General features: G+C 37.6%; 3 protein-coding genes and 1 pseudogene across 3 annotated transcripts; all 4 read left to right on the top strand.

Moving 5' to 3' along the window:
* Positions 1-5,142: 5,142 nt before the first annotated feature.
* On the top strand, positions 5,143-55,910 carry LOC145985246 (adenosine deaminase 2-like). Its single transcript, XM_083119023.1, has 7 exons — positions 5,143-5,518; positions 26,196-26,441; positions 43,398-43,567; positions 48,651-48,969; positions 49,486-49,640; positions 54,278-54,480; positions 55,683-55,910. Exons 1-7 carry the CDS (start codon positions 5,206-5,208, stop codon positions 55,840-55,842), a joined length of 1,566 nt encoding a protein of 521 aa, XP_082975149.1. The 5' UTR covers positions 5,143-5,205; the 3' UTR covers positions 55,843-55,910.
* On the top strand, positions 21,189-22,536 carry LOC145985247 (serine/threonine-protein phosphatase PP1-gamma catalytic subunit pseudogene; annotated as a pseudogene).
* Positions 55,911-61,293: 5,383 nt separating the features above from the next.
* On the top strand, positions 61,294-90,398 carry LOC145985910 (uncharacterized). Its single transcript, XM_083120047.1, has 4 exons — positions 61,294-61,605; positions 84,427-84,600; positions 89,395-89,433; positions 90,195-90,398. Exons 1-4 carry the CDS (start codon positions 61,513-61,515, stop codon positions 90,267-90,269), a joined length of 381 nt encoding a protein of 126 aa, XP_082976173.1. The 5' UTR covers positions 61,294-61,512; the 3' UTR covers positions 90,270-90,398.
* A 10,226-nt stretch (positions 90,399-100,624) lies between these two features.
* On the top strand, positions 100,625-102,222 carry LOC145985909 (ADP-ribose pyrophosphatase). The gene has a single exon (XM_083120046.1). The coding sequence runs from the start codon at positions 100,637-100,639 to the stop codon at positions 101,636-101,638; it is 1,002 nt and encodes a 333-aa protein (XP_082976172.1). The 5' UTR covers positions 100,625-100,636; the 3' UTR covers positions 101,639-102,222.
* The last annotated feature ends 295 nt before the right edge of the window (positions 102,223-102,517 follow it).

The raw sequence follows: 102,517 nt of genomic DNA, 5'->3' as shown, positions 1-102,517 counted from the left end.
TATGAAAGCAACCCCTGTTTTACAGTCTTTTAGCGTTTCCAATCAAACATGCTCAGCATTCGCATTGTTTACCTCGCGCATTGAGAACAATCAGGTTCCCCGGTTTTTAAACTTTATCACGAAATTTTCAACAACACGAAAGAAAAAATATAGGATTATATTTTATTTTAATTTTGTAAATTTTGTCGCTTGTCTGCCACTTTTGGCTAATCGCGAAAATGAGCGTGAGTTATGATATGATAGAGTTTATGAAGGGACAATCACAACAAACAGCCATGCTCAGGACCACTGGCGTCGTAGCGTGTTGTGGTAACCACTCCGTTACGGAGGTCGGTCAAAAATGCGACTTAAGCATAATCGGTAAATGTGTTCTGACTCGCGTCTTTTTCAAACACACTGTATATAGAAGCAAATTACCTATATCAGGTGTGTGTCCAAGGAATAATTTCGGAAGTGTGCTGAGATTGTCATACTCGTAGCTAGAGCCAAGAAGTTTGGCAAATTGCCTCTTTTATCTGCTGCCTTACTTGATAAAACTTCTCTTGGTATACATGTTTTATGTTGTTGCCAGTGGGAGCGATAAGGGGAGCGTAGGGGCATTTTTTGCAACTTTTGCCCCAGCACTATGCTAAACCTTATCTACCAAAGGGAAGTAAACTGTACTTTCCGCAGTTTTGGAACCCAATCGTCGCCAATGGTTGTTGCTAATGTTTTAAAGCTTTTTCTTTGAAGTTATTTATTAGCACATTATGGTGTTTTCAGAGTTACAAAGCTGGAAAGAAGGGGTGAAACTGTTATAGCATCCATGAAAGTCTTCGAGGAATTGGTGAGTACATGGTGATTACGTATCGTAAACTAAGATTCAGCCCGTTTTGAGTTTGTGTTTTAAGTCCACTTTATGAACAGAAAGGATAATCGGGGCTGGACCTTCAGTTTTAAGCGGGATCCGAACCACTATGTGCCTCCACCGGGTATTGAACCCGGAACCCCTTGATTACAGGGCGACAACGCTACCACTGCGCTAATCGGGGAGGCACCACAGCCCGTTTTGCAATGAAGCTCTCGATACAGAGAAAAGAATTGTTGCGAGTAGCTTTTGACACTAAAAAGATAACATAATGTAGAATTGGGCAACCGACCAGTGACGTCTCACTTCCGTGGTTATTCGAGCGTTAGGCGAAATGACGTACGATTTTCTTTCATGCGTCCACCTGAAGTGTTGAATGCTTCTGGTTTTTGTGGCATTCATTGTTGCGTAATGGACTCTTTAGTGCTGCAATGGATTGTAGGATGGTAAGACCTGAAAAATAATTTGGCAACCGACGGACGTCCGCTGGAGGAAAAACTCTTGACTCATAATTGCACTTACGCGGCCGAAAGGGTGGATCGTCCCACGTTGCTTTTGAAGTTCAAGGTTATTATCCAAAGCCGCACACAAGACTGTTGCAGGATTTTTTCCTACGGGTGGGGGCAAGCACATTGCAAATTGTTGGTGCTCCCCTAAGCATCACCTAAACGCAGGGTTGTCAAAGGTCCAGGAATTTTGAATAAATCCGATTCCGGTCCAGGAGAGAAAATCAGCAAGCGTAAATGGTTTATAGACTGTAAATGACCTTTTTATATGTAAAGTATTTCAATTCGGCCCAGGAACCTTTTTTCCGGATGAATTGAAATACGGTCCAGGAACCTTTTTCTGGATGAATTGAAATACGGTCCAGGAACATTTTTTCCGGGTCAATTTAAATACTGTCCAGAAACTTTTTCCGGGTGAATTTAAATACGGTCCAGGAACCTTTTTTAACGAAACAATACGCAACTTGGACCGAATTTAAATTGTGCGAGAAAAAAGGTCCCGGTTCATTTGCTGAACCCAATTGAATATATGGCTTCCTGGACATTTCACAACCCTGCCTAAACGCACTATTCAGTATCATTGAACTGAACATTTTTCCTGAAGTTTAATTTTCTGGCGGTCTCTTCCCTCTCCTTTTGGCTCATTGTTAAGATGAGGATGAATGATGATAAGAATAAATAGATGATGGGAAAATCGCAAACACATATGGACAGCACGAAAGTCCCATCGAGGATCATACTGGACATGAGTCCAGACACCAGAGCCACGTTAGTCTGCAAAATACAGTCCCAGAGTGTACTACGTGGAAGCGAGGTTCACATTTTGGTGTCTTTGAAAAAGTGCCACATCTTACAGCCCTTTCCCTCTCCTGACTCCCCATAATGACTATAGGCTATGCCTAAATGTTGTGGATCGGGTAACTTCAACTTTGTTTTGTTAAAAAAAGAGTGTCGTGTTAAAGTTTAACGACGTCATAGCACAAGATTCTTAAACCATTAATCGCCGGTACACGTGGCTGAGTGGTTAGCACATCGCGCTGCGACGCCAGGGATCCCGGGTTCGAATCCCGCTCGGGCATGGTTGTTTGTAAATGTCCATTCATTAATTTCATCATTTCATCACTCATCACCCATCTTCGCAAATTAGCCAAGAGGCACAAACCGCGAAGTAAAATAAAACAAATCAATCAATCAATCATTAAACCATTAATCACTTTACAATTGTTGTGCTTAACCAGTCCTTAATAATGTGAAGCCTTTTTCAATACTCAATTGTTTGTGAAGAATCCAGAAACACTTGACACATCTTACAGATTCCAAGTACGAGTGGAAGCATCATGTAAGTAAAGTGTGAACAGACCCTAAGCTCTTGAATACTGACTAATTCTATTCTTGTCGTAAATACAACTACCTGATTTCTGGTTACATATAATCAGGATGCCGTCGCTTTGTAATCAAGGTGTCCCGGGTTCGATAACCGGTGGAGGCACCTGGCACAGTGGTTCGGATCCCACTTTAAACCGTAGGTCCAGTCCCGATTAGCCTTACTGTGCATAAAGTGGACTTCAAACACCAACTCAAACCAACTCATATAATCAGGAAATGGTCTCCATGGGGCTGTTCACTGTTAAATTTTTGCAGTGGTGGAGCCAGCCCAGTTGTGTCCTTAGAGAATTTAATTAATCATTGGGTTTCCCTATGCTTTATATTGGAGCTCGATGCAGTGTGCTATTCAAACATTATTTTCAACGATTTGAGGAGTTTCTCGTCCAAATCGATAATAAAAACGTGTTTCGTAAATCTTCTAGATAATGTGGCAAGTCATAAGTTTCCGAAAATGATGTTCTTTTTAAACTTTAAATTGTTAAGTCCACTTATGCACAGATAGGCTAATTAGAACTGGACCTACAGTTTAAAGTTGAATCTGAACCACTGTGCCATGTGCCTCCACCGGGTATCGTGCCCGGGACCCCTTGAGAACAAAGCAACGACGTTACAACTATACCATCGGGGAGGTCCAAATGATGTTCTTGTGAGGCTAAGAATTAGTATATTAAGTTTGAACGGGTTAAGTTGCATCTGTTTATGCACAAAGAGCAAGAAACTTGGCGCCATTTGGATTGACAGTACAAAAATTTAGTTTCCACACTATGTTTATGTTCTTTTCTGGTCGTGAGTATATGTAATTCAACGGCAGGTGTAGGAATCGAAGAAACTACCCAGATAATCCAGAAAAATGTATGAATTGTCATATGCGCATGATAGTATTTATTATTGTATACTACGCCCTCTTCAGTAATTTAATCACAACGCGTGCTAGAGGTAGCGGGACGTGAAACAGAAAATCCAGTATCTTTAATAACTATTCTGCTCAATGAATTTATATATAAATCAAATGATAATTTTATTAACTATGTCGAAAAATGTGGTAAAATGTTTAAAAAAGTCAATTATTAACTACTACGAAAATAAAACTACATTCGTACACTTTAACGCATCAACTCTCAACAATGAAGCACTTGAATGTGTAACAGCCCACCAAAATGTGTCTTATAGCTCTGGAATTGTCTGAGAAACTAATAATTGACACGGACAGACAGACAGCTCATAAATAGACCTTCTTTCAACTTTGCTGATTAGTTCTCCGAAATATGAAATGTAGTGGATAATTTTTGAGAGGTTATAAAACTATGCATAAGAATAAAATTAATAAGCAATGTAAGAGTTCGGCATGAATCTAATGCCAGTGGGGGACGCAATTAGTCAGGCCAGATGTAGACCTACTTTATTTCTTAGGGGAAGGATTGCCGACATTTCCTCCCAGTATTGAATCCAGCCACTTTCATCAGGGGGATATCAATCTTCCCAAGGGGAATGTCATAGGCACCTATTTATAATATTAATAAAAATAATACTAATATAATTAAATTGCCCATTATCTCGCAGGGTAATCAAATTAAATATGAATTTCGATAAGATTTACAAGCAGGTCACCACCATAGGAAACTTTTGACTGACTATCCGTTAAAATAGCTTCAAGAAGTTGAAATTCGTTACAGCAATTGAAGCTTACGTTACATCAGATCTACCGCTCTGTGTCCATTCTTGAGTTTTAATGACGGACAATAATTTGTATTCACTTATTATTTTAAATTTTAATTATGAGGAGGATTGAATTAATGCTTATTATTACAAAAAAAAAAAAAACACTAAAAGGACGCTCTACGTTAAAGTAAATGAAAAACCCTCCAAAGGCTGCCAAATTTCTCAGCTATTTTCCGAATGCTCTACCAGGTTATTGAACTTTTCGGGTGGGAGTTTTCTGTTTCCGGAGGGGATTTTCCCTCGGACCACCCCCTTAATTCATCAATGCTTTCACCTCTTGTTGGTGATGAAAAAAAAGGTTCGTGTATGGTGCGCTTTAGGGTTCAAGATCTACTTAGAACCAAAGCTGTGTATGAACACAACTTACGCATTCTCATTTCAGCTTCTCCGTTCATTGTGTATGCTGCGGGCTGTTAATTCGCACAGAAAACGATCTCCTCCTCTGACGGCGAGCTTTAAAGACACTAATTACGGAAGTTAGGGTTGAGTAATGCAGAAGAAAGACTCATTAGAATTATCGCAACCTGTGACGCCAAACAAGTTTGCCGGCTGACTAACACCTACCCAGACCGCTTCTTTGTGTTTCTGCGAAAGAGCATGCTAAAAAAGTACACGTTTCGAGCACTTGACAACCAGCGCCAAACATTTCACGGGACTGGCAACACTGCCTCAGCACAAAAAAAGAGTAAAGGAGAGAGACGTAGCTATTTCCGATGTCGATCGCAAGCGGTCTAGCACGTTGGCGGGATGGCGCGATATCATATCATCCATATGCTGTTGTTAATGTGCTTTCACTTACCGATCGATGGGTTTTCTATTGAAAGTTACATGAAGGAACGAAGGCAGTTTGTGGATTCGGAAGAATCCTCGTTTCTTGGCGAATCGCTGGTGCTTAGTGAGAAAGAGTCACAGGTGAATGGAATCCTGATGAGTGCCAAGCAGCGAGAATACAATGACAGCTTCAAAAATCAAAACTTTCCTCCTTCTCGTCACTTCTTCAGAGCCAAGTGTGACATAGAGAACTCTGCTGTGTTCGGTATCATTCGGAATATGCCCAAAGGTAAGTGACATTTTATTTATACTATTTCTAGCCTAGGTCACGATTACACCAGCAATAGCATTGAGTTTTTACTCTCTTCTTCATAGAAAAAAAAGAGGCTATATACAATGGAGTGCCCAGTCTTCATATTGGTTGTTTTTTTCAACAGTCAGGCCTATATATTTTCCTGCATTCGATTTTTTTACCGTAGGAATGCTGGGCCACATGAAGGGATGTCCCTCACCAAATCCTCTAGGACACGCCATTGACCGTGCACATTGTTTGATTAATTTGGTTTATTTTACTTCGCTTTTCTGCTACTTTTGTCTAATCGCGAAGATGATGATGAGTGGTGATAAGAAAATAATAAATGGACACTCACAACGCCTATGCCCTGGCCGCGATTCGAACCCGAGACCTCTAGCGTCATAGAGCCGTGTGGTATCAGTGCTTTCATAGATTATTTATGTCACTTTTCTATGCCCATCGCGACGACGATGATGAATGGTGAATTGATTAAATAAATGAAAGAATAAACACAACGAAATGCTCATATTACATGTCTCGCCCAGAATTCAAACCCAGGACCTTCGACTTCGAAACGTATTACGTTTACCACTTCTCCACGTAGTCTGGCACAGAGGCTATAATTTTGAATTATTGGGGAGGAAAATTGTGGCTAATACACGAATATCATACATTTATATAGTAGCTATGTGTTCCTTAATTATTGAGATTTCGCATTCCCCTCTGTTCCTCCGCTTCTAATGTGATGGAAAGATGCCGGACAACTTGCTTTGGCAAGACCGTGAAAGTGTGGCTCTATCATGTGGATGCTTCTTGATAAAGTATTGTTTTTGGTCAACTTAATGCTCAGATAGGTTAATTTATTATTTTCATGTTTTTATTTGCCTATCTTAATGCATCAAAGATTCCCACTTCAAATTCCGTAATAATACGTATATGCAAGACTTGCAGATAGCAAACTCACCCAACATTATTTCAAATATAAAGTTCTACAGCTATAAAACAAAATTGTAGCAAAATTTAATAATTATACGTAATAGTGTTTTAGATGTGTTATATTTTTTATATATTTTGTAATTTTATGATATTAACATGAAAGGAGCATGGCACCAGCCACATATCTGCGAGATGTGATGTTGTGATGCTTTCTGATAATCTGTTCCCTGAAATTGGCATTCTGGAAAACGAAAATTCACTTCCAACTTCAGTCAATATTTAATTTCTAGAATTTACATTATCAAATGAACTGACAACCGAAAGTATTAAAAATGTCTTAGTTTATAAGGCTTAGTAACATAAGAAACCAGGCGTGAATATATCTCCAACCGATTAAATTGCAGTTGCGAGACGTTTGAAACTGTCTGTGCATTAAGTTCTACGTATCTTGGAGCGTGTTCAAGGTATCTCGTTCTAAAACTTGTCATTCGCCTTTTAAATGTATAGGATTCGCGGTTAGTTTTAACGTCTATTCTTTAAGTTAAATCATGCGAATTAAGAGAAGAAGGAAGGGTATGAAAAAATCCATGATACTTCCATTAATCCTAAGGCATGAAAAACCGAGATAAGGAATACTATTTATGCCCATGACGCCAGTAAATAAATGGTGAAGGAAGGCGTTTTTTTTTATCTCCATGTTTCCTGCCACAAATACCTGCACCCTATATTCTGTAGCCTATTCATCTCGCTGGCTAATGTGATAAGCTCCGCTCCTCTCCCCTCTATAGTGGTAACATTTCTGTTGGCTATCGAATCTTACACACAGGCCGGTTCACGTGCACATTGGTATAATTGATAGTCGTAAATGTAAATTATATGAATTGATAAACCAATAATTCTGACTATCTGTGTCCACATTTCCGCTTTTCAGATGCAAGCTCATATGCTTCATCCGATTTCGTTAGCAAGGGTAACATTTCGCCAGCATTTGATGTTCATATGCGCAACGATCACAAATCTATCAGATTATTACAGGCCTCCCCGATGGCGTAGTGGTAACGTCGTCACCACATTGGTTGGGATTCCATTTTCAACTGTAGGTTCAGTCCTGATTAGCCCTTCTGTGCATAAAGGTCAACGTTATGCACAAAACCCAAACTAAAAAAAAAGTGACCGCATTAAAGGTAAATCGAATGAAACACATTTACTTGAAAATAAGTTTCAGAGTAAGTTGCACCTCGGGAAAACGAAAATAATTATTTAACTACCGAAAGATCTAGGTTCGAATCCAGGGGCGAACATTAAAAACATTAAAATTAACAACATTAATTGCGAACAAGTTCTAATGCTTCTTCATACACACTTAAAGTGCCGTAGAGCGACGGTGGGAAGAGCTCTTTAATCCTTAATTTTTCCTACTTGTCATGCGTCCACCCGCCTAAGTCGTCTTACCATCTCACTGCCGAAGTTTTCGCGTTCATGTCCTGGCCTAGACATAAGGGTCTGCCTTCTTCAATTGAGGCGTTGCGGATACGAAGGGCGAACTCAACTAAAGTACATTTTGAGGAAAATGTGTTTCAAGTTGTGAGGCACGGGACGGGGCAAATTCAACAAAAAAAAACTTTGGAATAAACTCAGGAAACTTTCCGATCTACTCTTACCATGTTTTTGTGGAGTTCGCACTGTGTCTGACAACTTGAAACGCATTTCCCTCACAATGTACGTTTGTTGAGTTCGCCCTTCGTATCCGCAACGCCTCAATTCCATCTATCATTTTCCTATTATCCTAAAGAGGCAGACAAGTGAAGTAAAATAACAAATCTATTTCACGTATCAAACTTGTGTTTTGGAACATTTGGAGAAATGTGAGATGTAAGACCTTGAAGGGACCATTAACCTGCCGTTACTCAGTTGAAATAAAGTTCATTAAAGTGAATTTTATACATAATTTAAATATATATATATATATATATATACTTGCTTTTGAAACCTTGTGTTATTAGCAAAACCTTAAGAATTTTCACAATAAGTACTAGGTTTCATTTCCATATTAAATTTGTCCAGATTTTGGAGAACATTTGTCTGAATGCACCAAACTACAAATTGCAATGTGTGTGCTGGGTCCATTGTCAAGTTAATCAGCGATTGATGATTTTGTTTATTAATTAATATAATTAAGGCCGCGCAGCGCATATTCGTACATTCATGGTTTCTAAAACTAAATTTTTAAACCAACTGTTATATTATTTAGTACCAATTATAATCAATTAATTCTGTGTCATGAATAATTCGGTATACACAGTATATATATATATATATATATATATATATATATATATATATATATATATAGATGTGGGTATACGTGTAATACATGTTGCATTTGTCTTCTGTATTCTTCTTATTTAGCTTCGCAATTCTGTGAGTTTTAGCTAAATGTGACGATGAGGATGAGTGATGATTACATGGAACTGATGAAGGGACACTTACATAGAATACCCATGCCCAGGGCAGAACTCAAACCCGCAAACTTTGGTGGCGAGATCGAAAGTCAACCTCTTAACGCGTTTGGTTGCCGAGCCGGCTCTGAAATACCCACATACGTAAACAAACACTTATTAGATGTGCATAATTATCGAGAAAGTGAACCAGTCATAAACAGTTTTTCGATGCATCGAAATTATACCATGTCAGGTATTGACTTTGAAGCAGCCCTAGAACGATCCCTTGCTATTAATCCGAGTTGGAATCTGTTCTATTTTTACACCTGAGTGGCTTATGTATATATGTACACGGGAATGGTCATGATTTACTAGTACCTAAATCTGCTTGGTAACAACCAACCTCAGGACAATGTACAGTGCTGTTGATAAATCTCGTTCTGTGCAATGGCTGTTTCTTATCTAATAAACTGATATGAAGGAGCATTGTTGCGAAAGTCATTCTTTATCCGGTATCTAAATCTGAAGACTTAAAACCGTGATAAATTTGGATCTATTCTTTGACAGAAGATTACAAATAATAAAGTTCATTATTGATGTGAGGAATTTTCTGTTGCTGCTAAATAATGTTATTGAGCACTTTCATTACTGTGATACAATAGTTTGATTGAATAAGATTTATTTTTTCGTTATTTTTCTTCCACTTTTCGTTAATCGCAACGATGGGGATGAATGGTGATAAGATGAGATTGATGAAGGAATTTGAATTTGAATTTGATTTGAAAATTGTGGGAGCGTCAGCACTTAGGCTATTTTGCTCCCGTCACATTATACGGGGGCCAGCCCCTTATCATTACAAAGAACAACTCTAACGTTGCATAATTAAAAATCTTAAAATGTTCTGACTTCTGTTAAAAGCTGAGGCTGTAAACGGGCACTCAGCACACATAAGGACAACAGGACAATACAAACAAAATTATACTGGCCATGGGGCCAGTCGCCAGTCTTCAGTCCAGGGTGTACTAACGTGGAAGTGAGGTTGACATTTGGGTGTACTACGTGGAAGGTCACCCCTTACACCCCGTGGATGAAGAGACAATCACAAACACATAAGGAAGACACACCACAATTCAGAGGAATATCCTCGCTGAAGGTTCAGGTACCAGAGCCTCGTTAGTCTGCAAGAATGCAGTCTAGAGTGTACTAAGTGTGTGTTAGAACTATCTTAATCAGTTTCACAATGTAGCTCTTGTCCAAAATTCAGAATCGTATTCAGAATGAACCGAATAATGAATGAACATTGATAGGGCTAAACGTAAGATGTGTGACTGTTTTCAAATTGTAAAATGTATAATCACTTCTTGTGTAAAAGAAAAAGAAATAAATGTTATAGCATACTGTTTTGTTGCGTAGCAACCATTGTAAGAAACAAGTGAAAAGAGATAATAACAAAGTTTGTGAGTAGTTCGAATCACTTCAAATCGAGCATAAACTAATGTATTCATTTAGTGCAAATAACAACTATATTCACCAGAGAACGGTGTTGTGATTTTGAACTATTTACATTACTCTTATTTCATAATTTGCTGTGAAGTAGAATAGTAATTTCCTGAGCATAAAGTAAAATGCTCAAGCCTCTACGACACTATCAGATGTTTATACATTTTATACACATTTTCTTTATGCACAGTAGCATGGATGGAAATTTCGACTTTCGAAAACATATATGCCTAAAAGGTTGCATTATGTGAGAAAATGTCCTAACTAAATTTTCACCGGGCCTGGCGTAGACAGTTAACATAGTTGCCACTTACTATGAACATTGAAGATGACGTCAAGGGGCGATCTCTGTTTATTCTCACGTATATTGACTTATTGCTAAGTTCTAGTTGTCAAAAGGAGGGGAAGGACCGTCCTGTGCTTCCTGAATCAGCCTGGCGGGAATACCTAAACAGAAAGAAAGACACAAGACACTCCTTTCGCAGCGGAAACATTTTTTGTCCCTCTTTTCAAGTAATTTAGGCACTTACAGGCACTAATAACAGAAACAGGCACCCAAAGACGAAATAGGCACTACAGAATTTACATACGTATAGTGACTGTATTACCCTGAAACCTACGTCTGTACTGCAAGCATACGAATTTGATTACAGGGATATGCGTGTTGCAAGTCAAGAGGCAGAACTCTGAAGCCAACTCAGGGGTGAATAGCATACGATAAAACCATCTTCATACAGAGTTTTTCCACTGTTGGAAAACAGATTAATTCTTCCTTTTCTTTTGACGTAAGTGGCTTTGATTTTGAATTAGAGTTCTGATTGATTGATTTTCTTCTTCTCTTCTTTTTGAATGTGTTCAAAAGGGTTAGATGGGATAACAGCCACAGGCTGAATTCCTTCCTCAATAAAGATGAATTCGAATTTGATCTACTCATAAACGATTCTCCACATTCAACTCGTATCATCTTGTACTTCAACTTTACGGACCGACCTCCGTAGAGATATGGTTAGCACAGCGCGCTTCATGGGTCCCGGGTTCGAATTCCTGCCTGGGCATGGGTGTTCTTTGTGAATGTCCTGTCATCAATTTCATCACTCCTCCTCATCATCGCGATTAGCCAAAAGTGGCAGGAAAGCGAAGTAAAATAAACCAAATCAATCAATTCAACTTTACGGGAAATAATTGCCAGCACATTACGGTGATATTTTTTACCACAAGGGCATCCCCTACGGCGCAGTGGCAACATCGCCGCCACCTTGTAATCTAGCGGTCCCGGGTTCGATACCCGGTGGAGACACCACAGTGGTTTCGATCTCACTTTAAACTAGGTCCAGTCCCGATTAGCCTTTATGTGCATAAAGTGAACGTAAAACAACAATTCTTTACCACAATCGACCTTGCTTGATGCAACACAATTCCATATGTTTATCGGTAGCGGTCACTTTTGTGGGTCAGTATGTACTCATGCGATGTTTATTGAACATGCAAACTACTGCGTACTAATCCCTTGCGACATGCCCGCTTGTCTTTTCCTGTTCATTGGTTTTTCCATTGTCCATAATGTTAATTGTAGTTAATACAATATCTTAACAGTAATTACAAGGCCATTGCGCTCAGTCGCTAACTGCTTGCAGTAATTTTGACATGGCGATAAAGCTTTAGGGAGCATTTCTTTTGTGTGATAATGCTTGTAGGTAAGGAAGCTGACAGTTCAGCTCCTCTGAGCAGGAAACTAAATCGCATGACGTGAACTCAGTATTATCAGTGTTGCTAGAAACATTGTAGAGTTATGAAATGCAGAAAACATTTGCCTACTACTACAATTATTACCGCATGGGTTCGATGCCTGCTTCAGTCTCCGGGAATTTTCGTCCTGTGTATAGGGCCGGTGGCAACCCACCATCGTGAGGAAATTGGGGAGCTCCGAGTGAGTGAGCGTAATCCGGTCGCGAAGTCCTACAACGGCTGGGGGTTTTGTCGGGCCGACCACCCGTCCCCCTAGTCTGGCTGCAGATCTCTACGCCCCCCTGGTGGCCCGCGTGGGAGGGAGGCCAGCAGTCGGTAGGTAAGCCAGGGCCCAATATTGGGCTGTAGCGCTATGGGGGGGGGTTACTATTATTACCACCACTACTACTACTACTACTACTACTACCACCACCACCACCACCACCACCACCACCACCACCACCACCACCACTACTACTACTACTACTACTACTACTAATAATAATAATAATCGTAATAAAATAATAATAAATGTTAAAATTGACGGTAACTGTCGACATTATAGTGGTCTATTTGTACCTCAGAAACCAATACAAATATTCTTAAACACAGTAAAAGTTTCGCGATACATAGCTAAAATCTGTTCAAAATTACTTACATATTACAATTTAATATTATTTTAAAGAAATGATCTTAAAACTTGCTGAAACAGTTAAGGAATGTCCCTGTGACAATTGTTTATTTGTTCCTAAAACGGTATATTAATCCAATATATATATAGCCCCAATCCCACCACTCACTGACATAAATGTTCTCCATGAAGGAAGCCCCGGAGGCGAAAAATGCCCGATTACGACCCCCCATGAAATCGTCCCAAAAGGTCGAGAAAATTCAAAAATCGCTCAATCGGCCCTTCCTTAAGGGTGAAAATGCCCTTTTTTCACATCCTTAGCAACCGTTGCTACGAGCATTTTTTGCAGCACACATTGTTTCCTTCAATTCTTAATTGTCTAGCTACATTATATTTCTCACAGATCACACACAGATGAATCAACTCCTGGTTAGAAAAGTTGCCTCAAACAAGGGTGACATCTACATAAGGAGTTTCAGCCCAGACACAATTACTTACGTTTATATTGGTAAACTAAATACGAAAATATCTACATCGTGGTTGTTTTAATTAAATGTTTAGAGGTATAATAACATACACTTACTTAGAGAGTTTGCGGTGCTTGTAGTTCACCATGGAAACGGACGTTGCTAGGGAAGTTAAATAAAGTTTATTTTCACCCCGAAAACTACTGTAAGTGAATTATGCTAGACTTTTCGAATTTCAAAATTTGAGCGTCAGAATTTATTAGAGAGGAGAGGAAGGAATTCGTGGGGAATGACGGAAATCAATTATTTTTCAATTACGTTTAAAAATGCGAAAATGACAAGAGACGTTTCCGATTTAGTGTCGCTATTAAATTCGTTTATACAAAACATCTAACTAACTATCTTGAAACGGTTATTACTTACTTAGTTTATTATTAAGAAAATATACAATATTTGTAACATATTAAAGACTATACACACATAATTTTACGTTGAAAACTTATCAAATAAGCGAAACACGTCGGCGAGAGCACGAGACGCTCGCTTAGCCTTTTTCAAAGGGTGAAAATACCCGTTTCATTCTCCCTAGCAACGTTTCTTTCCGTCCAGGGGCTACAAATCCGCCATTTTCCCCTCATGGCTTTTACAACTTCTACATGCAATAATTACATTTGAAATTGACATACCTTCTTTAAATATTTTTTAATTGCAAACGAAATTGGAAAATAGTTTATCTTGATATCTAAAATAACAACAAATCTCCTGCATATGTTTCGATTTTTATGAATCGCACTGATTAATGTAAGCACAGATGTTGCAATGCTAGATTAAAAATGTACACGGTCATATTCGACTGAGGCGACACGTGGTGTCCAAGTCCAAGAAAATAATAACAATTCAAGTAACTTGCACTTTGTATCTTTTGGTGCTTAGTTGAGAGTTTTTAGTGCCTTCCAAAATTTTTATTATCCTCGAGGTAATCAGTATAACATATGATTAAATTCATAGTTAGAAAACATGCATCAGACAATAATGACATCTACATAAGAAGATTTAGTGTAGAGATAACATAAACAGTCATGTATAACTTACTTAATTAGTACTCAATATTCGATACATCATTGTTATTTTAATGAAATGTTTTAGACATGTAATACTGTCTTGATAGCCATGCCTGTAATTGAACATGGAAACAGACGTTGAAAATGTTACATTAATGTCATATTTTTCCAGTTGTGACGTCACGTAAAATATGACTTGTTTCGACTGTCCATACCTTACGGAAAATAAATTTTGTGAGGGGAATTGTCTACCAGAAGAAAACTAAAAGTGTGCTCATGTTGTTTAAAAGTAATTCGTGTGCACAATAAGAGATTCTAACAATATACAGTAGAAAATTATGGGCTGTATCTAACGAGTGAAGATAACATATAACACTTAATTCCTTAATTTTTATGTAGGAAACACAAATGAACACTGATGTATATAGTATGTTAGATATAAGTAGAATTACCTTCACCGTAAGTTAGGTTTTAAGTTTTGTGCAGAATATGTATTTATGTATTTATTGTGTTATCTTAAAAATTGATACTAGGGGACTTAAAGAACGTTTAGTTTCGCCCCGGAAACTACTGTAAGTGAATTATGGAACACTTTTCGAATTTCAAAATATGAGCATCAGAATTTATTACAGAGGAGAGGTAGGAATTTAAGGGGAAGGACGGAAAACAATTATTTTTCATTTACGTTCAAAAATGTGAAAATGACAAGAGACGTAAAATATTGCTTTTCCGATTTAGTGTCGCTATTGAATTCGTTTATACAAAATATCTAACTATCTTGAACTGGATATTGCTTACCCAGTTTATTATTAAGAAAATAGAAAATACTATGTGAGTAGATACCATATTAGAGCCCGTACACACATAACGTTACGTTCAAAACTTTCCAAATCTGCGAACCACATCGGCGAGCGCAAGGAATGACGGAAGACAATTATTTTTAAATTACGTTTAAAAATGTAAGAATGACAAAAGACGTAAATACTGCTATTCCAATATAGTGTTACTATTCAATTCGTTTATATGAAATATCTAACTATTTTGAAACGGACAATATTTACCCAGTTTATTATTATGAAAATAGACACAAATATGCTGAATATTTGTATAATACTAGAACACTTCCACACATTAAGTTACTTTCTAAACTTTTAAAATAACCGAACTGATACACATGTTCCTCTTCATCCAATACAACATGAAGACATTTTCGAAGTCATTAAGATCTATGAAGAACCCCATCTATAACATGATTGCGCCCACAACGTGACCGAAGGTCACGCATGCGAGCGTACAAGACGTGGCCAAGGGCCACGTCGAAAGTACGCGAGTCCAATATATATATAGCCCCAATCCCACCACTCACTGACATAAATGTTCTCCATGAAGGAAGCACCGGAGGCGAAAAACGCCCGATTACGACCCCCCATGAAATCGTCCCAAAAGACCGAGAAAATTAAAAAATCTCTCAATTGGCCCTTTTTTAAGGGTGAAAATGCCCTTTTTTCACGTCCCTAGCAACCGTTTCCAGGGGCATTTTTTTGCAGCACACATTGTTTCCTTCAATTCTTAATTGTCGAGATACATTATATTTCTCACAGATCAATAAGAGGTGAATCAACTTCTGGTTAGAAAAGGTATTTCAAACAAGGGTGACCTCTACTGCATAAGGAGTTTCAGCCCAGATACAATTACGCATAGGTACTAGTAAACTCAATGCGAAAATATTTACATCGTCCTTGTTTTAATTAAATGTTTAGAGGTATAATATCAAACAATTATTTAGAGTGTTTGCAGTGCTTGTTGTTCACCATGGAAACGGACGTTGCTAAGGAACTTATGGAAAGTTTATTATCACCCCGAAAACTACTGTAAGTGAATTATGCTAGACTTTTCGTATTTCAAAATTCAAGCGTCAGAATTTATTACAGAGGCAAGGTAGGAATTTGAGGGAAATAAAGGAAAACAATAAATTTCCAATTACGTATAAAAATGTGAAAATGACAAAAGACGTAAATATTGCATTCCAATTTAGTGTCGCTATTGAATTCGTATATGCAAGACATCCAGCTAATAATCTTCAAACAGTTATTACTTACTCAGTTTATTATTAAGAAAATAGACAATAATACTTTGAATATTTGTGCCTTATTAGAGCCCATACACACATAAAGTTACTTTCTAAACTTTTCAGATTAGCGAACTTATACACTTGTTCCCCATCATCCAATACAACATGCAGACATTTTACCCCATCTATAATATGATTACGCCCACAACGTGGCCAAAGGTCATGCATGCGAGCGTACAAGACGTGACCAAAGGCCACGTCGAAAGTACGCGAGTCTGTGGTATATTGATGAGATAGATACGTATATAAATAAAGGTAAATCATTACCCTTCAGAAGATTGCTATAATTGGATAAGTTATTATCACGTCTTTTGTGACGGTAATTATTCCTGTAACTTTGAAAGATACAAATAGCAATCTGCTATCAATTAGTTAGTTTCAGTTAAGTGAATATTCTGCTCATAACCAGGTCAAGGTGTGAAATGTAAGTTCTAGCACCTACGTGAAGGATGTGTTGACAATTCGTAATGACAAGGTTCTGGGAAAATGATCATTTTTCTCACGAACATTTGTCAGATAACTAATTTCTTCACCGGAATGATTCATATCACGCAACAAAAATAACACGTTATCTGAGGTCATAAATCATGATCTTGACATGGGGTGTATTATGTGACAAATTGGATCAATGTTTTTAGATAGAGATTGACATTGAAGGAATTGATTTTTTTGCTCTTGTGATGTAGATTATTATTCGTAAATTAAATATCGGTTTAATAAAATGTTTGTAATTATGCATTAATTACGTCAGTGCTTAAGGATTTTTGTTATCTTTGGTGTTAAATGTTGAAAACTTTGCAAATGAAACTGGAGCTGCATTTCCTGCGCAACCATTATCCTCTTTGTGCAATAATCACAGCATGACTTCTCAATGATTTATTGGGCATTGATTCTTAAATTCTTGAAGAACTTTCTACTAACAAAAATTGATATCGTATTCAATTAGTGACTTTCAGTTCACAAAATCTTCATATTCATGTAGGCTAGTAGTTTTTCATATATCGAAAGTTAGTATGGATGTACAGATTAACACAACCAGGATAGTCGCCAACGTAAAAGGATTTCTTTTTCATCATTGATGATTAGCACTCTACAATCAGCTACGTGGCTACTCTCTAGGGATGGTATCGAGACGATACTTTGCACTCTTCGGTCTCGTCTCCAATTGTAACTGCATGTCTCGTTCTCGACCTCGTTCAATTTACTGATATCCGTCTCGTTCTCGTCTAGAGTCTCATATCACCGCACAAACTTTCACAGCGTATAGAGGTCATTAAGACAATGAAAGATTGAAGAAATTTTTGTTCGAAGCCTCGTTTCGACGGCATGAGTCCTCGAAAAGAAAAAAGAAAAAAAATGTCTTGAATATAAATATATGTAACCAAACAGCACAAGTTCCCAATTGTCGCTAATGGGTCGACTTTGCAATTGTATAAAAATATATTACTCGTCCATAAATAATCAGGTAGAGATCAGTTTTCGGTTTGATAAACTTTTTCAATATCGTACCAAAGTCTAAGACACCTTGGCGCCGACTTTTGGGTGGGCAAAGCACTTCCTGCCCCACCTCCCAATTCCTCAAGAAGTAGCTATATATTATACATATACATTAAACATAAAAATATTAATGTTGTCAATAATGCCCTCCTTTCCCTCTATACAGTGTGTCTATAAAGTCACTTAACATTTGAATGAACTAAGGACAAATCTTTTCTTTTTTCCAAGTGATCTGATAAAATGTACTGTATAGAAGAGAGAATAGCCGTTGTTTGTGCTCGTCTGCGTGGAATGACGTATGAACAGGCGCGGACGGACTTCACTCGGAAATTCAGAAAACCAGGCCCCACCAGGCTGGCTATTAAGAACCTGGTGAACAAATTCGAGTGAATAGATAGTGTTGAGGATGAGGAACGTCCTGGTAGGCCAGCCATAACACCACAAATTGTGGAAAATGTACAGGACGAGATTACACGTAGCCCCACCGCATCGACCATGCGACTCAGTATCCATAATCCCAGCATCTACCAACTGTGGCTCATAGCACGGTGGATTGGGGCACAGCAAGCTTCTTACTATGCACCAACAGGATGGGGCACCACCATCTTGCCATCATCGTTCCTGATCACCTAAACGAAGTTTTCACGGGTAGATGAATTGGTCGTGTCTCGCAACGGAGAGTTGCCACTCCCCCCGCCCCCCCCCCTCGATCTGACCCCATTTGACTTTTCATTTGAGGATTTATCAAGTGTAAGGTGTACGGGGCGAGGATCCACATCATAGCTCAGTTGAAACAACGCATTATGGCCGCAGTTGCTGAGATTACACCAGCTATGTTGGAGAAGGTGTTTCGGGCTGTGGTGGATTGTTGGCATCTGCGCCTAGACTTGAGGGGTGGTCACATTGAGTTATACTGACTTTGTGTCCTACTGTCATATATGTTTCAGTACATATTGTATTTTGTACCATAAATCCTGTTCATGCAGAAATGTTAGGTGACTTTATAGACACCCTGTACTTATATGAAGTTGACGCTTCTGCTTGAACACCAAGTTTAGGTCTCGTCCCGATTCTGCATGGGCTCATGCCGTCCTCGCTCTCGTTTCTATAAGTCGCGAAGCTTCTGGTCTCGAATTTTACACACCTGTCTCGGTGTCGGTGAAGTACGGACAATTTTCCATTGGATTATTTTAACAATGTAGTAGCCAAAGGCCCTCAAAAAACTTCAATAGACTTGAATGGACATCCGTACAAGTCTATGTATGTTTCCATTAGCAAATCGGATATGAATGAATTTTCGTGATTTTCTACTTCTTCATATTCACAGATTTCAGTACACACACTATATTTACGGAAGATAGTCCGGCGTCCACGTATGGTAAGTAAGCCTTGTTGGTTTATTGCAAACATTTGGAATAAACTTCAAAGATAGCCGAGAAGCAACACTGAAATAAATCTAAGCTTATGTGTGGGTTTCATGTGACGTGTGGATGCGCACAGATTCCATGTTTTCGGCCAATTTTATTTGTCGTTTGCAAGGAAATATCCAACACGTAGCGTGTCATACATCTGCACCAATAGCACGTTTGTTTTTAATTACGAATGTCTGTGTTAGTATCTCCCGCCCGCGCTTGAATTCCTTTTACTTACAACAAATGGCCTCAATCATGGCTGCTCGAAGCCACAATGCGACAGTTTGTGACGTAGGTTAAACACACCTATACATAAGGGCACTCTATTAAGGCAAATCTCTAATACGTTTCTAGCGCATAAATTATCGCGAGATGAAGTAAGGGGCCTTCATCGTTTCTTATTGGCAAGTGTCAAATTATATCCTGTTTTCATAGAACTAACTCTCCTCTCTATCTTCTTGCTTCCTTCTTGCCCTTTCTTTTTGGTAGTAAGTTTATATTAGCGGCCAATCAACCAAATTACGTTAGAAGAAAAAGCAAAGTAAGTCTGTTTTCCATTCAGCAAATAAACAGGGTGTTAATTAAGATACTTTTTCCTTACAGTTTTCAAAGGTGAGTAGCCAGTTGGCTACAGACGCATGCAACGTGCTCTCGTGGCGGAAGCGAGTGCAAGTTCACTTTGACAAGCGTTTCTTTCAGTATGCAGGAAACTTTTTCGCATTGAGTGATGCGCTGTGGTAGCAGGTGGAATTATTGGCGTAATAACTTTCTGTGAAAAGAGGCGATATGTGCTTATAATAAATATGGCAATATTCTGTGTCTCTTTCCCCTTTAAGCAACGAGTTTATGGATTCCCCAAAATTCCATTTTTAGGAAGTTATATCAAGAAATAAGCCATAAAATCTTAACAGCAATCAAGCTTACATTCGCACACATCTTTAAATGTGTACAGTATAAATGAATATTTATATAAGCTATGAATTGTTCTCTTGTATTCTTCACTCGTTATCTCATATTTCAAAAATTATAATTCTCTTTGCATATGAACGTCCTATACACAGAGTGGAATTTGAAAAAAAATCAAGTTGGGGGAGGGGATTCCAGTAACTACTCTTGAAGTATCAGGATATTACGTAAAATATGTGTATATATGTGTGCGAATCACCGTATTATGAAGGTGGAACATTCTTCTAATTCGAACTAGAAAAATGAATTTTAATGCCTACCAAGAAAACGACGAAAATAGCACGATTTTATCTACAAATACTCATTGAAATTACTCCAAGGATAATCTATCCTTGACTATTCTGAACAAATACTAAAGCTTTACTGGTGGTAACAATAATTCATTCCCTTTCTATTCCATTTTTAAGGCATTGATTGTTCTGCAATAGCGCTTGAACTCACTTGCCAGATTATTCTAAAATTAGTTGTATAATAATATTAATTCATCAATTCATTCTTATATTTTGGAGTATAATAATATTCAATATAATAATATGTAGCATTCCTACTATTCGAAACACAAGCGAAACGACAGTACTTCGGTGCTGCCATCTGCGAATTAGCTTAATCCTATTTAATATGCGTGAATCACTTTTATTGACCTGAGTATGGATACTTAAATGTATGTGTTGTTCAGATTCTCTAACCACCTTTTTTTATCTTTCTTGGAATCCAGAGTTGACAAAATTGTGTAGATTTCAACTTATTCGTACACTTAATTACCACATGTTTCAACATATGAACTGAATATGTAAATACATTAAAGGCAATGTATTTTGCGCATGGATGAATTCACCTAATGGCCAACAATGTAAGAGAAGAAGAAGGAAAGCTGTTTATCATGAAAGAAAATGTGGAGCATCTTTTTGTTCCACAACGCGTCGATTTTTGGTAAAGCATGTTCGATTAACCCATTTAGAAAAGTTTGTAGAGACATAATGGCGAAAATAGAGGAGGCAAATTTAGACGATTTGTTGCAACGATTACTGACACCAATACGAGGTCGGGATGAGAAACGTCTTGACATTCCAGCAGAGGAAATAACAAAACTGTGCTATGCAGCAAGAGACACACTTCTGAACGATGCTAGTCTCTTGGAAATTACAGCTCCTGTTAAAATAGTTGGTGATATTCATGGACAGTTTAATGACCTTCTGAGACACTTACACCGAGGAGGCTTCCCACCGTACAAGAAATATCTTTTTCTGGGCGATTATGTAGATAGAGGTAAACATTCCGTTGAAACCATAACCTTGCTGCTAGCATTGAAAGTGAAGTACCCAGACTCTGTGTATCTGCTCCGTGGCAATCACGAATGTGCCAATGTCAACAGGCTGTACGGATTCTATGATGAATGCAAACGCAAGTACAACATCAAGGTGTGGCGAACATTTTCTGACTGCTTCAACTGTTTACCACTAGCAGCCGTCATTGATACGAAGATATTTTGCTGTCACGGTGGCCTTAGTCCTGACTTACACCATGTGAGTCAGATTCAAAGGATTGTTAGACCTATCATTGTGCCTGACCGAGGCCTTGTTTGCGATCTTCTATGGGCAGACCCTGATCGAGATATAAAAGGATGGGGAAGGAACGAGAGAGGAATATCTGTTACATTTGGGTCTGAAGTTACTGCTCATTTTCTTCGCGCCCACAAGTTTGATTTGATATGCAGAGCACATCAAGTTGTGGAAGATGGGTATGAATTTTATTTTAAGCGCACATTGGTAACTTTATTTTCTGCACCTAACTATTGTGGTGAATTTGAAAATGCTGGTGCAATCATGGATGTCGATAGTGCGTTGGTCTGTTCCTTCAAAATTCTGAGATCATAGTAGTTGATATGGAATTAAGTTGGTTAGCTTATTGGCGTCATAACATTTATCATTTGTATTCGCAAGACTGAATGTCTTTCAAGTTGTACGTTTTTCCTAAATTGTGTGCCCTCTCAGGAATATATTTATCTTGAACTATGTTTTTGTTAATTGCGAGGAAATGAAATTTAAGAACTTTGATTCTAGATCTTTGAAAAGTGTCATAGTAGGAACTTGTATAATTGGAGAGTATATGTGCGAGTGTGTGATATGTGTAAACTTGAACGGCATTTGGAACGTATCACTGTAAAGAAGTGTGGTACAAATGTTCCTTCAATAGCGCAGTTCTTATTTCTGTATGAGAGACAGTAATAAAGAGTTATTTTTTACAATCGCATGTTTAATTAATGTTATTTACTAATGATTGTATACTCTTTGAGAAGTATTCAAGTATAGTATGAAGAACGGTCGCGAAGTTACAGAAACTGCCTTTATCAATATTTTTCTTGCACATGAAACAAATAGTATTTCTTTGTATACAAGTCAGTGCACATGGAGTTATCGCATAGTCTAGCTAAGAAGTTAGATGGAAAAGTGAGGCGCATATGTAAATCGATCGGTACATTCAACTCCCCTCTAATTTGTTTACTTTTGTTTATCGATTCACTATGAGTCACGGTGGAATGAACCTCCTCCGCATTATCTGTCTTCCAGGAAGTGCGCGAAAAGTCAATAAATACTTTGCGTCCGAAAAAAAATTGAAAGGAAAATTTTGTTTGTACGTTGGCTGATGAAAGAATAAGATTTCTCGTTGCACAAGAACTTCTGTTGGCACCTTGCACACAAATGGAACTGAATTTCAAACTACAAACTAATGAGTAGTTTTTAACCTGGTCTCTGGGAAAATTGATAAACACACCTTTGCACAAATTTGAGAATATATCTTATTACTTAACTTTCAAGTCTCCCTCCAATTTGTTTCTTTAGTGCTTCAAATAATTTTCATTCAAAAAGGGTCATATCTGGGATGTAAGGTAGATGACTTAAGATTTCGAATTTATGAAGGGGGAATGGCTTCGACACATACAGCCTCGTTTTTCTCTTCAGCTCAGAAGTTGTATCTTGAAGCTTGTGCAAGTGCATGCAGTGTTGAAATGTAGTCTTTGGTTTAACCACATTGGGCTTATTTGTCTTAATACAACAGCGAGCATTTTCTATTTTATCAGCAAGATGTGTTTAAGAACCCTTGCATGATGAAAATACTTGTTAACAGAATAGAATGGTGAAGAAATGGGGAATTCAACAGTCTTTATCTAAAATTAATGGAAGTAAATATAATGTGAAGTGGAAGGTATTGTAATTCTTATCTTTAAGAGTGCTACAAAACCAACGATTATCGCTGGCCATAAAGATGATCTATCTATTCATAGCGAGTCAGTAGGCTGAGATTATTTTGTCCAAGTACGGCGACATGTAGCTGAAAAGCATCACTTTATTCTACATGATCGGATTGAAAAGTGGTAAACATTATTTTCTTAAATTCTGATTCCAAATGACTTTACGCAGTGAAGTTGGAGAATGATAGGGATTTTACCCTTCTCATATTTAATTTCGAAATTCTGAAACAAGGGAAGTTTTGAACTGGCTTGAACGTGGATGATTTTTGTGTTTCACTCATCATCGTTTTCATGCAATAATCATTCAGCCTTATCTCGTTTAAACTAGAGATAGAAAAGTGATGTAGAACATAACAAACTGCAACTATACAGAGCAAAGTCAAACTAGGAACAGGCACACTGCATATATCGAGATGATGCCCTCTGCGAGAAATCAAAGATGTATGTTTCCTTGCGTTGTAGTCCTATGTACAGGGTGCTCAAAAAGTTTTTTGACAACTTCACATCCAAATAGCTTGAATTTGCAATTGATATAACCATACTGCAGTTCACATGATGTACAGTGTAATCTATAAGTATTACAAAGCAAATTGTCTATCACCACATTTACTCCCTTTGTTTTATGCAATGAGAGCTTCAAGAACTGATACAAAACACCAAACAATCTGCTTACAGCCTCTGAACCAGTATACGTAAAAATACAGTCCGTAAAAATACGTAGGAGGAAGAAAAAAAGACGAAAATAGTCATGGACAATTTGCTGAGTAATACTTATGGATCCCACTGTACCAACTTAAAAAGTTTTGTTTCAGATTTTCCGGTGCTTCATCACATTGGGCCAGGATTGTGAGAGATGGCCTGACCATCTTTTACATCACGTTGGATTTGTAGAGGTGGTTCAATGGCCTGGCTTCATAGATCCACTGATATTATAACCCTGAATTTCTCTATTTGTTTATATCAAAGACAAAGGGTGCCAAAATTCTGTGAATAATCTTGATGCTTTAAGAACAGAATAACCAAAGCCATTGCCAATGTTGACGGTAACGTACTCTGGCGAATACGGACAGAGTTGTAACAAAGTTTGTATGCTGTACACACAAACTGTGGAGTGAACACCAAAAACCTTTTGAGCTAGTGTATTACATGAACAGCGATATGCTTTCGTATGTCAATTACAATTCTTCTTATTTTAAGTGTGAAATTGTAAACATACTTATGAACACTCTGTATAATCTTTCATTTCCTCTTTTCAGCAATCCTTTCATCTCCTGATATAGTCTGCATTGCACAACGCATAGTAAAACTGAACATGTCATACTGATAATGATCATAGATGCTTGCATGCTATGATTTTTGAAAATAAATATTTTGTAATTCATCAAAGTTACGTCGTATTTATTGAATGAGGACGTCTGTCTTTGTAATTGTAAGTACACTTCTTTTGCGCCACTTTTGGCTAATCGCGACGGTGAGGATGAATTGTGATAGAAGAAAATGACGAATGGAAAATCAGAAACATGTATGAAACACAAATCCCCACAGAGGATATTACTGGCTATGGGCCCAGCGCCTCGTTGACCTCCAAGTATGCTGATTCCAGGGGATGACCTACGTGGGAAAATGGGTTGGCCTGCCTCGTTCTCGTCTCGAATTTGAAATGCCTGTCTACTTCTCATCTCGAGATCGATCGAAAATTCGTTATCTCGTCTCGGTCTCGATAACGCTATAGAGCCTTGCCCTTTACATCGGAACAAGCCATAGAGACACCTAGTGAGTGAGGAGGTAGGGCTTTACACATTCACGATCTCGGCAATTCAGTTTGACTTTAAAAGTCCATTTTGTGCACAGATAGGCTAATCTGAACTAGACATATAGTTTAAAGTGGGAGCCAACCAGTATGTGCCTCCATCGGGTATCGCACCTGGGACCACTGGATTAAGAAGGGACGACATTAGTGACCATTGTGAAGGTGATGTCATCAGCGCTCTACCCGTCTACCTTTATCCCCCCCGGTTACCTCCAGGTACCCATTGTATTAGAGGCTGAGTGAACCCCAGAACATCCTTATGTAGGGACATCATCCGTACCCCCCCCTCCCTAGAAAATGGTATTATTTATTTGAAGTTAGAAAAAAATATCTGGCGAAGTTCATGTTCACCAGTAATTCTGGCGCAAACGTTATTTCGGAATTAGAAATAATTTAATGGAAATTATCAAATTTAGTAAAAGCTGCGATGAAAAAACCTTTTTGATTGACGTAGAAAATTTTATTTCACAAATGTATGTCTCCACTGTGTGACGTTGCTCAAGGACGACGAGAAAACCATTTCTCTTAGAGGAATACGATTGAATTGTTTTTTTTAGTCCACTTTATGCACAGAAAGGCTAATCGGGACTGGGCCTAAAGTTTAAAGTGGGATCCGAACCACTATGTGCCTCCATCGGGTATCGAACCCGGGACCCCGTGATTACAAGGCGACGACGCTACCACTGCGCCATCTGGGAGGCCCTTAGAGGAATACGAGATTCTATGAAACTTTCAAGTAGTATTCTATTATGTTATGCCATTTTAGAAAATAACTGAGGTTCAGTTTTTAATGGTTACTAGTTAACGACAAAATTAATATAAAAATTTCGTTTCTTCGTTACAGGAGCAGCACTGCATGGGCACGACACAGCCATGGCGTCCGTGGACTTTCTGGTGCAGAATGTGACATACAGGGACAACCTTTACATGTGCATGAAGAGCAACGGGAAACTCCTGCTGCACTTCTTCGAGACACCCGACTCCACCTGCAACTGGACGCTTGTCTCCGACGAGAGAAGCAAAGTGGACCCAAACGCATTCGACGAAGCTCTGTTCAGGAATATGACTCTAGAAGTGCCAAATCCGGAAGGTAAGCTTGTAATTTGTTCGAAGCATAATTCTCGCTACCGTTAGTCGATTTAGCTTCAGTTGGATTTCTTTGTGGTTGGTTCGCGGGGGTGTAGGGTTCGAGTCCCATTTTGAACTCAAGTCTTTCAACACTGACACACAGCATCTTAAGGCCAATTAACGAGTTACAGAAGGAGTAGCGAGTGCGCTCATGTATTGAAATCCTCATAAAGGGCGTTTCTTAAGGCTCCTTCATACCGCGACGAAAACGCGAAGTGCAGACGTTCCGTTTTGAAAAGATTTTTCAGTTACGAGCAAAGATAGGACCTCAGGGTTTGTTTTCTATCCTTCAGAAAATATGGCTGCGTAATTCCTACAAAGCAGAAATTTAAAAAAAGACCCTGCTCAATAAGTAAATTGGGCATAAAAATTGGGAAAACCCGTAATTTTCACATGCAATTATCTCGTTAACCACACAAGCTTATGGAAAACTGTTTTGTCGGGTCATGCAATGTTCATTGTACTTGACATTAACATCATCACTTTAAAAGTCAGTTTTCCTATTTTGAGACTGTTTGAGGAAAACGAAACCCTTGCAATACGTAAAAGTGTCCCTGCACTGTAGCGACACCTCGTGCAGATAGTTAGAAGCGTTCTAAACCCCACCCACGGTAGACCGCGGAGGGATACAACAAAATAGCTCGTGAAGACAAAACACGATCGCAAGCAACAGGGAAGTGTGCATGAGTCAACTGGACGTTTTCAATTGCAAAATATGGGTGACGGCAGCAAGTGTGTTTGGCGCAAGAACTGGGCTCCGAGAAAATCGTCTGCTGCAGAAACAACAATGAAGTTTCAAGCGCAACAAAATCGCCGGCAAAATAAGGGTTCAGAATGAAATATAAATAAAACCTATCCGTTTACTACATCATCAAATGGGAAAGTATTTATCGCTTTCCATTAGACGATTACATTGTACGTACGTAAACCAGTAACGTTATTTTGAGTAATTCAATTAAACCTGTCTCCTTGGCAAATATTACGCTATAATACGTAGAACAAGTTTGCTGGGGGTCCGGACCCCCCCCCCCCCGAGAGGATTATGAAGTACTAAAATTAAATAATGTAAATATACTCCTTTAGCAATTTTTGCATATTAGATGGATAATTTCCTCTGAACGTGTATTGGAAGGGAAGGATTATAGCTATAAATATCATACGGCTTTGAAGCATAGCACCCGAATACTTATCAAGTACTGCTATTTTTGCTCTGAATATATTGGAAAGCAATGATTAGGATTGAGATGATACGGCTTTGAAAGGCATAAAGGATTTATTTATGGCATGTGGACCCCCTACCCCAAACGAAAAGATTACCTAACTAACTAACTAACTCTCTAGCCTTCTTAAACCCGAAGGTTCATGGCTGCAGCAACACAGGCCTTCCATCTGTCCCTATCTTCAGCAAGATCTATATACTCTTTTCCATCCCTACCGATTTCATTTAGGTACATCTCAACGTTGTTCCTCCATCTTCGTCTTGGCCTTCCTACAGGTCTCTTACCATCAGGTTTCTCAACAAGAATCCTGTAAACTCCTCTTTCCGCTCCGATTCGTGCCACATGGCCTGCCCACCTAAGTCTTCTTGATTAAATTATTCTAATAATATCTGGACATGAATACAAATTATGTAGTTCTAAATTATGTAACCTTCTCCACTCACCTGTCTCCTCATCCCTTTTAGGTTCAAATATTTTCCTAAGGATCTTATTTTCAAATACTCTCAATTTATGTTCCTCTTTCAATGTAAGGGACCAAGTTTCACACCCATATAATACTACAGGCAAAATTACGGTTTTGTATATTTTAACTTTTAGTTTCTTAGATATTAAACGAGAAGACAAAAGTTTATGAAGAGAGAAGTAACATGCATTTCCTGAATTAAGCCTACTTTTTATTTCCTCTTTAATATAATTTTCACTTGTTAATATTACTCCTAAGTATTTGAATTTGGAATCTGGTTCATACGAGTTGTTATCAATAATTAGATTTTGATTATTACCTAACACTTAGTTTCGACCTGTAAGCATATATTTAGTTTTCTCTTTGTTAACTTCCAAACCTATCTCTTAAAAATGTTTTAGAATTATTCTTAATTGTATTTATATCAACCCCTAATAAGTGTACATCATCTGCATATGCTAACAACTGAGTCACACCATTTAATTTTAGTCCTTCGTTAGTTTCTTTCACCTTCCTAACAGCATATTCTAAGGCAAAATTAACGAGCAATGGAGATAATGCATCTCCTTGTTTTAACCCATCATGAATTGTAAATTTGTCAGACACATTAATACCCACACGAATGTTACTTTCTGTTTCACTGGTGCATACTTTTATCATACTAACAAGCTTCTTAGGTATTCTAAACTCTACTAATATATTATATAATTTATCTCTTTTGACCGAATCATATGTTTTTTTGAAATCATTGAATAGCTGATGGACATTTTGATTATATTCCCACTTTTTTTTCAAGTGTCTGTCTAATGTGAAACATTTGATCTGTAGTTGATCTGTTACGTTTAAATCCACATTGATAATCACCTATAATTTCATTAGCATATGGGGTTACTCTTGTTAAAATAATGTTAGATAATATTTTATATGTTGTTGAGAGTAGAGAAATTCCACGGTAATTATTGCAGTTCATTTTATCACCTTTTTTAAACACGGGAACAATTATGGATTCTTTCCACTGTTGAGGGATTTCTTCTTTATTACATATTAAACAAATTAATTTGTGAATTTTACATATTAACGAATTCCCACCATATTTAATTAACTCAGCTGGCATTAAATCAATGCCAGGTGCTTTGTTATTCTTTAGCCTTTTAATAGCATCTTTAACTTCAGTCAAGTTAGGTTCTGGAACTAAAGGTTCTGCTGTGTGTACTTCATTTACTTCTGATATATCTCCTACATTGACATTTATGAGGTCATTAAAGTAGTTCTTCCATATATTTAGAATATCGCTTGGGTCAGCTAGAAATTCACCATCTTCATCTTTTATCAAGTTTACTTTAGGTTGCCACCCTTTTCTAAATTCATTTACACCTTTATATAAATCTCTGATATTTTTGTTTTTGCTGTTTGTTTCAATTTCGTTAATTTTGCTTTTCAAGTAATATATTTTTTTACTTCTAAACGTGCGGTTAACTTTTCGCTTTATTCTATTATAATTGCTTAGATTTGTATCATGAGAGTTATTTAACCACCTAAGTCTAGCCTGATTTCTTATTTCTATTAGATTATGACATTCATTATCAAACCATGGCTTACTCTTTCTTGGTTTATGGTATCCTATACTTTATTTAGCTGCTGATTCTATTGCATTACGTATGTGCTTCCAATTCTTATTTACGTCTGTTTCATTTATATTTTCATCATCATTTAAATCCTGCAAAACATCAAATCTATTTGACAGTTTAATTTGGTAATCTTTCTTAATTCTTTCATCAGCAAATTTTTCTGTATTAAATTTTATAACTTTTAGATTTTGTTGCTTATGATTTATCACTGAGAGTCTTTCTCTTAATTTATCAATTACTAAATAATAGTCACTGGCACAGTCAGCACCTCTATGTGTACGAACGTCAAATATACTAGTATGCCTTCTCTTATCAATGAGAATATGATCTATCTGGTTATGAGTTTTACCATCTGGAGAAGACCAGGTATATTTATGGATATCTTTATCTTTGAAAAGATTACCAAGTAATAAAATAATAACAATACTCGTATATGTATATGATGGTTGTTAGCTTTATCTGAAGAGACTGAACTTATTGGAAGGCAAGGATTATATTGGGATCGTAGGGTACGGCTTTGAATGATATTACAAAGAAGGTTTATGCATACTACAACTCATAACAATATGCATACAATATTAATCAGAAACTTCACTGTATCTAACATTTATTTCGTTATGCAATAGTATTCAATTCTTCTTCTATTTGACATTAATTTAATTGCTAGGCACTTGTTCTTATGTAAATGTGTCTACTTTTAACTACAGGTAAGCTACATAATGAAAATACACTGTTTGCCTTTTTAACTAGTCACGTAATAATAATATATTAATTTATATATTGCAATTAGTATTACTTTAATTCAATTAAAATATCATCATGAAATTTATTATTATTATTATTACTGTAATATTATTATCATTATTCGTAAGACATTTCGTTCAGACACCCCTCCCCCCGAAACATTTCTGGATACGCCACTGATTGTGCAGAATTTTCTTTGTTCCACTTCGAAACGGTTTATTACGAGGTGTAAGATCTATCACAAATCACGAACGCAACACAGCGAGCGAAAATAAAACTACAGAAGCAGCAACTATTTAGCGGCTAAAATAAACTTAAAAATGTCCACGATGCTATTGGAATCATTATATTTGAGTTTTACATCATATAATTCGATAATTTGACATTTTTGAGGGTACCTTACATGAAATTGCACATTTTACAGGTTTCTTCCTTCCTTATCTTTCCCTGCTTAGAATTGTGAAAGGGGTTACAAAATTATAAGTTGTGATTTTCAAGATATTTTTAGAGTTGTCAGCGATTTTTCAGATGAAGATATTAGAGGATGAGAACGTGGTACTTTTTATTTCGGCTATTGAATATTTCACCTCCTAAGGGATTGCACATTTGTAGAATATCATATTAGAGAGGCGTTCCCTTGTTGCGTTGCTATTTGGAGTGCACTGCCACTTGAGTTGTAAATATAAAAATTACTTATTGAATTATTTGTCATAATTTTTTCTCTTCTTGTTATTTGTACTTCAAAGAAGCAAAAATTGGAATAGTATACAGGGTGGGCCAGACTCAATTATGCAGTTTTCGAACATTAGTTACCAATCAATCCAACAGAACACGGAAAAATTGGAAAGTACATTTTGTTGTCGATAGATGGCTGCATCATACGGTATGCTCTGAACGAGGTTGATCGCTGGATTGGCCGTCGAGGGCCTGTGGAGTGGCCAGCCCGATCACCCGACATCAACCCACCAGACTTTTTCCTTTGGGGGTTACCTCAAACACAAGGTGTACGCTAATCCCATTGACAGTGAGCAACATACGCGTGAGGTGATTGTTCAGGAGTTCAAGAATGTTCCGGTTAACATGTGTAGGAAGTCGTGTGAAAATCTTGCTTTGCGTCTACAAGCCTGTGTAGACTTACATGGTGCGCAGGTCGACTACTATCTTGAAAATCAATGACTTATGTGTGTGTGATTCCATTTTTGTAACCATTTTGTAGCCATTGGAATTGTTAACATTTGTCAATAAAAATAAACTAAAGAAAAAATAAAAATAACATCGAATCAAAAACTGTCTAATTGAGTCTGGCCACCCGATATATCTACATACGAAACTGTTACTTATGCAAGAAAAATAAATGTACCTTGAGAAAAACCAGTCTACTCCGTATCCTACGGTGTAGATGGCAATGTCTGATCTTCCCATTCATTACTCTTCACGAAATAAACTTTATCTGAAGAAAATAATACAGAAAGACTACTAATTGAGGATTAAAAGTGGTAAACGTTGTAAGTGCCAAAAGCGAAAGTGTTGGGAAATCGCATCGTTCCGCACATCAGCCCGTAAGAACGTTCACACGAGTTACCTCTTTACACGCCCTTTGAACTATACTTAGAGGGCTACCAGCCAATTTTCACGTTTACCACATTATAAAGCATGGCACATTTCACAGTTTAACGTGGGAAACGGTGTTTGAATTATTGTGGCACTTACATCGTTTACCAATTTTAGTCTTCAATTCAGTAACGCACAACTTTACTCTTCCAGTGTGAGCGTTGTTCGTTGTAAAAGCATAGTTGTAAAACTACAATTTTAGCATACGTGTAGTTATTGTGCATGATCAGAATGATATGTGTATGTCTTATGGAACACTGTTCATTCAATGAACCTGTTGTGATCACTGACTGGGCAAACTGAAGAAATGTTTAATTCGTGCTCTGTTTTAAACTAAATAGTGTCACATCCAGCGAAAAAATAAACAGTTCATATTATTAGATTACTATTGTTAATAAATGTTATAATTAAAACAATGTATTGTAATTATTGCTGTAAATACTAAACTCTAAACAAACTTGAAACACCTCGCGACAAAATTCTGCTTAAGCCAATTATAGTTACAAAAATTGTAATTTCTATTTAGGAACTGTAGGTACAAAATAGGAACAGTTTTCGGTTTTCCCCTCATTGCTCTTTATGGATGATTAAAAAAAAAGAGAGAGAGAGAGAGAGAAAGTGCCTTTCCCCCTCCCCGCCTCTCCCACATAATGATATATCCAAGATTCAAGACAGATGAAAGCGCGGCTGTGTTAACTATCTTCCATTTCATAAATGTTTGAAAAATTTTTGTCATCAAATTACGGTTTTACTATCCATGAAAAATTTGTTATGTGTTAAAAGAACAATAATTCATGTTTGCTTTCTTCGCTCGCCTGCGCGCCAGATGGTCAACTGCTTCACAACAAACAAATTTTCGTCCTTCCACCCTTGCAAGCGATTGTGTTAGTTTCCCCTCAGGTAACCCACTCCACCCCAACTGCCCTCCCATCAGCCGTGAACAGTAAACATCTAACGCCTACCTTCAACGATCTCATATGAAGATCTGTTTCTATGTGTAGGTAATCTTTTACACTTTTTTAAAATCACTTCGCTCTTTCTTTCACATAAATTGGGTAAGTTCGTTAGAGACTATTTACTGTGTCTATTTCAGTCATGTGATTTTCAACATGTGTTTGTGTATGTGCAGTAGTGATTATTTTATTTGTTGGACAGCAAGGATATCCTTTAAATACATACAATGAATAAATCACTTGAGATATGCAATTTAGAAATGAAGTGATTTTGTGTTGATGTTTTCTTTTTTGTACTAAGTACTTGTCTATGTGTACAGTATATAAAAATGAAGTAGTTTATCAATTTATAGCTCTTTTGTATGATGTTTCCATTCATGATGAAAAAGTGTGTGCCAATTTTTTTTTTCCACCGCTGGTATATACCGCTGATCTAACATATTATTTACCGCTCTCCTCAGTTTTTATTTACCATAAATTTGTCTCCCTAGTGATTTGTGATAGCTCTTACACCTCGTAATAAACCGTTTCGAAGTGCAACAAAGAAAATTCTGCACAATCAGTGGCGTATCCAGAAATGTTTCGGGGGGATCTGAACGAAATGTCTTACGAATAATAATAATAATATTAATAGTAATAATAATAATAATAATTTTCATGATGCTATTTTAATTGAATTAAAGTAATACTAATTTCAATATATAAATTAATATATTATTATTACGTGACTAGGTAAAAAGGCAAACAGTGTATTTTCATTATGTAGCTTACCTGTAGTTAAAAGTAGAAACATTTACATAAGAACAAGTGCCTAGCAATTAAATTAATGTCAAATAGAAGAAGAATTGAATACTATTGCATAACGAAATAAATGTTAGATACAGTGAAGTTTCTGATTAATATTGTATACATATTGTTATGAGTTGTAGTATGCATAAACCTTCTTTGTAATATCATTCAAAGCCGTACCCTACGATCCCAATATAATCCTTGCCTTCCAATAAGTTCAGTCTCTTCAGATAAAGCTAACAACCATCATATACATATACGAGTATTGTTATTATTTTATTACTTGGTAATCTTTTCAAAGATAAAGATATCCATAAATATACCTGGTCTTCTCCAGATCGTAAAACTCATAACCAGATAGATCATATTCTCATTGATAAGAGAAGGCATACTAGTATAATTGACGTTCGTACACATAGAGGTGCTGACTGTGCCAGTGACCATTATTTAGTAATTGCTAAATTAAGAGAAGGACTCGCAGTGATAAATCATAAGCAACAAAATCTAAAAGTTCTAAAATTTAATACAGGAAAATTTGCTGATGAAAAAATTAAGAAAGATTACCAAATTAAACTATCAAATAGATTTGATGTTTTGCAGGATTCAAATGATGACGAAAATGTAAATGAAACAGACGTAAATAAGAATTGGGAGCACATACGTAATGCAATAGAATCAGCAGCTAAATAAAGTATAGGATACCATAAACCAAGAAAAAGTAAGCCATGGTTTGATAATGAATGTCACAATCTAATAGGAATAAGAAATCAGGCTAGACTTAGGTGGTTAAATAACTCTCATGATACAAATCTAAGCAATTATAATAGAATAAAGCGAGAAGTTAACCGCACGTTTAGAAGTAAAAAAATATATTACTTGAAAAGCAAAATTAACGAAATTGAAACAAACAGCAAAAACAAAAATATCAGAGATTTATATAAAGGTGTAAATGAATTTAGAAAAGGGTGGCAACCTAAAGTAAACTTGATAAAAGATGAAGATGGTGATTTTCTAGCTGAACCAAGCGATATTCTAAATAGATGGAAGAACTACTTTAATGACCTCTTAAATGTTCATGTAGGAGATAAGTCAGAAGTAAATGAAGTACACACAGCAGAACCTTTAGTTCCAGAACCTAACTTGACTGAAGTTAAAGATGCTATTAAAAGGATAAAGAATAACAAAGCACCTGGCATTTATTTAATACCAGCCGAGTTATTTAAATATGGTGGAAATTCGTTAATATGTAAAATTCATAAATTAATTTGTTTAATATGTTATAAGGAAGAAATCCCTCAACACTGGAAAGAATCCATAATTTTTCCTGTGTTTAAAAAAGGTGATAAAATGAACTGCAATAATTATCGTGGAATTTCTCTACTCTCAACAACATATAAAATATTATCTAACATTCGTTTAACAAGACTAACCCCATATGCTAATGAAATTATAACGTATGGTGAAAAAAATTTGCACAAAGTTTGCAACCCTGCGGAACTTGCAATACTGAACTCTGGCACACCATTTGAGCTGTGTAGGATTGTACGTCTACCAGTTATGTAGTGTGAAGAGCAAGAGAAGGTTGGTGTAAAAACAAGTCAGTATGGAGCTGAAAGAAGATGACCGTCGGAAAATGATCGTGTAATATTGGACAGAGAATCGTGATATTCGAAAGTCCGAGCTTGTGAAACATTTTCGACGTGTAGGATTTTCCTGTCGTACGGTTTATAATATTGTGTCACTATGATCCTGGAACTGCTGCTGTGCCCGATCCAGTGCGTTTTGCTGCCAAAACCAAATTCCCACAGGAGGTGTTGCTATGGCTTGCCATGAGTGAAAAAGAAGTGTCGAAACCTCAGTTTTTCAAGGCTGGCCTTGCACTCAACGCCGACCGGTATGTAAAGTTCTGTTTGCCTAAAGTGAAGCAGTTTATCAATGAATACCATCGTGGGGACAATGTTGTTTTTCGGCCAGATTTAGCCAGCTGGCATTACGCTGAACACAGTCTTGCAGCCATGGCGCACTTAGGTATCCCTTACATATCCAAATAACAGAATCCCCCTAATGTTCCCCAACTGCGGCCCATTGAATATTTCTGGGCAAATTTAACGCGGATGGGGTATGAAAATAATTATCAACCACGAACCGTTGCAACCCTCATCCAACGGATCCGCAGATGCTGCGAGATGTTGATCCATCAACATTTGCTCCATCTATGCAGAAAGTGCCCCAAAATTGTCGCAAGGTCAGCAGACTCTGTGTGAATGTGTTTGTTCATTGATGTTCAGATACCACCCTTGTATACCAACCAGCACACGAAAAACATCTGTGTGTTTTTGCCCTTGACCACAGCGTTTTCTTTTTGTGCAAATTTTTTTCACCATACGTTAGGTGATTATCAATGTGGATTTAAACGTAACAGATCAACTACAGATCAAATTTTTCACATTAGACAGACACATGAAAAAAATTAATATAATCAAAATATCCATCAGCTATATATTGATTACAAAAAAGCATATGATTCGGTCAAAAGAGATAAATTATATAATATATTAGTAGAGTTTGGAATATCTAAGAAGCTTGTTAGTATGATAAAAGTATGCACCAGTGAAGCAGAAAGTAAAATTCGTGTGGGTATTAATGTGTCTGACAAATTTACAATTCATGATGGGTTAAAACAAGGAGATGCATTATCTCCATTGCTCTTTAATTTTACCTTAGAATATGCTGTTAGGAAGGTGAAAGAAACTAACGAAGGACTAAAATTAAATGGTGTGACTCAGTTGTTAGCATATGCAGATGATGTACACTTATTAGGGGATGATATAAATACAATTAAGAATAATGCTAAAACATTTTTCAAAACTGTTAAAGAGATAGGTTTGGAAGTTAACAAAGAGAAAACTAAATATATGCTTACAGGTCGAAACTAAGTGTTATTGATAACAACTCGTTTGAACCAGATTCCAAATTCAAATACTTAGGAGTAATATTAACAAGTGAAAATTATATTAAAGAGGAAATAAAAAGTAGGCTTAATTCAGGAAATGCATGTTACTTCTCTCTTCATAAACTTTTGTCTTCTCGTTTAATATCTAAGAAACTAAAAGTTAAAATATACAAAACAGTAATTTTGCCTGTAGTATTATATGGATGTGAAACTTGGTCCCTTACATTGAAAGAGGAACATAAATTGAGAGTATTTGAAAATAAGATCCTTAGGAAAATATTTGAACCTAAAAGGGATGAGGAGACAGGTGAGTGGAGAAGGTTACATAATTTAGAACTACATAATTTGTATTCATGTCCAGATATTATTAGAATAATTTAATCAAGAAGACTTAGGTGGGCAGGCTATGTGGCACGAATCGGAGAGGAAAGAGGAGTTTACAGGATTCTTGTTGAGAAACCTGATGGTAAGAGACCTGTAGGAAGGCCAAGACGAATATGGAGGGACAACGTTGAGATGGACCTAAATGAAATCGGTAGGGATGGAAAAGAGTATATAGATCTTGCTCAAAGATATTGACAGATGGAAGGCCTGTGTTGCTGCAGCCATGAACCTTCGGGTTTAAGAAGGCTAGAGAGTTAGTTAATTAGTTAGGTAATCTTTTCGTTTGGGGTAGGGGGTCCACACGCCATAAATAAATCCTTTATGTCTTTCAAGGCCGTATGTTCTCAGTCCTAATCATTGCTTTCCAATATATTCAGAGTAAAAATAGTAGTACTTGATAAGTATTCGGGTGCTATACTTCAAAGCCGTATGATATTTATAGCTATAATCCATCCCTTCCAATACACGTTCAGAGGAAATTATCCATCTAATATGCAAAATTTGCTAAAGGAGTATATTTACATTATTTAATTTTAGTACTTCATAATCTTCTCGGGGGGGGGGGGGGAGGTCCGAACCCCCAGCAAACTTGTTCTACGTATTATAGCGTAATATTTGCCAAGGAGACAGGTTTAATTGAATTACTCAAAATAACGTTACTGGTTTACGTACGTACAATGTAAACGTCTAATGGAAAGCGATAAATACTTCTCCATTTGATGATGTAGTAAACGAATAGGTTTTATTTAGATTTCATTCTGAACCCTTATTTTGCCGGCGATTTTGTAGCGCTTGAAACTTCATTGTTGTTTCTGCAGGAGACGATTTTCTCGGAGCCCAGTTCTTGCGCCAAACACACTTGCTGCCGTCACCCATATTTTGCAATTGAAAACGTCCAGTTGACTCATGCACACTTCCCTGTCGCTTGCGATCGTGTTTTGTCTTCACGAGCTATTTTGTTGTATCCCTCCGCGGTCTACCGTGGGTGGGGTTTAGAACGATTCTAACTATCTGCACGAGGTGTCGCTACAGTGCAGGGACACGTTTACGTATTGCAAGGGTTTCGTTTTCCTCAAACAGTCTCAAAATAGGAAAACTGACTTTTAAAGTGATGATGTTAATGTCAAGCACAATGAACATTGCATGACCCCAACAAAACCGTTTTCCATGAGCTTGTGTGGTTAACGAGATAATTGCATGTGAAAATTACGGTTTTCGCCATTTTTATGCCCAATTTACTTATTAAGCAGGGTCTTTTTTTAAATTTCTGCTTTGTAGGAATAACGCAGCCATATTTTCTGAAGGATAGAAAACAAACCCCGAGGTCCTATCTTTGTTCGTAACTGAAAAATCTGTTCAGAACGGAACGTCTGCACTGCGCGTTTTCGTCGCGGTATGAAGGAGCCTTAAGTCATCGTAACGCACGAATCGAACGAAAAATAACTGGCCTCGTGAACCTGAAGAAACCAGTTATTTTACCGACTTAAATCAGGGGTGCCCATCCCTCCCAAGTAGAACATTCCCCTTGCCCCCCCTCCTTTAAGCCGAATTATTTACTGAAATTATTTTGGTCAGACAAAATTTGCGCAACAATGTAATATAGACATATTTAGCAAAATATGCTTAGTTAAGTACTTTAGGCTTCCATGTTTGCTAACATGAAACGCTCACTGCCACTGTTAGTGTACTGAACCCTATTTTTAACATGATTTTGGGTTGATTTGGCGTTTTAAGTCCACTTTATGCACATTAAGGCTAATGGGGACTGGACCTAAAGTTTAAAGTGGGATCCGAACCACTATGTGCCTCCACCTGGAATCGAACTCGGGACACCTTGATTCCCTTGATTACAAGGCGACGACGCTACCACTGCACCATCGGGGAGGCCTCCTATTCTTAACAGTTTGTCTGCTTGACTAACCTTGTATTAATGCGAGCAGCACGTCCCCCTCTTCCAAACCGATTCTAAAGGCATAAGAGGCGGTGTTTCATTTCAACCCCATAGCCGCGATCATCTACAGGTAGGTAGAAAAACTGTACATAATAACCATAACTAAAAGTCAATAACAAGTCAACCAAAGAAACGATCTCCCCTATTTTTGTGTGAAGATATATAGAATTGGCATAAAATCTTGCCCCCCCCAAAAAATCCCATGACGCAGGCGGGTCATGAATCCCCTCTATGGGCACCCCTGGCTTAAGTAACGCACTAAGCAAAAGCTACAGTCGCAGTGCTTTCTTTATGGGAATTGTGAAGTTACACCACATTGTCTGCAAGTAGCGGACGATTTTCACGGGAAAAAAACAACCTCCCAGCAGGTACGATTCTTGCTATATACTGAGCCTTCTACCTCCTCTTACAAACTCGCACTTGCCAACTCTCTCACCCAAGCAAATCAGTCTATCTGTAATCTGAAGTAATTTTCATGATGATGTTACTTTCTTTGATATTTCTTCCTTGTTGATATTCTGTTCCTTATAGTATATCTCTCTTGATCCTTAGATTATAGCTTGGGTGCGGTTATGTTTATATGTCCATGGTGGAGTGGTTAGCACACAGCGCTAGAATGCCAGAAGACCCGGGTTCGAATACCGGCCTGTGAATGGGTATTATTAGTGTTTCCCATAATCAATTTCATTATATATTCACGATTCTTGCTAGAACGACCTTCATCGCAGGGAAAGCGACTTTAAGAACGCCATAACGAACTTCACAAGCTTCACGCGCAGACTCAAGGAACGGTCAGTTGCCATAACTCGTTCTAGGGTATGGCCACATTGGATCCAGTTTTGCCGAACTTGTAATTTAATTCAATTCAATGGTCTTTATTCTTGGGCGAGATTCAGCAAATGTTGATCTACCACCTAACCTAACTTTCACACTGGCACCAGAAAACACAGGACAAAGATCATACAAGTAGGCTAAGTGTTTCACAGACCACCGAAAGGAACTAAAACTGTCAGTTACAATTCGGACACCCTGTATTTTTCGGCCGAATTCAGCAGAAGTGTAATGCCGTGCGCTCTTTATACTTCTTGCGTTTCTTGGATGACATGACAATAGTGAACAACAAAAAGATTATTCCATTGTTTTACGAACGTGACCCATTAGAACCACCTCAATCAAGAACTATCATAATCGGAAGCCAGAAAACTGTACCTTAAAATTAATTATTCGTTATGAAATATACACACAAATAATACAAATCTCCTATAATCTCATTAAATTACTCATTTCACCATCTCGAATATATGTTTACAAATAATGGATTTTTCCAGTGTCTTACAAGTTATATTTCAATGTGCAGAGGGATTTCATAATAATTGGCAACGCTGATTTCCACGCAAGAACACCCTCTCACCCTGGAATGCGCTGATGAGTAAGAGTTGTTCAATTGAACCGAGTAATGCTTAGATAATTGTGCTGCGACCTGTCGGCGGGAAGGAAGCTTTCGTGCGGAAATACCTCGTCATGGACATCCGCGCCTGACCCTCCAGCTCGCGATCAAGGTCGTTTGCATGGTTCTGGCCACATTGTAGGTGGGCTGCTAGTGTGATTGCACCGACTCAGAAAAGGCAGTCGATCAGAAATTCGGGTCCACGTAGGGGCTGAGAGAGGTAGAGTGGTATCCATGAGTATTACCACTGTGATGGTAATACTCACCATGTTCGTGCACTTTACTTTATTTGACCCAATAAGAGCTTCAAGAATGAAAGGAAAACTCATAACAAGCTGTTGACAACTTCTGCACCAGCAGACATAAAAATCCATCGCTTAAAAACACATAGGATGTAAGAGAAAAATTAATCAAAATAGTCATGGACAATTTGCACGGTAATACTCATGGATCCCACTGTACTGTAGATCCAGTGGCGACGCTAGGCGATGTGGCTTGAACGTAGGCTGGCCCACATACCCTCTATTTTTAGCGAGAAAAAATAGCTGTCACTATATAATGACGTAGTTTTTAAAATTGCTATCATATGCACATGTTCCGCGTTAACTTTTGAACTGCGAAACTTTAGCAACGAAACTTTGAAATGATAAGTTGAAATTCTCAAGGCGAATATAGTACGTAGTAAGATATATTTTATTCGGAAAGTTATTTTAAGGGGATAAAAACCAGAGTTCGCAGAGTTGTGCCTTTCTCTTATCATAACAATTCCATTGTCTATTTCAATCATCAACTTTTTGCCTATCAGGGGCCATTTTCACATTCTACAATGGACTGACGGGCCGCACTGTTCCAGTCACTCACTTTTCCAGTTTGTAAAGGCCTTTACACATAATTATATAGGTTCTATGTTCAACACATATTTACATACTAGTCTCTTTTCTTATGTAACAATTATGAAAACTATTGCAATGAGCACTGTCGAGTTCTGAATTAAGGTTAGTCACTTCAACATAACAAATAAGCATAAACAACAGTGTTGTATGTTATTTTGTTTTTTAAAAAAAGCGCATTAACAATTACAAGCTTTAGTAGTTAGCGGACCGCTAAATTGAAGCCAGGGTAGATGATCAAGAATTTTAGAACATAGCTTAGTAATGGAAGCGTTGAAGTATAGTGCGTTAAAGGGGAAGATTCGACGGCTGAAGTATTTTGACCACAAGAACTGCCATAAAAATTACATCTTTCGATCCCGAACAGCAATAACTGCTCAGAGAAGCAGTAAGGTGATGACAGGTTGGACTGTAACGAAACTTAGTATGATTGTACTTGGAACTATTGATGTGCGGAAGAGAGATTTTCTCATTCAATATATTTTTTTACATTGGCTAGTGCATTGAAACTGCTCGATGTATTAATGCTCCATTGCGGCAGTTGTAATTCTTGCATTCAACGGGAGGAAGTTATTTTTTCACTGTGATCGTATTCCCATTGTGAATGGTGTCGGAAATGATAATGGGGATATTTACTAGAGCAACTTTCGAATATCCCCCCGTTCCCCGAATAATTGGGGAAAATGGTTAAAAGAGCAGAGTGAAAATTGGGGGGGGGGGGGCGGTGAGCATTATAGCTATGGGGAACAATATTCAACTTTAGTATATCGATATTTTTCCGTCAGTGTTTTCATACTGAAAATACGTTTTTCCAATCCAGTGAAATCAGGTCGTAGTAATTCTTTGACTTAGTCTTACTGAAATGGAAATATGACGAAAGCAGTATTCATCACGTAATCAACATAAATATATATACGTTGGCTGAGTTTGGAAGATTCACACCAAGTGGAAAGCACACACAGAACCACAGCTGCTGGCAGAGGGGTTTGGGGTGAGCAAAGAGAGAGAAAAGCTGGAGAAGAGTGCCGCTTGAAAGTACTGATGCCAAATTGAAATTACATTATTACTTTGAAAAGAAACCGAATTCTCATCCTCTCTTATAGCTTTCGTAGGAGTCACATCAAGTATGTTATGCTTATTGTCTTAAAAATAGTTGTTGCACACAATTTGTTCGTGAATGTGTGATATACAACGTATCCAATAATAGTATGTGCGAGGACGTTTTGAAAATCGGAGACAGTTGAAATCGGCACATACGTCCGGCGTTGTTATGACGTGAGGTATACACTGTATACATTACAAAATATGAATTCTATTCTGAATACTGCTTAATAATTTCTGCTATAAAACAATACTTCATCATTTGCTCCAAGGGCTGGACCCTCCGCTGTGTCGTCTATGTTATGTTCTTTAAAAAATTCGGCATCTTCTCGAATATGCCGATTTGATTTTCCTCAAGCAGAGTTTCCAACTTCTCAACGGTTTGGAAATGATGACAGCGTTTCAGCAAATGTTTATAGCTTTTTGAGAAGTGCGGGCCTTCTACACTATTTCTGAGGGAGTTTTTAGAAAATCATTGCCTTTTTTTTTAATGTGTTTATTCTGTGCACTTTTAACCTTTCAAGGGGCTCTTTACACCCCTTTTTTAACTTTAAGGTAAGAGTTTAAGATGAGATTTTTTCTCGTATACCCAGGAGGGTGCAAAATGTCTATACGTGCTTCACCCAAAAATTTTAATTAAATTAATCAATACTTCATCAAGATGTTCAATTATATTTAAAGCAGATGTTTCATTTTTATGTTGTTATTTTAAATTTCTATGTTATTTGTAAATCAATCAAATATGGTAACCTTTCAAGATACTAATACATTCGCACTCTTGCAGAAGTTTACCCTGACATAAACGCCGTGTGGTCTACCTTCGAGACCATCTTCGGCACTGTGAATGGGATGGTTCTGTACGCCCCTGTCTTTCGGGATTACTACTACGAGATCCTGAGAGAGCTCTTGGAAGATAACGTCATGTATTTGGAGTTACGGGGTGTCCTTCCGCCTGTAAGTATTATGCTTTCTCATATTACACCTATATGCCAGAAGGTTTTACTCTAGTACAATTGCCGCCACTAAACCGTCTGTCGTCTGCGAGCGGTTCGTGGTGTTTCACGAGTCCTTCGAAGCAAGCAAATATTATCAATGAGCTGTTCAAGTCACTGTAGGGCAAATTGTTTTCCTCTCGCCATCCGAAATATCTGCTCCTTATGTATCAGTTCCTCCCCCTCATTCACTGTAAATATGGCAACAAAGTGTTCAAATTACCCTCACAATGGTAATGGCAAACTCGGACTGTCTCCAGAGCTCCTGCCAGTGGATTAAATCACTCACGTCACAGCTGCCATGGTCTTGCAGCAGACAGATCATCTAATTAGACGTACGTTGTTACAAGAGGCGTTAGAAATGTTCTCCTCCTGCATCCACACATTTACGGTATCTTTTTAGCAATTTTTCACTAACACGTATCTGTTTCTCTTCCGAAATTGCTTCAGTTTCTCTCCTGATATTTTCTTTCAATTCTTCTAATGTATGGCTTCATGGTTAAAAGCTTGGTAGCTCGCCACGCAGACGACTTAAAAATGTATGTTTCTTGTGCAAGGCGCCGCGCCGGGGGGATTTTTTTTGATTATGTTTCAATCGTGCTCTAACGTCGTCTACTTTCTCCTCAGTGAACACACGTCTTCTTAACAAGAATAAACCCTGCTTCCCTAAATTCGTTCACAAGTTTTCGAACACTGTCTCTGTGTGGAACAGGAGGAACATCTGGAAATTCTGCTCTGAAACGTCTTATAACTTCCTTCCCTATAAGAATTGGTAATGACTTAAGAGTTGTACATAACAATTCGTTGTTTTAAATTGTACGGATACTGTGGCATTATTAGACCGCAGAAAAGAAACAGGAACTAAAACAAAACAATCTAAAACACTTGCTAACACCTTAACATTTCACAAACACGTGCAAACTGGACACCAGCTATCCTGATACTGAAGCACTGATGATGCGTCCAGTGCCATGGTCAGCGTAAAGCTGTGGTTCTAAATACCAGCAGACACGTTCCCACCTGCCCGGCGAGCTGACCGCCACTCCCCGGACGACTCGACCGTGAAAGGCGCTGTATATCCAGATAGTAGCCCTTGATTTATCGGATTTTCCGTCCCTTTTAATGAAAATTTAGAGTGAAATTAAAAACTGTTAAAATTCTATCTGGATTTGGTTGTTCATATAGTGACGTGTGTGTGTGTGTGTGTGTGTTGGGCATATTAAGCGAGAGGGCATTTTCTAAAACTAAAAACATGCCACCAATTAACTTAATGGTGAATAGTGATCTGCCTTCTTTCGTTGACGTCTAAAAAGATGATTCGTCTTGACACCACCTGAAACGACGTCTGAAGAGTTGTCTCACACGGAGCTACTGAGTGGCGAGTTTCGTTGGCATTCGCTAGATTCTACAATAGGATCACCGCTTCACGTCGGGAAGTGACTACACCCAGTATACCTAAACGATCTAGGCGCACCACTCGGTACACTCACCTCACTTAGTACTCCGGCAGTTTGTTTCTTTATACAATATATTTGCAGAAGATACAATTCAAACTACAAGTGTATCAATAGACGCTGTATAAAACACATCTAATTACTAACTTCGTTGACCCTGTACAACCACGTCCAGAGCAATGCACCGAGTCGAAGTGCACATCGCATTGTAGGTTCATTCTTTCCATCGAGTGTGAGTAGTCCTCTTAATTTGGCACAATTCTTTGATCCACAGTGGGTAAGGTACCTTCCTAACACAATTTCTGGAGACCAGGATTCGAATCCCAGGGTGGGTGATCTCAGTTTGGGGCATAAAGCGCCTCTGTTGCACAGCCTCTAATCAATGGATACAAAGTAATGGCGACCAGAGCATGGTTCGGATGACACCATCTCTACTTAAGCCGAAATTAAGAATGTGTGGGTCCCTACCTCTATATCATCTAGGGTGCCTTCATTGGGCAGTGCAATGCACTTTTTTTTACCTTATTTATTGTACCTAGGTTCTAATTTTTGTGTTGAACAGTCATCTATTGAATTTATTATTATATTGAACTTCTTAAACGGCCTGACCACCCCTACAAAAATTTCTGGTGACCTCCATTGCTGAGCCATTATAGAAATGGTCTCTCTCAGTAATGCTATACTTACAACATTTGGAAGAGCGAAGGTTCCGACTAAAGCAACGAAATATTGAAAGAAACTGCTTTGGAATAAGCAATCGCAAAATTTATGTTTTGGTTCCTTGTTTATCGTGATAAAAAACAGCATATTCATCTTTTGAATCCATATTTGCCACAGAAAGAATATCTTCGCTCACCATTTCTATGGAGTGCAGCATTTGTGGAACTTGAGTAGCTCGACGAATATTCCATAAGGGTGGAGCCATTGTGGTTCAACGAACGCCCCACAAACGCGCCACTGTCCATCCGGCCTGAATTACACAATTACACAATCTAGCTTATATTCATAAAACATGCCACAGAGTGCAACACGTACTCCGTGTTAAAGAATCCTCAAACTAAGAATATTCGATGAATCTAGCTATAACTAAGTCATCCAACTACGAGAGACGGCCGTTAAACCGCCATGAGTGTCTGGGCTCTGGGGAGAGAATAAAGATTTCTATTTTGGGTTCCCAGTTAGATATACAAATTTTACAATGCCCGACGCAAAATATTTCATTTCCGTCCATTTCCGTTCATATATACAAAAATATAGGTGGGGTTCGAACAGCAGCTCTAGAATGGTACAGTTTCAATGGTTATAATTTGATTGTTGCTATTTATTATATTAAAGACTTAACTTGTAACCAATAGAACTTATTCTCTAAATAATGTGGATGCAAATATTCTCTTTGTGTACATGAATAAAAATATATTCAGTGTTTTTTTCTGACGGTACCGGAATATTTTTTTTGGTGTCCTGTCTTTTGTGCCGAGGCTTCTTATCGGTTCATTTCCGCCGTGACATATGTCAAGACCTTCCTTGGCTGGTTTTACCACAATCCAGAGTGTCATCACCGCCGCGCGCACGTGTGTTTATGACCACATGGTACATAGTGCATAAAGTTGACTTAAAACATGAAATCAAACGTGTGTTTATGACGTTGCAAAGCTGTGTTTACACTGAAATGTTAAACATTTCCAGTATGAGTTTTCTTTACTTATTTCAAAAGTCGTTACACAGGATTACGTGTATCAATTTTATTCCACAACACAAAATACATAAATCAGCATCAGCCTATTAACTATTGTTAAAATATTGCAAGCATTCTACAAGTACTACGCAAATTGGATTGGATTAATTTGTTGTTTTAAGTACACATTATGCACAGTAAGGCTAACCGGGACTGGACCTACAGTTTAATGTTGGATCCGAACCACTATGTGCCTCCACCGGGAATTCAACCCGGGACCCTTTGATAACAAGGCGATGACGCTACCACTGCGCCATCGGGGAGGCCAAGTACTACGTAAATGTACCCTTGGGAAGCAACATAAATGTGCCAGTCAATTGCACATAATTATTAGACTATACACTACATAAAATCGTCAAGAACTATAAATACAGTGTTATTTTTTGCAAACGATATACAAGTAATAGTTACGTATATATAAACACAATATTTCGATACACTTGCACAACAATAATACTAACGTTATTTGGATTCTTGTAGGTATGCAAATGCTCGAAGGCATCCTCGAAGATCGCCCGAGCTTCTGTACTTCGAAAGAACACACTCAACACGTTTGTCCATTCCGATGTATTGATATTTGTGTGACAGTGGAAACACGTTTCTTAACACCTTGAGTACTGCACTTTCAAAGTCTAGCTTGGTCACTTTCTGATTAATCTCAGGACAGTAGTTCTTAATGAACGAAAATAATCTTTGATAAGTTCTTTCGGTTTTGTCCGGAAGTAAAGCACGTTACGTTCTACGTTAGTAGCAGCATTCGTACTGCCGATGTCAATATGAATGGTATACAGATGATAAAACTGTTTGGAGCAGACGCCAAATGTGCCATCTAAAAATACGGTTTCTGAGGCTGCCAAAACATGTTTGAATCTGACACTAGTAAAACTAACAACCGCTTTCCATTTTACGTGTCGTCAAGGTGAAGAAATGGAGAATACTTCAAAAATTGTGGTAAAGTGAGATGATCTGCATCTGGTGCATCTTTTTGAACACCTAAAATCGATCTCCTTTTTCTGTTCAGGTACACTTCTGACTGTCGTAAACAGGAACGTTACTAACAATATCCAAACCTCGGTCTAGACATTCATCTATTTCTTGTCGGAATATTTGCCAAACAGGCGTTAACACTTCTGCACGAACTCTCTTCTTGCAATTCGTGAGTTTCTTCTAATTTCAAGCCCAGCATGGTCTGGCACACATGTATGTTCCGGGATGCACACAATTCTTCCATTTTTGACGATTAACACACCTCGACATTTAGGGTTATCCTTTTCCTTGTAGATTCCTCATATATACTTTCATCTTACATTAATTTATCAATCACCTTCCTTTTCAATCAAAGATAAACACAACTGCAGCTGGGCAACGTCATAAACACACGTATGCGCGGCGGTAATGAAACTCCGGATTGTGGGAAAACCCACCAAGGAAGGTCTTGACATATGACACGGCGAAAATGAACCGATAAGAAGCCTCGGCGCTAATGACTCCGCGCAAGCGACACGGACTCATTTTTTTTATAGGTGATTATTTAAGAACATATGACGATGTTTTGAGTAGTTCTTATGATGAACACAAGAACAAATCAACTTGGAAAGTACCGGGACCTTTCTTCCCAGAAGAAAAAAAACACTTATTATATTTACTTTTCACTTTGTTAGAATTAGGCTTTTATTTTTAAAACACCTACTTGTGTTTGTGTGATATTAATATAGCTTACAAACTCTTCGAATATAGCGATTTGACCAAGTTTGAGATATTTGTTTTATTATAGAATTATTGCAGAATATTTGCGAGGAGTTTGGGTCGTCAAACCGTTCATTCATTCACGACCATCCTTCCTTTGACTATTGCAGGTGTACGAGTTGGACGGAACCATCCACACAGCGGCGGAGATAGTGGGGATGTACAAGGAAGTCACGGACCAATTCCTGCAGGAGCACCCGAAATTCCTGGGAGCGAGGTTCATCTACGCCCCGTACAGAGTGGTGGACGCCCCCACGGTGGGGCAGTACGTGAAGACCGCCATCGCCCTGAGGGACCAGTACGGTGACTTCCTGGCGGGGTTCGACCTCGTGGGGCAGGAGGACAAGGGCGGGAGGCTGCTGGACTTCGTGGAGGAGCTGGCCAAGCTCCCGGAGGACATGAAGAAGTTCTTCCACGCCGGAGAGACCAGTGAGTTCTTGGGCCCGCTTTAGACTAAAGCATTTTCCATAGCACTTTTCTTAGCATTTATACTATGACCAAAATGCTGTCGTGTAAAGTGAAAATTCTCATGGCATTCTCTCTATAGAGAGAATGCAGTTGAGAAATTTGATTAGAAGATTTGACGCGCAAATGTGTGTGTGTGTGTGTGTGTGAGAGAGAGAGAGAGAGAGAGAGAGAGAGAGAGAGAGAGAGAGAGAGAGAGAGAGAGAGAGAGAGAGAGAGAGAAAGGGGGAACACAAGCAACACAAACTAAATCGGGAGAGGGGGAAAGAGAGAGAGAATGCATGTTTGTGAAAATAATATATAAACTTTATATCAACCCATCCTAATTTATGAATATATCTGTATGGATCCTGCGCACCCGGCCAAAATTTTATGACGCCGCACCTGGCTAAATATGTAAGTACGTAATTGCATAAATATAGTATCTCATAATAAAACGTGCATTTTACAACGCGGTAATAAGAATTGTTTCTCCCACAGACTGGGAAGGGCTGACGGACGAGAACCTGATCGACGCCATTCTCCTCAACACCACAAGGATTGGACACGGATACGCCATCACGAAGCACCCTCTGGTACTGAAGACGGCCAAGGAGAGGAACGTGGCCATAGAGCTGAACCCCATTTCCAACCAGGTACCCTGAAATCCTTTATGATCACATGTTCCTGAGCACTGTGTACAATTTGTATCTTCAGTGTGAATCTGCATGTCCCCCCTCCCCAACTAGAGTGCGCGTCAAATCTCCTGCATATGGCGATAGCCAATAGCGGCGCACTGCAGTGGTGTCATGTCGAAATCTCACACGGAAAAGAGACAGCGTGGTTGAGCGAAACGCCTTGTCAAGGAGAGCACGACAACGTCGCACGTCTGTGATTCGCTGGTGCTGTTCAGCCGTTCAAGGCCATATCCAGGAGATATGACGCACACTTTAGTTCGAATCAGTCCTGGCAAAATAAAGTTATATTGTGTATTTCTGTCTCGGATAGCTTTTCCATTTCTTGGGTTAATTGTGGCGAATGTGATGATAGACAAATATAGTAATACATCCACCTACGAGGTATAATATAATTTGTGATTTGTGGTTGCATATGCAAGATTTTTTAAAAATTTATTTTTTATAGGCTCGCTTTTATATTGGAAACCTTAACAATACCTCAACAAGAGAAACATTATCAACAAAGGTTCTTAGCTCCGATATTCCCTAACCAAATATTATTTTCTAGATGTAGTGGTAACGTCGTCGTCTTGTAATCAAGGGGTCTCAGGTTCGATACCCAATGGAGGCACATAGCACAGTGATTCGGATCCCACTTTAATCTATAGGTCTAGTCCCGATTAGCCTATCTGTGCATAAAGTGGACTTAAAACAACAATTCGATTCGATTCTAGATGCAGCATATCTTTTTATTTAAAAAATAAGGTAATGTGTTTCCAAGCAGATGTATCATAAAAATTGAGGATAAATATATTTATTGCTGAAATGAATCGTACACTTACTCTTGAAGTATTTTCACTACTACAGAAAAGGACAAGATTCGTCCAAAAATGCCCTGACGCTGTATTGTGGGATGCCTGGAAGAGATCGATGCCAGACTCTGGAGCACAAAAAGCGAATCAGTACAAATTAGGACTATCAGCAATGGAGTTGAATAAAGAATATACACCGTCGTGTCCCAAAAGGTATTTTACAACTTTGATGTCATACAGCACAACTTGTAATTGACATAGAGGAATACAGTTTGTTGTAGATGATTCACCAACGCCTAAAGATTTTTCGTCAGGTATTGAATAAGATGGTGCACCACCACACTGGGTCTTAGATGTAAGAGATGTCCTGGACAGACATTTCCAGCACGTTATATTGGAAGATATATCAAATTGCTTGGGCTTCCCCTGACATTACACTCCTGGAATTATTTTTGTGATGATATGTCAAAGACACGGTGTACAGCACTCATGTAATTGATCTTGATGATTTGAAGGCCAGAATAAGGCTGCCATTACCACAGTTGACAGGGATGTGCTACGGAGGGTTGGGCAGAGTCGGAATTTCGATTAGATGTTCTACGCGCCACCAGAGGCTCGCATGTTGAAGTGGACTCTGCACAATGAAACTTCATATGTTGGTAAATCAAATAGGGCATGGTATGTTTCCTTCTCAGTTGCAAGTTGTGCTGTATGACATCAAAGTTGTAAAGTACCTTTAGGGGCACCCTGTAGAACATTTTTGTAGAAATGGAGATACATTCTTCGATTTGAACAGTCAGGTGGCGATTACAGCAGCAATATATACATAAAGCTAAGGAATGAATGATAAGCCATAACAGATACATCCGATTTTCTTCTTTTGTTCGTTTTTTCATCAATAGAAAGATTGAGTGATTTGGTTATTTTACGTCGCTTTTCTTCCACTTTTCACTTATCGCGACGACAATGATGAAAGGTGATAAGATGAAACTCATGAAAGGGCAATTATAAACACACAGGAACAGGCTATAAGTCCAGACGCCAGAGCCCCGTTAGTTTGCAAGAATTTCAGCCCAGGGTATACTACGTGGATGTGAGGTTGACAATTTAAGATGTGCTGCAAAGACACTCCTTATAGCCCATCAATAGAAGGAAAAGAAGCATGTGTTCGTGAAGAAGTTAATAAATTATTGGTTGAGCAGTGGTTAGCGTTGTTGTCTTGTAATCAAGGATTTGATTTCCTGTGGATCACATGCTGATTTGGACTCATACGTAGGTTCAATCCCGATTAGCCTATATGTGCAAAAAGCAGGCTTAAACCAAATAGTGTAAAAAATGGTTGTCGACTTTCGTTTATTTTGCAGACATAGACAAACGGAAGACAGACAGAAAATTTTATATCTTGTAATGATGCGATCATTACTGGATCCTTTTTTATGTTATAAATTGTGTATGGCTATGTATTCCTGTACTTTTGGGTTCTTGCCCGTTGGGGAGCGGTAAGTTTCCAGTAACGGTTAGGGTCATTAGCGGGGCCTATAAATAGGAAGGGCAGGGGAGCAGTCGGCCTCAGATGTTTGGCGGAGTACAGCAATGTAAGAGGTATCTTTTTCTCTGAGGGGAGCGGCTGGGCGAACTTACTTTCCTTACTATGTGAACCGACGGGGATATTAACTTTCTTTCTTTTAATACACACACTTGCTCTTTTCACATTATTACAATAGTTTATTTCATGTGGGAAACCGGGTACACAGCACACATACCTTCAGCCACCTTTTTTGGTACTGAGGGTTATATTTTTTTTTACTCGTGGAGCCAGTGGCTACGCGAGTCTACACACTCTCTTCGGGAAGGGGGGACAGGGTGCACCGGAATGTAATTTTGTGAATAACGGCCAATAATTAATTTCTGTAAATATATTATGAATAAACCTATATATATCTAAAAGGAAATGGGCGTTAAGTTGTAATTTGAAGAGGTACGTGTCTATTGCCTAAACTAGCATCCACAGAACTTCAGGTACTGCAAGTTTTGAACCTCGGGACAAGGATTCAAAAATGTATGGTTGTGTATATTGTGTATGTTGCTGAGAATCAGCTTAAAAGCACAAAATATACCGTTACAATCTTCACATGTATAAGTTTCCAAAATGTCGACAGGTTATTTAAATTATTTTCGCTCACGCCCAAACAATGAGTTCATTGACGTTGCATTGAAGTTTACTATATCTGTCCGATCAATTTGCTTATTTTTGTCCTTTTAACTGAGGCAGTTTTTGAGATATTGATAGTTGACGGACGGAAAGACAGACAGGTTGTCGGACGGACATCCACATATTGATTTTCTAAGAATCAGGCTCACAGTATTCACCTTATTGAAAGGCAAAGGAGTAGACAGACATTGCAAACTTTCTTGTAGCACATCCTAAACCACAGCTTTCTTCCTGTTAATAATAATCTTGGACTTAGAAAGAATGGTGCAATATTCCTGTAATTGATAGTACACATTTTCCTGTTGAAAGACCTTGGTTCACTGTAATCGTTATGCTCTGAGCAACGGAGATTAAACAGTGTTGGCAGACATCTGTCCTCAAAGTGTTCCTTGTTTGTACTTGGAAGTCGCGACACGTTCAGTCCCAGTGACATGTGACGTAAGTTACAAAACAACAATGGAACGATGAACAATACGGGTTTGCTGCGCCTGTCATGAAGGCCACGGGTTCTTGAATTCGAGTCTGCGCTGTAGAAGAGAGCGTATTATCTGCGTCGCAAAAATGTTCGTAGAAATCCTTGTTTTGTCTTTATTTTTTTACTAGGACTGGACAAGCCCAGGCAACTGTTAGCTCGTGGGATGAGAATGAGGCAACGCAGTTCAATTACTTGAGGAAGTAATGAAATAGTGTGTACCCTAACTTCAAATCTTCTGTAATTGAAATGGTTATTATTATTATTATTAGGTCTAACAAAATAAATCCCACGGCACGAAGGTATTTGAGATCCAAGGCCCAAGAAACGATCCAAGGCCCAAGAAACAGTTTTTCATTATCAGAAATTTGTCAACGTTTGTTTTTAGACCACTTTATGCTCAGATAGGCTAGTCTGAACTGGACCTACACTTTAAACCTTGTGTATTTGCCGGGTATCGAACCTGGGACCACTCGATTGCAAGGCGACAGAATTATCACTACACCGTCCATCGAGGAGGCCTGGAGCCTTTCCAATACGTGATGCCTGCTCACCACATCGAATCCCACCGTCTGGTGTTCTAGATTTCTAGACCAGAGCCCACTACTTCTTTTCGCATAGCTCTTCATTTGTCCTCACAATTCTGGATCACTACCGACATTTCTGGAACTCCCACCAGGGATCCAACATGAAACCGCTAGTGCCACACATATATACGTAAATTGATAAATCAATTTTATTTTCCGTGTCTTCAGAATATTTCTTTCATTATTTTTCCCCCTCCATTCAGACTTAACTTTTGAAACATTATCTCTACTTTTGTTGAATTTGAAATTAATAAATGCTCTTTTACCACAGTATGGTGTTTTTGGCAAGAAATTGACTGCCACCCAGAAAATATTCCCACTCATTCCTTTTCTGGTTTTGTTGCTAGTTCTATTCCTAAGCACGACGTATGTTTAATTCTCTTTTTTTCTCTCACAAATTCACCATTCATTTTTATCGCCGTGCCTGCAATATAAAAATATTTTTTAAAAAAGCAATTGGGTTCATAGAATTTCTCAAATATACGTTTCTCAAGTGCAAGAGATTCTACAAAAACATAATTTCAATTTTGCAGGTACTGCTGTTGGTGAACGATCTCCGTAACCACCCTGCTGCCTCCCTGCTGGCCGAGGACTTCCCCCTGGTGGTTTCCTGCGACGACCCCTCCTTCTGGGGGGCGAAGGGGCTCAGCTACGACTTCTACGAGACCTTCATGGGAATCGCAGGCCTCAAAGCTGACCTCAGGATGCTCAAGCAGTTGGCGCTCAATTCCCTAAAGTGAGTATCTTAGAGATAGCAAGGAGATGGTCCGAATTAACTGCAGGCATTCCCCATCCCCTTTATAACCTATCATTAGAGGCACATATCTTTGGTAAATGAAAAAGCAAGGTTTCGGTACCAAAGCATAGTCAATTTCGGGTAAATAAAATAAAATTTCGGTGTCATGGCGGTGAAAACTTGCATCAGAAGCAGAATAAAAATGACATTTTGGTTTTAAAATTGTGAATATAATCCTAAATTTAATTTAAAAACTGCACTTATTACACAAGATAAACATATCCCTTCTAATAGCACATTTATTTAGTTAACAGAGTATTAAGTTTATTGCTGTATATAGCGGTCCATTTTTGCTTCTCAAGTATTTACAGCAAAATTAATCAATTTTACATGACTTGCGTAACTCGCAGGATAATTAAATCTTCAGAAAGTGTAGGTGAATACACTCTAAATTTTTTGTTTAAGAGTCTATTTCGCATTTTGCAGTTCATTTCGTGACAAGACAGGGTAGGAAGAAAATGCACCTCACACCTTTCAGAAACATAAAAAATGAACATTACAGGATGTTATTTCACATTTCGTGTTTTCGTCAAAAACGAGATATGCATGCCTCTACCCATGATCACTTTCAACGAAGTTTAATGTTCAACAATATGAAAAAGACAAATATTTCCTAACTGTAAGTTTACGTTTGCTCATGAAGTATGCAAATTTTATGCTTTCAAAAGCATTAGCATTCAAAGGCATTCAAAGTTCGTTTTAAGTCAGATGGGCAAATTGAGACTGAACCTACAGTTTAAAGAGGGATTCGAAGCACTATATAGACGTGATTTCCTACGCAAATTGAGAGTTGCCTCTGTCGATGAACGACACTGACCACTAGCAGAGATAGTAGGGCAAATTTTCTCAACAGAAGAGGGTTAATTTCAATCTTTCCGTCGCTCAACCCCTTCTATACTCGCTTCTTTCTACCAAACGGCGCATACTTGAAATCTAGCGTTTATGTGATAGAATATCATGAGACACAGCTGTTCGCTAGCATAAATAGTAGGGCAAGACTTTGCCTAAACAGAAGATTGATTTCATGCGTTCCGCCACTCTCTCATTCTATATTCGTTGGGGGAAACCATGTAACACAGGACACAAATTGTTGGGTACGTTTTAAGAATCTGAATTAATTGATTCACATTCGTTTCCCGCAGGTACAGCGCCATTCCTGACGACGAAAAGACTCAAGCGAAGGACCGGTGGACGGAGGATTGGAACAAATTCCTCGACTACGTTCTGCAGACGAAGGAACACCTCCTAAACCACGAAAGCCGACAACGACAGCTGAAAAACGGGAAATGCGTGGATGTTTGATGTACCTTGTTGAGATTTACGTTTGTTTCCTGATTGCGTTTTGTAAATAAAGTGATTTTTGTCATAAAGAGTTCTGCATCACATCTATTGCGTGAAATATTTTTCTTGAAAGGTTCTACATTTCAATGATCGCATCAAACTGATGGATGTTTATCTACAAGATGAATATTTTCGTACTTCAATAAACTGTTTCGCAAATGTCAACATGTTGGAGAGTGCCTACTGAAGGAGCGAGAGAGTTTTAACCTAAATGGTGGACAACTCTTTAGACATTGTGCACAAATGGTGACCATAATTGTTTTCCCCTCACTGAGTGGCTGCTGTAGGGAAATTGTGTGAAACCTTGAAATGTAACAACAAAATTTGAATTTGAAAATAATTGGACAAAAAAGCTGTAAAACAAGTCATCTTGTGTGAGAAAAATTAGAAAAGAAAATGCTTCTTATGGACAAATTAATCCCATAAGTAAAGAAGTTTGATTGTAAGGTCTTTGGGCCTCTATCAGAAACGATATTGACAAAAGTGTCCAGCATCGAAAAACACCGAAGAGAGAGAATATATGTGAAATATGAATGTTTTCCTAAGCATAGCCTGTAAGATACTTAAAGCTTAACTCCCACTGAGACGCGGAGAAACGCGAAAACAGAAAACAACAGAATTTCTGTTGTCTGCTTCTATTGAAATCAAATGATGTAACGCCCACTACAGGGAAACGCGCTGAACCGAAGTGGGAATTTCCGTGCCAGAAGTCTGCAGCTTATCTTAAAGTTTATCGCCCACTACTGAAACACCGGAAACGGGTCTGTTGCGTTCTGCTGCAGTGTTTCTCCGCATATCAGTGGGCTTTAAGCTTTACACGACAAGGACACAATACTGCCTCTGCCATTATGAATTTTGCAATATTGAACTCATGTTTAACTGGAGTTGCATGTTGTAACGCTCCTATGCGTATGTGTCGGTTGCGTCACAAGATGGCGGAGATAGTAACATTATTATTTTCAGAATATTTGTATTTGAATATGACTTCTCTTATGCATTGATTTGTTCAGGTTTAATCTTAATTTATGCTTAGAATGATTGACGTTATTGCACATACATGAACGAGGAAGTTGTCCAAAAAGAAACAAAGGAGCATTAAGGAAGTTCAAGTAATATGAGGGTAAGGATGCTTATAGTACCATGATTCATGTTCTTGTGCAGCAATACGTGATGCCACAAACACTATTCTGCTTTATGATATATAAGGAAAGTTAATATCCCGAATATTATCATATATAACAATGAAGAATCTAAAAGTTAATTACTTGCTGATTAAAGTAATATGAGGATTTCCATTTTTTCTAATGTTATCGAATTGAACTAATTTGTTTTAAATATTGTAATCATATATATATATATATATATATATATATATATATATATATATATATATATGATCGCATTAAATTCAAAGTGTAAGTAATGGTTTTATGTAACATTTATGTCCTGTGTCATGAATAAATTATTTTTATTTCAGAAAACCTATCCTGAAAATTTTCTCTCATACATTAACACATCTATGTGGATGTAGATAAGATTTTTGGTATCACAGTAATACCCTACTTCATTCATTCTTTCGTCATTATCTGGAAAATTCTCGAAAATGTCCTTCAAATTACAAAAAATGACATTTAAAAAAAGATCCATAAAATAACTTAAAATGTTAAATCTATACCTGGGTTTTCCATAAATAAAGAGAGTCTTTAAAGGCTTAATACGGCACGTAACGAAACATAAATCTGACTTGTAGACAAAAAAACCATCTAAATACCTACATGAAAAACTCAAATTTGGACAGGAAATACAACGTAACTACAAGTTCTGAGTTATTTCTCAAAATCAATCTGCATATCGTTTTTTCGCAGCTGCTGCTTCTAACGAACGAGGTGTCTCTGAGTGGTGATAATGACGATGGAAGAATGAACTCGCTACTGCCAGGAAGTTTTGTGCTTATCTGAGTCACGCCGCAACATACCTGAACTAGTTCTCGAAGTTCACTACAACAAAGCTTTGAGGATTGGCAACAACGGAAATTACCCTTCTGTGATAGTGTCATGTTTTAAATTTTAAATTTCAGAAATTACCAGAAGATGAAACCGGAATATGGAGTTGTTGCAAGGATAAATGCAAGTATTTCGTGAAGGTAAACGAAACAGGCTAGTGACAGACAGTTTTCTAGAACACAATCATGAAGAAATTAGTGAAAGTATCTTGTTCAGGCAGAAGGTAAATAACATTATGAAGAGAAAGGCTGTTGACGAGCGGCCTATTAGGATCCTGCACAGGAACTTGCTTAAAACAGACATAGCCACGCAATCATCATACGACTCCACTCTGATCAAGAACAATATTTATCATGCAGGAGGTAAGTTTAGAAGAGCTTCTTGATGCACTGGATTCAATCAAAGTACTAGCTAGAGCCCGGATGTTGCCTTAAATGCCTATTTTGTTCCTGTGGTCAGAATCGTACGCTTGCAATACAAAAGTAAGTTTACGCAGATTCTATAGTGCCTAGAAGTACATAAAAAAGAAGATCAAAATAATATTTCGACTGCGAAAGGTGTGTTTTCTACCTTTTTGGCTAAGGTTTTCTCATAGGGGAACAGGAAGGTGCTTCCCCTCATTTTGATGACTAGAACTCGGCAATAAGTATGCGGTAAACGTGACAATAAAGAGAGACCACCAACTTGGATTTGAATTTGAGGCCTTTTGTTGTTCACAGTATTCAAAGTATGGTGCTTACTATATGCCTCTTATTTTTGATGCCTATTATGGTGCCTATTTTCCACATTTTAGTCCCTTTTGCCTACCTGTTTGGGCAGATTTTAGTGTCTAAAAATCCTGGCTCTAGTAGTAACAAATAGAAATGAGAATTTCATGGTTGTCAAAGATAGGGAGAATCATCCCTTGGGTTTCACAAGGTACGTGTAAAACAGCGGCGTATACTCTGGGTCACCTAGGTAATCGGAGATGACCCGACTATAATTTTTTTAAAAAGTTGTTTTTTATTTCTTCGCAATATTCTTCCGAACCAATCTTTGATTCGCATATTTCTTTACTTCCAGCGCGCGAATGTTTTTCAAACGTTTGCCGCTGAATGTCCGAGAGGCTTTCAGCCACTTTCTCCAGCTGGTGGAATCTGGTGACGTCAGGGTGAGATTCCACCGGCTCCCTTTAAATCCCTTGACGGGAGGGGAAGGAAACACTGCTTCTCAGGCCTGGTTATTCCGTGGCAAGGGTAAGCTCCTTCTGTAGAGAGTCCATCGGTCGCACTCTCCACCCCAGAGCCTTTGCCGTTTCCTCGGCTGGCACCCTCTTCTGCCATTCTTCCCCGGTGGTCTTTGTATCGTAGGAGCTGTGTTGTTTACGACGGAAATTTCTCAGGAAACAGAATCCTGGGTTCGCAAATTACGTACTGAAAAGGAAAGTAGAGAAAATACATCTGAAAGTGCGCGAGAAACAGGGAAATGTGAACAACATTTGCGAACCAATTCTATGTTAATTCTCATTTTACATTTGCTTCTGTCTTCCTGATATCTGCTATTTCAACAGATATTGTCATAGGAAAAAAAAAGCTTTAATATTGAAGATGACGGTAATTAAATAAATTAAAATTTTAACTAGAAATTCAAGAAATTACACCGACCTCTGTGGCGGAGTGGTTGCCACAGCTCCCTACGACGTCAGAGCTCCAGGGTTCGAATAGCGGGCTAGGCATGGGTGCTCTTTGTAAATGTCCCTTCATCAATTTCATATCATCACTCGTAGTGATTAGCCAAAAGTGGTAGAAAAGCGACGTCAAATAACAATTTAATAAATCGATTAATGAAGTAATTAAACTATTTATATGCTTACTTTTATTCATTTTTGTATTTTAAAATGCGTGATTACTTTCTTTGTAGCCTTCAAAACCAGTGAGAGTATTTCTTGCACAGAAATGAATAATTTTTTAAAGGGAAAGCTATCAGAAATAAATTATATATATACGTACACATATATTAGGTAATTTAAGTTGCTTCTCCTCTCTCTCTAGATTAATAATGATCATAATGATAAAAGATGTTTGAATGTAAAATATATAAACAAAAAACGCAATGATTCCAACTTATAGAACCTCGCGCATCGCAGGGAATATGAAGTCTGTGTCAAGCAGTAAGGAACCACAATAGAAGATTGGCGCAGGGAATTGAATGCGTGTTGTAGCGATTCGAGAATTTAATATTTGTTTAGATGGTTTAGTATTCGTGCTAGTGCTGTGTTTAAAGTTAAAGGCAATGGATATAATATAATATTTTCGTGTGAAAATATTTGGAACGGGGTCTTTTCCGGAGAAATTGCAAATAGTTAATGTAGGTAGGCCAGTAGAATCTCTTGTACCACAGGCCTTGAACTCAAACTTCCGTGTATAAAAACAAAAATCAGGAATGCACGAGTAACTGGGTACTGGGGTAACTTGAATTTTACACTTCAATTAATATTGAGGGTTTTTATTTCACTACCGAATTCCTTTCATATTCTTTGTTACAGGTTTTTTCTTATAGATTTATTATATTATCTTGTTTTATTGTTTGAAATTCTAAACGTAGTTTAACTGCAAGTGCAATCACAACAATTATTCGACAGTGGTCGCAACAATAAGGTAACATTTTTCACACATACATTCGTAAATCTTGTATGGATGTTGAGGTAAATTTGCAGGGAGACTTCAGGAGTGGGTGGATGAATCAAGTGTCTGAGATTACCCACTAGTTAAAACCAGCATACGCCACTGGTGTAAAATGGATACCATATTCGTCGACGGTATGTCCAAACTTATTTCTTTAGATTTACACAGTTTATGGACCAATGAATCAGAATTTTTCTTTACTTTTGGTTTTCTTCCTTCTTACAAATAAACAAACAACATAGTAAGTTTGTATAGTAATATGCCCAGTTATTTAAACACTTCTTTGATGAGTGCTCCAAATACGGTTTAAAATTTTCACCAAAATTTACAGTACGTGATTTTGAGTAAACCATTGAAGTAGATGATTGTATACGTTCTACTCCATACTTGGTACGAGGCCTATTATTTTTATTAATTTAACAGCAATGGAAAACCTATTTTGATGATGTTTTTGTCGATTTTATACTATTGCAAATCTGTGATTTTTCATCTCGTACTTCGTACGAATGTCATAATTTCTTACGAGTTAAAGTACACCTACACCCACCTACACTCACCCACACTCACACCCACCTACACCTATTTACTTCCTGTCTACTTCCGGTCCACTTCCGGTCTACTTCCGGCCTACTTCCGGTCCACTTGACAGACACTTGTGAGTTTTTCGTTTTTTTTATACACCCACGCACACCCACGCACATTTACTTCTGGTCTACTTCCGGTCTACTTCTATTGCATCATGTTGCGCAACAAGTTATTACGCAATATTATGATGACCCCGTATCTGACGTGTTGTTTTCTGATTGGTTGGTTATGACGTAATGAGTGTTTTCTGATTGGTTGGATTATGACGTAATGGGTGTCTTCTGATTGGTTGGATTATGACGTAATGCGATGTCGTGTTGTCTTCTGATTGGCTCACTGTTTCTGATGTTTTCAACGCGGTCCGCGCTTAGGTTATTTAAATGCGAAAGCATTACAGATCAGTCAGTATCGTGAGAGTGTTTGAAGAGTGCGGACGCGTTGTTGCAGTGCTGCTCATAATTTTTTTGTTAAAAGTTAAGTATTTAATTTATTTTAAAGCTACATAGCTCATAGTAATTTCGATCAGCTTGAGTTTTGGTGTGATCGATGTTACTTGTTGTTTCCGAAAATTCTGTATAAATAACATAGCTGAAAATTTTATCGTAATAGCTACAATTATTTTATTTTGAAGTTGGTCAAGTTGTTTTTTCACACAGATTGTTGTATTTGTATTGAATTTTGTATTTTTTCCAAGAAAATTTATATATAAATACCAGAGCTGAAAAAAAATTATTATAATTATAACTATTGTCTTTTTTAAGTTACATTCTATTAATTGTTGTAAGTTTAAAAGTGTCTTATTTAATTTTGACTTGATTGTGCGTCTTATTGTTATTTACTAAAAGCATATTAAAAAAAATGTCATCTACCAATTTCATCGAATGTGCTATTTGTGGAAAATTCATCTCCAAAAGTAATATTAGCAAGCATAGGGCAAGATGTAGCGAAACAGGTTCGAAAATAAATCGTTTGTTACCTACTAGACCTTGTACTCAATGCGAAAAAATAATTATCATTGCTAATTTAAGTAAACACATGAAAATTTGCAAAGCATCAACTGGACATGGAACATTCAAAAGAAAAATTGATCATCCTGAAACTGAAGCTTCTACTTGCAAACAAATTAAGATGTCTAATGACCAAAAGCCGATTAGATCTGCATTCAACAACCAACTCTTGGATTTCTGTTTTACTTCGAACCCACGCTGTGATATTTCTAGTTTCTTGAGTGAAATTAAAGCATGTATCATAAATATTCTGAAAAATAAACTCGAAAACAACTCCATAAAAGTATATGTTGATCTAATTTGTGAATATGAGAAACCCAATGGTACAAGAAATATTTTTCTTCACAAAACGAGAAACCAAGTTCTTTATTTGGCAGACATTGATAATTTGAACGTTTTTTATTCTAATCTTATTAGTGAATTGATTAGGAAACACGATGAATTCGAGGCTAAGGGATCAGGTTGGTCTTTATGTAGAAGTCCTCACAGGTTAATCGCTTATGTAAACAAATTTACACCTTTTTCTGCTTCGAGCTATGTTCCACTTCCGGTAGAAATTCAGCATAAGAAAGCCGTGCTGAACATTTATAACACCGACAATAAGTGTTTTATGTGGTGCATTTTAGCAGCACTTCACCCGATTCATTATTCAAATCATCCGGAACAGGTTAGTCACTACACACAATATATCAATGAGATTGAATATGCTATGACAGGCATCGAATACCCTGTTGCTATTTCCGACATAACAAAGTTTGAAAACAGGGTACGAAATAGAGAAGGAAAACGATTAGCTATAAATGTATATTCGTATAGTTCAGTTAAGAATTTTGTGCATCCTATTAGGATAACTAATATTGTTGATGACGAAGCCATGGAAATCAATCTGCTTCTTATTGCTGACGACCATGTTCATCATTACACGCTAATTCGTTCACTCTCCCGCTTGATCAGAAGCCAAACAACCAAGTTTCATGCACACATCGAAGTTTGTCCAAGGTGTTTAACAGTATTCGACGATCTTGACCGACGTAATTACCAACATTTCAAAAATCAAGAAATTGCCAAACAAAAACTTGCTGAACATAAAGTCTACTGTGGAGTTAACAGACCGGCTCGCATGTTGATGCCCAAAGCAAATGAATTCAAAGAATTTAAAATGCACAAGGCCTTGTTGGAACATCCGGCCATCATCATTGCGGACTTTTAGGCTTTTCTCAAACCATTGTCTTATTGCGATCCGGATCCCGAATTGTCTTCCACAACACCGTACCAGGTTCATGATCTAAATAGTTTTGGATATGTTGTTGTTTGGCAAGATAGGATAGATAAACTATATATATATCGCGGACCGAATGTTATTGAACTCTTTTTCAAAAACATAGTGGAGGAGGTTGAGAACATTGGCAGCTTCTTATAACATTGAAACGTGTCCGGTGTGTGATCAACATTTCACGGATGAGAATCGGAAAATATTTCACCACAATCACTTCACCGGAAACTACATTAGTGGAATCTGTAACACCTGCAACCTCAAGATCCAGAAGCCCAAATTCGTACCAATATTTTTTCACAATGGATCCAATTACGACTTCCATTTCTTAATTAGAAATCTTGGATACGATACGCAAAAAATCGATATTCTTGCTCAAAACGAAGAGCGTTATATTTCTATAAGTAAAAAAGTTAAGATTCCGGCAACGAATGAAATCATAGAGATGAGGTTTCTAGATTCTTTTACATTCCTATCGGCAAGTCTCGATGCTCTAGCGAGTAAACTTACTCACGAACAATTTAAAATTACAAAAGCTAGTTTTCCCAACATACACCTAGAACTGATTAAACGTAAAGGCATTTATCCTTACGAATATGTAACCGATGAATCTAAATTTGACGATGACACTCTCCCATCTCAAAAAGAATTCTTCAGTCAACTGAAAAAAAAACGGAATCACGGACGAAGAATACGAACATGCGAAATTAATATGGAAGGAATTGAGATGCAATACTCTCGGCGATTATCACAATGCGTATCTCAAATTAGACGTAACAATACTTGCTGATGTTTTCCAAGTGTTTAGAAAAACAGCAATAAATATTTATAAATTAGATCCAGCATACTTTTACAGTCTTCCTGGTTTGGCGTGGTCTGCTATGTTGCTCCAGACCAGGATCAAGTTGGAATTGATATCGGATGTGGACATGTTACTTTTTATAGAAAGGGGGATACGTGGGGGATGGTGCAATGTTCGCAGAGATACGCAAAGGCAAACAATATTCACATGTCTGAGAATCAATACGATGCAAATCGACCATCGAATTACATATTTTACGCTGACGTAAACAATCTTCGCAATGATACAAAAACTTCCATACGGAGGTTTCGAGTGGCTGGATCCTATTTCAATTGATATTAATCGTTTCGACGATCGTGAATTTGGTCTGTTCATTGAGGTGGACATTGAATTTCCAAATACTTTGCATGCTACTTTTTCCGATTTACCTCCGGCTCCAGAAATTAAATGTCTACCTGATTCTAATCAAAGCAAGCTTATGTTAACTCTAGAGAGAAAAGAGAGATATGTCGTCCACTACAAGAATCTCCAGTTTTTGATTGGGAAGGGTGTTCAGGTAGTAAATGTGAGAAGAATTCTCAAGTTCAAATACTCTCCATGGTTAAAATCTTATATTGAGACCAAAACGAGACACAGAACAGCTGCCATTTCAGAATTAGATAAAGATTTTTATAAATTAATGAATAATGCCGTTTATGGAAAAACGATGGAGAACGTCAGAAAGCATGTAGACATAAAATTGGTTTCTTATAACAATAAATGTAGAAAATTAGTATCTGATCCTAGATTCAAATCGCGAAAAATTTACAACGAGAATTTAACACTTTTTAATCTAGATATAAAATTGATAAAATTCAGAAAACCTACTTACGTTGGCGCAACGGTTCTCGACTTGCCGAAATTGTACATGTTCGAATTTCACTATAATATTATGAAACCCTTCTATAATGATAAGCTGTCAATTTTGTACATAGACAACGATAGTTTTATTTATAACATACAAACACCAAACCTCTACGAAGATCTTAAACATCCTTCCATGCTTGGGTATTTCGACACTTCTTCCTATCCTCAACCCAACAGATTTGGAATTCCTTCCCACAACAAGAAGGTTCTCGGCACGTTCAAAGATGAGTGTAACGGTGATATTATTGTTGAGTTCGCTGGTTTGCGTTCGAAGATGTATACATTCAGAACAGAGAGCAGCGTCACGAAGAAAGCAAAAGGAACGTGCAAAGATACTGTGGAAAACAAACTAACATTCCAGGATTATATTTGTTGTCTTTCTTCACAGTCGAGGATACTTCGAGAGGATAATAGAATACAAAGCTCAAACCATGAGATTACAACGAATAAAATAAAAAAGTAGCTCTGGATCCACACGACGACAAGAGGTGTATTCTCGAGTGTGGAATCCATACTTTGCCTTGGGGGCACTTTAGTTTAGAAGTTAATAATAATCGCAGTCAACACATGTGAAAAAAAATAAACCTAACATCAAACTAAAATTTTGAAAATAACAAAAAAAAATTTACACGTAGTTTAATTTTTTATATATTATTCTCTACTATTAAAATTTTTCTATCACTCTTTCATTTTTTACATCATAAATATATGATTTCTCCACAACAAAAATTGCACTGTATGTAGTATTTTCAGACAGAGTTTCATCAAATTCACATACTAATTTAATATTTGTTCGATCATTTATAACTACTAATTTCCTTTTTGATGCATTGATTAAAAACATTGGTCTGTGAATTATGAACTCATCTGGATTATAATACATGTCTATGTTACCTTCAGTTACTCTTTTAAATGCACTATAAGCTTCATATAATTGTAAATAATCTTGTTCTGTAATGTTTAAATTGTAACTTTTACGAGGAAATACTTCATTTCTGCCATTCTTCAGATACACATTTTTAACTTTACAATTATCAAACTGGCTGCTATCTTTTTCCTGATTGTCATCTCTCCCTGTTTGAAACAGCACAGATACAAACTCTGGCATGTCATATTGCAAAGATTGGAACTGATTAGTAAGATCAAATTCAAACAATTTACTCTCCACTGACCTCTGTATGCATTGGTATGTATAAAACTGAATCGGAATTTGAGGATTTTTCAAAATGTTGACTTTGTATTTGAGAGCATAATTCTATTCATATTCAACTATAGGCATTCGCAACTCCATAGACTGGATTACACATTTCGCAGCTTCGGGTAAACTAGCCTCATTAGCTGTTCCATCTGCATTCAAAGTTTTGTATCTCGTGATGGCATTATGATCATTGGGTGCTCTGCGAAATATGACACTCAAACCACCTTTCCACATAATTTCTTTATAATCAGAGAAAAATCCAAATAGCAATCTCATGGGGAACAGTACTGTGTGACTTTTTGCTTGAATTTTTGTTCCAGCTTCGAACCCACCAATTTTATAATATGCACTCTCTGATTTGGACAGTTTCAATGTCCCTACTGTAGTGGATGTAATTCCAGGGCAGTCCATCCTGTCAATCACTGTACTATGGTTTCTGACTTCAATTTGAGAAAATAAGAATGGAACAAAATTATCTATAAGTTTTATATTAGCCCCAGGGAGGGGATATTCTTCACCATTACTTTGTTTTACAATATCAAATTTTATATACAGATCAGATCTATGTGGATGAATGAACCCATCCCCTACCGTGATGTCATACTGTATCTCTTTGTTGGGCTGATTCAAATTTGCAAATGTCCTCCTGTTTGGAGGGAAGGACTGTAATTCATAACTCTCGATATTTTCCATCTTGGTATTTATTTATATATTTTAAATATTAATTTCTATTATCGCAGTGCTATTAGCACCGGCAAAATCGATGATCTCATTTTTCTCATTCGTAATTGTTATCTCTATGTAATTAACTTTATCAATAGAAACAGGGAAATAGACTGGTGGGATCGGGGAATAGAAGATAGGTTCCATAAATTCCGAATTCGGTTTAAATGTAGCAATGATACCTGTCTCCTTGTGACTGCCAATCGAATTTTCTTCTGCTTTGATAATCATACCTTTGGCAATATTACAGTGAATATTCAATGTCTCAATAGCTGTGAATTTTGGTATAAATTTACCTACGTGCCTAACACCTGGTTCTAATTTGCTATTGTTTTCAAATCCTAAAAGTTCTCCCATGGTAGATAAGTCCACTGTTTCATTAGTAGTTACAATCTCCACTCTGTGTGTTACAGAATTTTGAGAAAGCAAGACAGTGGTTGGAAGTTCAAATTGTAAGTTATACTGTCCAGGATGAATAATTATTTTTTCATTACCTACTAATATAGCATTGTTGTAGGTAGTTACATTCGGAATCAGATACATACTGTAGAATGCTCTTAGAGCAATGGATTTTGGATAGATAATATCATTGTGAAGGTGCAGTTTCAAAACCAAAGTCTCGCTGGAGAGATAAAAAATTCCCATATTTAATGTATAATACAGTTTTTTTTAAATCTTTTAATTTGATGTTTGGTATTTTATTTAAAATTCTGAGCATCGTAATGCAAATATGGCCAGATATAATTTGATCGAAATCTTGAATACGATCGTCGTTGTAATAAATTTTAACATGTTTCAAGTAACGAATTAATTCTGTAGGGGGTACCCCTCCGAAAGAATCGAAAATAAAAGCATTGTCATTTTGTTTATAATAGCATATCCAGCGAGTACCAACGTTTTCGGACTTGTCCAAATTCACCACGCCATATTCTCGAGAGTGAGGATTACCTTTAGGGAGAGAATCAGACATGAAAACCCCCCTGAAGTGTTTAATTTTAAATATTTTAATTAAAGATTCAATGTCTTGGTTCGTGAGAGCTTCTTCCTTTTTTTTAATTTTCTGAGTGCTCTAGACTTCACACCTTTGCTATTTTTTTCTCCATGGCAAGATTATGACGCTTTTGCTCTTCTAGTTCTGCCTTATTTTTTTTCGAATCAATCACCGTTTTGGCAGTAGCAGCACTACCCCCAGCTAAGCTCCCAACTGCCCCCAATGCAGCCAGGATAGCTGGAATGCTGAATATGAATCCACCACTGTGTGTTTTCTTTCTTGCATTTTGCAATCGTTTTAATTGTGGCGTACTGAGTAATAATTTCATTCCGTTTCCTTTGGCTATACATTGCCTCTTCTTTTCTTGTTGTTTTTTAGTTAAAATCGAATTAAGTTTTAAATGTTTAAGATCATGATACGGTATTTGGTACACAACTCCTTTTGGTTTCATGTTGCTGTTGTTATTATTATTATTATTTTCAGGGTATTTATATTACAAACCCCACCCTAATTTTTGTTTTGTATTCATAGCAATAGTTGTACCCAATGCTGTTATTTTTTTCACCCAATGATGCATCTCTGCTTGTTAATCTTCCAAAAGCTGCCTCTTCCAGTTTTTGATCAGCCACATGACGATCATTCAGATTTTTGTGTTGTTGTATGCAATATCATGTTCTTTACAAGCTGCATCCAGAGGATTAATACCCCTGTCCCCTCTTTCTATTCGTTTCTCAAGTTTTGTACCAGGACCACAATATTGGTAACCAGGTACGTGTAACTCGAACGGAAGTTTATTAATAATATCATTTACTAAACCTCGACCCTCTGATATATTCCAGAATCTAGGAGGTAAAATATTGATAATTTTAATTAAGTATCCTATACCTTTAGGATCGTTTACAATAAAATTAGCTAATTTGTCACTAATCATGTTTACAATACCTATTTTCTCATTGTGGAAATTATTGTTCCCAGCATTTTCCTCTCCTGCTATAACTAGCAACCTATCTATAAGTTTTCTCACATCGTTTATCCATACAAATTCCTTAGGTAGAGTATTGTATTGTTTTATACCACTACCGGTTTTTAGTTGATTCCAGATAGGTTTAATCAGATTATTGTATTTATCCCCGCTGCTCGATTTCACACGCTTTTGACTAGCATCGTTATTTTGGTACAAAGCATCAGAGAGTGTCAAAATTTCAGAGTAACTTTGATAATCATCTTCTGTAAAAATTTTTGGTTGTTTTTTGGTAATGAGCTCCCATAGCTCTACGGTACAGTGGGATCCATGAGAATTACCGTGCAAATTGTCCATGGCTATTTTCTTTAATTTTTCTCTTACATCCCATATGTTTTTAAGCGATGGATTTTTATGTATGTTGGTGCAGAAGTTGTCAACATCTTGTTTTGAGTTTTCGTTTAATTCTTGAAGCTCTTATTGGGACAAATAAAGTGCACGAACACGGTGGTGGACAATTTACACGGTAATACTCATGGATCCCACTGTACCAGGATATCTGGACCAGCTGTTTCTCCCACCCAAATTAATTTTTATGTTATCCCCTTCAAATGTTACTTTAGACTTGCCAATTTTCCATACTACGCCTTCATTCCCTCCATAGTTGGATACAAACCAAATACTTCATCTTTTTCGAATTTTCCTGTACTCAGGTAATCCCTTGCCAGGGGACCCAGCTCGATTTTCTCTGATTCTTCTATAGCTGCTTTAGCAGGTGGTTCCTTGAGTACCAGAGGAGTGTGGATGCTAGACAATGGCGTAGGAGGAAAAGCTGCATACTTTTTAGCAGTAAGAGGTACCAATTCATTGATGAGGTTTTTATTTTGTTCTGTCACACTCTTAATCTCTTTACCGAGACCACTGATTGCATCGATAATAGGTTGGTCTTGACGCTTGTGTTGTTCGTAAAAACCTCGATTCTCTGATTTCAAACCCTTGAAACGTTTGGACAAGTACCCTCGTAATTTCGAATTATCTTCTATTTTATGTTTTGACATAATTTTTTTTATTTTTATGAATGGTTATTTTATATCGTTTCAACGTTTAAAAAGTCGTTGATTTTATATCTAAATTTACCATTGTTAGGTTTACGAGTCATGTCGATAGTAACAAATCCAAAATCGTCGCTGTTCCAACAAGATGAACAGAATTTTGAAAATTGGTTGTAATTTAAGTCTCCTCCCACATAATCATCGTATACATGTTTCAAATTAGTATGATCTTGACGAAACAAACAGATTAAGTTTGTATTATCTCGTAGTAATTGTTTGGGAATTTTGGAATAAGTTTGAGCTAAATAAAAGGAGTATATTTCTTTGTGACGACCCTGTGTAAAAAAAATTCTAATTAACTAACTAACTCTCTAGCCTTCTTAAACCCGAAGGTTCATGGCTGCAGCAACACAGGCCTTCCATCTTTCCCTATCTTGAGCAAGATCTATATACTCTTTTCCATCCCTACCGATTTCCCTTAGGTCCATCTCAAGATTGTCCCTCCATCTTCGTCTTGGCCTTCCTACAGGTCTCTTACCATCAGGTTTCCCAACAAGAATCCTGTGAACTCTTCTTTCCTCTCCCATTCGTGCCACATGGCCTACCCACCTAAGTCTTCTTGATTAAATTATTCTAATAATATCTGGACATGAATACAAATTATGTAGTTCTAGATTATGTAACCTTCTCCACTCACCTGTCTCCTCATCCCTTTTAGGTCCAAAGATTTTCCTAAGGATCTTATTTTCAAATACTCTCAATTTATGTTCCTCTTTCAATGTAAGGGACCACGTTTCACACCCATATAATACTACAGGCAAAATTACTGTTTTGTAAATTTTAACTTTTAGTTTATTGGATATTAAACGAGAAGACAAAAGTTTATGAAGAGAGAAGTAACATGCATTTCCTGAATTAAGCCTACTTTTTATTTCCTCTTTAATATAATTTTCATTTGTTAATATTACTCCTAAGTATTTGAATTTGGAATCTGGTTCAAACGAGTTGTTATCAATAATTAGATTTTGATTATTACCTAACACTTAGTTTCGGCCTGTAAGCATATATTTAGTTTTCTCTTTGTTAACTTCCAAACCTATCTCTTTAGCAGTTTTGAAAAATATTTTAGCATTATTCTTAATTGTATTCACATCATCCCCCAGTAAGTCTACATCATCTGCATATGCTAACAACTGAGTCACACCATTTAATTTTAGTCCTTCTTTAGTTTCTTTTACCTTCCTTACAGCATATTCTAAGGCAAAATTAAAGAGCAATGGAGATAATTGATCTCCTTGTTTTAACCCATTATGAATTGTAAATTTGTCAGACATATTAATACCTACACGAATTTTACTTTCTGTTTCACTGGTGCATATTTTTATCATACTAACAAGTTTCTTAGGTATTCCAAACTCTACTAATATATTATATAATTTCTCTCTTTTGACCGAATCATATGTTTTTTTTAAATCAATGAATAGCTGATGGACATTTTGATTATATTCCCACTTTTTTTCAAGTGTCTGTCTGATGTGAAAATTTTGATCTTTAGTTGATCTGTTACGTTTAAATCCACATTGATAATCACCTATAATTTCATTAGCATATGGGGTTACTCTTGTTAAAATAATGTTAGATAATATTTTATATGTTGTTGAGAGTAGAGAAATTCCACAGTAATTATTGCAGTTCATTTTATCACCTTTCTTAAACACAGGAACAATTATGGATTCTTTCCACTGTTGAGGGATTTCTTCTTTATTACATATTAAACAAATTAATTTATGAATTTGACATATTAATGAATTTCCACCATATTTAATTAACTCAGCTGGTATTAAATCAATGCCAGGTGCTTTGTTATTCTTTAGCCTTTTAATAGCATCTTTAACTTCAGTCAAGTTAGGTTCTGGAACTAAAGGTTCTGCTGTGTGTACTTCATTTACTTCTGATTTATCTCCTACATGGACATTTAAAAGGTCATTAAAGTAGCTCTTCCATCTATTTAGAATATCGCTTGGGTCAGCTAGAAAATCACCGTCTTTATCTTTTATCAAGTTTACTTTAGGTTGCCACACCTTTCGAAACTCATTTACACCTTTATATAAATCTCTGATATTTTTGTTTTTGCTGTTTATTTCAATTTCGTTAATTTTGCTTTTCAAGTAATTCCTTTTTTTACTTCTAAACGTGCGGTTAACTTCTCGCTTTATTCTACTATAATTGTTTAGATTTGTATCATGAGAGTTATTTAACCACCTAAGTCTAGCCTGATTTCTTATTTCTATTAGATTATGACATTCATTATCAAACCATGGCTTACTTTTTCTCGGTTTATGGTATCCTATACTTTCTTTAGCTGCTGATTCTATTGCATTACGTATGAGCTCCCAATTCTTATTTACGTCTGTTTCATTTATATTTTCATCATCATTTAAATCCTGCAAAACATCAAATCTATTTGACAGTTTAATTTGGTAATCTTTCTTAATTCTTTCATCAATAAACTTTCCTGTATCAAATTTTATAACTTTTAGATTTTGTTGTTTATGATTTATCACTGAGAGTCTTTCCCTTAATTTAGCAATTACTAAATAATGGTCACTGGCACAGTCAGCACCTCTATGTGTACGAACGTCAATTATACTAGTATGCCTTCTCTTATCAATGAGAATATGATCTATCTGATTATGAGTTTTACCATCTGGAGAAGACCAGGTATATTTATGGATATCTTTATGTTTAAATGTGGTACTTTTCACAATTAAATTCTTTGAGGTTGCAAAAGTAATCAATCTTATACCATTATCATTACTTAATTTATGAAGACTTTCTTTACCAATCGTGGGTTTAAATGTCTCTTCTTTGCCAATCTGTGCATTACAGTCACCTAACAGAATTTTCATATCATACTGAGAAAATTTATCAAACACCTGTTCTAACTGTGTATAAAAATCATCTTTAGTATTATCATCTTTATCTTCCGTTGGTGCATGTATGTTTATTAAAATAATTTTACACCACCTACCCTGTAAAACTGCATATGATATCCTATCATTAATAAATTCTACTGTTTTAAGAGCCGAGATAATTCTATTATTTATAAAAAAGCCTGTTCCAAAATTATGATTTTCAGTACCACCATAGAAAAAAGTATAATTTTTAGTTTTACAATTCCCTTCTCCTGGCCACCTAACTTCCTGGACAGCTACTATATCTAATTTATACTTAACTATCTCATTAACTGTACATTGATATGCCTCAGGCCGGTAAAAGCTCAGAACATTCCAGGTGCCTAATTTAATATCCTTATTCCTAATGTAGATCTTATCCTTAGTCCAGGGACCTCCCAAAGTAGTCCCCACCCGGAGATCCGAACGGGGGACTATTTTACCTCCGGAATATTTTGCCTTGGGAACATCCATGGCCTTATATTGCTGATTCTTGACATGGCTTTTTACAGTGCAGAGTTGTCAGCTCTACGCCTAACCCCCAATATGAATGGAGGAACTACTACACAAGACAAACACAAACACATTAGACAGCACAATTACTACACAAGACGAACACAAACACATTAGACAGCACAACTACTACACAAGACACACACAAACACATCACAACTATAACACAATATAAACACAAACACACCACAACTACTACACAATATAAACACAAACAAACTACACACCACAACTACTACACAAGACAAACACAAGCAAATTAGACAGCACAACTACTACGCAAGACAAAACAAACATACTAGACACCACAACTACTACACAAACATACTAGACAGCACAACTATAACACAAGACACATACATACATACCACCGATACTACACAAGACAAACAGAAACACATTAGACAGCATAACTACTACACAAGATAAACACAAGCACACTAGACAGCACAACTACTACACAAGACAATCCCAACCACACTAGACAACACAACTACTACACAAGACAAACCCACATACAAGCACACCACAACTACTACACAAGACAAACACAAACACACTAGACACCACAACTACTACACAAGACAAACACAAACACACTACACAGCACAACTACTGCACAAAACACACAAACACATAACAACCACTACACAAGAAAAAACACAAACGCACAACTACTACTACACTATAATTTGATACACGCAAAACACAATTGTATTTTTAGATATTGCGCATCTATTGAATCGTGGAACGCCCACTCGGAAAGAAACTGTATTTAATATTACCTTGAAGTGAAATTAAAGAACACTACACTAAAGTTCAAATCACCAACCCTGAAACCTTCTGTATATTTATTTATATATATATATATATATATATATATATATATATATATATATATATAAATAAAAATTGGGGAAAAAAAGAAAAAAAAACGCGGTAAAAGTTTACTATCCGTCGGACACCTATAACTTCTGAGTTTTCCTCAATTCTTGACATTCGTACTCACCTATCTGCTTCGCAGAACATTCCGTGAATGGTTTTTGGGTTTCCATCCCGGAATCATAATTTTCGTACTTACGATGCAATTTTATGCAAAACATACTTGAATATCATAGAAAATATACTTCATTAGCTACAAAATGAATTTTGTTTCAAGTCTCTACCTTTAATGGTTTTTGAGATATTAAGGTTTCTGAAAAGTGCTAAATGAGCAAAGAAAGCCATGCGCCATGTTGGAAAAATGGCTACTCCAGGAGAACTAAAGACAATAATATATTTTGAACATTGGTTTTGATATCTAGAAACATGTACAAACGTATGTACTAAAAATGAATTTTTTCTAAAATAGTCTTGCAACCACCATTGGATCGTTTGACCCAAGAAAATTAAGAAGAATGTGTTTAAGGTTAAAAATTAAGGAAGGTTAATAAACGTTTCTTTTCTTTTCGTGTTTCTTGTACGGTGTTCAATATCATACCAAACTATTATTTGACCTATCAAAGTGGCAATTTTTAATCATTTTAATCTCCTTTTTTATTATTGTTATTATTTGCTATGTACAAAAAAAAAAGTCCCATCTCAAAGTTTCCCCATGTGGCTTCGTCGTGTTGTCGACAAGAATAATAATCTAACGATATAAGAAAGAAATTGCTGTTGAAATGAACAGTTATCTTGTAACAAAATACTATCACAACACTAAAGTCTAAAGGGAAGAATGTACTATGCAGAGCGTGATGTTAGAAAAAGATTGATTAGAATATAGTGTTCGAAGTGTTACCGAAAAGGGAGGGAAGAGTGTAGCAAGATATCTCCGTTAGAGTGCAGCCTGTTGCGAGCATAGAGGGGAAGGGCAAGGTTATTAGAAGTATAGGGGAAGGGTGCGTACATGCAGTTGTTACGTGTTAGATGGGACTAAGACAGTAGAAAGTAACGGATCAGGAATGACTGGTTCTCAAGTGTGTAAATTCGATTATTTTGTAAGTCGATTGAATCCAGGAAGCGTGTACGGTGACATAACCTAACTTATCTAATCTAACCTAACTCAGTAAATCCTATATCCAATTAGTTTAATCAAACGTAACACAAATGAACCAAACATAAACTAAGCTAACCAATTATAACTTAAATAACAGACAAAAACGAAGTTGATAACTAAACTCAATCCATCCGCAAGCGTGGAATCAGTCAATCAACGAAATCAATAAAAGATAATACGCAATATACGGATATTGTCTTACAACCTGGTAAATAATATGCTTCAAAGAAATGACATGCACAGAAAAAATATCGCATGAAAGGTTGATGTTTAGTAGCAATACAAGGCGTGACAGTAAAGTTTCCGGACTGGTGCTACAAAAACTCTCAAACAACTGAGAGAGGGAAATATTTTACTTCATTTTTCAAAGTGATTGCCTATGACACATTCACCCCCATACACAGTGGCGGCGATTAGGGGGGGGGCGTTGGCCCCAACGTTTTGCAACTTTTGCTCCTACACTACGCTAAACCTTATCTACCAAGGGAAAGTAAACTGTCCTTGCCCTCCCAGTTTTGGCACCTTGCCCCCCCCCCCCCGCCCTAGTTTTGCAACCCAATCGCCGCAACTGCTCATACATCTTTGATATAAATCACCAAAGCCTTTTCGATAGTCCTCTTCTGGAATGTTGCGTAGAGTCTTTGTCACCCACACTGGAAAACAACATGACGTCGACAAGGGCTAGATCTGGGGAATACGAGAGATCAGTAATCTCAACAACCTCTTTTGTAGCCATAAACTGCTTAACAATTGTGACGTGGGACATTGTCGTGTGAAGTGTCCAGCTACCCACCTCTCTCTACTGAGGTCTAACCTTCAGAATCGTTTCAAAAGGCGAGTAAGTATTTCTATGTAATACGCAGCATTGGCGATAGTGTCAGGGACACAAATTCTTTGCGAATGATGCCTGCTGAAACCAAAAAATGTGACTAACATTGTCTTCACTTTTATTTTTTTGCAGGCGGGCCTTTTTTTTTCCTAATCTTTTGAGCTCGTTTGTGATAACACCACTGACAGTTTTTAATATTTCATAGTTTATGTTGCGGTTTTCCTGAGTTTTTCAGCAGAACTTGATGTTCACACATTGCACCTTGTAACGATCAAAATCATGTTGGATTTGAAAACAGCTCTTATGTCGAACCAAACAATGTTACTATTCAACTAAGCACTTCACGAACTCAGTGAAGCATGTGAAAATGATGGGCCCAACAATTTTATTCTGTCAACCTTAAAATTGGACGTATAATCTCAGTCCGTAAACTTTATTGCCCCATCTTGCGGGAAAATACTGCGGGCGAAAGGGGAATGATTGAGAAGTGAACATAACGAAATAATTTGCTATTCAGTTTCTTCTTGCTTCGTGCTAAAACGACCGACTAAGTCCATTTCAATTGAAGACGCCGTCATTCCTGCTGTTATTAACCTCTCAAGCAGGACGGGTTTCTGATAGTTTTAGAAAAGCAACAGTACATAAATGAAAAGCACCGAACGACTGCTTCAAATGCCACAAAACGAGTAATAGGCCATCAAACAACTCAAGACACTATTATCTCTAAAGACCTAAGTACAAGGGCTATTGGTGTAGCTAGTGCATGAAAACAATGGGTTTTGATGATAATCAGAGCAACATTTTTTGATACTGTTCTTTCATTTGCATCTTATTAACAAAAGAAGATCACTTGGTTTATGACCATGCTAAAGAAGATACTATCCATAAAAGTTGTTAAATGTTAGGAAATGCTAAGAAACTTAATTCATTGGTGATGGGTGCAGAAACGTAAAAATTATTTTACTAACCAGAAATATTTTTATAGTTTGCAAAATGGAAGGAAACGAACAATCACTGCCGGTTTAATTGACAATCAAAGTTTATCTGTTGCTACTTATCATAGTAAAATCAGGTAACGTTCTTTTTAATATTACGATGCCAGAGGTCCCAGGTTCAAACCTGGCTAAGGATAGATGCATCATTGTCTTCGTCCCGTCAACCATTTCAGCGTTCGTTCTTATCCTCACGATTAAAGCAAGAATTAGATAAGCGACATTTAATAACCTCAATAGAAAGAAGAAAGAATATTTTCGCACATTCCGAACCTACGTATAAACTGTAGACTCTGTCACTAAAAGTCTCCAAAAAATGTCGAAAGGAAATTAGTGTGTGGGAAGGAAGGGGTGGAACGGGAATATTTTGTGTGGATAGTCACTTTTTATATGCCTCTACATAACGCACAAACTGCATATTCTGGGTAAAATTTTGTTTAATTGCCAAGTTTCTCTTGATTTTCGGCGATAGCAAGTGGGTCGAAGTTTATGTCTGGGCTCTGGGGGCGTTCCCCCTCTTTAGAGTCTATTTGTGTATGAAGTTGACTGGAAACAAATGTTTTGCATTCTACCCAATTTCGCAAAGAAACAACCTATATCTTAGAGCTTATCGTCCACCGTGGCGCTCCGAAACTCCGTGTGAAACTTTCAAACTTTCGGAGAGGGTCCGTGAAACCTCAAATCGCCCTGCATTGGAAAACTACTGCGTTTGTCTTTTGTTTACCTGAACAATGAAAGCTAGAACCACACGAAGACATCCGGAACACATTCGTGGCTCCGGAAATATTTTTTCTCCAGTAACCTTCTGATTTTTTTTTCTCCCATGGAAATTCCAGATGTCGCTTCCGAGTTTTATCCAGCAAAACGTACCGCAGTGGTCGTTAAGGCATTGTGAACGGTCGGCACGGCACCGGACCAGCTAGAAGCTGCAATGGAGAGCAGCTTATGTGGAGGAGGAAGAGTGGGAAGAAAAGGAGAGGAAAGAATATCATGGCAAACTTGATCGGAAGCGTCACGCAAGAATGGATACTACTATAAAAAGTTCATCTACAATTTTTCTGCTCATTTTCTCACACAACGACACAAGAGTGTGTACAGTAAACAAAAAAAACATCTATTTTGGTAAAAAAAATATTTCTAATTTCGTTCTGATTTTCCAAAATCTAGCCAAATGGGGGCAAGCAAAAATTATCAACTAGCAAAGTGGTTTTTCCACAACCTGATGGGCCTGCAATGAGGCATCTTATGTTATCAGGTAACAACTCTCCATTTTTTTATTAGTTTCCACTACATCTGGTAAACGCTGTACAACATTCCATGTTGGTGTCAAAGAATCACCTGGTTTGCTTCTATCCAACTTTTGTCTGGCAGACCTAACCATTTCATATACAATTTATTATTTTTCTTCTTCAATATTTTCTCGATTAGATATGTATCTCGATATTTTGTTTTACTAAGTTCCTCTTCATAGAATCTCCCTTTCAATATTTTGTTATGATTATATTTTATGATATATGTATTTCTATTCCCTGTTAAAACTTGAACCACTGAGATTAACTCCGTACTCCAATTTTTAGTAAAACCCTTCTCGAATAACTGTTTATATTTACTGACCCTTACCTGATCCCCTATATTAAACTTTGGCTTCTTGATAGTGTATGTATATTTTTGACAATAAACAGTAGAAATCAATCGTTGCTCATCAGATTTGGTTACCTCAGCAGGTTTCATGTTAATAGTACTGTGTACTGTATTGTTGTAATCATGAACTAGCTCGGGTAAAATTTGCACCCACTTATAATTGCCCTGTAGAGTGAATTGTCTCCACATGCGATTTTTTAATGTCCTGTTGAATCGTTCCACTATACTAGCTTTCAGATCACTGTATGTAGAATAATGTTTAATATTATGTTGTTGCATTAACTTAGCAAATGTAGAATTGAAAAATTCTTTCCCTCTATCTGTCTGTAAATATTTTGGTTTCCCTCACTGAATATCAACTTAAAAGCCTCGGTAACACAAGTACCAGTCTTGGATTTTAGGGGAACAGCCCATGCATATTTGCTAAAAGTATCAATAACTGTAAGCATATATTTGTAACCATGATTTATCTTATCCAAATTTTTTAAAGTCCCCCTTGGAGGGGCCATCTCGATCAGATCAGCCTGGAAGAATTCATTTATACCTTTTGTTACTACACTTAATCGCTTGTAATTGCTACGGGCTGGTTTGTGTAATTCATGAACTATATCTTGTCTTGACATCGAGTTCGAAGTGAGAATATCGCATAAAATGGATTGTCCTCAGGGTATAACCGCTTTATGTCAAATACTAGCTTGTCACCAATTTCAATATCAAAAACTGATAATTGTTCGTCGTCATGTACTTTATATTTATTGGTATGACAGTAGACAGTATGCAATAGGTATTTGAACTGCCTTGTGTATACCATCTTTTCGCACTATAGTAAACTGAGGAACTTCAATATGTTTTCCATGTTTTAGAAAACTAAACTTCAGAAATCGTAAACTACCATCAACAAAAAAATTCATGTACCTGAGTGTACGGATATAATTTGTAAACATTGCCAGCATTGGCGTACGTCCAGTGCCCTCGAGCATTTGGAACACTTTGTAACCTAACAATTTCCATAGAATAAAATTGACGAGTATCTACGTCATCTAGTCTGCTTAATACCGATTCCAAGTGTTCGTTGATAGTACGAACCAACTCATCGTAGCTAGGTTTGATTTTTACACCAACATACAGTTGTTTATATTCCTCTTTGAGATCGTGAAGTTGAGTAGCAAAACCTGATAAAGCAGATTCTTGACTTGCTTCAAGAGTAGTAATTTGTGACGTAATATTAGAAATAATCTCTTGTAAATTTTCTACAAGTTTCAATTTAGAACTCTGGGTAGCAAGATCGTGTACTTGACTTCTGATTTCTGTAAATAATGCATGTAGTTCGTTAATTATTTGATTGTTGGGGAGACTAGCAACAGTTTCTCTGATTTGCGCAATTTCTGCTTGAATGTTTTTGATATCCTCAGATTTTAAAATTCGATGTACTGCTCTCCTCATAGCTTTGATTTCCTGAGAAGTAGGCAAAGCAGCTACAGTATTCTGAAGTGTGGTGAGAGTTAATTTTATAACATCGAGTTCTGTTGCATCAGCTGAATTTTTCAAAATTTATTGCAGTTGCGTTATGTCATCCTGCGTAGGTGTAGACTGTTGCAGTGTCTCTAATTTACTCTGAATGTCGTTAATAAGATGATGGAAATGCGATAATTCTGATTCAGTGTTCAAGCTTTCAAGCTTAGTAACTTGCTGTTGAACTATAGCTAGAATATCAGTAATGCCAGGCAGTTTCGATTCCAGAGTTTCCTGTACACTTGTTAGCTCATTTCTCATAGTTACCATAGTATCTTCTATGTGAGCTATAGTACCTTGTATCTTCCCAAAATCTTCATAAGTCTCCAACTGCAATTTGATGCCGGCAACGCTCCGAGCAATAGCATTTAATTCAGAAGATGAAGGTAAATTATTGATAAAATCTTCCAATGTCTGTAGTTTCGATTGAACTTCTGTTATAGCTGTATGCAGTTCATCTGTCTGTAATTCAGATTTGATACTTTGCAATGTAGGAACTTCGAAAGATTGAAACTGTTCTTGCAATTTAGTAATACTAGCATTTACCTGCTCATATTCTTCTTGAGTTTTGATATTCTGGATGATGGTTTGCAGTTCGGTACGAATACTATTTGCCTGGTCATTTAATTGCTGTTTCAACTGTTCGGTATTCGTTCTCTGGATTTGTCTAAATTTATCAAGTTCTTTTTTCAAGTTGGCAATATTTTCTTCTAAGTTCTGAAGATTATCTATTGAAGCTAAATTAGTATATTTCTCAAGCAAAGATTTGAGTTCTCCATCAATTTTTACTATAGGATCAATCAGTTGAGTTTGAAGATTTCTAATCTCTGCTTGAATATTTAGATTTAGCGAATTCTGTAATATGAGTAAATCTGATTTCAGTTTCTTTAGACGTACATCTAAACTAGCAATCTCGCTGGAATTATCTGGAATCTCCTGCCGCCTTCTATTACCAAATATATCCATGTTTTTTTTTTGTTTTAGGTATTTTATATATTAATAAGAGGATAGATTATTCTTATTTCGATAAACAGAGGAATCAATTTATCATACTCTCCAATTATCTCAGCATACAAAAATTTACCAGCTTCCACATCATAAGACGTATCAGGAAGTAATGTACTATGTTTAATTCTATACAAATTTCGACCTATGTGCAAAACTGCCGCATTGGGTGGTGAAACGTTTATTTGAATTTTCTCACTAACAGGTAACTTATATGATGATAAGTTATTATTAAATACAAATAAGTGCTTTCCAGTATCCTCGTCAACATGAGACCAAATACTATTCAAGTGAACAAGAAGTAACCCTTTCAATTGATGATATATTTCTCTAAATACATCCATGTTTACTGGAATTCTCTCTACAGGCTGATTATGTTGTTGTTTTTAAACTCAAAAATATTCATGACGTTTTATTTTATATTAGCTATTTTTTTATTATATATAAAATATATATTTGTACTAAGTACAAAAAATATCACCCTGTGCTTAGCACATGAAAAAAAATTATGAGCAGCACTGCAACAACGCGTCCGCACTCTTCAAACACTCTCACGATACAGACTGATCTGTAATGCTTTCGCATTTAAATAACCTAAGCGCGGACCGCGTTGAAAACATCAGAAACAGTGAGCCAATCAGAAGACAACACGTCATCGCATTACGTCATAATCCAACCAATCAGAAGACACCCATTACGTCATAATCCAACCAATCAGAAAACACTCATTACGTCATAACCAACCAATCAGAAAACAACACGTCAGATACGGGGTCATCATAATATTGCGTAATAACTTGTTGCGCAACATGATGCAATAGAAGTAGACCGGAAGTAGACCAGAAGTAAATGTGCGTGGGTGTGCGTGGGTATATACTTAAAAAAAACGAAAAACTCACAAGTGTCTGTCAAGTGGACCGGAAGTAGACCGGAAGTAGACCGGAAGTGGACCGGAAGTGGACCGTAAGTAGACCGTAAGTAAATAGGTGTAGGTGGGTGTGGGTGTGGGTGATTGTAGGTGGGTGTAGGTGTACTTTAACTCGTAAGAAATTATGACATTCGTACGAAGTACGAGATGAAAAATCACAGATTTGCAATAGTATAAAATCGACAAAAACATCATCAAAATAGGTTTTCCATTGCTGTTAAATTAATAAAAATAATAGGCCTCGTACCAAGTATGGAGTAGAACGTATACAATCCCTCTACTCATTCATTTTTTGATTTATAGTATTTCGACTTTTGTGCCACTTTTGGCTAATTTGCGAAGATGGGGATGAGTGATGATACGATGAAATTGATGAATGGACACTCACAAACATCCATGCCTAGGCCAGGATTCGAACCCAGGACCCCTGGCGTTGGAGCGCGATGTGCTAACCACTCCGCCACGGTGCCAGCTCCGAACCCTTCATGTCGGTGTATCTAGAGTTTTGCTTCTGGCCGTTATATTATTAAGGTATGTCGTTTCCATAAAGCTCAGGGTTGCTGAAGAAAAACTTCAACTTTTTTTTTTTTAGCCTAAACATTTAAACTTCTCGTCCTCCTCCGTGGCTGTGCGGTCTAAGGCACCTTGCTTTGGACGGCGGCTGCGGGACGGTTTGGGTTCGATCCCGGGTTTAGTCTCCGGGAATTTTCGGCCTGTGTATAGGGCCGGTGGCAACCCACCCTCGTGAGGAAATTAGGGAGCTCCAAGTGAGTGAGCGTAATCCGGTCGCGAAGTCCTACTACGGCTGGGGGTTTGTCGGGCCGACCACCCGTCCCCCTAGTCTGGCTGCAGATCTCCACGCCCCACTGGTGGCCCGCGTGGGAGGGAGGCCAGCAGTCGGTAGGTAAGCCAGTGCCCAATATTGGGCTGTAGCGCTATAAGGTTACTTTATTTAAACTTCTCTCAGCATGAAGATGAATTTCCGTAACTGTGTTCAGATTTTCCTATAGGACGAAGTGACTTGTCCTGATGAACATTTTTAGCCATAACAGCACACAGTGGCGCAGGAACGTTTCTGATTTGGGGGGCTGGAGTACAAAGTTCAACAATAGAATACTACTATAATAATTATTTTCAGTTGTATGTAGAGATTAATTATTTTTTTTGTAGAATCAAGTAAATTTATGTTAATTTAAAACTAAAAATGTACAGTAAATGAATTTACATATAATTTCTCTAAAACTATACTTCATGATGCAAGTTTTTCGTTGGGTAACGCGAGGTCAGCGCATCGAGTCTCATCGTCGCTGTTTTCCGACTTTCGGGACCGAAGTCTGCTACTACTTCTTTTCAAGTAGCTCCCAAATTTTCCTCACGACGCTGGGTCAACTTCGAAAATATGGGGGCTCCCACCGGGAATCGAACCTGGGACCACTCGACACCAAAGGGGAGAGCGAGAGCCTTACATATTAATATAAGTTCACCGCTAAAAACACTTACAATAATTTGGATAGACATTTTATTTAGCTCACATGCATATTAATTTGATAGAAGGGAAAGGTCATCTCCAGGATAAAAAAAAAATGGTTTGTAATTTTTCTTTCTTTGCCTTTCTGCGTTAATTTATGATTCCATCAAGCTGCCATTCTGTTGTGAGAGCGTCCATTTTATTCACAGATTCTTTCTTTCAGTACAATTCCTAGATTTTCATATTTGCATTAAGGAAGACACAACCATGTCTATTTTCTTCTTCTTCCATTCTGGCTTTAATATTTTCTTTGCGTTTGATTGAGAACTATTGTCAGTTGTTCCCAATGACAAAGAAAATAAGCACAGAACAGAACACACAGTAGCTTTGGTCTTGTCACTTATTTCTTCAACATGCGTTGTGTCCTTCGACACGTTGCACCTGTATGATTATTTTCACAAGTGTTGCTTGAGTTATTCTTTTCTTTAATTCAATTTCTAGCGACTAATAAAACCCTTGCAACCGCTTCAGAAGTTACCTGGAACATTTACAGAAAGTATATATTCGTTGGACTTGGAGAGGTGGTGCCAGACAGACACAATGTACAAGATAATTTTGTGTTTCGTTCTCACTTTGTTTCTTGTTTATACGATTACGGCAGGGCCCATTCTACAGGTATTGTTTGGTTAACATTTTTCATCAACTTGCATTATTTAGTAATAGATCTGCTTTTTAAAATTCAAGTTAAATTTTGCTATAGTGCAGAAGTACAAATTAGTACTAGTAACATGTTACGTTTTTAGTATAACGATCGTTACTTCACGTTAATTGATCAGAAATCACTAGAGTGCGCGTCAAATCTCCTGCATATGGCCTTTAAAGGCTGAACAGCACCAGCGAATCACAGACGTGCGGCGTTGCCAGCGTTGCCTAGTTCCGTGCTCTCCGTGACAAGGCGTTTCGCTCAAACACGCTGTCTCTTTTCCGTGTAAGACACCGCTGCAGTGCGCTGCTATTGGCTATCGACATATGCAGAAGATTTGACGCTCACTCTAGTATCGTTGCTGACAATGATATTGATTGATTGATTTTACTTCGCATTTCTGCCACTTTTGGCTAACCGCGAAGATGAGGATCAGTGATGATATGATGAAGGGACACCCAGGGAACACCCATGCCCAGATCGGGATTCGAACCCGGAACCCCTGGCTTCGTAGTGTGAAGTGGTAACCACTCCGCTACGGAGTGCGGCTGACAATGATATGAACATAACAGTTGGGCTGAAAAGTTCGTAGGCTAACATAGTAAAAAATATTTTTTTGACAAAATTCGATTTTATTATTCAATATAGTTGCCTTCGAGGGCGATACAACGATTATAGCGGTCATACAATTTTTCGATGCCATTTTTATAGTACGATTTCTCTTTAGCCTCAAAATAGGCCTCAGTTTCGGCGATTACCTCTTCATCAGTGCTAAATTTCTTTCCAGCGAGCATTCTTTTAAGGTCTGCAAACAGGAAAAAATCACTGGGGGCCAGATCTGGAGAATATGGTGGATGGGGAAGCAATTCGTAGTCTAATTCATATAATTTTGCCATCGTTTTCATTGATTTGTGACACGGTGCATTGTCTTGATGAAACAGCACTTTTTTCTTCTTCAAATGGGGCCGTTTTTTCGTGATTTCATCCTTTAAACGCTCCAACAACGCTATGTAATAATCGCTGTTGATGGTCTGGCCCTTTTTGAGGTAATCGATGAATATAATACCATGCGCATCCCAGAATACTGATGCCATAACCTTGCCAGCCGACTGTTGCGTCTTTCCACGCTTTGGATTCGGTTCATCACGTGCAGTCCACTCGGCTGACTGTCGTTTGGACTCTGGAGTGTAGTTATGGAGCCATGTTTCATCCATTGTAATATATCGACGGAAAAATTCGTGTTTATTACGGTTGAATATCGCTAAACATTGCTCCGAATCATCAAAACGTTGTTGCTTTTGATCGATTGTGAGCACGCGCGGCACCCATTTTGCACACAGCTTTCGCATGTTCAAATATTCATGCACAATATGTCCAACACGTTCCTTTGATATTTTTAAAGTCTCAGCTATCTCGATCAACTTCACTTTACGATCATTTAAAATTATTTTGTGGACTTTTTTGATGTTTTCGTCGGTAACAGCCTCTTTGGGGCGTCCACTGCGTGCATCGTCTTCGATGCTCATTTCGCCTCGTTTAAATTTAGTAAACCACTTCTCAACGGTTGATTTTCCTGGTGCAGAGTCCGAATAATGTTTATCAAGCCAAGCCTTGGCTTCAACAGTATTTTTTTCGCCAAAAAGCAATGCTTTATTAACACACGAAATTCTTTTTTATCCATTTTTTCACAATAACAAAAGCTGCTTCACTCACAATGCTATATCTCACGAACTAATTATCCGGCAGCTGTGAAATTTATACACGTATCATTTGAAGGTTAGTACTAAGTAAAAATCACATGGATTTAATTCTAGTAACGCCATCTATGAGTCAGCCTACGAACTTTTCAGCCCAACTGTTACTTGTGTTTGTGTTTTGGGTTGTAATGATTCGGTCAGTCGAGATTCACCAACTCTATAATGACAAATGATGCGTTACTTTTTTGGGCAAAATGACAATAACACATTGCTTTTGAAAGAAAAGTACAAACGTGTAATACTTACGTTGCAACTTTTGAATAACTCACAAGCTCTGGTTCATAGTTTGCACTGTGAGTGTGTATTCTGTGAAATATCTAACCAAACATAAGATTTGAAATTACTGTAAGTTTTTAATTACTTTTCTGGATATATTTTTTGCTGATTGGGTTGAAATTAACGGTTGTGTCATCACTGAAGAATACTTGCACGCGTCACATTACGCGGGGAAAATCGCTCCCTGAAGGTAAAAGAGGGTTCAAAGTGTCCGCATTTGAAGATAAAAGTGCATAACGTAGTGTTGATTCTTCGGGTAAAGTGTAGTATTTTGTCGTCACTTAAAGTAGCACACTAGATCTCGTTATCGTATCGTAGGTTGCGTTTGACTTGACTAGATCATGTTCTCTGGTTAAAGAGAAAAAGACAGTTCATTTTTATTTAACGAGGAAGAAATTAGTGTAATGGGAAACCTCCTATCGAAGTTGATTCATATTTCATTTAATACATTACACTGTCCAACAAAATTGAAGTTTTTGTCTGTTAAAAGATAAGTTGTGGGTGATTCTAATTGAATTTGATGTGCTGATTTCAAATCTAATTACAGAATTTTTCCATCACCCATGAAATTTGAGTAACAGGGTACATGCAAAATATCAGGTACATACAAATCTTATATATATTTATAGTGATACGATGCAATATTATTTACAATGGTATATCTAGAATGTCTTCGAACTTGATTTTCGGCTGTACCTTGCCTGAGGAACATCACTTTTAGTGTCCAGCAATAATCTGCCAACATATTTGGAGTCCATTTTCCCTGGCAGCGCCTTTCCATTTCACCAATTTCCTGGTGGAAACGTTCTCCATGTTCCTCGCTCATTGTTCCAAGGTTTTGCGGGAAGAAATCGAGGTGGGAGTCGTGAAAAGTGTATCTTCAGAGACATATTACTCTCCAGAGCATGATAGTTCTGAATCAAATTACTGACAAGTTCTCTATAATTTTCTGACTTGAAGTTTCGGAGGAAATTTATGCAAACTTCCTTGAAACATTGCCAAGCAGCCAATTCCAGCTCATTTAGGCTCTTTTCAAAACCATTATCTTTCATTAGTTTCCTGATTTGAGGGCCAACAAATATTCCCTCTTTTAGTTTCGCCTCAGTAATTCTGGGAAACTTCTCTTTGAGGAACATAAATTCACTACCCTCACGGTCCATTCCTTTTACAAAATTCTTCATCAGACCAAGGTTTGTGGAGAGGAGGCAGTAAGATTTTGTCTGGACTTACAAGTGGTGGATGAACAACATTCTCCTGTCCTGCGATGAGTGACTCTGTCTTCGGCCAGTTCTTTTTAACATAATGATTTTTTCTATCTCTGCTGTCCTATTTACACAGGAAACAGCAAAATTTGGTGTAATCTAGTTGCAATCCTAAGAGTATAGCAATAACTTTCAAATCTCCACATATCTGCCAAGAGTATTTACAGTACTGGATATTTGATAACAGTTTCATGTTTTCATAACTTTCCTTCATGCCCCAGGAATATGCTACGGGAATGCTTGGATATTTATTTCCATTGCACAGTACAACTCCTTTCAAACTTGTTTTCGAAGAGTCTAAAAACAAACTACATTCTTCACTTTTATGGACAATACCTAGTGACTCTAATAGACCATCGATGTTGCAACAGAAAACAAGGTCCTTATCTTCAGCATACATATCTGCAAAGTCTTTTTGGCGTTGCCGGAAAAAGTAACTCTAGTGTCACTCTCCAATAAATGTCATCCTTTTAATCGCGATGCAATCAGTTCTGCTTTACCCTTACTTAACTCTAGATCTCAAACTAAATCGTTAAGATCCTCTTCAGTTATTAAGTGAGGTTCAGTTGTTGAAACACTCCCCACAAAATCAGGATCATTATGCAATTCACTACATTCATGCAGACATCAATGGCCTAAAGTTACTAGTGTATTGTTGTAGCAGAGACATAAAAATATTTTAAATATTGCCTGCCAATCAGCTTATTATGGACTGCATGCTGCAATAATAATGCAGAATTATATTTTTATTGTTACAATAAAATGGTGGGTGATTGATAATTTCTGACTTCATTTTCGGAATCAGCAGGTGGCAAAACATAAAGAACCGTTGAAATTTTACTTTTAACAAAACCATTGTTGGACAGTGTTATTAATACAAGTAATGGCTTGTATTAATCACAATTATCACAATATATCACAAATATAAAAAAAAACACAAATGTTACTGTTTACTACTTTGCTCCTCAGGTCCAAGAGGTTAACAAAAGTATCATTGGCATCTAAGTTTTAATAAAACTTAAAATTTGTGAGGGGGTAAGTGCTCCCCATTGCCCCCACCAAGCTACGCCTATGGGGGAGGTTGTCAGTTTTTGATAATAAGTTGTGATATTGGTGATTCGCAGTGCTTGAAAGCACAATTCGATAGTCGCTGTATGAAAAAGCTTAAGTTTTAAAGTCTAATGGAAGATGTATTATAAATGTGACTATTGTTTAAAAGGAGGATAAAACTCATACCTAGTAGCAATGAAAATTTAGGGATATTTGGATCTATTAGAAAGCGGGGAATTTACCTTCCGTAAATTCAAGCATTTCTTTTGAAAGGGTATATCGTTTTGTAATATGCAAAACAAATTGTTAACAGTAAGTATTATAGCAAGCAGGGTTTTGTGAAAAACTCCATACGAATAACATATGATACTGAAATTTTTATTAGCTGAGTGTATAATCTCTTCCCACGTTGATATTCCAGGAACATAAACTTGAAACCCGAGCAAACAGGAACCAGACGGTAAGTTCCAGTTTAATGTGCGATATTCTAATTAGATATTTATACTTTTAATGATATACAAATTTCGTAACCCTCGAATATCACAATTGCTACTTTTATATATTACTAAGAACTTGTCTGTGGCTTTGTCAGTATTTTCGTGTTTCTGAGTCCATTTCCCTCTTAGGGGATGCTTACGGTTAAAGAGGAAAACACCCCTAAACTTACAGGTTTCTAGGTCCATGGGTTTAGGCTGTGCATTAATGAGAGACTGATTGAGGAAAAACTTTTATACATTATGATAGTATGTACGTGTAATAGGGAACCAAACGAAGAGCATATAGTTCTTAAACGATCAACCACATTATCAAATTTACCGAGCGACCTTTTTGTCATTTTATACACTACTTCTCTAATCCTTTGCGTTAATAGCTGAAGGTGGATGATGAATTGATGTGAGTAGAGAACAACCACAGAGACAGAGAGCCTTTATTTATCGAGAATTCAAAACAAAGACTTCTAGAATCATAGTATGTTATTCTTATCGTTACGCTTCAAGAGCTCCCATGAGCTTTTGAAACTCTGAATATGTTTTCTGTTGATAAATGAGAGGTTCTGGCAGAAAAATTGTCAATCTCCTATGTAAAGTGGGAAGCCTTTTCTTGACATTCTCTTCTTTTCTTAAAAAAAAAAAAGTATGAACACTAACTTAATACGTCTTACACGTATAATAATAAATTTTATTGTAAATCATACTAATAAAACATATCTTTCCTTTCCAGTACTTGTACTTCATGCCACTGGGAGCTTATTTGGCCTGCCAAGCTTCTGGAAGATGTCCCTACTACATTGGTTAAGGCCAATGCACACGAATTAAATCTTTGTAATACTCTATTTAAAACATAGGTTATATTGGCAAACACAATATGAAAATACACAAGGGAATCAATAAAAGGAATTCTTAAGCATTCCGTAGTTACATTTTAAACCATAAGTTTTAAGGAGAAAATCAGTAATCAACAAAATATTATATGAGTATATACATAAATAAATAAATGAAATCTTGAATGGAATATCGACCTCAGTAAGGTCCAGTAATTATTGGTCTGTAACTTGAGTTGTAAAAGGGGCCCGGTTTCGAATACGTGAGAAGACCTGAATCTTTGGTCTACCTTATCATGCAGCTTCATATTCACGATAAATTTAAATATGTAAAAGTTTGCAAAAAGTAAATAGATTGTCAAGACAAATATTTCGGATTCACTATCGGCGTTTATTTGAGCAGTTTCGGATTGATTGCAGGTGCAAACACAAAATTTCGCTTCTTGCGGGTCATTCATAGCTGCCTGAGCCCTGAACGATTGTGCCAATGCCAGACACGCCATTAGGGGGCGTCACGTGCCCCCGCCAAACTGTTCTGTATTTACTGAAAACTTTACTTTGGTGACAAATATTGTAAAATAGTCTTTCGGTAAATTTTGCTTTCAGTTTGAAACACTGGTCTTGAATTTTCAGTGGCAGGAACACTAAGCAATACATTTCCCTCTCGTTTTCATGCTTCTTGCTTGTTGAATACAAACATATGTATAGGTAGGAGATGTTGTTAATGATTTTATGGCCCGCCCTTTCAGGGAAGTCGGAGACCTTTTGAAAACACACTTTCCCTTCATGTCATGCCCTTTCCCCTTACTCCTACAAACATCTTTCTGCTACTTCTCTTCATCTGGCGCTGGGCTGACACCACGTCCACCGCGTCGAAACGGCACAAACAGGAAGATTTAGGTGCAGGCGGCTAAGACCTTCTAGGTTAATTATTTTATGGTTCAGGAAGGATATCCCGATGCTTTTCAAATTGCAAGAGACAAAGTTCGACTGTTTGTTTCTATTTTAGCTCGGGGATGAACGACAAAGATGCCGCGAGTCAGCTCTCGTGCTGATAACCTGCAAAGGAGGTAAATATGCCACTACCTGAAACTTCAGAAAAACATCGAAGCGGTCGATCAGTATCAGTCTTGAGGTAAAGTAATAGGCCTTTGTAATGTACCGACTTCGCATCACTCCTTAGTAACTTCCCATGCATTTTCCAAGAAACATGTAACTCTTTTGACCCTAAACTGTTGATTTGGTGGACAATTGTGACTTTTAGCTAGTTTGAAGTAGGGTTTGGTCCGAGCCGTGGTTAGCTTCTGTACACGCGAGAAGATTTTCACGGAATGTTTGTGATCTCGATGTCGTACATCGCGAGTGAGACGTGGAATGTGAAGCTGCCCGATTGTCTTCCTCTGGAAACAATGGATCGATCAAATGTCCAAGACATTGTCTGACTACCACACAAGACCCCGGGTTCGACTCTCAGAATGGTTGATCTCGTGTATAATGAAGAAAAAGTCTAAAATTTTTACAGCAATCTGCACTTAGAAATATTACGTTTCAATATACTGCATATCTTTCTGACTTTCTGTGATTTCCCTTCATTTAGCCTCCACCCGCAAATGGGGAAGCTGCGGCTGCTGCTTAGATGGCAAAGTTGTCTAGACATTAATCCCCACTTTCATAGCGAAGTTATGGGAAGGTGGGCTAAGATCGAGTAGTGGGGTAAAACCGGGTACCTTGGTTCTGGCTACAGCGCCTTGAATAACGTAGTGTGGAAAACGACCCAAGAAACTGGTTCCCCGAGACGATGACAAGTAGGTGGCAGTGCGATCGACCCAGGTGCTAATTTTGTTATGAAAGTAATGCGGCTTAGTTAGTTTTTGGAATATATTGTGTAGATTTGTTTCTCTAGAAAGGCGGTAAGTGAATTGATGGAAACAGTTATATTTCTGGAGTGATTTGCAGTCACGAAATGGGATTAATTTGGAAAGAAAAGTAAAATAAAATTAATAAGTAAATAGCATGCGTAACACAAGAAGAAACATCGCAATGTGATTCCGGACGTCAGGTCTTGGACTGCGTATTAGAGTTTATTTTTCTATGTTATTAGAATATAAATAATTAGTATCCTGAGAGATATTTCATACCGAGGCGACAAACCACAAATGTCGCTTGAAAACAAGCAGTCGGAAATCAATGCAGCCTTTGGAACCGTAGAGACAAAAGGAGATTTTACACCAAAGCGACACGCGACAAACAATACAAAAATTTCACACCAAAGCGACACGGGTCATTCGGTCCAAGGCAACTTTCATACCGAAGTGACACATGTTGCTTGGAAAGAAGTCAATCAAGAGCAACATTTCACATCGTAGCGGCATGACGAGAAGTACAGGCCAGCGTTCGGTTGGTGAAATCCTCAAGCGATAAGTGTCGCGTGCCGCTTGTCGCTTTGGTGCGCAATCTCACTAAAGCAAGACACTCATTGCATCGCGTAAGCGTGAACAAAAAACCACGGCAATATGTTGCAAGCTATTGAGGAAATGGCCCAGTTTGAGCGACGCAGAAGCGACAAAGCGACACGTGTGGCTTATCGTGTCGCCTAGATCTGTTGTTGTAATGTGTGGTTTATCGTGTCGCCTATCTGTTGTTCGCAAGCAACGCTTGCTAACAGACTGAAGGCACCATGTCGCTTGTCACTTGGAACTCCCCCTATATATATATATATAGATAGATTCATACATACATACATACATACTACTTCAAAGGTCCCTATATAAAGGCATTGGAAATATTCTATTTTAGAACAGCGCACACGAATTTCCTATTTTTTAATGCAAAATTTGCATAAATAATTTTCTTTGATATACTTAGAATTTATGGTTATTTTAAAAACAGGTTTTAAGACCAGATAACAATTGCGAAACATGTAAAGCTCTAGAGCTTGTTCTGTGCTCATTTTGAATTTAACGGAACGAAAAATCAGGAATGTGAAAATTGCGAATAAAGATACATCTATTTATTTAAATGCAGGGTGAGATTATAGGGGATGAGGATTCCCCCCTCCTCTACCGTGAGCGATCCCAACCAGGAATTATCATCTCCCACCCACTGAATATGGAAACCATGTTATTATATGTATCATACTCATAAGTTTCCACTTCAGTTCAGTTCATTTTAATTTTAAAGTACATTAGCTACATATAAGAATATCTTTAAACAATGTATGGTAGATATGTACCACATCCAATACCTTTTAGAAGCCATGCATTCGTTATTTTCTCAGACATCTATAGGGTGTTGTATTAAAAATAAAAATAAAATAAAATACTGAGTTGAGATGGTTCCCGATCAACTCGTAAGAGGTCTAACTTTGGAATATTTGTAAAACATTTGATAAAATCATATATTTGAAATATATTATTATCTGTACCTAATGACACTCTTCAAGCACTGAAAGTACTATCTTTACATGTACAAGACTGAAATCCTTTAGATCTCAGAGCAAGCAAGGAAAACCATACGCTCGAAAGTATTTTCTCCTTTCAATATTTGGTGGACAATATGAAGAGCACGAAGGTTTATTTTCGTATGTAGTGGTATTGAATGTAGATACATGCGTGTGTTTTAGGGTCACATGTCAATTCCTCGTTTATGTGAATAGGTGAACTTAAATGTAAGCAAAATCATGTGAGCGTCACAGTTAAAGGTTCTCGCATACAAAGAAAATCCAAAACACATTCCCACCTCCGTGGTTGAGTGGTAAGCATAGCTCTCTATGACGCCAGAGGTCCCGGGTTGGGTTCGAATCCCGGCCTGGGCATGGGTGTTATTTGTGAGTGTCCATCAATTTCATCACATGATCACTCACCCTCATATTCGCGATTAACAAAAAGTGGCAGAAATGCAAAGTAAAATAAACCAAATCAATCAATCAAACACTCCCACCTCACTCAAAGACCTTGTGAATCCAATCCAAAATCTACCAATTTCTACAACTCAATGCGAGATTAGAGAAATCGTTTAGAAGTTCGTTCTTCTTCTTTCCTTAGACCCCCAATACATTGCTTTCATGCAGAAAAATTTGCAAAAAATTGGATCAAGTCTAAGTATCACAGTACCCTTGACAAGCCATATGGAAAGCCATGGAACCTGCAGTAAGTCTCATTTATCTCGTGCATTCATCTGACTAATGTAATTTTCTTACAGTTTGATTTTAGGGTATAACGTTGTAAAGGGTTTGACCACTCGTCCGGGAGACCGAAGTCCCCAGTTCGAGGTGCCAAACAACTCTACCGCTGGTCAGTAGGTTCAGGGTTCCGCGGCCGCCCGATTGGACGGTCGTCGGTCCTTGGTTCGCGTCTCCGGTTAAGGAAACACGATTCCTACCACCAGCTAACGGTTTAATTCCAGGTTCATGTCACCGGGTCGGTTATTTACACCTCCGGCGGTAAGCCACGTCGTGCATAAAGTGGTGCTGTTATTCATTTATAGCTATAATAATAATAATAACTGTTGTAATAATAGAGAACTATAACCCTTCTGGTCAATGGAGACAAGCTATACAGCTTCAAACTCAGGACTAAAACCAAAAATATCGACCATACGAGGATATACATCTATACATATATATAAATGAATCAAGAACACGTGTAGGATAACGAATATATACGTGTATTCGGCAAAAATAAACACAACAATGATAATATAACACATTACTTGTACATATCCCCTCGCTCTCATTCCATCATGCACTCACACACACACGCTGCAGGGGTGAACACAATATACCATTACATGATAAAATATCTAACCGCCTCTTTGGTTTATTTCCCGAGTACCTTCGAATATTTCAGATTTCTATTAGCCCCTTAGGCTTGCTTTCAATGTAAATACGCGCGGCCAGCGCTTGTCACGTATGAGACGCGATTAGCTAGGCGTCATAGTTACAAAAGTAAATAATAATTGACATTACACTTGTTGAGGCACTACTACGCAAAAAGAATAAGAATACACTAAATGAGTGACAAGAGGAAATTAACTTGATTACAAGTAGACGAGTGCTGATAATACAAACGACTGTAATATAAACTAGGATATATTAAAAATGATTAAGTCGGCTATATTATTTAGTACCTAGTTTTCTAATACCTATATATATCAAAGAGCACGGTAAAAGTCAAATAATTAATTATATAAATACTCGGCGCGAGAATAGGAAAACAATAACAAATAGTAGGTCTTTTACATTTATAGAATTTCGAAGGGTGAGCGAAATAGGTTGTTAAATTTTTAAGATTTATAGTACTTTTGATTTGATTGGGCAAAATAATTAGTAATTGCAGGCAACATTGTTCGATTTCATCTCGCTTTGTGGTATGGCGAACCAGTGGCGACGTAGGTGGACAAATGTTCACTCTCACACATAAAGAGGTAACTGGAGGATACTATACCGAGTCATTGGCGGCGTGGTCCTCGCTGATGTCAACGGTCCTTGTTGCGGCGTCCCGACGATACTCGTGGCTATGCCAGTCTGTCCTCCTGGCGGACGAAAACTGTCTCTTCGACTTCGACGTAACATTCATTTTTCTTCCCTTTTTCCATCGCGGCGACGAAGATGGGCGGAAAAAGCACCTCGCTTCCATCTGTCTGCTCGGAGCGTTGCATCCGATCGTGGCTTCAATGGCCGTTCGGGGATACGCAGAGCGTCGGGTCGTCTAAGGGCGGACGTCGTTTCATCTCTCTCTTTTCTCTATCTCTTCTCCTTTTCTCGGCGTAACATCCGTCTCACGGTTGTACTGTCGTCTCCCACCTGGGTTGGCAATGCGAGTTGTCGCTGCGGCGTGGCTTTCATCTCAGACATCGTTATGCAAGCGTCGTGGTGCTGTTCTCTTGACTTAAGGCGTCGTATACTTAAGCAAGGCGTCGTGGCTTCTTCTCTTGGCTTCATGGCAGCAGTAATCGGAAACCCGAAGGTCCCGTCCCTCTTAGTTTTCAGCCGCCCATATTGATTCAATGTCCCTCCTTACAAAAAAGGGAAAAACACAACTGGAGCACGTGAAACACGTAATTAACACGGCCTCAATTCCTGGCACTGTCACTGTGATCACCACTCACGACAATTAACACGACGCGGTCGAAAAGTTAAAACAAAGCAAAGTTCCGTAACTCGCGCAAAGTGACGCGGAGATGGTGTTCGGTCTGAATATGGCGCTAAACTGTGTCGGTCCTCTGGAGTCCAGGGGTATTTAAGGAAATCTTGAAACTTCAAAAATCAACCGCCTCGCAGTTCGTTAGCTTAGAAAAAATGCTGGACGGTGGTCTTTCTTCCAGGCTCGTTGTCCACTTGGGGGGTTTGGGGGTGGAGAAAAAAAAACAGAGCAGTCCTCACACGTGTTGCGAAAGAACTCCCCCTCGGTCGGCAACTAGGACGTTCTTCCTATTGCTGGACAAGTAAAAGTCACCCTTAGTGTCATAAATTCCACAACTCGGTATTGTTTTCCTACCCTCGCCGTCTAGAACCGAAAATCCAAGAAAAGCCAAAAAGCACAACTGGCTACAGAAAGTTGTTAAGAGTATTTACGAATTTCTAAAATACACTCACAAACTACAAAAAAGACTGGTGACAAAAGTAATTGTCACAACGTAAAATGGCGTTGTTTTTGTGTTGCATTCGATATCAAAATTAGATTTTAAGCAATAATATTAATGTCCAATTCTAAGATACCTAATACATAGGTAAAAATAAGTCCCCCTTTGATAAAATTACAAATTACACCGTTTTAATGTATAGGAAACATTTCATTTCACCTAGGAATGATATCGCGATGCAACGAGTCGAGAATTGTTACAGCCTCATCTCGTCTCTTGTGTGGTGAGGTCCTTCTCGTTCTTGTTTGTGTTTATTTTCGTTTCGGTTTCCACTCAGAAGTTATTAAAGCTTATTCTATATTTACTTCATGTAGGCTAATCGGGACTGAATCTACAGTTTAAAGTGGAACCCAAAGTACTGCGCATGTGGGACCCCCTTAATTACAAGGCGCGATTCTCGTCTGACCAACGAAATGTTTAGTATAAGCAGTACCTACATTGTGTCACCACTCAAAGTTTCACAACGTACCCTGTGTCATTAAAGCAAAAACTTTTCTTAATAACGATTTTCTGCTTTACATCTTGTGTAACTGTCGAAATATGGATTTTTTTCCTGAAAGATGAAATCAGGCAGCACAGGTTCGCCATTGTCACTAATGGATTAACTTTGCAATTACAATAAACAAAATATACGACGTATTTGAAATATCAATAAGGTATACGCTTGGTATGTCTGGATAAGACACATAGTAGTTTAAATTTATTTTAAGCAATTTCTTCAAATGTGATACCAGAGTTTCGAACGAGATCGTCTCGGACATCAAGTATCGTCTCCCTTTGATTTTGCAGAGATTTAGTCTCAAAATATGAGAGGAAGCAGTCTTAGTACCAGTCTTTATTTTGAAAAAAAAATTCTTAATATATAGGTTTAAGTATAGTATTCCGAACACCCTCTAACAAACTTATGGAAATTATGGGTGAGGTACAGGAGTACATTGCACCCCCCCCCCCCCCCCCGCAGTTGGTCTGTCGTGTCTCGTCTCGTTTGAGTAAGTATTTCATTTCGGAAAATTCCATTTGAAATATTCAAAAGAAAGGAGGCCAGTCATATACTCTTCTCATGAACATTTGTATCTTATCTTCGAATCGACGCGACCACTTCTTTACAAAAGTGTACGCAAAAGAGCGTGATTTTCTGAGAGTAAATATTATCTGATTCCATCGTTCCACACACATTTTAAACAATTTTCATCTCCTTAACGAGGTTTCCAAGAACACAGGTCAATGAACTAACTAGTAGCAAGCACAGTGCAGTAGAATAAGTTTACAATGGTTTGAATTTCTGAAGATAATGCTTATAAGTCATAGACAATATAGCTACACTTTTTTATTGAGCGAATTGAAAATTGGTTCTACTAACAGTACCGCCTTGGGTCTGTCAATTTATCTAAGGGGGTACACGGGGTACAACTGGATTTACGGATTTAGGGGGTACAGTACCCCCCTCCAAAATTTGAGGGTGTTCAATGCACCCCTTTCCCCCACTGCTTGGCAGGTGTATAGAGCCCCCCCCCCCTCAAACGTCGAGTTGAGGAGAAATTGAAGTGGGGATCTGACCCCGAAACCACGTAAATATGGCATAGGAAGAAACAGGGGGCATAGGGCCTCTCTATACACCTGTCAAATTCCATGGGAATCGGAGGGGGACACAGGGGTCAGATTCTCACTTCAATTTGTCCTCATCTTGACATTTGAGGGGGTTTTGCCCCCTAAAACAGTTTTTTAGCTGAAACAAAAAAAACACGTATTTCTTCCTTTGGGTCCCACTATACGCCTGCCAAGTTTCATGGAAATCGGAGGGGACACTTCGATAACCTCCCTTTTAACACTTTGTAATTATATAACACTGCATATATTATAATGTTTTATTTTAATTTGTAAAACTATAACTGTAAAATAATTGTATAATTTTTGTATAACATTTCTATCTTGTTATATGTGTTAAAGGTTTCATCCTGGAATGGAATGTCTCACATATATGTGTATTTTCATTTCCAATACATTCGAATGAATACATATTTGTTTCAATGGCATTTACAAAATCACCTCTGACATTTTATGTTAAACAAGTAAGATTATTTTTGTGCACGAGTGTGTTAGCCGATGCGTAGCAAAGTATTTTTAGTAACACTTGAAAAAAATTCTAGTGAAAAATTTCCTTGTAATCGAAGATCATAATACCTTTTAAGGTGTGGCAATATTATAATGGGATTGAGATACGAAACTCCCAGATCCGAAACTTTCGGACCCGGAATTTTTGGATCCGGATCGGATCCGTTTGGCCATCCCTAGTTTGGACCCTCATGTGCAATGAATGCTATTTTACAGTCTGGAAGTGTGTGTCACTAGTGTGACAGTGTGAACATCCCGTGTCGCTTGTCCCATTGGTTTGAAAGTTGCTTTACACTCATGTCGATGGCACTAAGAAAGCTTTGTGGGGTTCCCCTTTTCGTTTCATGCAATCATCATTATCATCATCGCCGCGATTAGTTTAAAGCGGAAGAAAAGAGACAGTAAATATAAAAAATACAAATGCTTCAGTGTGTATATCTTTAAAAGAAATGATGATGATGATAATAATAATGAACCTAATTCATACACAAAAATTTAGTTGCCAAGAATATTCCACGCGTATTTTTTCTCCCGTATTATTAACGAAAGTATGACGATAACAGGACGTGGTCGACTGTCTAGAATGTTCGTTAATATCTGCGCGACCACTGTACCAAATATCATAGCATTTATCACATTCATAGAAATGCTTAATGTAAAAGAATCAGACGTTGCAGCGAAAACTCCATTTACTTCCATTATAAGCAGTCGAACACCAAGCACCGGGGTCAACACCAGCGCCTCTAGCGGATCATTTTCGAGAGGAACCACCCAGAGAGAGCTTAGAAGCATGCCGTTTTCCACACTACGTATTCTAGGCGCTGTACTAGCGATTAAGACTTCCTTAATCTTTGACGGCTGTGGCCATTTGGCAAGGAATCGGACCATGATCGGACATTGCTACTTGAGGATCACAGTAAGCGCCTTGGGCGGAATGACTCTATGCTCCGCCTGTCTCCACGTTGTAATCTTTCGAAAGAACAGAACAGAAAATCTGCTATTTCCTCAATAAAAATTAATAGTTTGGCAGAAGTATCAGACACTTATGCAAAAAAACATTTAGAATTAACCACTTTTTAAAATAACCAAATTCTAATTTCCCGACTGCGTGGGAAACAGAAACCGATACACCCCTTTGCCTGTTGTGTGCGACGTAGACAAATCGTAACACCCTAATAACAAACCGAAAGGCGAAAGAAACAGTAGGCGAATTGTCCACCACCATTTTCATTCGTTCTGTATTACACAATGTGATGACTATGAATTGAAATAATGGCATCAATAAGCAGAGAACAATTCTTGCTTCGAACCAACATAGTTTCATTCCTTAAAACAACACATAATGTAGAATAAGAAAGTAATGAAAATGGAGGTGTACAATTTGCCTACTATTATCTTTGCTGTTGACTGTACATTTAAACACTAAAATTGCATTCGATGGTATTTCTTTGTTAACTACGATGAGCCCACTACACTTTATTAAACCATTTACGTATTACGTTATGTTTGTTTAATACATAATTCAAGGAGTTTAGATAAATAGTTTATGGGGCCAGAAAGTCTGAAGATTAGTTATCCAGTTTTGTTTATGTGTCATTTTTTCAGAAACAATTCGCGTCACAGCACGATTACGTTGTGTTTTGAAACCATTTCTTGTTGCGTTGGTAATTGCATTTTCTCTTGTGTTGTATCACTGTTTCTTAAAAGTGCTACTTATGACTGTCTCGCTTGTACAGCAACAATGTTACACGTAAAATGTAGAGGCTTGTTTTATCCTAGGACACTTGAGAAAGTTCGTCGATTTGTAGTGCCTGACGATAAAATTTCATGGAGTGTTGAATGGCCAGAATACAAACCTATCAATTACACAGCTGACTATATCCTGGAGCAAACATGGGCAGATCCTAATATTTCAAGTACAGAATTTACTCCGGCATGGAACAGTGTTGATGGGAATGTAAATCGAAAGAGTCACATGGGTAGCTACGACATTGTGAATTCTTTCCCAAGAAATCCCATAGGACGTACAGGAATCGTGGGAAGAGGTTGTTTGGGTCGCTGGGGACCAAATCATGCCGCTGATCCAATTGTCACTAGGTGGAAGCGACAAATTAATGACGGACACATAATTGAACGTCATAGCCAGACAAATCAACCAATTCTTCAGTTTGTTGCTATTCAACGGAAGGATTCAGGAGAGTGGGCAATACCAGGGGGAATGGTTGATCCTGGTGAAGTTGTTACAGCAACGTTAAGGAGAGAGTTCATGGAAGAAGCCCTGAACATATTGGAAAAGGATGAAAGCCAAAAACAGGAATCTGCAAAGATGATAAATACATTTTTTGACTCGGGAACTGAAGTGTATAAAGGTTATGTGGATGATCCCCGGAATACAGATAATGCTTGGATGGAGACGGTGGCAATGAATTTCCATGATGAAAGTGGTACTTCTGTTGGTGCTTTTCCTCTTTGTGCAGGAGACGATGCTGCAAATGTTAGGTGGATGGACATTAGTGCAGATTTAAAACTGTATGCTAGCCATATAAACCTAATTGAAAATGTGGCAACTATGCACAAATCTCACTGGTGATTGTAATGTAGACATTGTTATGTTCCCATCATTGTATTAAAAGTATGGATTTTCTCATGAAAGTTAGTTTGCGATCATCAAAAATTCACCTGTAATACCGTTTCCACTATTCTGTACACAAACACATATTTGATATTACAAATCACTTTCATGGTCACTCCAACTTTGATTGCTGGTTGTTATCTTGTCGTTATGTATGCTACTGTTCTACATGAAGTGAATTCAAGGAGGCATGCAAAATGATTTTGGTCCTATTCCACCTATATGTACTTATGGTTGTTACAAGCAAATTAATGCATTTTTTTGCTGTAACGTTTCAGAAGAACACATGCTGACTTCATCATGGGTATGTTCTGTTTGATTACCTTAGTATTCTCACACTTCCATCTTTTTTACATACTTGAAATTAAGAAATTTTTACCTGAAAATAGAACTTCACCATCCAAAATTTATGAGAATGACAACCTCCACAACCTGCTGCTGTTTTTTTTTTAAACACATTTTTTGTACAATTTCTGCTTTCCAAGACTTCAGACCAATGTATACATGTTCTAAAAACTAAAAGAAACATTAATTCACACTCATTTTGGAAATGTTTTTGTCATTCGTGTACAAACCTTGTAAAAGTCACCTAGCATACCAAATATTTCGTGCAAAACTACTAAATTTTTCAATGGGTTTGCATAAATTATACATATGCATTTGCTACTTATTTGGTGCAGCATATTTTGTACAGTTAAGTTCACATACTCTAATGTCTCATTTATGGTCATTTTGCTCCAAATATACCCTTACACAATCTCCCCCCTAACACAAAATTGCATCCCAAAAAAAAAAATATTCTGGACAACCTCTGCTGGAGAGGAAGGAAATTGGAGA

The sequence above is a fragment of the Lepisma saccharinum genome, chromosome 3, assembly GCF_977018435.1.
Source record: "Lepisma saccharinum chromosome 3, izLepSacc3.1, whole genome shotgun sequence".
NCBI classification, from domain to species: domain Eukaryota; kingdom Metazoa; phylum Arthropoda; class Insecta; order Zygentoma; family Lepismatidae; genus Lepisma; species Lepisma saccharinum.
Note: the sequence above shows the minus strand (reverse complement) of the source record. Positions and strands in the feature narration are given on the sequence as shown.

Excerpts from the sequence above, each read along its gene's own strand:
- LOC145985246 (XM_083119023.1), top strand. The coding sequence starts at position 5,206 with ATGGCGCGATATCATATCATCCATATGCTGTTGTTAATGTGCTTTCAC. Across the intron at positions 43,568-48,650 it reads TACGGGGTGTCCTTCCGCCT|GTGTACGAGTTGGACGGAAC; the intron begins GTAAGTATTATG and ends TGACTATTGCAG. Across the intron at positions 48,970-49,485 it reads CTTCCACGCCGGAGAGACCA|ACTGGGAAGGGCTGACGGAC; the intron begins GTGAGTTCTTGG and ends TTTCTCCCACAG.
- LOC145985910 (XM_083120047.1), top strand. The coding sequence starts at position 61,513 with ATGCGAAAGCATTACAGATCAGTCAGTATCGTGAGAGTGTTTGAAGAG. Across the intron at positions 61,606-84,426 it reads TCATAATTTTTTTGTTAAAA|CGACTAATAAAACCCTTGCA; the intron begins GTTAAGTATTTA and ends TTCAATTTCTAG. Across the intron at positions 89,434-90,194 it reads GAGCAAACAGGAACCAGACG|TACTTGTACTTCATGCCACT; the intron begins GTAAGTTCCAGT and ends TTTCCTTTCCAG.
- LOC145985909 (XM_083120046.1), top strand. The coding sequence starts at position 100,637 with ATGTGTCATTTTTTCAGAAACAATTCGCGTCACAGCACGATTACGTTG.